The 142793-nt window shown below is 34.2% G+C and overlaps 1 protein-coding gene across 8 annotated transcripts; it reads left to right on the top strand.

The window, feature by feature from the left end:
- Positions 1-3862: 3862 nt before the first annotated feature.
- Positions 3863-120866, top strand: LOC118204755 (high affinity cationic amino acid transporter 1-like). 8 transcript variants are annotated; one of them, XM_085824449.1, is made up of 15 exons: positions 3863-4250; positions 64545-64715; positions 79764-79944; positions 86926-87045; positions 91145-91273; positions 95568-95723; positions 97249-97503; positions 99931-100153; positions 103301-103440; positions 103529-103631; positions 106386-106469; positions 106554-106786; positions 110621-110787; positions 113741-113849; positions 117728-120866. In XM_085824449.1, the coding sequence occupies exons 3-15, from the start codon at positions 79824-79826 to the stop codon at positions 117880-117882; spliced, it is 1995 nt and encodes a 664-aa protein (XP_085680575.1). In that variant the 5' UTR covers positions 3863-4250; positions 64545-64715; positions 79764-79823; the 3' UTR covers positions 117883-120866. The 8 variants fall into 8 exon arrangements, with proteins under 8 accessions (XP_085680575.1, XP_085680577.1, XP_085680576.1 ...); XM_085824450.1 differs by lacking the exon at positions 3863-4250 and adding an exon at positions 55725-55958; XM_085824451.1 differs by lacking the exon at positions 64545-64715.
- The last annotated feature ends 21927 nt before the right edge of the window (positions 120867-142793 follow it).

The following is a 142793-nucleotide window of genomic DNA, read 5'->3' on the forward strand; positions in this document are numbered from 1 at the left end:
AAAACAACGCAAGGCAAAAACTTCGTGCTAGAAAACATCGCAATGAGAAAACACCGCAGTTCTAAAACATCGTGGTACAAAACATCGTCGTCGAAAATAAAGCGGTTCAAAAAGTCTCGCAGTATAAAAACATCGTCGTCGAAAATATTGTGGTAAAAAACAAAGTGTCTACAAATCATCGAATGACGATAACATCGTTCACAGGCTTTTTTTCAGGTTTTAATAACTGCAAATGGATATCCCCATAATAATTTGTGAGCTTAAGTGTGAAGAAGGATAATTTTTACTTTCACTTTTTTTTTTTTTTTTTTTTTTATTTATTAACTAATCAATTTTTGCTGAAAAAGTAAGAAGGAAACTTAAGCATGGAAAATTAAATGCAACTTATAGATTATACTTTTCATGAAAAATTACCAGTAAAAACTTTATAAAAATGATTCATTAATGGCAATTATTAGTTAACTATGTCGGTTTAAAATTCTATTAAATATTATAAGTTGCATTAATTTTCTATGCTTAAGTTTTCTTCTTATTTTTTCAGAAAAATTTATTAGTTAATAAAAAATATGAAAGTAAGAATTATCCTTCTTTCCATTTTGCGCTCACAAATCATTATGGGAATATCTATTTACAGTTATTAATGCCTGAAAAAAGCATGCCTGCCTATTTGTAGATACTTTATTTTTTACCACGCTATTTTCGACGACGATGTTTTTAAACTGCCAAGTTTTTGAACCGCTCTATTTTCGACGACGATGTTTTGTACCACGATGTTTTAGAACTGCGATGTTTTCTCCCACGATGTTTTGTAGCACGACGTTTTTGCCTTGCGTTGTTTTCTCCGCGATGTTTTCGGCTGTAACCGTTTGCGAGAACTGCAAATAACATCTAGTTAGGGTCGCACATGAAAGCTTACTGGGACCCATGCAACCTAGGCAGTGGCGTAGCTAGGGTGGGGCAAGGCGTCACCACCGGTGGTGACGGGCAAGGAAAAAGATACCACAAAATTAATCGGACATTTTCATAATTTCTAATTAAAATCGTCTACAATAAATAAAAAGCGAAATTTTATGGAATTGGTTTGGATAAAGAAGCTAAGCAAAAATCTAAAAATCGTTTGCTTTTATTATTCGAATTTTCTTTTTAGAAAATATTCGCTAATTTCCATGTTTTCTTGCAATGGCTCAGTCACAAAGGAAACATCGTTAGAAACCCGCAGATTAGTTATTGATTTGCATCAAAGAAAAGGAAACCTATTATAAAAATTGGCTATTTAAAAACTTAACTTAAGCAATTCTACAGTTTCTACAGTTATAAGAGACAGAAGACCAAAAAAAAAGAAGCAAAAGAAGACCTGGAAGACCCTCTAAGTTAACTGATGGAATGAAAGATTTTATTCTAAGGAATATTAAAAACAATCCAGACTGGGTTCTCCTAAACCTGTTACGGAGCTTCGTGAATTATATGGAAAGAATAATGCGAATGATATTATGGGCGAATAAAAATAAGAAAATTTTATGTCAGTTAAAATTTAAAAAAAAGAAAACGAAAACTTTGACTCCCTTTTGCAAAATCGATGAAACAAAAGATACCCGACTACTGGGGAAAAGTGTTGTTTGCAGATGAAAGCAAATTTAACATCTTTTTCGACTCAGATGGACAAGTGTTGATATGGAGAAAACCCAAAGAAAAATTTCGGAAGCAAAACTGAGTCCACGGCAGAGAAGGAGTTATGGTATGGAGATCTCTGGCACATTCCCGGTGTTGATAATATAGAGTTTATAAATGGTATAATGAATCAGTATAAGTACATACCTTGACATCTTGAAGCGAAATTTGGCATCGTCAGCACAAAAACCTAACATACTAAATAATTTTAAATTTTGCCATGACAATGATCGAAAGCATACTCTAAAGTAGGGGTCTTCAACCCTTGGCTCGAGGGCCGCAGGTGGCCCGGTAAAGGCATTTTAGTGGCCTTACATTTGAATTTAAAGAATTTAAAAAAATTTTAATTTCAAGAAAAATTGCCTTATCAGCTTTTGTCATTAAAAAAAAAACTTTTTATTCCCATTCTTGATATTTAAAACATTTTATTGACATGCCTGATATTATTTGAGATAAAATTTTCTGAAAATGACGAATTTTGAAAAATTTCACTTTATCTTGTGTAATTTATCTTATGTAATATGTGTTCCACCTGAATTTCAATTAGAATTTATAGATCTACAGTGTGACTCTGCAGTAAAATGCAAGTTTCTTGAAAATCTTACATTCATTGATTTTTATTCGAAGTATGTGACCGAAGACAAGTATCCAGGAATTCGTAAATATGCACTCTTCATATCTTCCGTCTTTGACAGTATTTACATATGTGAACATCTTTTTAGTAAAATGGAAATCCTAAAATCAGAAACAAGAACACCGCTGACAGACAGACATTTGAAGGAAACTTTACGAATTGCAACAACACAGATTAAACCGGATATCGAAGCTTTCATCAAGCAAAAACAATGTCAAATTTGACATTAAAATTAAAGTAACTTTTTGTAACATCGTTCTGTACAATCATCTTCATACTTTTTATTTTATATTTTTAAAATATTTTAATTTGATTTCCATTTGACTTTTGGGAACCAATGTATATATATGCAAATCTGTAATACTATCTCTGTGCTTAGAATCAGTTGACGTCTTGCAAAACAAACCTCCCTTTTTTATATAAATTTTCTGACTACACTATGTTTTTAACAGACATGTGGCCTGCGGATCTCTGTAAATTTATTGACGTGGCCCTCGGGCGTGAAAGGTTGATGACCCTTACTGTTAACGATGTTAGACTCTGGCTGTTATATAAGAGTCCAGAAGCAATTTAGTCACAACTCCAATCGCCAGATCTTAATTCTATTGAACATATTTGGCAGGAACTAGAACGCTGGCTGTTATATAAGTGCCCAGAAGTAATTTAGTTGCCAGATCTTAATTCTGTTGAACATATTTGGTAGGAACTAGAACTCCGGCTGTTATATAAATGTCCAGAAGTAACTTGGTCGCCAGATCTTAATTCTATTGAGCATATTTGGCAGGAACTCTGGCTGTTACATAAATGTCTAGAAGTAATTTAGTCACAGCTCCAATCGCCAGATCTTAATTCTATTGAACATATTTGGCAGGAACTAGAATCGAAAATTCCAAAAAAGAGCATATCTTCGCGGCAGCAACTGAAAGCAGTGATTCAAGAGGAGTGGCATAAGTGCGAAAATAATAATAATAAAAACTTGTGGAGTAGCTCAGAAGATTAATTGAAGTGATCAAGTGTAGGAAGTTAATCCTACAAGATATTAAGAAGCAAAAATAATGTTAACTTTTTGTCATTTTTGGCTGTTAGTAAAAGTGCTGATTAGGTTTCCTCATTAAACATAGGATATTGATTTTTGAATTTAATTTTCATCTTTTCGAAAATTTATTTGCTATAAAAAATGTTGAATTTATATATAATCAAAATTAAATCCTTTCTTTTTGTTTTAATTTATTTTAGTTTTTATGTTCATTAAAGAATACAAAAATTCAAAGTTCCCGATCTCTTTTGTGAGCCATTACGTAAACGCAAGGATGAAGAAATGCTAAATGCTGCATTAAAGATTTTAGTAAATAATCAATACTAATTGCGCATTATCTTTAATTTTGTTTCTTTTATTATGTAATCTTTTTTGTTATGATTCTTTTTCCTGTACGAACAAACCGCTTCCAGCCAGATGGCACTTTTTTCATATCAGAACAGGAAACAGCCTTGAGATTTGGGTTAAGTACATTTTTCGTATGACTCAAGGAGCAGCTGTATCAGAGAGTTAACGATGAGTGAGGAATTCAGCTGGGACGAACTTCGTATACTAAAGAGTTATTTTGAATTTTTTTTTTCCTTGCCAGTGAAAGTGTTATTATGCCTTCTTTCATAACCAGCTTTGAAAGCTGCGTAATCGAAGCTGTGGCTGGGAGTCACGTGCTGACCGTTAACGCGCGTGCGTCAAAATTCGTCTGCTCTGTATGATTTATCATTCTTCCCATTCATGTTGATATGTTTGAAGAAGTTTCCTTTCGAATGCAAGAGTAAATTTAACAATCTATAATTTAAATACTTAAATACCATTTATCAAATTTAATTATCGTATATTTAATTGTGTGTGGTGTAAAAATTATACAGTGAGTAAAATTAGCTCTGCATTAATGGTTCAAAAATTCTCAGCTTTGAGGTAAGAAATCTTTGCTAAATTCGTAAAATTCGTTAGTGTATTACGAGAAGTATATTATATGTTTCTGCGTACTATTTTAACTGTGTTATATATTTTTGTGATTTATCTGAAATAGCGTTGTTTATAAAATGACAAGATTTTCTTTCTTCAAAATCAGGGTATTTTTTAATTTCTTAAGTTCATTAGAGTAAAGAACTTTCCACTTAAATGTTAAGTAATTGTAAATTTCTATGATATAAATATGTAAAAAATAAAACATTATTATTTGAATAATATTAAACGTCATATTCAGGATGTATTATTAATTTCTTTCTTTAAATTGCAATTTTTATGATTTTTGTCAAGTAAAAATAAAGTGCAGTTCTGAAATTGTAACAGAATTGTACGTTAAATAATAATTAACAGAATTGTATGCAACAGAATACATGTCTATTAACTTTTTAGCATTTTGTTCTGAATGTTTAAATTTAAAAAATGCAAATTTTGTCCTTCACGTTGAGTCCATGTAAATATGGAACTGATCAGAATTGTACGTAGTATTTTAGCGAACGAAGTTACAAGGAAAAGACGGAAATTTCATTCGCTCATTGGCCCACCAGCGGCCGAGCGGTAAAGTCGCTGAACACTGGTAGTTCGGTCCGAGGTTCGAATCCCGCGAACGGGCTGGCTGCATGGGAGTTTTCGTGGTTTTCCCCATGTGTAACGTGTATACGAGCCAGTTTCCCTTAGAAAGTCCTCCACGAAGGCATCCCTCCCCTTAGGCAGATAGCCCTCGAGGCTTTGCCATAATCACACACACACACACATTCGCTCATTGCCGGGCGCGTTCAGAAAGGGGGCGAGATAAAACAACTGGTGGTTTTGTGCATTGTTTTGAACCATCTGAAATATCCGTATGTAATTAATTTTACTTAATTAGTAAAGGAATAAATTCTCTAATTTTTCAATTAAAAATATAATTAGGTTTATGTTATACGGAATGATGAATACTTTCAGATGTTGTTACAATTAATAATGAATTATCATTATAAAAGAATTGTTTGATGTTTTTTCTATAATTCTACAGCAAAACAACTAAAAGCGAATCATTGGAAGCTTTTTTTGTTTCGTTGCGTTATTATATACCAAAGGTAAATAAAGACAATTTTTTCGATGCACTTTTGTATTTTTCCAATAACTTCTGGAAACAAACCGTGGTTATATTTCTCATGTGTGTGTTATTTTTTCATCGTTGTAATATTCTGTAGAAAGTAAATTATCTGATCCGATCTTGTCTATTTATACTCAACTGAAGACAAACTATGTATTGCCTTCTTGTTACTTCCTTGTGCGAAATCCTTCCTAATGTTCCTTGTGCTTCTTGTTACTTCCTTTTTTTGTAAATATTTCGCATACTTCACTGGGAACATCCACTTTTTTTTTTTTTTTTTTTTTTCTGAGTGACGTTTGTATGTGCGGACGGAATAAAGGACTTTTTCCGAAACGGTTTGTAAAATGGATTTTAAATGGATTCAAAATGGATTTTTCTCGTGACTTTTGTACGTGCGTATCTCGCATAACTAAAAAATGATTAGCCGTAGAACGCTGGAATTTTGTATATGGAATTGCTATAACACAGTTTCTTAAACTGTGGGTCGCGACCTCCATTGGAGTCGGGGGATCTGCAGCAGGGTGTCGCCAAAATTTTATCAGTTTTGATATTTCTTTCATGTATTATAATAATTTTACTATTACCAAATATTTTTACTATGTATTTGAAAATAGATAAAGATAAGACAATACAGACAAAGAAAGAAACGAAAACGTTTCGGTGCATTCTTTTTAGAATATAAACGTTCATTTTGCTTGCTTTGCATGTGACGCTGTCATTTCATCTGTTACTTATTCAAAATTTTCACATTGTTCTAGGTCTTAAAATTAGAAATTAAAGTTAATGGCCTAAAACTGCAATAGTATATTACAGTGCAAGTGAAAAAATTGACAGTTTCACTCACGCGTGTGTCGGATTTGCGCAATGCTTATGTGGTCCCTCAAAATTTTCGTAAATATTACGGGCTTCTGGGGTCGCGAAAAAATCTCGGTGATAAAAAGGGGTCGCGACTGAAAAAAGTGCTATAACATCTAGCTGTGCACCTCCCTTTTTTATTGCAATCGGCAGTACCAAACGCGTATAATATGTATATACACATTCCTCTTATCTGGCTTAAAATTGCTTACCCGGCTTTTACCTTCGCAATCGTCTGTCGTAGTCATATACTTCCAGTTACAAATGTGCTCGAAATGACGAAAATATTCATTTTCGGCAAAGTCAAGTTAAAAGAAATTTTCGACAAATAGCGAAATTCAACTTTTAATATGATCTACGGATTCCTACACATATATTCGGAAAGTTTTATACTCGTTATGGAAAAATAAAATAATAAGAAGCTTTGACTTCCTTGCGATAAAAATTGACCGGGATATTTAATTTCAAAATTGGCAGTTTTTTATGTCATTTTCTACTTGCCTTGCAAGATCGGTTAATTAAGTTAGAATAATTCGTGAAAATAAGTTTAAGTAAAGTGCAGCAAAAGATCTGTATAATTTAGCAAGCCGTACGAGTAAGTCATGAGGGATTTGGGCTCTAAAAAAAAAAAAGAAAAAGAAAAAGAAAAAAAAAAAAAAAAAAGAGAGAGAGAGAGAGAAGGTTAATCCGCAGATTTTTTAAGTTACTACTTCTTTATGCTAGAAACTGCAAAGAATGCAGGCATGCTTAAGAGAGTATGTGGATAGAAGAGGGAGACTAAATCTAAAGTAAATATTAATCTCATCGCGAATTTGAAATACTGCTAACGAACTGAAATTTGACTAACAAAGCTGGCATTTATTAGACTATGCTTCCTTTAAACGGAATCAGAGCAAGAAGACATTTCATTTCAGAACCGACTGGACGCATTAAAACTAACTATTCTTCATCTTCTACCCTTTGCTTTATGATGGCGTATTTAAACATTCAACAAATTTGCATTATTCCTTTATTTTTATCTGTTTGAGAGAAGAAGTTCAAAGTAACTGCGAAGCGTTTTATTAATTTAATTAATGTTAGTAATGTGTTCTGATTTGTAATTTATCACTCGGGCTTCACCGTGTTTATGTATGGTACGTGAATCAACGCTCTTTTAGAAGTTTCGCGGTAAGAAACGCGGAGTTTTTCAGTTCCTCTCATAAAGCGTTTTTTTCTTCTTTCAATCGATTTCCATTGCAAAATCATACGATTCCTGGGTGTCTTTCGACAATTCTTTCGTCATATTTTAATTGAGTGTCCATGTTTTAATAGTTTTCGCCAGAAATATTTTAGTAGCTGTGAGTTACCTCTCGACCGCCTAATCGGAAGAGAGGTCAATTGTAATTTATTTTATTATTTAAAAAGAGACTGGATTGTATTACCTAATGTTATTTGTTTTGAAGACTGTGTCTTGAATTTTAATGTGTGCTTTTAACTTTTATATGACTTCATTCTGTGGATTTGGTACATTTGTCTACTTGTTTTTATTTATTGTATTTTAATTTCATCATTTGTAATCATCCCATCTCGTGTTTGGCGCGCTATAATCATCTTTGGTTTTGCGTCATAATCTCTCACTCACTCACTCTTTCGACAATTCCTTTGATTGTTTTATAAGCTAAAGGTCTTTTTCTTCTTCACTATTACTGCTTCACTGTCGACTGGTGTTATAAGGTCACCCAATTTTTCATTCATGATTTCTCGATAAATATATTTTCAGATATAGAAGAAGCATATATCTGAAAATATCTGCCCTCAATTGATTTCGCAAATTTTAGGATTTTTTTTTTTTTTTGTTTCATTTTTAGTCGATGGAAATTCTTTAAAATTGTTGACAACTTTTGCCTGAAGCTGAAGCCAGTAAGCACTCATTGTTAATGAATGAACCTTGGACCGCGAATGAATAAAATTCTAACTTCGGAAAAATTACATGGAAGCAATTAAGGTAAGGCGAATATAAGAAGTCGTGTTCTGCACATCCTCACTCGACCAGGATTTATGCTTGATCAGTAAGCAATTATTATACGTGCTTTGCCATTCATATAGCGCTTAAACGGATTTACTCCTTTACCTCTTTATTAGGAGGGAGGTGGGATCGCATCAAAAGCACTTCTGAAAGAAAAACATATGTCGCACTTGCCGCAACCAATCTAACAAGGCGATGAACTTTTTAAAGATATCTCTTTAAAATGCCGCATCGTTGAACCGGCCATCCAGGGTCACCACTTCCAAGTGCATGAAGACCATGAAGAACGGAAATTTTTTTTAAACCTTTCAAAATCTGGCCATTTAAGCTACCCACTTGGATGTCTGACACCACTACCGTCCTGGTCAGCATAGGCTACCCTTTTAGATAGTAGCAATAGGGCTCGTGTATTTTATACCCCAAAGCCCAGGACATAGGAGGAAAGGGTTCTGGATAACAGATAAGCCAAAGTACTGATCTGTGTAAATTTCTGTATAGAAGAGAAAAATGTTTCTGAATTCTGGAATATACTGCAAACGAAAGAAAATTTGATGTTACTCATTTGCTAAACAGAATATTTGTTTATCAGTGACAAAGGGAAAACTTACAAATTATTAGTAATAAATATTTTTTAGAAAGTTAGTGAGTAAAATTATAAATATATTTTATTGAAAATGACAGTACCAGTTAGCTATTTTCAGGATTATTTAGAGCATTATGTTTTATTCGAATTACATTTCGTTGCTATATTTATCGTCAAAAATTCTATCTTCTCCTCTCCTTAAAAGTGTTTTATTGTTTTTTTTTTTCCTTTCTTTCATTTAAAGTATAGGACACTCAAAATATTTTAATCTTGATTGTTAATTGGAAATCGAAAATTTCGAGAAACCGTTATCACGGATTTCTAGTTAAAAAAATCTGATGTGTACACGACATGACTTCCTTATACGCATTTATTCTTGCATTTTATTTAAACTTATTAGATTGAATTAAACCTACTTCGCCGAAAGCGCATAAACCACAATAGAATAAATGCATTCTTTAAAATTCAATTTGTTTACCATAGCGACACTCTGGCGCTAGGTTTACCTAACAGTATTATATTTCATTCATATTATAACTCAGAATGCACAAAATGTATATCATTTAAAAAATTATCGAATCGTTGCCACATGTTCTATTCAAATACTATAATAAAGCTAGAACTATGTATAAAAGAAATTAAGCAAACAAAACAAAACAGAAACAGTTTTTCACAGACGCTTGAGTATTTCTCATTGAATTAATTCAGTTCTCACTTCGCGAGAAGGCAAAAATACATAAAAACTCAAAATATCTATATTAAAAATTACGAAGTAAATCTGAAACGCTTGTTTCCCCGAAAAAATTCCAGAAAGAATTAAGCATGATTTAACTGGAAATAATAAATGAATGCGTTATCTTTGTTGTTGCGAAGCTAAGTTTCTCTAGATTGGCAACAAATCTACTAGTCTCCTGTTTCAAATGTAAACATCAATGGCCGCCTTTAAAAACAGGCTTAGCGGCAATTAAACAACTTTAAAATTGCTGATAATTCTAAAAATATTGCACACAGATTTACTAAAGGTATAAAATCCTTAACCGGAAGATAAAAACAACATAATTCAATCATTTTTAAAGCAAAAAATGTACAATTTACAAGCATCTAAGAGTAAAGAAACTGAGATCATTGAGCCGGGTAACAGAGTGGATACATTTGGTGCGGCCGATTGCAACCAAAATACGAGGTGCACATCTCCACGTTATAGCAGTCCTATATACAAAATTTCAACGTTCTGAGGCTACTCGTTTTTGAGTTATGCGAGATACGTACGTACGCACGTACGTACATACGTTCGTACAGACGCCACGAAAAATTCTCTTCAGAATTCATTTTAAAGCAGTTTTTTAGTTTTTTTTTTTGGAGGAAAAAGAGTCTTTTATTCAGTACTTACGTACAGATATCACGCAAAAACATCGTTAAATTGCATTCGAAAGCGGTCAAAGTGGATATTTTCGTTGAAATATGCTGTCTGAAACTTTTCGCGATTACAATACTTCCTTTTTACTTCGTACAAGGAAGTAAAAAGTATATTCACGTTTTAGATATCACCGCCATATTGTAACTAAAATATTATACAGTACAACTCCAACTATCCGAACTGCGACTATCCGAATCGTTTTCAGAATTTTTCAGAATCAACTGAAGAAGAGAAGGAAAAGGAGAAAACTGAAAAACTCAGGAAAAGAAAAGGGAAGAGACAGGAGGAGATGAGGATGACGAATCACTTTAGGGATTAGGAAACATTCTTTTGGAAAATGGTATGGATGTTCAGAAGTTAGTGCTGAGGATACAACAGAATGGATGGTGTGTGATTCGTCAGACCCTAGGTTTGAAATTATGAGTGATAAACTTATTAAAAGTGTGAGAGATGAAAGTGTCGAGGAATAAGACGACCTTAATATCGAAGTTGAAGCAGACACCGGGACGCGTAATGGCAGACCGCACATTGAGTTGAACAATGTTAAGCAAATTTCGCTTACTGCGCATGCTTGATGGTGTACCTTTGGCGCGGGGAGAAATATTGGCGACTAAGCAACCCTACGCTAGCTTATTCGTGATCGTTATGGCTGTCGAGTGTGTTCGAATGATGTTTACAACTGTAATGTTGTGGAACTTTGCTTATTAGTTATTTTAACGTCCATACCGATTGCACTTGCTTATTTTTCTAATATATATTTCATTGCAATTTGTCAATAACAGTGCATTTAATATTTGTCAACATATGTTCGTAATAATTCGTTATTTAAATGTAATTTGTTTGCATGTTATAATTCAGTAATTGTAAACTGGAGTATCTCGCTTAATTTGTTAGCGTATATTCGTGCTTTTATTTTCTCATTTCAAAGAATTTAATAACTAGCATTAAGGAATTGTAAAATTTCTTCAGTGTTATTTGCAAGCACTTGTTATATTCCTCAGTGTTTCTTTATGTATGTACGAATGGAACATATGGTAAATCCTGAATTGTTTTTATTGCTTAAAAGTATAATGAATAAATTTTCAACTAATATATCCTAAATTTCAGTCTTTTTCTGAACGAAAATTTGTACAGTTCCAAAGGAATGTGCAGAATTTCATAGGTATTATATTTTACATTTTGAATGCAAACACTGCTTCACATTACTTCGCAATAATTTCAGCACAGCAAAAAATAGTATTTTAACACAGTAATCAATTTACATTTACATTATACCCTACGAAGATTTAAACGCCAGATTTGTTTACAATCAGATGGCGGTACATCTACCATATACCGTATTTATCTTCTTTTCAAATCGCGCCAACATTGTAATTACGCCAAATTGTTTTCTGGGCATGCGCAGTGTGCGACATTCGTTTAACACTGTTCAACTCAATATGCGGTCTGCCATTACGCCACCGGGACCATCAGCTAGTGAAGCGTTTGCCGGCCATGAAGCTGCGCTGAAGTGGATGGAGCGTCAACCCGAATGTGACCACATGCAACTTTTCATTGCCAAGCGGAAGCGGGACTTGGCTTCCCGAAAATGGGCAAGGAAAGTCAAACAGTTTACTTTGACCGAGGTGTTCAGCAAGCAATGACTTTCAGCATTTGTAACTTCAACGTTGTACAGAAAAAAACATTTTTATCTCTAGGGAGCTCGAGACTGTGTATCGGAAATTCTAAAGATATGCTGATTTTAAAATTATTTTGGATATTGCTGTTGAACTAAATTTTATGTTTTACGCCCGAAGAACATGATATTTAATAAATAAAGGTAACACACAGAACGTTAAAAAACGCCCCTTTAGACTTAATTTGAAATCTAAAACCTTTCATGCTTTTTTTCCCCCCTCCCCAGTTTGCTGAGATCTATGTAGTCGTTTTTTTATTTTTGGTTTAAACCTGGAAGATGCTGCACAAAGCTATGATATCATTTTATTCGAACTCAGTCTATTAATCATGCAGATTAAAAGCTTATCTTGCATGTTTCGATACCCTGCCTTTACCCCCCCCCCCCCTGATCGTGGTTAATGTTATCAGCCGGATATTGTTATCGAATTGCCGAAATTTAGCCCACTTGCATAGGAAAGCATGAAAACATATTGCTTATTGTGATACCATACTTCATTATTCTGATATCATAGATCACCTTTCATAAAATTATTTTTATAGTATGATTAGCGAATTCACTCGCCGAACTGCTCATTGTGATCAACAGTTCGATTAATGTTATCAAAGAGTTACAGAATACATTTTTGAAACCTCAAAATCAGGTCAAATTAAATTTTAAAAATTGTCAGATAACAGAAAAATGTCACCCAGTAAGAGATCAAGTCAACAAGCTGCTTCTCTTTTATTTTAGTTAACCATTTAAAATTAGGCAAAAAATTAAACTTTTGTTTAGTTTAACTCAGATTTTTAATCCCTCGGTTGATTTCGAGAAAGATCCGGTACCGGCCTTTCTTTTTCATTGAGAAGATATCTGCCGGCAGCTTTCAGTAATCCAAGTTAAATGACTCCAAATCCAAATTTTAAAAAATTCCAAATTCTCTTTCAGAAGAAAATAATTTCTAGAAACATTAGACACAGTTCATGAGTGAACTTTTACATAACGTTTCCAGACCGTCCACTAATCCATTAAAAAAGTTCTAAAGCATCTTTCTGAAGAAAATAATTTCTAGAAACTTTAGGCACAGTTCATAAATGAACTTTTGCATAACGCTTCCAGACCATCCACTAGTAAAGACCTTCTTCCTAGTTAAAATCAGGGCTGTGGAGTCGGAATCGGAGTCGGGCAGATTTTGGGGTAAAAGGAGTCGCTAAAAACAGGTCGACTCCGACTCCAGTTTTTGAAATTAAATTAAAATGAATTGAAAAAATTAATGACAGCTGTGTTATTATTTTTATTTACTGACTGTATACATTAATAAATAATTAATTTCTATTTTATTTGCATATTAATAAATAAATATAAGGACGAATGTGATATTTGCCCTTAGCAATTAAACTGATTCATTTATTAACAAATCTCACTGGTAAATTTAGGTAAGCAGCAATAGCAGCAAGAACTCCCAAAATTGAGGCCATTCTTAGGAAGCGAGCAGGAAAAGGAGCATTTATTGATCAAGCAACGCGATAAGAAAGTACATATTTTGTGATAAAGAGTTTTTAGAATTAAGAAGTTTTTTAGAAGAAGTAGATAATCCTAATGTTTCACTAACAGAAAGACTGTGGAATGATCTTACAGAATTGGAAACTCTTCTTTCTACACCACGAAAAAGTTGCAATCTGAAGAATTGACAGGAGACGAGAATGGAAGAATAGGATGTTTCTTTTTTCTGAAATGGAGGGTTTATTGAAGAAGGAATCATTTCTTCAATAAAGAAAAGAGAAGCTAGTTTGCTAGACAATGAGATCTTGCTGAATTCAATATATGTAGATCCTGAACACCGAATTTTCTTGGATGACGAACAAATTAAAGAGACAAAAAAAAAAAAAAAAAAAAAAAAAAAAGCCACCTATGAATTTTCATTAAGAATGAAATTATTCTCAGAACAATTGGAAAATTCGAATCAGGAGAGTCAAACTGCAGACATTGCAATTGAGTCTCTATCATCCTTTTCTAGTGATGAATTATATTTTAAGAAATAGTTTTGGATAATATTGAAAAGGCTAAGGCAAAACGAATGAAAACAAAGAACCAAGAGCCTTTAGATATAAAAATGAAAAAATACAAACAAGATTTCTACACGGCCTTTGAAGAAATAGAGAAATATGATTGCGCTTGCAAGACACCTCTTTTAGAACTTAATAAAAATATATCCTGAAAAGTTAACTCCTAACAGTAACAGCTCTTCTTCCTACTTAGGTTAGTGTGGAAAGACTCTTCTCAGCTCTGAAGTTTATCAAATCCATCTATGGCCCTTCAACAAAGAATATCTTCCGAAGCTATACTGTTTCTTAGAAATAACTAATGCCAGTTTTTCCATTTAATAATAAATTCTAATTAATATAAATAATTTTCTATGCCATCATTTTTTTTCTGTAGCATCTATTACTTCTTTTATATTAAAAAATAAGCTGTAACCTATGCGTATATGTTTATATATATGTAATAATAAAATTGTTTGAGGGAAAAAAGAAAAGAGATAGAAATGGAATAATAAATAGTCATTTAATTGAGCCATGGTGAAAGAAGCGATATTTAAGAAGGTGGGTGTAATAGCTATATTGTACGAATTCTTTTCTTTATCAGAATGGTTATTTTTTTATTATATATATGTAATAATAAAATTCTATAGTCAAGAATACACTTAAAATTCTAACTGTATGTTCTTTTCATTTTTAATGGCGACGTTCTCTTATTTGAAAGTACGTGGAATTAAATCCACAGCCCCGTAGTCAAGTTGTTTTTCCCGCCTTTTCTACACGTACAGTTATAGAATGTTCTGGAAATATTTAAAGCGAACTGGAGGCTGACGTCATTTCTTGGAAGCTCTGCCTTTCCAGAGACTATAAAAGGACTCGCAAAAGGAATATCGGGGCTGTTTCTTAAATGTCACGATGCAGTAAACTTCATACAAAAAGTTATTAGTAATTTTTTTATTTACTCCGGATATCTGACTTTTTAACTGCTATTTCTCCTGAATAATAATAAATGGATCCTTTTTTTTTTTAAACTTATCGTCTGATAATTTAAGCTACGACTAAAGCTGGTACATCACATATATATATGAGGGAGTCGGAGTCGGTCATTCTCCTTACCGACTCCACAGCTATCTTTAAAAATGTTGTGAAAAGAAGTATTTATACATTTCTACTAATATTACATTAGTTAAATTCTATTGCTTATTTGAACGCTATTTTTCTTATCATTTAATATTTAAGTAGTTAAATTCTATTACTAATTTGAACGATATTTTTCTCATCATTTAATATTTAAGTGTTTATACATTTCTACTTACATTAAATTAGTTAAATTTTACTGCTGGTTTGAACGATATTTTTCTCGTCGTTTAATATTTAAGTATTCATATATTCGTACTTACATTAATTAGCTAAATTATATTGCTAATTTGAACGATATTTTTCTCGTCATTTAGTATTCAAATATTTATATATTTCTACTTACATTAAATTAGGTAAAGTCTATTGTTGATTTGGACGATATTTTTCTTGTCATTAAATATTAACGTCAGAGTTTAAATTGCGCCGCAGCCCACCAGAGCCTGGCTCCGGTACTTTTCACTTTCTGAGGTAAATCTTAATTCAAGCCGGAGTGCACCGAAGCCCTAAATAAAAAGGCTCCAGTACTTCTTTTATGAAAGTGAAACACAATTTCAGCAGATAAATTTTAATTTTAAATAAATATAACTCTAAAATCGATTATAATTTCCGAATTCATGCCTGGGAACAAACACTTTGACGGAGGTTAAGATATTTAAAGAAAGAAAAGCTCCCATCTGCATATCAAAGGCTCATTCTCCAGTCAGTGCAATAAATTTATGAAAGCTGATAAAATGTTTTGTTCCCGAAAGTATTAACAATGATTGCCTTGGCCTTTCACGTCCAGTGCTAGTGACCTCTCATTGCAGTGCTTCTGCTGACTTGAAATATGTAACCAAATACGGGGTACAAAAATTGTCACTTATGCAGATCTTACATTTGTACGCATGTTATCATCGGATCGGATTCGGGGGAAATTTTATTTTGCCCAGTCGCATTCTGCTTAACAGCTAGAATTATATTTGCAGGGCATCGCGGTCAGAAAGCGTTTGACTCTTTATTTTCGGAGCTACAATTCTCCATTAAAATTCCTTTGTATACTCACATATTGTTTGTAACGTTCTTTCGTTTTACGTTTTTCCATTGGAGTGCTGGAAAAAGGAGTTCCCACCCTCACTGAAATCGTACGTTGTACTGTATATTTACAGTCTAAACTCAGAATGAGGCTGCTGAGCTGTTTCTTAGTTTTTTTTTTTTTTTTTTAATTGTAAGTCCAGAATTTATTTTAATTATTACTTATTTTTAGTCCAAAGGGGCTTTGTCCCTGAGGTACTATTGTTTTCGTTTTGGCATTTTGCGTTAAAATCTTTAAAAGGCTATATCACTTTTCAAACTGTTGCCACCAAATATTATCGCCCTGTATTATATTTGAAGAAATTAAATAAAGAAGAATCTGCATAAACATAAGTATGTTTCTCGCATTGTGATAAAACAACGGTACCTAGAGCCATTCAGTTTTGAATGACTACTGCGAATATGAGCATCTGGAAGCCCAAATTTGAAATTTGGAATTTGTTTTATTATAGATTTCAAGTTTTGATTAACATACTCAAGGATTTCAAAGCAAATAGTGGCAACATTGTACAGAAAAACATTTTTATCTCCAGCGCGCGAGACTGTGTATCGGAAATTCTAAAGATGGGCTCAATTTAAAATTATTTCGCGATATTGCTGTTGAACTGAAATTTATGGTTTTAGTGCGAAGAACATGATATTTAATAAATAAAGGTAACACACAAAATGCTAAAAAACGCACCTTTGGACGTAATTTAAAATCCGAAACCTTTCAGATTTTCTTTTTATTTATTTATTTTTCCCATTCTTCTTGACGGCCTTCCAGAGGTCTTCGGCTCTTCTGATTTTAGAAATTAAGCCCTGATTATCATTTAATTAATGCTATCAAAATAGTCGCACACAAACGTGATCGCATTAAGCAGTCCTATACTGTACTTCTCTTTCATTTTCGTCTTTGCGCTCTTATAGTGAGTGGCTTGTGCTAAGTTACTCAATTAAGAATTTCTTGACTAGACAGAATTCTGTATCTTATATCGTTCTTGTCTATTTTCTTCCACTTTATGCTTACAATCCCTGATAAATAAATTTAAACCAGATCTGATGATATTATCTCTTCATCGACAAGTACTTCATATTTAATGTTATCAAGAATCATGTTATTATTTTTTTAAATGCATAATCTTGAGTTAGCATTAACCTTTTAACCTCACCCTGAGCTTTAATCATAAGAATCGCTGCATCAGCGATCATGAATTTATTCCAAACGCTTACAAGTACTTTATTTTCTTCAAGTACCAGTACGAAACTATACACGAAGAATCCTCATATGCACAATCGGGAATTTGTAAAAACGATGCATAATTTTTGTTCTGAAATTTTTTAACTTATGATTTTATAATAAAGTTAAAATGATGATTACTATCCATAGAAAGGCTTGACTAAAAAGATTCTGAAATTTTACTTGTGAATTCATTAACTTCATTATCAGAGATGCAATGGCTTAGTGGACCAGGGCCTTCTTCAGAGCGTTCTTTCGTTATGTTCTTCTTTTGACCGTGGTATTTCGGTTCTGAATATTTATAAATTTTAAATAATTTTAAATATCATCTAACCATCTCATTATGGGTCTTCCAGGTATTTTACTTCCTTTTTATGGTTAAAAAGTTTAGCATACGCTAATTTTCCTTTGTCTATCTTTGCAGTATGATCAGGAAATCTTTTCTACGGACTTTAATGTATTTTCTAATGTCAGTGTTCTTAAAAATCTTACACAGTTTGTAAGGTTCCATTATGTTAATCTAATCAGTTACTATGATTTACATATTTACTGTCATTTCTCCCTTCAGTTTTCCTACCAAAACGCAAATTAGGTTAAGAGTATTTAAGATAAGGATTTCACACTGTAAGACAAACGTGTTTCTGCCTCTCGAGGAAAATGTTACTAGGTTTTTGCTAGCTCAAATATGATTGTATTCTTCGGCTTTGCATCATAGTTGCCGAGATTTAAACTGTTAAGCCAGTGAGAACTTTGAGCCAATTTTGCGTTAAATCAGTTGTGAAATTTTTTAGTACTAAACTTACAGGGGCTGGACAAAAATATGGAAACACCTTTAAAAAACATGTTTCTTTGCTTAATATGGTGTAGAAAACCCGTTGGCATCCAAAACAGCTTGCAGTCTTCTTGGAATGGATAAATACAGTTCCTATATGTTTGCCAAGGGAATATTATACCATTCTTCCTGCAAAACGGTGGCAAGTTCAGATAACGATGTTGGCGGTGGATAACGAGAACGCACTTTCCGTTCCAATGTACACCACAAAGGTTCGATAATATTCAGGTCTGGTGACTGTGGTGGCCAGGGGAGATGGGACAACTTATCCTCGTGCTCAGAAAACCAGTCCTGGACAACGTGAGCTGTGTGAACAGGGGCTTTGTCGTCTTGGAAGACATCATCACCATCGGGGAACAAAGTTTGTACCATGGGATGAACTTGATCGGCCAAAATGTTCACATAAGTCTTGGCAGTCATGTGCCCTGACACAGTTATCATGGGGCTAGCAGAGAACCACGATATGGCTGCCCAAACCATAACAGAACCCCCGCCATGTTTCACTCTTGGCAACAAGCAGTCTGTATTATAGGCTTGAGATGGCGTTCTCCAGACGTAAACTCGGCCAGAAGTGGGAAACAATTTGAAAGAAGACTCGTCAGACCATATTACTCGCTTCCACTGCTCTATAGTCCAGGCTTTATGACTTAAACACCACCTTTTCCTGCTACGGGCATTAGCATCACTGATGAGTGGCTAATCAATTGCAGCACGGCCAGCAATTCCCTGTTTATGAAGCTCCCTTCTAATTGTTTTGGTACTCACAGGGTTCGGTAACACAACATTCATTTCAGCAGTAACTTTTGCAGCTGGGGTCTTCTTATTTTTCGTCACAATTGCCCCTTAATGATCGTCTGTCACGATCACTCAGGATACACTTTCGTCCGCGCTGTGATTTAGCAGATGATGTTCCGCTTTTTAAATATGCGGAATAAATCTTCGATATAGTACCTCTTGAAACACTAAACACCTCGGCTACCTTGCTTACGGAAGTACCTACCATACGTGCTCCAACAATTTGCCCACGTTCGAAGTCTGTTAACTCTGACATAATGCAATGACAACCTCACATAACAGGACTCCGACAACAACTGAACTGTGTAGCACATTTACGAAGTTGTATATGTGGCGTCAGTAGTCAAAAATGCCAGCGCCACCTACATATTTCATTAAAATCGATCTTTCTTTTCAAACATGCATTTCACAAGGTGTTTCCATATTTTTGTCCATCCACTGTACTTTTAAAGCTTGAATTTGATTGTTACTTTAAGTTACACTACCACAAGTGGCTGACTGATTTTCTGAAGCACGACAGGTGCATTTATATTCCAGTTCTGATTTAATAAAAAGGTTTGTTAAACCTTCGTGAGGCTTTGTCATAATCTTCAGACACAGCGAGAATTCTCTGTACTTCTGCACAGAGTTTGGACTTAGTTTATGCTACCAAAGAACACCAAACTGTATAAGTTCATAACTAAATTTTTTAAGTAACTTCGAATTTTATAGCGCCATTTATATTTTTAGCCCAAAGGAGACATTTACCCAGAAGGCCTGTTAATTTCGTTTTGGCATTTTGCGTTTGTTCACTATAAACGGCGTTTCACTTTTCAAATTGTTGCCAGCAAATATTAGAGCTCTGCATTATAGTTGAAGCAATTAAACAATGAAGAATCTGCATGAATGTATGTATGTTTCTCGCATTGTAAAAAAACAATGGTACCTAGAGACATAACATAGTCTTCCGCACGAATACGGGCATCTGAAAGCCCTAATTTGGAATTTGTTTTGTTATTTATATTATATTTTATAAACCTTTAACGAAGTTTTGATTAATAAACTCAAAGATTTCAAAGCGAGCAATGGCAACACTGTAAAAAAAAAAAAAATTTATCGCCAGCGCTCGAGACTGTATATCGGAAATTTTAAAGATATGCTCTTTTTAAATTATTTTGTGATACTGCTGTTGAATTGAAATGTACGGTTTAAGTGCGAAGAACATGATATTTAATAAATAAAGGTAGCACACCAGTTAAAAAAACGCCCCTTTAGACGTAATATAAAATCTGAAAATTTTCAGATTTAAAAAAAAATTTTTAACGTTTCTTTTAAATATTACTAATCAAATTTAATTCCGTTTTGTTACCAGCTAGATCTCAAAAGTGTAAAAAGTTTAAAGTGGGAGAAAAATCCGAAAAATTATCTGCTTTTTTGGATGCTCAAAATGGTTTACCCTCTTAGTCAATGATGGAATTCATCTCATATATTGCCATAGTACTATAATTTAGTCTATTTCATATATTTCCATTGTGTGAATGAACATTTAACATATACGTTTAGAAGGAAATAGTCAGATATGAGTTTAGCATTATCTTCAAATTTTATTTTTATCATTTTTCAAAGAAAACGCATACTGTGATATTTGCTCAAATCTGACAAATAAACGCAATAGCTTGGGAACTATTGTGTTGCAACTGCGACAAGTAGGTGTAAATCGTATAGTTTTCTCACATAAGCAGAAATTCTTTTTCTAGTCTTGTTGATAAGAAACCATTCTTTTCGCTTTCGATATCACTACAATGTTACGAATACGACTTTTGTAGCCAGAAATTATGCTTGAGATCATTACTATCGCACATTTTTGTAAAAATTCTTTCACTTCCTTCGCAAAAATTTCTTTTCTTTCTTTTGCGACATTAACGTGTAAATACTGCGTCAAACTGCAACGAAGAATTGACAGAGTCTTTGCTTGGTTTGTATAATTTAATTATAGCAAAGAACTCGAAGGCTATCTGCCTAAGGGAAGAGATGCCTTCGTGGAGGATTTTTTAAGGAAAATTGCCTGGTATAAGAGTTATGCATGGGGGAAAGTATGTTGCTGATGTTGCTGTTTCTTATTCTCACTTGTCTGACGTAGTCAGCTCAAGCCCAGAGGTTCGAATCCCACGAACGAGCTGGTGTTTTCGTGGTTTCCCCATGTGTAACGTGTATACGAGCCAGTTTCCCTTAGAAAGTTCTCCACGAAGACATCCCTTCCCTTAGGCAGATAGCCCTCGAGGCTATGCCATAATTAAATAACCTAACCTAACCTCAGCCCAAGCCCGCGAAAATCTTCGCGGTAAGGAGGGCTAGATTACACCTGCCATTGGCAACAGCCTTGAGCACCATTCAGGTGACAGTACGATTTAGCTCAGTTCCGCTCCCATTTCTGATGGAAAGCATCCCGGGGGGTACGGGTCTGCCATCCCTCCACTAAACCACACGAGAGGAGTTTCGGCTCGCTGCAAATTTAGAGTACCACCATGCCGCACCAACACTATACATTTACAAACATCCATGCCTTCTCCTGGATTCGAACTCGGGCCTACACAAAGCATTTTAACGCGAAGTTGGCTCAGAACTTAACCGGCTTCTATTTCAATTATCAGCCATTATAATGCAAAGCGGAAGACGAGAACTCTTATCTAGAATAAAAACCCTAGTAACGGGGCCTGAAGAGGCAGAAACGCTGTCTCTTAACAATCTCATAAACCTCATTATAAATACACGCGAACTAATTTGCATCCTGTCGGGAAAACGAAAAGAGATAACTGACAGTGCAGACTCAAAACATGAAATAACTAGTTATTCAAATTAAGGGAACTTCATCTACTGAAAGTGCAAAATTGCTGAACTTTTTCGGAGGAAGAAGAGGCAACATTTGGGACTCCTCTGTACTGTTTCAACAGATTTATGGTTGGAACCATCAAAGATGCACTCGCTAGTAAAAGGGTGCGCACTGGCAATGAAATAAAAGAGACAGTGCATTATTGGTCACGTGATCAGTCAAAGGAGATTTTATACCCTTGTCGAAGCCAGGCGTTATTGTTGAAGCATTAAATGAAGTTGCAGTGGATGGTAGGGGACTATGGGAAAAACTGCAATCTGAAAACTTCAAACTACATTGCAACTCCCCAAAGAAAAAATTACAAATAAATTTTGTAAAAAATTAAAAATTAAAATATAAGAAATCATATAAGTATCTCGCTTCATTCGCACAATATAGTATAAATGTTTACTGTAAGCAGGACCGGTCCACAGCCAGTGCAATTAGTGTTGCCACACCGTGCAGCAAATTTTTTAGAATTTTAAGAAGACACCAAGCAGCAGTTTTTAGGTTTTACAGAAAGAACAAACAGCAAGTTTTCAGAAGTGTCGCCATTCGATGTGCTATAAAGTTTTTCAGTTTAAACTGATACATTGCCTATATAATTCAGTGATTTAAAAGATGTATGTATACATCTTGGTAATTTTTATCTTTAAGTTTTTAACATGTCTAATGGATTAAAAAGTATTTGCAGAATTACTGTGCTTAATAATGTACCAATACAGAAAAATCATTCCGACAAACTGAAAGTGAGTTTTGGTATGACAAGTTATAAGGATTTTTAAGTTTTACTAACGTTTATTTTATTTTCAATTTGCTATTCTTTCTTATTTTCCATTTCCGGCTAGAATAAGCTCGAGTAGGATTTTTATGTTAATGAGTTTGCAACTGTAAAAGGTATTTAAGAAGTGGCTTTCTAGCCAAGAGAAAAAGAGCCTTCCTGCTGCCCTGCTACGAGCGTGCTTTTCAATCAGTTCTTGTCTGCCTTTAAGGCCAGTTCCTGCTGATATACTAGACGTACACTGGTGTGCAAAAATTAAGGACGAGACGGTTTTTTCAATGTAACTTTGTACAAAAGCTTTCCAAATCAACACATTTAATACCGTAAGATCCCCAATACGTAAGGACATGAGTAATGTAAGCAACACTTACTAAAAGAGAAATCAGAGGGATAAAAAGAAGCTTTATTGAAAAAGTAGCATGGAGCGCAATGCGACTGAAGGCCGAAACATCCCTGTGATGGGTGTCCAGCAAGAAACATCCGGTCTTTAATAGGGGATATGATCTCCCCTGACTGCTAGGCAGGTTTCACAGCGTCTGCCCATGCTGAGAATGAGGGTGTCAATGAGTTGTTGAGGCATTGCTGCCCATTCGTCTTGCAGCGCCAATCGAAGCTCCGGAATCGTTACTGGTGGTAAGGTACGAGCTGCCAAGCGTCTGCCTAGAAAATCCCATACATGCTCGATGGGATTGAGATCCGGAGATCGTGCCGGCCAATCCATACGTTCAATATCCTCACTCTCTAAGAGCTGTTCGGCAGCTACTGTGCTATGACATGGTGCATTGTCGTCCATGAAAAGGAACTGCGGACCCATAGCGCCTCTAAAAAGACGCACATATGGAAGAAAAATCTCGTTACAATAATGGGTCCCGTTGACTGAACCTGCGTCGAAGATGTGAAGGCCTGTACGACTACCAAGCATGATGCCTCCCCAAACGAGAACACCGCCACCTCCATACCTGTCCCTTTCAATGATGTTCGAGGGATGATTGCGGCTTCCCCGCTCTCTCCAGAGGAGTATGCGATGAGAATCGCTACTCAGACTGAATCTGCTCTCATCTGTAAAGAGTACTCGTCCCCATTCATTGTCTCTCCAATTCCGGTGTTCCCGACGCCACAGAGAACGCCTTCTCCGATGGGCAGGCGTTAGAGGTACACACCGTACAGGGCGTCGTGCAAACAGACCACCACCGCGCAGTCTTCTGGCCGCGGTAAAACGCGATATCGGTCGTCCACTCGCCTGCGTCGTGCGTCTAGCGATTTCTCCCGCTGTCTGCCGCCTGTTTCTTCTGGCCTGTAAGGCAATATACCGGTCATCTGAGGGTGTCGTTCCTCGTGGATGGCCACTACTAAACCCCCGGATAGTTGTTCCTGTAGTTTGAAATTGTCTCCAAAGTCGTGAAACGATGCTGTGAGCAATTCCGAACTCTGCAGCGACACTTGTCACACTGCGGCCTTCCTCGAACTTTCCAATGATTCGACCTCGAGTAAAAGCATCCAGATGTCGTCTAACAGATTGATTATTCGCCATTTCTCGCTGAGGCAGCAACTCGGTGTGATTCTAACTGCTATACGGCGTGCAATCTCTTTGCCAGAAATACTGATCTTACACCGACAACATGCTTTATACTACTCAGACACTCCCCCATTACGTCTACCTGCATATCTGCGCATGTGCTACCGTACATCACCTTACTTAATCTCCTGATTGGTCTTTCTGTCCGCTCTGCCTCTTCGTTCAGCTGATATGCTAATTTTTCGACTTCGTCCTTAAATTTTGCACACCAGTGTATTGTAGTATTTCCATTTAGCTCACTACATACGTAGTGTCAAAAGGCCAATCTTAGCGTTAATAGATTCTGTAAAGCATTTAAGTTTAATTCTTATTGAGTTATTAAGTGAATATTTCTTATTTTCTACATTTTAGACCAAACGTGTTGGTCTCTGTATCCCGAAGTGAAGCGCCTGTACGCTGTGAAAAATAAAGAGTAACGTTAACCCTTTTCAACTTCTGTTGTCTGTTCCAGCACACACCTCAAGACTGCACTGATGTTTCCCAAGTCAATTAGAAGGAACACTAGACTTGAAAATTTATGAAATAAATGCCTGCGAGATTAAAGCTAAAGCAAAAGTTTTCTGTAAAACGAAATCTAAATAGCTCTAAATTAGTATTTAGCGATTATCTTGATATCGTTATTATCTTTCGAAACTATCTTGCTGTTTCGATCCAAAAAGATTGTTGTTAGATATGCCATTTTTTTTCTTTTGTACACAGTTAGCAACAGTTTAAACAACAGTCAGAGATCAAACGGCTTTTACGATTATCAAATATTTCATAAATTTTTCGCGAACGTTCTTTGACTTGTTTCGGTAACCCAAAAAGATTAAGTCGAATTCTCAAGAACGTTTCGTAATGTGACAGACATAACTTCAGTCATAACTAGAGCAGTATTTTTATCTCTCCTGAATAAGGCAATATTCGCGGATCCATCACAAGGTGTATAGGGAAACTTCGTGTCACTTCTCGGATTTACTTTTATAAACTTTTTTGAAGTTCTGGAGATGTATTCGTCTAAATCCATTATTTTAGATCAAGATTACTTGTTAAACCTGGTGTCTTTATGCATTATGTTATGCAAATTATCTATGGCATGTTTTAAAAAATCTGATGTGGTCACCAAATGGCTTTATTGTCTAGCCTATTAAATTACACACTTTTTTTTTTTTTTTTGCTGCACTTCATTTAAACTTTATTCTTCGAATTTTTTACAAATATTTTTCATCGATAAATTCAGCTCACTCCGCAGCAAGGCAAAAATACATAAAGACTCCAAACATCTTCATTGAAAATTGTAAAACACAGAAAAACCGAAAAAAAAAAAACGAATACAATTAAAAATCAGTTAAAGAGAAACAATTTTTGTAATTAAAGCGAGAGTTTCTACTGAAAAAGGAAGCAATTTGGTCAGCGGGAAGAAAGACAAAAATCTGCGATGTACGGTAGTTTAAACTTCAGGCCCCACTGGGCTGAAATTGGTGCACCAACTGACTTAATTCACTAGTCTACTATGAGTTTCAAATATTAACCTTTAACTACTGTGTCGCATAATTACTGTGAGCGGTCTCTCAGACCGCTTCTGCTAAAAACAAAATAAGATATTATTTTACTTTTCTTTGAATAAATGTTATTTAATTTCATTTATTTAACTTTTCATGAAGATAAAAAGCAATTTTTATGCTTAAATCAGTTCATTAGAATAAAATATATATACTATGATAATAATTCCTTCGCTTACGTATCTCGATGGAAGAAGTAAATTTTAAAATTCAACTTTTTTATTTTGCATTAAAATTTGCGATAAGAATGCTTTAATAAAAATATAGAAAATTAATTTTTATTTTAAAAATTATAATTCGAGCTGCATTTTATACATACTTTTCTACTACATTGTAGACACACTGCTTCTTTGCATTCTTTACATTTGTAAGCTGTTTTCCTTTTTTTTTTTTTTTTTTCCGTGTGTGTGTGTGTTTTTGCTCGATGGACAAATATAACACTTTCTTTTTTTATCTAATTTGTCGTCTTCGATCGTAATGTTTCCTTCATCATCATTTATTCCGAAAACTCTTCTTATTGTAAGTTTTGAGTTCTTCAGGTAAAAATGATGAAGTTATCCTCCGTTTTACATGAGACTGCACCGACTGAATTGCTAATGAAATCTTTTCGTTTAATTTTCGGAGCCAATGGGATAAGATTGAAATAATACGAATGCATTTATTGCACATATATCCAAGTTTCTGAAGAATATTGCCATAGGCCAACGTCGGATTCTACGAGCAGCTGTATAGATTGAACGAAGAATAATATTGTGACTACGAGTTCGAACACCCTTGTTGGGCACTTGAATAGACTATTTGAATTAATTTTTTCCAATAAAAAAATCTCTTGCTGAAGGAGAACATGTATTTTCATTTTCATCGGCAGATATTTCTGAATTTGTGTCGTGGTCGCTCTCTATAATTTCAACATGGGAACTTTCATCACAGAACTCTAAATTAGACCAATTTCGAACTATTTATTGAAATTGTTCTTGGGTAAGATATATAGCACGTTTCCTGCACGCATTTGAAGCCATTTCAAGAATATTTATAAAGAAGCGAAATATGTAACAACAACGAAAAGTGAACTTTATCGGCCGAAATTTGAATCGTATCTGCTGTGATCGGTCTCACAGACCGCTGAGGGGGAAAAATTTAAAAAAAATAAAAGAATAAATAGAGCTAGCCAAACGCAACTTGGTATGTGACCTTGGACAACTGTTTTAGGAAGGTACTAAGAATGGCAATACCCATTAATTATTCTAAGAGGTGGAAGCATTTAATGGAAAATGTCGCGCGGTCTGACAGACCGCTGACAGCAGTTAAAGGTTAATAAGTGGCGGCCTCGTTAGGCTTAGCAACACTCAAACATGTAAATTGTTGATAATTCTACAACTATTGCATGCAGATTAAATAACGGCCAAAACACTTCAGCGGAATATAAGAACAATGTAATTCAAACATTTTTAAAGCAAAAAATGCACAATTTAACCTAAGTATAAAAGAACAGTGCTCACCCAGCAGGATAAAGGACTGGGTATACGCATATGTATGTCTGGTATGGCTGATAAAAAAAAGTGATGCATATTTAGATGTTATAGCAGTCCTATATACAAAATTCCAACGTTTTACCGTTAATCTTTTTTAAGTTATGCGAGATACATACATACGTACGTGCGTACGTATAGACATCAGGAGGAAAAAATTCCCACTGAATTCATTTTAAATTAATTTTACAATCCGTTTTGAAAAAACGAATCGTGCATTCTGTCTATACTCAGACTATATCAGACGTCACGCAGAAAAATAGTTATAGGGTATTCAGGACATTCAACATGGTTATTTCCTTTGAAATATGATAAACTGAAATTTTTCGCGGTTACAGTATTTACTGTGCTTCTCACAAGGACGTAAAAAAGGGATTGTTCAGTCACGAAATCAATCATTGACTGATAACGAAGAGTGACTTTATCGAACTTTTGGAAACGATTTTCTCTCGTATTCCAGAAGTAACAAAAATACACAAAACTTGCTGAAATTCAAAACACAGTCATCTGATTTGAACTTTGGTTTAGGACAACCTTACAGCTTATTTCTGAGAAATTCTAACGGAAATAGCATTGAGGAACAGACGCGTAAATTGAGGAAATTTGCACCACAATAAAATTATTTCGCTAGCTGTAACATTTCCTTGTTTAGCTTCTCAGTTTTAAACCGGAGTGACATTATTCACCGATAAAAAAAGAAAAGAATTTTAATTTTTAATGCATACATCAGTAATTACATCAATAGCCTCTGACCTGCAGATTATCAGGTATCAGTTTTTGTCGTGTAATAATAGGCGCTTTAAGTGTACCATGCTGTTAGAAATTGAAATTTGTCAATAGGATCAATGCATTCCCAGATACTGCATATCTATAATGCGTATGGTCCATTACCTAGCGATGAGGTTACGTTCTACGATATATCGTAAATCAAAACTCAAATGATTTTTATGCCAGATACAAAGTCTGTGACTGCGAAAACATATTTTATTAATCAAAATAATATACTGTATATGCGTACGGGTTTGTCAGAGATTGACTGCGTAAGTCCGATAAAAAAAGTTCATAAAATTTATTCTTATCACAAGAAATATAATAAAATGCTGGATTTTTCCTCAAAGAGACTCTTACAGTATTACTGTGTCACACATTATTACGCAATAGTTATATTTTAAACTACTAAAACGTTAAACAGAACTCAATGCAAAGCTCAGAGAAAGCTAATCCGATCTCATCACGAATTCGCTAAAATCAACAACAACGGCTAATAAACAACTGAACTGAGATGTTTCTCTCCGGCTTTTTAAAGCTGTTTAATCGGGCATGAGAAAGTTCTGGTAATTTCTACTTTTTCGAGATTTCTGGAAAGCAAAAGAGTAGAATTACGGTTACAGCTAACACAGTAGTCAATTACATTTATTCAATTTAAATATAAATTACGAGATATCTATGTATTAAATATTACACTCATGTCCATAAATTAAGGATAATGCAAAATCAGGCAAAGGAAGAGTTAGAAGCAAAACAAATTTGACATATTTGTAAAGCTTATTTATTAAACAAAAGAGCAAAAAAAGATGCTATATGTTTGATATTATAAGAAAAATTAGCGATTTTTTCTCCCTCGAGCAAATTACAAAAAAAAAAAAAAAAAAAAAAACTATTTACAAAAAACCAATATTACATGGTTGGTACGATTGTTAATACATTGTATGTCTCCCAGACGATGCAATACAGTCTGTACGACGCCTAGGCATGCTGAGTATCAAATTATCGATCTGATCTTGGGGGCTATTACACTACTCAAAAAGCAATGCTCTCCGAAGTTCCGGTAGACGTGTAGGAGGAGGTTGACGGGCTGCAACTCGTCGGTCAAGCATGTCCCACACGTGCTCTGCTGGATTCAAGTCCAGTGAGAATGCTGGCCAGTCCATACGGGTGATATCCTCCGATTGAAGGCATTCGCTTACGATGTTTGCACGGTGAGTACGGGCGTTGTCATCCATAAACACAAATTGTGCGCGCATGGCGCCCCGAAACAAACGTACATGTTGTTGCAGAATGACGTCCCGATATATTTGGCTTGTCATGGTTCCAATTTGAACATGCAGGTCAGTTCTGGAACCCAGAATAATTCCACCCCAAACGAGCACTCATGCACCACCGTAACGGTGTCGTTCAATGATGTTTTCTTGGTGGTAACGGGTACCTGGAGCTCTCCATATGAAAGTCCGGCGAGAATCAGACTGCAAGCTAAACCTGGACTCGTCGGAAAACATCACACAAGCCCACTGTTGCGGTGTCCACAATGCATGCTCTCTACTCCAGGCTAACCGCAGGCGACAGTGAGTTGCAGTAAGTGGAACGCATCTGACAGGTCTACGAGCATATAGACCGATCTGCCCTAAGCGTCTGTACACAGTCTGCCTTGAAATTGTCGTACCAGTGGCTGAAGAGAGCTGACGAGACAGGTCTGAGGCTGTGCTCAGCCTGTTTCTTTTGGCAGTAACTGCCAAATACCGGTCCTCATTCGGCGTTGTAACTCTGGGCCGACCTGTGCTGTAACGTCTACTCACATTACCATCATCTTCGAATCGTTGGCAAAGCCTGGAGATGACACTCTGGGCAATTCCAAGTTCGTCTGATACTTCCAGTTGGGTACACCCACATTCCAGACGGCCCATAATTCTACCACGTAAAAATCGTCCAAATGCGTCCTTTGTGTCATAACTATTCGGTTATTGCACTGAAACGCTTATAAAGCGCCTGCGAACAATTTTACTTCTTTGCCTGTATTCCTTATATATCACTCTCTTACACTCTCGTCATTGTGACGTACCATCGGTGTCATCTGGTTACTTTCTGAAATTTGCATATGATTCTTGAAGATGTGTGTAGTGATTTTACAGGTGATATATTTATTTTAGAGTTCGATTTCCGCGTGACTCCGAATTATCCTTAATTTATGGACATGAGAGTAAATGCGCGTGCTTCTGTATTTTTACTTCTCCGGCTTAGCTTTCTCATAAAATAAATTTCGTGCTCGGAGACATGAAACAATTTTAAATATAATTCTCCTAAAAACAGCAAGTCAAATACAAATTCCGTAACAATAATAAAGTGGTCATAGAAATCATTTGTAGGACATATATCTAAAAATTTTCGCACACATTTTTTGTTAACAAATTTCAACAAAACTGCCAAACGGTAATTCACAGCAATTATACTAATGACATTTCAACTTGTTTTTCCTAAAATACAGGCTGTCTCACTCGAAAGGGGCCTCGGAAAAACTGTGATAAAACTGATAATAACAAGAGAAAATGAAATCCGAATTTTTTTATGACATGCTTTTATGTTGGAGAAGTGAAAGTACATTATAAGAGGTGCTGGAAGTGACCTCCCTTCGATATACACAGTTCAACACGGCACTGCGTTTTTATTTATGTTGCTGCCAGAGTACACGAGATATAGTGATGAAGCGTAGTTCCACTGGTCCAATCTTTTTACGACGGGGGTGTAGTATCTGGCGACTGTTTGGCGATCAACACAGCGTACTTGGCGCGTGTAGCCTCTTCTCCAAGAAGGGTTAATGTATTTTAAGAGAGTTGCATGTTAGCCTCAGAAGAGGAAGGTTGTAGATTTCGCAATGCTGTAGGACCGACGTACTGCTCTGAGTTTACTATTATGCTTTGAACCATTGCTTTAATAAATGTTTGTTTCGTCTTTTTAAGTGGTGCCTTATTGAACCACGAAGCCATTACAACATACGTGAACTAACAAAACACGCTTCTATGGAGTAGTGACAACCAGCATGCAGTCGTCGAGGAACCCCTTCATTCGCAGAAGATGGGCGTATTCTCTGCATTATCTATGCGACGCATTCATTATGAGGCCAATTTTGTTCACACTACTGTCTCCAGTGAAGTGTGTCAGGCAATGTTTCATGGATTTATGGATTAACTGGATGATGAGTACCTGACGCTTGGCTGGTACCAGCAAGATGGGGAAGCATGTCACACGTCTATAGCGAGTATGACTGTGGTGGAATCATTTTGTCAGACTTGAGCTCCTTGACGGTTTTCAATGAGGTTGCCTTAAAAGTAATGCGTGCAAGCACAAACCACGCACCACCGACGAGTTACGTCAGAACATCCACCATGAAATCTAGCGAGTGATTACGCAATACTCTGACAGTAACACAGGCGAACATGCTCTGCCGTGTTGAATTGAAAGGGCGAAGGTGGTGAAGGGCGTTACTCCCTCTCCCTCATTCTATGTTCTCAGAAACTCTTAAGGGCAGTTCCCACTGGGATTTATTTCAGCTAACGAACGCAACTAACGTAGTCGACCCATCTCCAAAACCAGTTTTTCCCCATAGGGCAGCAAGTTGAAAAATCTGAACTGCAGGCACAGCGGACACATGGAACTGACTCCGTTAGCTCATGTGAACCCCAGTGAGAACAGCGCTTTGAGATTTCTAAAGGCCATAAGATTTCGACTGATAAGAGATTGTACGAAATTGAATTGACTGAAAAATACTTTAGTGAAACTGGTTTAATGGTAGTAGCTATACGTGATTTGCGAGATCTGGCCTTATAAAATACACTCTTTTACAAAAAAATCGAAGCACCAAGAAGCACTTTTGTAATCTTGACGAAATTTGGTATGCAAAACATCTTGATCGAACTTGCGAATGATCAAAGTTTCAAGGCAAATGAAGAGGAATTGCGATCATAGCAATTGCATAGAATTGCGCAATTCGCAAAGCATAAAATAAGAAACAGAGGCGGAAAATTTATCTTTTTTTGTCGCTGCCATTGCAGTTTCGTAAAGAAGCAACTAAAGATGCCATTACGACGATATCGAAGACCTTACAAACAACTAAACGACTTCGAATGTGGTCGCATTGTAGGGTTGCGTGAAAGCTGGGTGGTCATACCGAGCAATAGGCCGCCACTTGCAGCGTACAGACACTGATGTACAAAGATGTTGGCAGCAATGGTTGCTACAAGGATATTGCCGAAGAAATGAAGACTCTGGAAGGCCAAGGAGCACAAATGCGAGACAAGATAGGATGACTGTTCGCCAGGCCCGAACCGCTCCAACGATATCATTGTCTACTATTCAACGCACTACCAGCCACGTCTATACCTCCCGTGGTACCATTTACCATCTCACGGCGCTTGTCTGAGGCGGGGTTACGCTCACAGAGACCTTTAAGATGTTTGCCTCAGTCGTCTGGAGTGGTGTCGCAGCCGATCATCATGGCTGCGATCAGACTGGCATAGTATAGTGTTCAGCGATGAATCCCGCTTCACTCTTGAAGTAGATGACCACCGTGTTCGTGTCTGGAGAGGAAGAGGCCAGCGGTCCCAATCAGCCTTTCTTTTGCAAAGGCATACAGCCATAACCCCTGGTGGGATGGTGTGGGGCTCTATTTCTTATGACAGCAGGCCAACAGCTCAACGATATGTTGATACCATCCTTTGGCCGGTTGCATAACCCTACATGGCACCTCATCCTGGGGCCATTTCCAACAAGATAATGTCAGGCCACATACCGCTCGCATATCTCTGGACTCTCTCCGTGCGGGTGATACTCTTCTTTGGCCAGCAAGGTCACCAGACCTTTCACCAATCGAGAATGTATGAGACATGGTAGGCCGCCAGATTCAGGCATCACAAAATATCGCAAATCTGGAGCGACAGCTGATGAATGTCTGCAGAATGTGTCGCAGGATAACACATTCTGCCTCTACCACTCCTTGCCTCGACGAATTCAAGCATGCATTGCCGCCAGGGGCGGTTCGACCAACTACTAATTTGAATACACAGTGGGTGATTATGAGCCGTGAGCAGGTACTACGACCTTGATTTTTAATCATTTTATTATCTGTGTATGAGCTATACACCTATTCAATTTCATCCTCTGCAACACCGGCCAAGTGTGCTGACCACTACACCACGAAGGCACTCTAGGAAAATGGGAGAAATACCTTATAAATTGTCGGTAGATTGGGTGCAGACCAATCACAAGCGCAGGTGGCTATAAAGCTCAGTGTAACGCCCGGTGTCGTCTGCAATTTGGGAAACAGTTACAGGACAACGGCTTTATATCGAGAAGATCTAGACAAGGTCCACCACAACGGCGAATGAGGATGGTTATTTGGCACTTTCAGTGCAGCGACAAATGTCTGCTTCACAGCTATCACATGAACTGTATGCTGTCACCGAAACCTGAGTTTCATGGCCTACAGTTGCATGAAGACTTCACGAATTAATGGTTGTATTCCAGAAGACCCGCTGTTTGTGTCCCGCGCACTGCAGTACACAGTAGGGCAGGCAATATGTGCCTTGGACCAAACTTGTATGGAGCACCGTGAGTTTTATCTGTGAGTCGAGATTCAGCATGCACACTTGATTCTTGGCGTACCTGTATCTGGTAAAAGCCTAGAACACGATACCCTTCCTCCCTCATCAGGGAAAAGAATCATTACAGTGGTTGAATTTGAATAATTTGTGTAAGCATTATGTTGGAGGGCCGTACACCCCTGCATGTGTTTGACAAAGGATTCCTGACTTCTATGAGGTACAGAGAGGAGATCTTTGAACCTTGTATTCGACTTTTCAGAGGCGCAGTTGGTCCTAGGTTCCAGTTAATGAATGACAACGCTCATCCGCATAGGGCTTAGCTATCGAAGATTACATAGAAAGTGAGGATATTGAAGATACTTCTATCTTATGAGCAGCCAGATCGCGTGACCTTAACAACTCTATGGGACGTTTTGGGGAGAGCAATCTCATTTTGCTATCTCTTTTCCAGAACCATCCCGGAGTTGAAAACCGCCTCCTGCAGGGGGGAGATCGACCGTTAAAGAGACTCCTCAACTGCCCCCCCCGTTCAGAATGTCACCACGCTTCATGACCTGTCTGGCTATGACAGAAAACCATACCCCATATTAGACACATTTTCAGTTCGATATCACAGCGTGGATTTTAGACATCCATGAATTAAGAGCTTTACATTTACATGAATTATGAGCATCCATGAATCATGTGTACATAAAATAACGTTTGAGTGGTACATATCTTTCTCTGATACAAATGTATGTTCATACCAAAATATCTATAAAATTTTTATATTAGGTTGTCAGATAATCGATATCATTGCAAATTCTCTAAATGTTGCGCAGGAATATATTAATAATTAAGAAAGAGTCAACTTTATAAAATGCTTTAAAACTTTTTAAATAAAAACTGTTGTGCCTGCCCGGTTTGGGCATATTCGTACAAATCATATAGGAAAAATAGGAAAAAGTTACAGCAGGCACAAAATTGTGTCCTAAGACAGATAATTAACGTTCGTCTGGTACGTTCGAAATCAAAAACTTCATGATGAATTAGGCATTGAAGAATTGAAATATTTTTATTGCCGGCTTGCCCGGAATTTTTATGCTAACCTCGCAAGTATCAACAACTCTGTTATAAGAGTCTACGGTTATGATTTAAATGACCTAAATAATTGTAAACGGCCTATGGCCATGCTTAGTACTCATATTGTTTAATTTGATTTACTTTACCTGTACTGTACTTTACGACTTATGCTATGATTTTAAGTGCACCAGTTGACTCACACTATCTGTATTGTATGTATGTATTATGTGTATTTCTAGACTCAGGTTAAAGCCAGCTCTTTTTCCCTTTCTCAGCTTTCCCAGATGGCCTTTTCAGGTCTTTATTGGAACTCGCTATGCTAGTAATTATGCGAGTTACTCATGACAGCATTCGAAACAACCTACGTGTTCGAGAATGGGTAAGGTGCTTGACTGAGGCACCCTGGTGTTACACCGCTTCTAAGTGCGTCGATATAAATAAAAATTTCGCAGGAAATGTAACACGTATTCCAAGCATTCATAAACTAAAAATAAACCGAGTTCTGAGATCGCGTAATTATGATTAATATGATGAATTATTGGAATATTTAATTCTGTATTAAGTGATGATGTCCTGTTAACATTACCCATGATTGCAGTGATGTACAGGTATTGTCATGTTACTGCTGTAGGAAAAAAGTCAGCATAATTCATGTTCCGGAGCCTTGTCAGCATTTTATTTGTGTATTTCTTTCTTTTTCTTTTTCTTTTTTTTTTTCTTTTTTTTTTTTTATTTTTTGCCACGAGACGTGATCCTTTTTATCTAAAAGATTAGAAGGATAATTGGCGCAAAAATGTTTGATATGTTTTGGAGTGTTTGATATGTTTCGTTAACTGTCGATGAACTGTGAAAGATCAGGCATAATTTAAAAATTATCTGTATTGACGTAATGTCTTTTTTCTTGCTAAATTGCAGCTTCGTTTATCTTGGAAAAGGGCTTGGAACTAGGAAGTAAAGCCGAAAATTTCAGATTTTTTTTTTAAAAAAAAAGATAACTCTATAATATAGATTTCCAGGCTGCATGCTGGAACACTGTGCTTTTATCTAGCGAAGTTTCTTATCCTGCACTAACATGGATACGACATAGTTGAATACAAAGCCTGATCACTGCCAGAACCTAAAGATTTAGGGCGCCCAGATTCATATAATTTTTTATAATCCTGTTTTCCCGTAATAAAAATAAGGAAGGTGTTTGGAGACCTTTGCGAGAACGCTGTGCCAAGAGCCCTACACTATCTTAATAGGATTTGACTGAATAGGATTGAGTTTATTGGATTGTGGCAAAACATACTAGGGATCTAGGTAAGGTGAGCACGCTTTCGTAGAAGAGTTTCAAAGAAAAATGCCCGAATTAATATTACCCATGAGAAAATCTATAAAACGCCTATAATCTATAAAATCTATAAATCTCCGGGATTTGAATTCAGATCGAATTCGTAGTCTTTAGTAGTCTCATCTACTCAGCCCGGTTTCAGTGGCGATTGGATTCAGTCTTCAGTGGTAGGAATTGTTTAATAAGTTCTTGCCTTACTGCAGGGCATAACAAAATTGAGTATGATATGGAATTACATTAAGCTTCCTTTTTATAGGATGCAGTAACAGATTACACGTCTTTACTTTTTCTCTGAAACTCTTAATTTAATAACTTATTTGAACCCTAACTTGTATGCTCTTCAAGTGGTTATAGAGCGAATTTTTACAGGGGGATTGTTTTAAAATGCTTGTAAAAACTTGAGGAAACAGCTTCAGTATAGCCCACCTTCAAAGTTTGGCGAATTTGTTTTGGCGCCAAAGCGCCTGAAATATTTTATTTGGAAAAATGGTTACCATCGAGATTTTCGACGAAACTTCATGTTTCAAAAATGGCGGCCATCTTGATTTCACCAGAAATCGTAAATAATAGAAATAAATTTAAGACTATTATACACGATTTTAAAAGAAAAAAAATATTAAGGAATGATTAATGAAAATGGTTAAGTTTAAAAGGATGTAATTTTAAAAACAATGTCGGAAAATCTCACCTTTGCTTTGGCTTTCCCAAATGTAAGATACATTTATATGGTATCTTACATTTTTCACAACAAACTTTATCCTTCAGTAATCCACAATACATCAAAAATCCTCTAAAAATTTCTTACTCTCTTGTTAATTCATACATAAAATATTTGTTACTCTCTTGTTAATTCATACATAAAATATCTGTTACTCTCTTGTTAATTCATACATAAAATATATGTTACTCTCTCGTTAATTCATACATAAAATATATCTTACTCTCTTGTTAATTCATACATAAAATATATGTTATTCTCTTGTTAATTCATACATAAAATATCTGTTACTTTCTTGTTAATTCATACATAAAATATATGTTACTCTCTTGTTAATTCATACATAAAATATATGTTACTCTCTTTTTAATTCATACATAAAATATATGTTACTCTCTTGTTAATTCATACATAAAATATATGTTACTCTCTTGTTAATTCATATATAAAGTATATGTTACTCTCTCGTTAATTCATATATAAAATATATGTTACTCTCTCGTTAATTCATACATAAAATATTTGTTACTCTCTTGTTAATTCATATATAAAGTATATGTTACTCTCTCGTTAATTCATACATAAAATATATGTTACTCTCTTGTTAATTCATACATAAAATATATGTTACTCTCTTGTTAATTCATACATAAAATATCTGTTTGCAATGCCTGGCTTTCCCAAACTTTTACGCTTGTTTGAAAACTCCCATATCTTAAATTTTCCTTTAAAAATCTCCCGTTACTTAAATTACGACATCACTAACAGCAGGTACTCGGCCGTACTCAGGCCCTTGATAGCTTTGCAGTCAATTAGCGTTAAGGGGCCAACTCGGTTAGAATCTTGATTGCTTCGCCTGTATCTCTTTAGTTTAGATTAGTTTTAGTTTATTTCTTAGCCTCTTAAGTTCAAGCCCAAGTGTCGGCTTTTACTGTACACTCCAAGACAGAGTTCTGTTAAATCTTATCTGAATAATAAAAGGTTACTTACCCTTTCATCGTGTTGTTTCTTGTCACACGAACTTAAGTGATTATTCGCTTAGCAGTTTTTGAGATTCCTAACGTCCAACTGTAAATTAGCATTTACAAAGTGAGGAACTCTACACAGTTTTCTCCATAATATCTGAGCGTTAAACAATCGCCTAAAATGGTGTTACGAATTTATGTTTAAATAGTTAATTTTAGTAGAATTCTAATTAAAAATGTTGCATTTCCCCATGCAATGCAGCGCGAGATAAATTTTTTAAGAGAAAGCTATGCCTGAAAAATAAGAATATAGGGGCACATGCACTTAACTTTGAGTAAATGGTTATCTCGGTAATTTGTACTGCAATTGAATAAATGTAATTGACCACTATGTTAGCTGTAACCGTAATTCCATCTTCTTTAGAAATCAAAAATTTGCGTTTGCCGAATAGTATGGGTTGCCACATCATATCGTTTATCGCCATTCTTGGCAATGTTTTTTGGTTAAAATTCTGTTTGGGCTATACTAAAGCTGTTCCAACTTGAGATTTAACATAATAGCATAAAAAAGTTTCGATGTTTTTTTTAATTATTAAAGGACCTCTGAATTTTTTTTTTTTTTTTTTTTTTGTGAATTTCCGAGTGGCGAAGAAAATTATTGGAAAGCCTGTTTAGCAATGTGCTTTCCGCGCTAAAATTCCAAAATTAAAAGGCATAAAAATTAGGCTTGACTTTTGCAGTATTCATAAAGGAAATACTATACACCATACACCTCGAAGATGACATCCGTCTAGTTCGTACCGTTCGTCATTTTTGCGGAAATCAGTTAAATTGGCATACAAGGCCTGTTGTTCAGTACATATTTTTTTCCTTTTGTTACAATATATTTTGAATAGCACATTATTACATATGAACATTCGTATTACATAATTACTAATACTTATATATAAGGGGAATTATATGTTATGTACATAAATATGCATGTGGCAGTGCATTAAATGAATACTATATTTGGTGTATAAATAAGTCGAATGTGGTACATTTAAGTGATGACAATCAATGTGAAAAAAAGCTTTTTACACTACAGATATATATAAATGACATTATTCAGCACTGTTTTTGTATTTAATATGTTAACTTGGCATATTTACAATAATGGAATCAACACTTACATTACGAGAGTTAGATAACTATATGTAACCATGTTTTACACGGGATGAGTACAATTATATGTATATGTCAGGAAGTTGATTCGATGGAACAAAGATTTTTAATATCAAAAGAGTTAAATAACTATATAAAAAATTTATAAAAAAAATTAAATGCTTATATTACAAGAGCTGAAACCCAAATTTAGCTACTTGGAGAATGACTGGGATGAGAGCTGATCGAGATTACTGCGTCTTTGCAGCGCAATATGTAGTCATAGTTTCGATAGGGCAACATTTTTATTTTGAGTATTTTTCCACCACGCTGGTCCTGGCATTTTTAGATGGAACTTCGCCGTCAAGCAGCATTCAAAGTAATAGTGGCCTGGGCTGCCTACTTTCTCACACTTGCAGGTGTCTATGTTGGAAAGACCAAACCTATGCAAATATGTTTTGTACGGTCCATGTCCTATTAGGAAATGGGACATGCTGGGAGTTTTCTCTGCAGATCCATGCTTACACTTGGGAACATTGCATGTGTAACGTCGACCCGTTGTGGCATCATTCCACTGGGTTTGCCACTATCTTATGAGAAGTTTGCAGGCAACGAGATGATGCACTATTGGCAGCTACTTTAGCCACTGCGTCTGCACTTTCATTTCCTAGAGTTCCTACGTGCCCTGGCACCCAACTCTGTACAAGACGAAAAGGGGTAGGGCTGCTGAGGAGAGTTCTCTGAATTTTGTGAACCAGAGGGCTCTTGCTGTGCATGCTTGAGAGTACTTGCTTGAGGCAGATTCCGTATAAATATAAACGTGATTAAGACCATTTCGACAACTGGTGGGTGATTGCTGCTACAAGGCTATCAGTTGTGCCTGGAATATTGAATTACTTTCGTTCAATCTTCGTTTCTAGGAGAAGATTATGCTGCCCTTATCTAATTCGCAGAATCCACGTCCTGTGCCAGCCTCTGTCTTGGACCCCATCTGTGTATAATGCATGATCATTTTGGGCCGGAAAATCTGAGTTTATAGGCCTGTCATGACCATAAGACCAACTTGTTTGGTTAGGCGGGTCGGGCTGCGCCCGCTACTGATACTGATGGATGGTGTCCGTTAGGTCAAATTGTTCTGTGTGACAAAGTGAACGAACTTCGCATTTTTCATAGTCCGTGTGGATTATGCTGTGTCTCCACAGGGATGTTTTTTTATTCAGCCTTGTAGCTTTCGTCAATGCAGCTTCCCTCTCGACAACGAGATCAGGAGGAGGAAGACCCGCAATGACTTGTAGCGCAGATGTTGGGGAAGTGCGATAGGTTCAACAGATGAGCAGAAATTAACTTTTTAGCAAAGAAAAGTTGAAAGCAAAGTTTTCTTCATAGAAGAAGGGAGGTTGTGGCCCAACATGGAGACTCCGTACAAAATAACGCATTCTGAAATGGTTTTGTACCAAATTTCAGTAGATTTGCCGGTATGCCCCAATTCATACCTACAGTACGTTTCATACTGTTAATAAAATTGCTAATGCACTGCCTGAGAATTTTAAGGTGAGGTGTCCATGAAAGTTTATTATCAAAGGAGAGACCTAGGTATGTCATTTCTGAGACTGTTTTTACTGAATGTCCCTGTTGTTTTAGATATGTTCTTCTGTGAGGTTAACGGCGTCAAATTGTCATGGCTAGTGTATTTCTGCACTTATTTCGAGTTAATACTCCCTGTCTCATTGAGGAAAGACATTCCTGTGATCTAGACATTCCTGCGACCTTTGATGGATGTCGCTGCGACCCGATACAATAATGAGCAAATCATCAGCATATGCCAGGATCTTACTTGGTGAAGGTTTCTGAAGCGCTGGAATGCAGTGTTTGCTACTAAGTTCCACAGGGTCGGACTTAAGCACGAGCCCTGAGGACATCCATGACTAATTGTTTTGGTGATAATGTCGTTATTCATCGTGATCTGCACTTCTCTGTTTTCCAGGTAGCTTCTAATGAGATCTATTATCTCACCAGGGCAGATTAGAGAGGACAAACTGCTGATAATGTCTGGCCACCAAATGGTGTCGAATGTTCCTTGGATGTCAATGGAAATGATGAGGGAGTGCATGTCTGCACTCTTGTTATTTGATAAGCACTGTCATTAGATCCTCCAACGCATTTTCAGTTGACATTCCGGCTCGAAAACCATACTGGTAAGGATGCAATGCATGAGAGGTGGGAAGGTGGTGGTTGAGCCTCGTAAGGATGGTACGTAAGGATGGACGTACTCGTAAAAAATGGATACAAAAAAGGGATGGATACGACTATACCAATATCATAAACGAAATACTAAAAAGTTTGTTAACTTATGGTCGTTTTCTATAATTGTCGTATTAGTACCCGGTTTTTAAAATATCTACTTGAAAAGCGTGTTATAGTCGCCTGCATAACACCCTTTCTACTTCATTATACGAAATAAAGGAAGTATTGTAATCGTTAAAAATTTAGGGTATCTATTTCAACGAAAGTATACATTTTGACCGCTCTGGGTTCCATTTGAACCATGTTTCTACATTATATTTGTACGTACGCATAGAATAAATGATTTTTTTCCCCCAAAATGGATTGTGAAATGGATTTAAAATGAATTCAGAATAGATTTTTTTCGTGACGTCTGTACGTGCGTATCTACGTACGTATGTATGTATCTTGCATAACTCAAAAACGAGTGGCCTCAGAACGTTGAAATTTTTTATATGGGACTGCTATAACAGTAAATGTGCACCTGTTTCTGGTTGCAATCGGCCAAACCAAAACTATATAAATGTATGTACATTTATGTAGTGGGTATACATACCCACTCTGTTACCCGGCTCAGCGATTTAAGTTTTTTTGTTCTTATAATGTTGGTAAATTGTGCATTTTTTGCTTTAAATGTGATTGAATTATATTGTTTTTATGTTCTCGTTAATTTTTTTTTTTTTTTTTTTTTTGCCTTTAGTTAATCTGCATGCAATAGAATTATGATTAACTTAAAAGTTGTTAAGTTTCCTAAGCCTAACGATGCCGCCATTTGTTTACATTTGACAATTAGTAGCATAGTGAATCAATTCAAAAGTCAAACAACAAAAATCAGCGTTAATTTACAAAATTTTCACAGGACTAGTTTCGATGGTTTTACCGAACCATCATCTTCAGCTGCAAAACCGCAAATGAACAAGATAGGAAATAATGTTTAGATAAGATAAGAAAGCCTGGACAAGAATAAGCAAGTGGCGCCATCTGTTGGCGTAACCAGAACTAAAACATAATTTCTCTAAAAGCCGAAGGCAAATTTGGATTGGAATTAGGATCGTTAACTAGAACAGAAAGATTTTTATGAATGTGAAATGCCTCTAGAAAATCCAGTTCTCCAATGGAAGATGTTTTTTGAATAATTTTGGCAGCAGAAAAATTGAAAGTGTGATTTTCGGACCAACAATGTTGAGCAACAGAAGACTTCTGTGTTTCCTTTTTTCTAACATATGCCTCATGTTCTTTGACGCGAAATTTTAAGGCTCTCTTAGTTTGGCCAATGTAAATTAAACCGCACTGGCAAGGAATCCTATAAATACCCCAGGAATTCATATCCGGAATGGGGTCCTTGAGTATAGAAGTTGGAATTTTATTGATGGGAGAGTAAACAACCCGAAAGTTAAATTTCTGCAAAATATGTGCAACTTTATAGCTAATTGATGGAAAGAAGGGAATGACAACAGAATTTTTATAATCTCCTAAAATAAGAGTGTGGCTTTTAGTGTGTTGAGATGAGAATTTTTTAACTGCTTGATTAATAATGTTGGGTGAAAAGCCCCTGTCAATAGCTATTGCTTTTAAATAATTTAGTTCTTCATCAAGGGCTAGTTTGGAGGAGCAAACTTGAAGAGCACGGAAAACATAGGAATAAAATGAAGCTAACTTTTGTTTAGTCGGATGACATGATTTAAAGTGTGGTGGAAGGCAAACCGATGAAGGTTTACGGTAAACTGTAGTACTGAAGTTGGATGTGTTACGTGTGACCAGAATGTCGAGAAACGGAAGAGAATTGCAAGTCTCAAGTTCAAAAGTGAACTGAATAGCAGGATCAATAGAATTCATTGTTGAAAGAACTCTATTTAAATCATCTTTATTACCTTCAAACAGGGTAAAAGTATCGTCTACGTAGCGGAACCATGCCGGGAAGTTTAAAGTTTCAAATAATTTTGATTCATAATAATGCATGTAGATATCAGCCAGGATGGGACTGAGGGGGCTTCCCATGGCTAATCCCTCAGTTTGCTTGTAATATTTATTTTGGAAAACAAAATGTGTTTGTTTCAAACAGAGTTGAGTGAGAGAAATTAGCTCATCAATTTCGAAATGAAAGAGAAATGAAATTCGCGAAGTCTGGTTTCTAGACATCTTAATGCACCCTCCACTGGGACATTGGTGAATAATGATTTTACATCAAAAGAAACCATGAGTAAATTACGAGGAGAAATGTTTTTAACCTTTTTTACAAACTCTATTGAATTTTTTATGGTGTAAATGTTATTGTCTAATAGAGTGGAAAATCTAGAAACTAAATATTTAGCTAATGGATACGAGGCAGTACCTAAATTTGATACAATAGGGCGGAAAGGAATACCACTTTTATGAATTTTGGGAAGAGCATATAATCTGGCACAATTCGCAACAGATGGGATAAGCGAATGTTTTAAGTTGCTTGAAATGATTTGCGAAGATTTGATCGCAGTTTTTATTTTGGATAAGTCCGAAGGTGAAGGATCTTTAGGGATCGGATTATATGGTCCTTCGTTTAAGAGTTTAGTGACACCATCGATGTAAGTGTTCTTATCCATGACGACTATCTGGCCACCTTTGTCGGCCTTTGAAATGACAATATCCGGGTTAGAATGAATCTCGCGCATTGTAGCTCTTTCTCTCGCAGTTAGATTTGGTTTCAAAGGTTTATTATTGAATTTCACATTATGAGCGATAAGATGCCTAATCATTTCTTTCTGTGAATCTGAAACTTTACTGAACTTGAAAGCTTTTTCGATAGGAGCCAAAATCTTTGGAATCGAGGGTTTACAGGTTTGTGAGAAGTTAAAATTATATTTTAGAATTTTCTCTTGTTCTTCTGAAAGACTAACATTAGAAATATTAACTATTGGCTTGATGTTTACAATGGGAAGATTTTTTGAACTACTTGGACTGGAAGACTGTAAAAGAAGTTTTTCGAATTTAACTGCAAGGGTGTTTTTATGACGGTTAACTGCATTCTCCGTTCTAGACCAAGACTTTTGTTCAAGGGCAGTGAATTTTGGATATGTTTTAGCGAGTTCCAGATGAAGCTTATAGAGTTCATGTTCAATTTTGGACAATTGTTGACGTGTATCCCTTATCACGGACCGAAGTAAGGCAAGTTTGCAATTTAACAGAATTCTTGAAACGCGACTCGAAGGTTTTTGATTAGATTTGATTTGAATAAAATTGGGGATCAATTTTTTACATTTACATTTAAGTAAAAAGTCAAGATGATTCAGGAATTTTTGCCGTTTCAGGCGTAATTTAGTGAAACGATTAACGGATGAAGGCATGATAAACAATGCAGAAAATCAAACTAAATTAACTGAGCAATTCTTTCCATCAATTAGCTATAAAGTTGCACATATTTTGCAGAAATTTAACTTTCGGGTTGTTTACTCTCCCATCAATAAAATTCCAACTTCTATACTCAAGGACCCCATTCCGGATATGAATTCCTGGGGTATTTATAGGATTCCTTGCCAGTGCGGTTTAATTTACATTGGCCAAACTAAGAGAGCCTTAAAATTTCGCGTCAAAGAACATGAGGCATATGTTAGAAAAAAGGAAACACAGAAGTCTTCTGTTGCTCAACATTGTTGGTCCGAAAATCACACTTTCAATTTTTCTGCTGCCAAAATTATTCAAAAAACATCTTCCATTGGAGAAATGGATTTTCTAGAGGCATTTCACATTCATAAAAATCTTTCTGTTCTAGTTAACGATCCTAATTCCAATCCAAATTTGCCTTCGGCTTTTAGAGAAATTATGTTTTAGTTCTGGTTTCGCCAACAGATGGCGCCACTTGCTTATTCTTGTCCAGGCTTTCTTATCTTATCTAAACATTATTTCCTATCTTGTTCATTTGCGGTTTTGCAGCTGAAGATGATGGTTCGGTAAAATCATCGAAACTAGTCCTGTGAAAATTTTGTAAATTAACGCTGATTTTTGTTGTTTGACTTCTGAATTAGCATTTATTCGGCGTGTTATTGTGTCTTAATAGTGAATCAAGTCAGTTTCTGCACCAACTTCAGTGTCTTTTTGCCCAGTGGGGTTTTGTGCACCAAAAAAAACCTGTCTTTTTGTCTAATTTAAATTGCAAACATTATTTTCTTAACAGTTTTTGACTCTGTTTGGTGTTTTAAGTTTTTATGTAATTTACAGATTTTAATGAAGATGTTTAGAATCTTTATGTATTTTTCCCTTGCCGCGAAGTGAGAACTGAATTGATTGAATGAGAAATGTATTTCTAATGAAATTCCGGTAAGTTTAAATGAAATGCCGCAAACAATGTGCATAATTTAATATACCGTACAAGAAAGACATGGTGTCCACGTCAATTTTTTTTTTCACGGTTTCTTCTCTTAATTCGATAGCGCTATCAGTATAACGTTTTAGAAAATCACTTCGTATATTGGATTTGTCATCATTAAAAAACATGAAATATAAAACTGATTGTTGTATCTGAGCAGGAGTTACCGAAGATAACAAGCTCAAGATTTACACTTAGGAGAGAATCTGTTTGGCAGAGGATAGAAAGAATCCACCAGAATAATGTATTGAATTACTTAGATCTCGACGAAGCTCTCGAGTGGTGTCTGCCGAGGATGATGTCTTTTTCAAAAATTTTCTAAGGAATTTTTCTAAACATTTTCTAAGGAAATCTGGCTTGTATCCACGTTATACATGGAGGGTGTCCGCCGATAACATCGCGGCAAAAACATCGCGGACGAAAACGTCGCAGAGAAAACAACGCAAGGCGAAAACGTCGCGCTACAAAACATCGTGGGAGAAAACATCGCCAAGAGAAAATATCGCAGTTCTAAAACATCGTGGTACAAAACATCGTCGTCAAAAATAAAACGGTTCAAAAACTTCGCAGTTTAAAAACATCGTCGTCGAAAATATCGTGGTAAAAAATCATCAATTTACAAATCATCGCGTGACGATAACATCGCAGACATGCTTTTTTCAGACTTTAATAACTGTAAATAGATATTCCCATAATAATTTGTGAACGCAAGATAGAAATAAGGATAATTTGTTTTTCATATTTTATATTAACTAATAAATTTTTGCTGAGAAAATAAGAAGGAAACTTAAGCATAGAAAATTAATGCTACTTATAGCACTTAATAGAATTTTAAACCGACATAGTTAACTAACAAAGACCATTAATAAATAATTTTTTATGAAGTTTTTACTGGTAAGTTTTCAGGAAAAGCTATAAGTTGCATTAATTTGCTATGCTTATGTTTTCTTCTTACTTTTTCAGCAAAGATTTATTAGTTAATAAAAAAAATGTGAAAGTAAAAATTATCCTTCTTTACATCTTGCGCTCACAAATTATTATGGGAATATCTATTCACAGTTATTAAAGCCTGACAAAAGCATGTCTGCGATGTTATCGTCATGCGATGATTTGTAGATACTTTATTTTTTACCACGATATTTTCGACGACGATGTTTTCAAACAGCGAAGTTTCTGAACCGCTTTATTTTCGACGACGATGTTTTGTACCACGATGTTTTAGAACTGCGATGTTTTCTCCCACGATGTTTTGTAGCACGACGTTTTCGCCTTGCGTTGTTTTCTCTGCGACGTTTTCGTCCGCGATGTTTTTGCCGCGATGTTTTCGGCTGTAACCACATGGAGAAAACTACAGAAACTCACTTACAACAGCTTGTTTGCCGTGTCCCGGTCGACCTACGTTGCTGAAGGATTTTATCACTTGGTGTTACCCGGAGGAGAGATGCCTTAATAGCGGAAGTTAATGACAGGCGCTTCAAGTGAAAAGTTTTGAAATGCGGCAATCTCACGATCGTCAGAATCCCGTTATATGCAAGAGATTTTAAACATGTGCAGAAAGACCAGCCTTGCTATCAATAGCACTTCAAAAAGTTGAAAACGTTCTGTTCTCTTACACGTGTTACATAATTGATCTGAAATTTTGTCTTAAATGATACACGTATAAAAACGTTTGTGTGTGAAAGGAGCTATTGGATAAGTCTAGCAAAAGAATTAAATTGAGCACTATTTTCAGCAAGTTTTCATTTAAATTGTTTTATGCATTTATTTTGGATTATACAGTATGAATAATTACAAATCTTTTAATTTTACTTCTGTTTTTAGTTTGTTTTGTTATAAAGCGTGCGTTGAGTTCAGTGTGCATTTCTTTAGGATAATATCTGCCGGAGATATGAATTTGAAACCGTAAATGCGCATTGGTGCATTTAAGTAAAGAATGTGAAACTAATTGCTCATTTATGAAAGAAATGATGTTTTCTAAATTAACAGATATTTTATTTTGTAACCGTATTCTTGCACATTAAAGTTACAATACTTTATTAATACGTTCTGTATTAAGTTCGTGTTGGGCATTTAATGTTTCAAATATGAGTAATTAATCATGTATGTTCCTTAGTTGGTGCGAGTTTTATGTGTATAATTAAATCTAATTATTCAGATTCTGAGAGCAGTTTATTCTTGAAAGCTTCAATGATATATTTTTCAGTAGTTAAACCAAGTATAAACTATGTAATAGTTTCGCTTAAATTTAATTTTAGAAGGTAAGTCATGAACACAAAAATTAGCACCTCGCTTTATAAAATGTGTACACTCTGCACACAAAAATGGGGTGGGGAAGTTCTGTAGAGCTGCCTGACGAAATTTCATTTGTGTTTTTCATGTCTTGAAGGCGCGACATAGGATATGCGTAAATTAGATTTATATATAATATTATTCAATCATAGGTATTTTGACACAAAATCGGATTTTTTCTGAAATGTCATGCCAATTTTATTTTCCATATTTCGACTTTCGACTCAAATTATGCCTAAATATTCAGTTTCGTAAAATTTGGTGAAAAACTTACTGAGAAATTTAAAAATTTATCTTGGCGCACTTGTTTCAGTTTTCGCCAAAATAATTCACCTGGTGAAATTCTTAATTTATGGTAACCTATTTTCCTTTCCCTTTCACTGTGCACGATCGGGAAAAAAAGGCGCATTATTCAGTCTTTCAAATAGTTTTAACAATGTGCCTAATCTAATAGCTTATAATACCAGTAGATTATAACAAATATGCCAAATTTCAAAACCCGCCAGTATATAAATTTACGTATATCTTCGGAAATTTTGAACAATTTGAAACTCTTAATATTTTGCAGGTATGCTTAGAAATGCATCTACTTTAAGGTGATGGAAAGAATTTTATAAGTTATCATTCAAAACACTTTTCGAAAAATTTATAAAAATTGCTGAAAAATACAAGCTTTAAAAATAAATCCGAAAATATCTACGAATTTTATTTGGACTGAACCTAAATTTCAAATTGTTAAAGAAGGTATCAAATAAGTTTCATAAAAAAGAGATATTAATAAATATATACTAAATTCAATTAACATTGAGGAGCTAAGATTTCGAGAGCTAATTTTTTAAAAACTACACTCGCGATTTTTGCGAAACTTTCACTTTGATATAATTTGAATCGTAGGATTGACATCTGGAAAATTATCGGTATGTCTTTTCAGAAAAAGCCCGATTTTCTGTCAAAATACCTATGTTAGAACAGCTCTTTCGAACCATGAAAAATGCAAATTAAATTTAATCAATCGGCCCAGTAGAACGGGAGATATAGAACTGTCCCCTTTTTACTTCCTTGTGCGAAGTAAAGGAACTGTTGTAATCACGAAAAATTCCTGGTGTCATATTTCAACGAAAATCATTATTCTGACCGCTATCGATTGCACTTTAATTATGTTTTTGCGTGACATTTGTACGTATAGTTGTACGTATACTTTTTACTTCCTTGTGCGAAGTAAAGGAACTATTGTATTCACGAAAAATTCCTGGTGTCATATTTCGACGAAAATCAGTATTCTGACCGCTATCGATTGCACTTTAATTATGTTTTTGCGTGACATTTGTACGTAAAGACAGAATAAAGGACTGTTATTCCCCAAACGGGATAGTAAAATTTATTTAAATTGGAGTTTTTCGTGAGTTCTTTACGTATGTACGTATGTATGTATGTATCTCACATAATTCAGTAATGAGTAGCCCAGAACGTTAAAATTCTGCATATAGGACTGCTATAACGTACTCGTGCACCTTCCTTTTTTGGTTGCAGTCGGTCGCACCAAATGTGTATATATATAAGTATATATATACACGTTTGGTAGATATACACGTTTGGTGCGTATATATATATATATATATAAACTCATGCAAGAAAACTCATGCACAAGAATCATGAGTTCCCCTAAGAAGCACTAAGTACTGTGGCCATAGTATGGGGCTAATCTGTCATAATGAACGACCTTGGGTTTGGAACTGGGGAACTTACGGATCCGTATCACGACGTCGTTCAGTCTGTTGAGGACTGTATAGGGACCTTCCCAATGCGACTGCAGTTTAGGAGAAACACCCTTACGACGACTCGGATTCCAGAGCCACACCTTGTTTTCCTGGAATTGATGTTCGGTGGCTCTTGCGTCGTATCTCTTCTTCATCCTGTTCGTCGAGATGTTGATCCGCTCTCGAGCAAACCTGTGTACTGTTTCCAACCGGGCCTGGAGGTCTTACACGTACTCCTGAGGCAAGAAATGTACATCCGGTGGGCGGCCGAAGAGCAGGTCATTTAGAAGACAGAGATCGCGACCGAAGAGCATCTGTGTTGGAGAATAGCCGGTGCTTTCGTGGACGGCACTACTGTAAGCAAGCAGGAACACGTGCATCTTGCAATCCCAGTCTTCTTGGTTCTTGGACACCCTAAGCGAGAGGTGATTCAGGAATGTGCGGTTAAACGTCTCCACCATGCCATCAGACTGCGGGTGTAACGGGGTCGATATATATATATATATATATATATCGACCCCGATCGATATATATGCGATATATATATATCGATATATATCGATCGATATATCGATATATATATATCGCATATATAATTTATTTACTAAAGAAATATTGATTATATTATCTCCTAAGATTAATTTTAGTAGAATTATCTAAAAAGAGTGAACCCATAGTTAGCAAATTTAATTCCGAAAATTGTTTTAAAGTAACTTAAATGTAAATTGTTAAAAGTGTTTAACGGGGACTTTAATTAAATCACGAATAACAAAATTTCAATTGTAAAAAGAAATTAAATTAAAAGCAAGTAATCATTGCCATTTCGAGCTATGCCATAGAATAACCCGATTTCGCACTAAGTGAATTTAAGATCATACAACATTTCTATATATATATATAATTTACCTACTAAACAAAATTGATTACAGTAAACGTCCCTCAAGAATTCCTAGTCCCTCCCACACCATAAATTACACAAGTCTTACCGACTGATATAATTCAAAGCCCCCGCTGCCGCTAAAGAATTTTCTGAACACAACACTTCTGAGTCAGACGCGAAGAGAACACTTTGCCCACTCCCAACTAGAAAGAACGTAAGTTAATTAATGCTTTTTCTGGCCTTTATATCGTCATGTACATTCACTTTTCTTATTATATATATTTTTTGATTTGCTTTTTCAAAGATTGCATTATTTTTCTTATATTTAGTAATTTTCTAATGTTTATTTCAACTACTTTGAATTATATTTCATAATGACAATTTCCAATGTTGAATTTTTACAAATAATATTGAACTCAAATGCATAAACACGAGGGTGTCGGGGAATGCTTACTCGAGCAATGTCACCTTTACTGCAATTGCTTTTCACTCAAAATTGAATTAGCTAAAATACTTAATTAGAATAAGTTCTTTGGATCTCTGCATTAGTTCCCTTCTGTTCACAGAAATGTTTGGCCTGACTTGAATTGCCAGTTTGGCTTCGCCTTATTGCTCGAGTAAAGGACGAAATATATATTTATAATAATAAAATTCCATAGTCAAGAATACACGTAAATTTCTAACTGTATGTTCTTTTCATATTTAATGGCGACGTTCTCTAATTTGAAAGTACGTGGAATTAAATCCACAGCCCCGTAGTCAAGTTGTTTTTCTCGCTTTTTCTACACTTACAGTTTTAGAATGTTCTCGAGATATTTAAAGCGAACTGGATTGGCTGACGAGGCTGACGTCATTTCTTGGAAGCTCCGCCTTTCCAGAGGCTATAAAAGGACTCGCAAAAGGAATATCGGGGCTTTTTCTTAAATGTCACGATGCAGTAAACTTCATACAAAAAGTTATTAGTAATTCTTTTATTTACTCCGGATATCTGATTTTTGTAACTACTATTTTCTCCTGAATAATAAATAATGGATCCTGTTTTTTAAACTTATCGACTGATTATTTAAGCTACGACTACATTTATGATTCTTCAGCATTCTATTTATTCCGGACAAAAGCTGGTACATCACATATATATATATATATATGTTATATAAGATAAAAATATATGAATCAAAATTATAGTTTATTTTCATTAATTCTTCCTCTTTATTCTAAAATCGTAATAACTTCTCCGCATTGCGTCATTTCTAGGTCACTCTATGGCCCGCGCAGCTCTGATGACGTAATAATTGAGAACTGAAACTGCCATTGTAAACCAAAACTTTTCTCTTTGCCGTGCTTCCATGTTTCATAACTACGCACTTCACCTTTTGCTCTCTACTGTGCTAAGATATAATTTCGCTGGCTTGCTTTCTATCTCAACAATATCAAAAATGTAAATCTTCTGTGGAAAGGCACGATTAGAGTGCCAAGTGATTGTGGCCACAAACATCATTTGCCAATAAAAATGGAATTAAAACTGCCTCGACTGCCAAGTTCTTTAGATATTACCAAGTTAGCATTATTAGCATACTACGCAATCAAAATCTTCTTCAATATGGGTCTAATCACGCATCTACAGAGGTCAGTCTTTTCCTTTGCTTTTATTATGACACATATATATATATAATTAAAGAAAGGAGATCTCTCTGTTACTCGGCTCGGTGCTCTCAATTTCTTTTTATTCTTATATTTTGGTAAATTGTGCGTCTTTTGCTTTAAAAATTATTGAATTATGTTAGTTTTATCTTCCGGTTAAGGTTTTTACTTCTTTAGTTAATCTGCATGTAATTTTGTAGAATTATCAACAATTTAAAAGTTGTTTAAGTGCGGCTAAGCCTAATTTTTGTTTACTATAGCAGCCATCTTTGTTTACATTTGAAACTTGGCAGAATCGTGAATTTCTGCGCCTTCAATATTTTTCTTACTGTGTAGGACTGAAGTAAACTTTAGTTGCGTACACCGAAAAATCTGCATTAATCCTGCTGTCCGAATTGCTTGTTTTTGCATAGAAATTCTAATTTTGATTGCAAAAATTGTTTCTTAATTGTTTTAACTGTATTTGGTGTTTTATTTTTTTCTACATTTTTTTAAGTTTTAATGAAAATATTTTGAGGTGTTCTATGCATTTTTGCCTTCCCGCGAAGTGAGAACTGAATTAATTGATGACAAATCTAATGAAATTCAAGGAAATAAATTTAAATAAAATGCAGCAAAAAATGCATATAGTTTAATATTCTATAAAAGGAAGTCATGTGGTGTTCACATCAGATTTTTCATTAAATATTATGACTAACATCTTGTGCCTTATTATATATATATGTAAATATATTGTTACGAAATGTAAAGGCGCGGTAAGATAGCTTCCCCGAAAAGCAGTTTTAGGGTTGCCATAAAATAGCAAGGAGGACAGGGTTGCCACATTTGGCGAGAAATTGCCCATTTGGCGACAAAATTGGCGATATACCATGGACGGTTGGAGAACCTTCTGGAACGAATTCTTACCGGTTTAGTCCAGAATGTTCCCGAACATAAGCCGAAAGCTATATAAACCGTGCTGGTCTGCAGTCAGAAAGTGTGCTTCATCGAGAGGAAGTGTGTCTCTCATCGAGAGTGTGTGTGCCTCGTCTAGCGAGTCAAACCCTGCGAAGTCGATCGAGTTGACAGCCGGGCAGCGAGTGCCGAGTGGATCGTCGAGTCCACCGAAGGAGTCTGTTTGTGTACCGCGGTTAGTGCATCGTCGAGAGAGCGTGTTGAGCTCCGGGAAAGACTGAACCGAAGAGTCAGGAACTGTGCTCGTGTGCCGTCGGGTGCATCGAGAGTTGTAGCGGGGAGAGTCTCGAGAGTACGTGGAGTTCCGAGAACGACCAAGCAGAGTCGGGAACTGTACTCCGGAAAGCAGAGTCGGCTGCTTTGCAGGAAGCTGTCTCCACTGTGATAGCCTGATAACCTGAAGGCAGTGTCGCTGATCGTGTCAGCGTGTTTATAGTAGATCTTCGACGACTGTAAAACGTGTTTTGGAGCTGTCCTGACAATACTGGCAAATAAAGTGTATTTCCATACTTCATAAAGTATCGTCGTTATTCACTCCAAATCTACACGAACCCCGTACGAACGTGAAGGAAGAAAATTGTATGTATGTATTATATTATATATATATGCTTTGGCAGCAGTGATATCATTCCTCATGACAACACACACTAGTATTTTAAAGCGGGTTTTAACTATATTTGGTGTTTTAGGTTTTTCTGTATTTTACAATTTTTAATGAACATGTTTTGAGTTTTCATGTACAGGGGTTGGACAAAAATATGGAAACACCTTTAAAAAAACATGTTTCTTTGCTTAATATGGTGTAGGAAAGCCGTTGGCATCCAAAACAGCTTGCAGTCTTCTCGGAATGGATAAATACAGTTCCTGTGTGTTTGTCAAGGGAATATTATACCATTCTTCCTGAAAAACGGTGGCAAGTTCAGATAACGATGGCGGTGGATAACGAGAACGCTATTTCCGTTCCAATGTAGACCACAAAGGTTCGATAATATTCAGGTCTGGTGACTGTGTTGGCCAGAGGAGATGGGACAACTCATCCTCGTGCTCAGAAAACCAGTCCTGGACAATGTGAGCTGTGTGAACAGGAGCTTTGTCGTCTTGGAAGACACCATCACCATCGGGGAACAAAGTTTGTAGCATGGGATGAACTTGATCGGTCAAAATAAGTCTTGGCAGTCATGTGCCCTGACACAGTTATCATGGGGCTAGCAGAGAACCACGATATAGCTGCCCAAACCATAACAGAACCCCAGCCATGTTTCACTCTTGGCAACAAGCAATCTGTATTATAGGCTTGAGATGGCGTTCTCCAGACGTAAACTCGGCCAGAAGTGGGAAACAATGTAAAAGAAGACTCGTCAGACCATTGGTAAACAATGTAAAAGAAGACTCGCTTCCACTGCTCTATAGTCCAGGCTTTATGACTTAAACACCACCTTTTCCTGTTACGGGCATTAACATCACCGATGAGTGCCTTCTCAATTGCAGCACGGCCAGCAATTTCCTGTTTATGAAGCTCCTTCTAATTGTTTTGGTACTCACAGGGTTCGGTAACACAACATTCATTTCAGCAGTAACTTTTGCAGCTGTGGTCTTCTTATTTTTCGTCACAATCGCCTTTAATGATCGTCTGTCACGATCACTCAGGACACACTTTCGTCCGCGCTGTGATTTAGCAAATGATGTTTTTCCGCTTTTCAAATATGCGGAATAAATCTTCGATACAGTACCTCTTGAAACACCAAACACCTCGGCTACCTTGCTTACGGAAGCACCTACCATACGTGCTCCAACAACTTGCCCACGTTCGAAGTCTGTTAACTCTGACATAATGCAATGACAACCTCACATAACAGTACTCCACAACAACTGAACTCTTTAGCACATTTACGAAGTTGTATAGGTGGCGTCAGTAGTCAAAAACGCCAGCGCCCCCTACATATTTCATTAAAATCAATCTTTCTTTTCAAACATGCATTTCACAAGGTGTTTCCATATTTTTGTCCATCCACTGTATCTTTTCCTTGCCGCGAAGTGAGAACTCAATCAATTGAATGAGTAATCTATCTCTAATGAAATTCGAGGAAATAAATTTAAATGAAATGGAGCAGAAAATGCGTACAATTTAACATTCCGTACAAGGAAGTCATGTGGTGTCCGCATCGGATTTCGTGTGTGTGTGCAGAGTGTACATTCTCAACTCTATGTATGCAACATCATATCAAACATATTTATGAAATGGATCAAAGAAAACAACAGAGAATGCAAGTTCAGTTACCATTTTTCAGGATCAATATTGCAATTAATATCACCTGACAAATGAAACACTCTGCTACATAAACCTGATATGGAACGTATAAGATAACGGTTATTTGAATTGGAACCATCCACTTGGCAACCGTTATTTTAAATGTATATTTCTCCTAGTTCGCTGTCATTATCACCAACACAATTTCCACCATCAAAACTTACGAAACGAAAATTACTCGCAAGTAAAGATTAGCCAAACTTTAATAATATTCTAAAAGGCCTAAAGACAACTAAGATAAAAAAATACAATGGAAATCATTGAATCGTCAAATCAGTGAAGGTGCTGATATAAATCGGCTTCGGTATTATGTCATTGGCATCTTACAGTTAGTTAGTTATCTTGAGATCAAAGTCATTGAACAGTGAAACGATACTCGTATTTTAAAGTTTAAATTTAACTGTTCATTTCATATTCTTATTTCCTGTAATTGCTGACATTTTAATTGAGCTTTGTTCTGAAGATGAAATATAATCGAATGTGTAAAAATATGCAAAATCGAGTAAAGAGAAAAGTTGGAATGAGGTTATATTGATTAGGAACGCCCATCAACTGTCTATGCGTCACACACTACTCTAATTTTTGTCGAGATTTGGAGAAGGTGGTAACTTATTCAGCACCTTTATTTAGGTAAGTCAAATTTAAAAATCTTCAGTGGTTAAGAAAATTAATTTTTATTGAGAGCTATCGTGCATGTTAGCATTTTTGACTTAAAAGTAACATTTGAATTTGAGCCCTTTTTCTGAGTCTTGAGAGAAGTTGTATTGTACTGTAGTCTCGACTCAGCCATTGAAGTTGCACTGGGAGGCCCTGTGTTTTCTTTTAATTTGTTATTTTGCAGATACGGATACAAATTTGAATTTATTTATTTTTTAGCAAGAGTAATTCTCGCTATGAGCTGTAACAATAAGTGTTTAGCTAAACGTGAATATGTGATAAACTAATAACTCATTAACTGAATGTTTCTTGCAGATATGGTGTTTCATGCAGTGCTATTTCTGTATCTCCTGTCAGAGAGTTTATTTTGATATACCGTATTTATGCGAATCTGAATCTAATGCGCATCCCCATTTTAAAACTTTAAATAATAAAAAAATTGTTTGTCGGCGAATGTAATGCGCATCAATGAGGAATTTATTGAATCTTATTTTATACAACAATGGATTTGTATATAAACTATCAATTAATGGTATGATAATTTTATTTAAATTTAGATACAATATTTTATACAACAATGGATTTATACATAAAGTAGCAGAACATAGATTTAACCTATTAGTGGGCTATTGTCATGTGAAACAATCATTGTTAATTAGCACCGTATATAGTATTTCGTTATTAGTACCGTATATACGGTACCTATCGTAAAATATGAGCATGAAATAAATCGTAACATTTCTATCTAGCTAACAGTTTCTTCAATCAGTGCTTAATAGTAAACGTCTTTACTCACTAATGTTTTCATCACTGGAATCCTCGCAGCTCTCTTCGTCAGAAGCAGATTCATTTCTTCTTTCCTCATCATCGTCATCGTCATCCTCGGCGTTCCAGAGTACGTCATCGTGACTGCCATTCAATGAATTTGAAATGCAGCATTTCTTGAAAGATTTTACAATCAAAGATGTTCAAAGATCTACAAAGATCTTCCTTTGGGAGGGCCAGTGAATTTCTTTCTACTAGCTTTAGTTGCAAACAGTGCCAATTTCTGTTGCCGCCACAAGCGAACATTGCTCTCAGCTACGTTGAACTCTCTCCCTGCCTTTCTATTGCCATTTTTTTTCAGCATAAAGAATTACTTTACGTTTGAAAGTAGCGTCATATGATATTCTTCTCTGTTTGCCCTCCATTTCGTGACTACGTACTCTGCAGTTTGTATCCTCTATGCAATAATGTGTCAACGATAAATGTAACGGTAAATGTAGTCGAGAAATTTGGTTGACGTCATCGGCGAACTTTGCACTCGAATCTAATGCGCCATCGAATCTAATGCGCACCCCAATTTTGAGTACTACATTTGGCCAAAAACGATGCGCATTAGATTCGTGTAAATACGGTATATGTAACTTGCCTAATCATTTTGCGCGTAGCTCGCCGATGTATATTACTTAATCAGCAAAATGTGTAATACAATGTCAACGAGTTACATCTATTACATATTTTGCTGGCAGCGAATTGTCGCCCTCCCCACCCGGGCTAAAATCAACTTGTACCCACAGATATATTAAAACTAAACAACATTTCATTTTATCCGCTCTTTGGTGTGTTCAACTCAAGTTAAACTCAAAAGGAAAGGCTGATTAACTTATCGACAATAACATTAGCAGGTTTAAGCAATCTCCCTTTTAGTATTATAGTTACCAATAGCGAGTTCCTCTCAAGTATTATAATTGCATGTTCGTACCAACTAATAACTTAAAGGCATTCATTAAACTCGAATTGGCATATATGAAAAATGCAGCCTCATACAAATACAACTGGTGCTAAATTATCCGTTTACAAATTTAGGCGATCTGTCTTTTAGTATTAGTTACCAAAAACAAGTTTCTCTTAAACATTACACCGGGTTGTTTCTATCAGCTAATGATCTAAAGTCATTTACTAAACTTGAATAGACAAATGTGAAAAGCGCAGAGTTAGAAAAATACGGGTACTAGTAGAAGCTAAGCGCACACCTCTGTAGTACCATAGGTGATTGAAGTACAGTAAGACCCCGCTTAACGCGGGGGATACGCTCCATCAAAGTAGAGCGTAATGCGAAACAGCGCTAAACGAGGCTATCTTTACATGTAAATATTGGGGTTAGGGGAAGATGGCTAGGAAATTGGTTAGGTATTAAATTTAAAAAGTATGTTTTTTTTTTAATAAAAATAAAACCAAACATTTATTTCTTAAAGCCCAAATTAATACCACATTATTATTTCTTGCAAAAATAAAAACAAAATATAAATAACAAAACGAATATTCTTAAAAAAAACAAATAAAATTCTCAGTCAGTCATATTTAGTTAGCCTTCCGCGTTTTCAGTGTTCTGCCTTTTTGTGACAAAAGCATCTAATGTTGTTTGCCTTTTTCTTTTGCGTTGTTCTCTTAAAAGTTCTTCATAAACGGATAGAGCATCTCTAACACCACGCCTTACTTTTGAGCTCCTGTCAAAATTCGGATCATTTTCAATGAATTGATCCATTATTTCAGTTATGGTAGACAAACTCCTTTTTACAAACGCCATCGAAAGTTCTTTTTGCTCTTCTTCTGAATCACTGCTGTCAACATTTTTGTTTTCTTCTTGTTCAGTTAATTCCTTGAGCTCATCATTAGAAAGACTAGCCGCTGCTTCTTGAATTATTTCTTCGACATCTTCCACATTTACCCCTTCAAAATATGTCTGTACAATACCGCACCAAACAAGAAATACAAGTACACTCTTTCGGATATGTATTTGAAACCTATCGCTGCATAATATTTCGGGGAATCCCCGTATGCTGCGAGCGATTTCGTGGAATCCCCGGGTTGAAATAAAAGAGCGCTAAACCGAAACAGCGCTAAACGAAACAGCGTTAAGCGGGGTCTTACTGTATTGCTGAACCTAGGTAACTGCTAAGCTCCTACTCCCAATTTTGAGAGAGAACACTCCGACGGCTCTCCAAAGCTCTCCCAACCCCTCTTCCCCTAACACCAACTTCTCGGAAGGACTTTCAGCTTGCCGTGTATTTTGAGTGTCCTCACACCACACGGATACTATATTCTCACAAATATCCATAACTTCTCCGGGATTCAAATCCAAGCCCATCGGTAGAGCAGTCATTGTCATTAACCACTATACTAACCACTATAATGGATGGTCTGTTTTAAGCATAGTAGCATAGAAAAATAATAAAGAGAAGAGACTGTTCTTGAAAACCTGAGCAGTTGAGGCGTCTAAAATCGAAGTGTTCGTTCAAATATCCTTTCTAAAGCGGAAGGTGTATCAGGTTATAGTGTTGCGAGACCCCAACTTGTCAGCAACAGTGGTAGTGACTGCTATGAACTGTAAATTACACAAACTCGTAAGAAGGGTTTAAATCCCTTTTTATTCCACTTTAGAAATAACAGCTGCGTTCACTTGACGCTCACAAACTACGCCGACCCGGCGGTTTAACAAAACAGAAATGTGAAACTAAAAATAAATGACAGGATGAATAAATAACGAGATCACTACCTACGAGGCTCTAAAATCGTAACTAACTTAACCGCGTTCTAAGATACAGATGAGATTCAGCAAGCTTATACTGATTAAGCAGTTGAAGATTCAACGAACTGCCGAAATAGGCACACAGGCCGAAACGCGCGGTTCTTAAATTTCTACCTAGCAACCTTCACGCTCGCGATTCAAGAAGAAACAAAAAGAAACAATTCAAAAGATTACAAACTCGTTTCCCTTCTATTTAAACTCAACTTACTTCTGCTGAAATTTGAATGTACTGCGCTTTCTACTACAATTTACATACTCTGACACTGGCAATTCTAGGGGAAAGTAAAGGCTTGACAGGAAAGATAGCTTAAAATAAATGTTAGTTAAAATAAATATAAACCCTACAAGGTAACTCCTTGGAAGTCTCGCCCATCAGCAATGCATTATGGAGTGTGTGAATTGCCACCGAAATGATCATTTGGGAAAAACAAAAAAACAATTTAGATCCAATTGTACCTTTCGAAAGAAAGTGAAATTGTTGAGACTATATATTGCGAAAGACATATTAAAACATTTTAATAAAATAATAAAGATGCAGTGATGTTAGACTTGAAAATATCCAGCCCGAGCCCTCTAGATACATAGAAGTATATCTCTGATCTTGGCCCTAAGATATCCATTTTTATTGCGTGTTTTCTAAAGGGTATAAGATTATCCGAAGCCTTATCACATGTTTCCTCTCTGTCAAATCATAATCAAAAAATGTAATGACCAGGATCACCCCATTCCCTACATACGCAGAGATCTGTAGGGCAGCGGTGCCCAACCTTGTGCTCGCCGATCGTTTTGTATGTGCTCGCCAGCCCGATTAGCTACTACGAACAAAAAATATTTTTAAAATAACCATTCATTTATATTTCTTAATTGTTAAAATATGGTAAGTATTTACAGTCATAAGAGATATCTTGCAAGACGTTATAAAATAATTGATTGCTGACCGATGAACTTGATAGCAAACATGGAATCTTATTGCTCCATTCCGATGTTTAGATGGCTCAGCAGGGGAAAAATACTTCAACGGTTTGTAGAATTTCTTTCGCCAATAAAGCAGTTTTGGGAATCCGGAAACGAAAGTTATAAAGAATTGGACGATAATAATTGGTTATCCGATATGTATTTTCTCACGGATATAACAGCTAAACTGAACAAACTGAACGAAGATCTCCAGGGTAAAGAAAAAAAACCTTTTTTAATTGACTGGAACTGTAACTGCTTTTCAGATAAAGTTAAATTTGCGGATAAATCAGATGAAAGAAAAAAAAAATTCACCCATTTTTCAGAATTTATCAAGCCATATTAATAACCACACAAGGCAACTGAAACAAAGAAATGCTCAGAAAACCTAAATGCACTGAAAAATAATTTTGAACTCCACTTCTCTGATTTCCATACAGTTCAACCAATATTATTATTCATCTCAAACCCACTCGCCGGAATTAATATTTCAGATGTATCACATAAGATTGGAAATATGCTTAACAAAAATGTTGATACTAATTCAGAAGTCAAACAACAAAAATCAGCGTTATACCTACAAAATTTTCACAGGACTAGTTTCGATGGTTTTACCGAACCATCATCTTCAGCTGCAAAACCGCAAATGAATCTATTGAATTTTGTAGGTATAACGCTGATTTTTGTTGTTTGACTTCTGAATTAGTATTTATTCGGCGTGTTATTATGTCTTAAAAATGTTGATGTTTTGGAAATGTGCTTGCCATTGGCCAAAATGTGCTCGCGAGAGACCAAAGGTTGGGCACCACTGCCGTAGGGTATATGCCTCTTTGTCATACAAGTGGAGCCATGCCCTGTGATAGTGAAGTGCCTGTTTCTCAGTTCTCGAGAAAAATTCGTGAACTCTTCTGCCTTGCACTCCAGGTCCCATTCTTATTGCCACTTTAGAGTAGACAACTGCATTTAAGGTAACTTTTATATGAGGTTTGGGCCACAGGTCTTGGATCACATCACTGTTGATGTTAGTCGTAGCATCCTTTGCAAGGAAGTCAGCCGCATCGTTACCGTCGTTCTCACTGTGGGTCTTCACCTAACTGACGAAAAATATTATTTCTGGGGGGGGGCGCTTATGGTATTTTGAATTTCTTCAAAAGTCGATTCTTATTGTTTCTGTTCTTCAAAGCGTATAAAGCTAAGCTGGCTGTATAAGGTCACTCTGACTGTATAAGGTAAGCTGGCAGATAGTATTGCCATTGTTCTGAAATTATTTGAAACAGCCTTATTCGCTGCAAATTGTATTGTTGAAAGTTCGGCCCAATACACCGAATTTTCTGGAGATAATTTTCTTTGCCATGTTGACGGAATCGAGGAAAGTGAGTATATTATCGATGCTGCACCCACTTCTCTATGAGTTTTAGAGTCGTCCGTATATACTCTTGGATAATCTAGACTATAAACTGATGACGCTTTCGTATTGATTATTAAGCACTCTATGAAATGGTAAATAAGTGGAATAGATGAAGGCTCATATTTTAACCCATAATAGGTGGTGTCATTCATGTAAGCATCTTTTTTTAACTGGAGTATTTTGGCCCCTGCTGCTTTCTTTGTCGCAGTTAAATGTAGCGGAGGTATCACAGTAAGAATACATAAAGAGTAATAGCTGTCATTCTATAGGGAGGAAAAGTTTCTTTTTCTTCCTTTCTGTCATATTCTCCGCACAAAATGCGGCCCCATAATTAACTATGCTCAATATTACCATTGTATATAAATTCTTTTGAATTATGGGGACTTAATCTCCAGTTGCTGCTTTGTATTTTTTATAGCAATTTAAATTCTGCGTCTCTGTAAGATTAATAAAATTAAGTTGGTTATCTCTAAGATGATAAGTAAAATTAAGTTGGTTGATGGGCACCTAGAAACTTCAAGACTAGGGTAATCTTCATCTTCTTTTCTAGATGAAGTTGGGCTTCCTTAAAAGCTTTTGCTCTGGTTTGTTAAAAAGTATAGCTTTGCACTTCTCCTGAGAAATGCCGAGATTCAATCTGTGGTATTTTATATTCAATTCTTTGAGAGAACATGTCACATTCTTTTCGAGGATATCTCCAGTTCTGCCACTAACAGCCAACGCAGTGTCGTCCGCGAACGCGAAGATCTTTTGTTTTTTTTTTGGGGGGGGGTGTCCGTGCGCTTTATTTAATAGCCATTAGCCTTATGCCACTACAAGGGCCGGAAGTGATCGCCCCCTATTGTGGAAGCACCTAATTTTATTCCTCCTTACAATACCAGTTATTTAGGTCGCTCGACCTCTTTCCCCTCAACCATGCCAAGGCATTAGCGAACTCCGCGGATCTTCGAGTTGTCATGACAACCTTTCCCGGGACTTGGAGGATTTCGCCTCCCGTCCCATGCTCTTCCGACCTGCTTTGGATATTGCTTTCACGTGACACGTGCCCGTAATCACCTCAGCTTTCACCTCTTTCACTCCTCAATTTCTGCGGCGGGAGGTCTTTGACTTCTACCTAGGCGAGGTTAAGAGTTGAAAGAAGTTTTCGTCCCTTTGTGGACTCCTTATCGATCTCTCGTACCTTTAAACCCTCAACGGTTCTCATTCCTTTTACTTTATTCATGCTTTTTTCTTAATTATTCAGTTTTTCTTAACGAAGTTGTGGAGGTAATTGCTGTTTTCAGCAAAGGTACTCCGGAAGCCATCGCCTTGGTCCCTTGGTTCCTAATAGGGGGCCACCATTGCCTTCTATGAAAGGAACGGGTAGTTACAACCACGCCTGCTTCAGGATTCGCACCTGGGCCCATCTCTACAGCAATCAGGATCGCTAACCACTTTACCGGCTGGGCGGCACGCAGACCTTCGTATATGACTTGAGAATTCGCACTTTTTAAAGTGTCGTTAAAAGTAAAGGCCCAGAAATCCGCTCTCAGGCAGTCCTTGTAATCCTCTAGTAAATGTTTTGCTGGTTAACATGTTATGAATGTGCTTTCTCTATTGTGCAATAATCTTTAAGAATAAGCAGAAGATTATTAGTATGGCAGTTGGCTTTGTTAGGGGCATACAACCCTGTTAAATTATCCGAAGCAGCGCGGCAGGCTTCTCTTCATTGAGTTTTAGTTAATCTATCTATCTTTAAATTGATGCAGATTTTTCATTATTTAATTTCTTCAAATATAATGCAAGACTCTAACATTTGGTGGCAACAGCTTGAAAAGCAAAACGTACATTTATAGCAAACCAACGCAAAATCGCAAAACGAAAACAATAGTCCTTCAGGAACAAAGCCCCCTTTGGACTAATAACCTCTTCGTCATACCATTTCGTCCTTCTACCTGTTAAAATGCTCGATTTCTTCAGGAATTCGACTTTTTGGGTAATTTTTCACATATCAGTAAAATGTGTTGTTCGATTCTTCTAGATCTCATCTGTGATTTTTAATTCTTGAGGAATTTTTAGCATATCTGGTCAACCCAGAAATCCGCACTCAGGTTGTTTTATATAATCGTGGAAATTAAAAGAGCGTTAAAATTTCACTTCAGTAACACAAATATTGTGCTTGAAAAGAAGCAATATACAAATCTTCGATAACTAATTATAGTTGGCCACTTGCACACAATTTTGGTTTTGATTCCGCAAAAATTCTCCATAAATTTCTTCATTTGAGGAATTTGAATTCTTTGAAACTTTTCTCATTCATAAAAATTTATCTTCTTTAGTTAGTAACATTAATTCCAATTCAGATTTTCGTTACGCTTGCTACGTTCATTTCTTTTTGCTCTGCCCATTGCTTTCAACATAAAACTGTAGTCGTTTCTCCCATCATTTCTAAACGCTTTTGCTCCTGAAAAAGAGATAATTTATATGTCTGATAGCCTTTGAAATAAACTGAGTTTTATTCGAAGCGAGACTCTGACTAAAGCTGCTGTTTTGCATAATTTTAAATGCACTATATTTACCTGCATATTACATGAATTAAATTATGTAACAAGGTAACTTTATTTTATTGTGTTTTTGCCTTTTATAGGCACCATTTGATGTTTCTTGTTCAAAAACATAACAGTTGTCCGACGTCATATTGGTTTCTGACTGCTTATCTGAAACAACTGCCGAATTTTCGAGGGAAAAAAATTCCAAAACTTGAATGAAAGAAATGGAACTTGAATGAAGGACTGCAATCTAAAATTTCTGTAGAAAGGTAGGAGTTCTTTTACCTAATCCCCATAATTTACAGATACCTTGTTTTCCAAAACTATTGTAAATTCTTCAAACTGAATTATCTTCGTTTTATTTAAGCTATTACTGAAGTTGAATTTTTAGAAAATTGCCCAGTTGATGTTCCGGTTAAAATACCTTAGATTAACTTGTGTTACATTGTCTCATTCAATTTACAGAATCTACTCATTCTTTAGCAATTTCTTTGTAAGTTAAACTCATTAGTTTTAGCTGCATTTGTTAAACCTTTTTGTACTTTACACATCCTGATCTTCGCATTTACTAAATGTCTAAAATCCAAGCATACAAACAAAATGTAAGACTTGAAAAGCAGCCTTTTGTGATACACAAATTAAAAATTCAACAAAAATTTAATCACTGCTATTTGCGATCTTATAATTTTGTCATTCCAGCTAATTTGAATTATGCTATTAATTTTCGTTCGAGGTCGGTCAATGATAGTGTAATAATTTAGCTTATTTTATTCAAATAACATCCTTTGAAAATTAAAGGAAATACATTAATTTTAAAATTTGAAACGAAAAAAATTATCCGTATTCATTCAGTGCATGAAGAAGCATCAACGGATATAACGTAAAGATATGTTTGACTTCCATGTATTAGTGAGTATAGTATTTATATTGGGCTACTGTGATCTAGAAAAACCGAAAATTTATGCGGAGAAGCAATCGAATGTAAACAAATTGCCTTGTGAAAGAAAAACACGGATGTAAAACGCCCCCATAATAGGCACGGGGATTAGGGATTATTCAATTATGGCAAAGCACACGAGGGCTATCTATAAAGGGAGGGATGCCTTCGTGGAGGACTTTCTAATGGAAAACTGGCTCGTATACACGTTACACATGGGGAAAACCACGAAAACGCCCATGCAGCCAGCCCGTTCGTGGGATTCGAACCTCGGACCGAACTACCATTGTTCAGCGTCTTTACCGCTCGGCCGCTGGTGGGCTTATAATAGGCACAGGGGAAAAGGTACTAAAAAATTGAGCAAGGCATATGATTGACAGTGCGATTTAGCTCAGTTCCGTCTCCAATTTTGATGGAAAGCACCCCTCCCACCTCTCTTTCCCTACCAGAACCACTCGAGAGGACTTTCGGCTTGCCGCATATTTAGAGTGCCTCCATGCCGCACTGACACTGTACATTTACAAACATCCATGCCTTTTCGAATCCGGGCCTTTCGGCACGGCAGTCAACGACGCTTACCGCTACACGGTTGGGCGGCGAAAGTGTCCTTAAACTGTACTATTCGTATTTTTTACGCCTTTGACGATATCCACAATATTATTTTCATAAATATCTATTCTAGAAATTACATAAACCCTGAAAATTGGCTTTTTAAAGCTTATATATTTAAAACCTAGGTAATTTGTATAAAAGAATAAAAGAGTGGAACAATCTCTTCGTTTACTGAAACGTTATTTATATTTCCTACGACTGCTTTGCTGAGAAGCAAATGCTGAACCATGATGCTAGTTCTACTGCAAAAACCCGATGTGAATTGCTGTCAACTCACTATAATACCGGAAACGACATCCACGGTTAACTCAAAATTATCATTAATCCGAGAGCAATGAAAAAAGCTTGCACACACAGAAAAGAGAAACAGCGCGAATTACAATTAAAAAGAAAAGTACTCTTAACTAGTTAGCTGTATTTTGAAGCAGTTTTATCCGGAAAAATAAGTTTGCTTAGTTTTAAATTAAATTAGTATTCAAAGTTATCTTTTTCTGCCTCGGGCACAACCTGTTTCTTTTCCTTCCTGTCAATGCTTGTATTTATTTCTTCTTCATTTCACGTTCCCCGTGCCATTTGTTTTTGTTTCATATTACTTTTGTATTTTGATAAGAGTCAGCGTTAAAGAAATATTAATAGCTTCTAAGCACATATAGTTGAGGATATAAACAACTTCCAAATACTGTGACATTACCTACTATTAATTGCTATTACACAATGCATTTTCGTTTTGGTATTTTCTGTAGAATTTTTATTGGACGCGGATGATTTGTGCATAGCAATGTTTCCTGCAATAGACAAAAACTTTAATACAGGATCCGTTTAATTCCCCTTCCTGGGCAATCTTGAGTTGATTGTATTTAATGTAAGTCCTCTCCCGAACTAAATGTTCACCTTAAATGAAAGTGTCGTTTTTACTTCCTTCTACGAAGCAAAAAGGAAGCATTGTAATCGCGAAAAGTTTCAGGCAGCATATTTCAACGAAAATATCCATTTTGACCGCTATCGAATGCAATTTAACGATATTTTTGCATGATACGCTTACGTAAGGACAGAATAAAAGACTCTTTCCACCAAAAAAATTATAAAATTGATTTAAAATGAATTCTGAAGAGAAATTTTTGTGATGTCTGTGCATACGTACATATCTCGCATAACTAAAAAATGAGTAGCGTCAGAATGTTGAAATTTTGTATATAGGAATGCTATAACATGTAGATGTGCACCTCTTACTTTGGTTGCAATCGGCCACACTAAAAGTATATAAATATATATATATATCCACTCTGTTGCTTGGCTCAGTGATCTTAGTTTCTTTATTCTTATATGTTTGTTGTGCATTTTTATTAAGTTGTGCATTTTTTGCTTTAAAAATGATTGAATTATGTTGTTCTTATCTTCCGATTAAGGTTTTTATGCCTTTAGCAAATCTGCATGCAATATTTTTAGAAGTATTAACAATTTAAAAGTTGTTTAAATGCAGCTAAGCCTAATCCTTTTTGCAATGGCGGCAATGTTTGTTTACATTTCAAACATCAGAATAGTAGATTTGTTGCCAATCTAGAGAAAGTTTGCAGCAACAAAGATAACACCTTTTATTATTGTGAATTAAATCATGCTTAATCCATTCTAGAATTTATTTGAGGAACTAAGTGTTAAAGATTTACTTCATAATTTTCAATACAGATATTTTGAGTTGTTATGTATTTTTGCCTTGTTGTGAAGTGAAAACTGAAATAATTGAATGAGAAATACCAAAATCGTCTGTGATAAACTGTTTCTTTCTTTCTTTTTTGTTGTTGTTTGCTTAAATTCTTTTATACATCGTTTTAGATTTATTATAATATTTGAATAGAACATGTGACAACGATTAGATAATTTTTCAGATGATATAAATTTTGTGCATTCTGAGTTACAACGTAAATGAAATGTAATGCTGTTAAGTGAACCTAGCGCCAGAGTGTCGCTATGGTAAACAATTATAGTGAATTTTAAAGAGTGCATTTATTCTATAGTGGTTTATACGCTATCGACAAAGTAGATTTATTTCAATAAGTTTAAATGAAATGCAAGAAAAAATGCATATAATTCAACATTCTGTACAAGAAAGTCATGGTGTACACATCAATTTTTTCTTTCTTAATTTCAGTGATAAATGTACATTTACTACTGAAATCAAAAGATCTCACTCATAAGTGCAAAACAGTGAATTTGTAAAATGTTTGCCTAGAGATAATTTTCATATGCAAGACACTCATTTATACATAAATGCAGGATTCAGGAAAAATACATATAAAATTTTGGATCTGATGAGATGATAATACTGGTGCTGGTGCATAAAAATGCAGAAGCAGTTATAGCTGACTGATATAGTTACGTATTTTTGAAGTGAATCTACATAGCCAAACCAGCACTAAAGGCATACCCACAGTAATTTTTCTTGAAATATCAATTTCACCGTAACTTTTTACTTCCTTGTACGAAGTAAAAAGGAAGTATTGTAATCGCAAAAAGCTTCAGGTAGCATATTTCAACTAATATATCCACTTTGACCGCTTTCGAATGCAATTTAAGGATGTTTTTGCGTGATATCTGTACGTAAGGACAGAATAAAATACTCTTTTCCTTCAAAAAAATTATAAAACTGCTTTAAAATTAATTCTGAAGAGAATTTTTCGTGGCGTCTGTACGAACGTATGTACGTACGTGCGTGCGTACGTACGTATCTCGCATAACTCAAAAACGAGTAGCCTCAGAACGTTGAAATTTTGTATATAGGACTGCTATAACATGCAGATGTGCACCTCGTATTTTGGTTGCAATCGGCCGCACCAAACGTATATAAATATATTTATATATATATCCAGTCTGTTACCCGGCTCAGTGATCTCACTTTCTTTACCCTTATATGTTTGTAAATTGTACATTTTTTGCTTTAAAAATGATTGAATTATGTTGTTTTATATCTTCCGGTTAAAGATATTATGTCTTTAGTAAATCTGTGTGCAATATTTTTAGAATTATCAGCAATTTTAAAGTTGTTTAATTGCCGCTAAGCCTGTTTCTAATGACGGCCATTGACGTTTACATTTGAAACAGGAGACTAGTTAGTGGCTTTGTTGCCAATCTAGAGAAACTTAGCTTCGCAACAACAAAGATAACGCCTTCATTTATTATTGCCAATTAAATCATGCTTAATTCTTTCTGGAATTTTTTCGAGGAAATAAGTGTTTAAGATTTACTTCGTAATTTTTAATATAGATATTTTGAGTTTTTATGTATTTTCGCCTTCTCGCGAAGTGAGACCTGAATTAATCAAATGAGAAATACTCAATCGTCTGTGAAAAACTGTTTCTTTTTTGTTTTCTTTGCTTAATTTCTTTTATACATCATTCTAGCTTTATTATAGTATTTGAATAGAACATGTGGCAACGATTAGATAATTCTATTCTTTAAATGATATAAATTTTGTGCATTATGAGTTATAATATGAACGAAATATATAAGTTACAGTTAACTTAGTTTCCGTTATATAATTATTATATAAGTCAACTGTTATATAATTATTAATACTGTTAAGCGAATCTAGCGCCAGAGTGTCGCTATGGTAAACAAATACTAGAGTGAATTTTAAAGAATGCATTTATTCTATTGTGGTTTATGCGCTGTCGGCGAAGTAGATTTAATTCAATCCAACAAGTTTAAATGAAATGCAAGAAAAAATGCGTATAATTTAATATTCCAATAGAAGGAAGTCATGTGGTGTACACATCAGATTTTTTTTTTTTTTTTTTTTTTTTTTTTGCATAAAAATACTCAACCAAATTCTCCTCTGCTAAGCGAATTTATTTGTAAGTAGTATTTAATAAATCTTTTAAAAGAGTCCCGCTGACGGCTTAAAAATAATAAAAATGTTTACTTTGCAAAGTTAGAATTTAAGAACTTTCGGTGTTCTATTAAAGCTTTTCTATAGAAAGACAGCATTCGTGATTTTTAACAAAACAGTTGTAAGGGACCTTCAACTTTTGATAAATTAAATAACCATATTCATATTCAAATGAAATACTTGAAATTTTAATCCACGATTCGATTACAAAAAAAAAATATCAAGCTATGCTAGACGAACATAAAACTGTGCTAGTCTGTGAAACTTTTTTAAAAAAAAAATTATTTAATACCTAATAATAAAAAAAAACTAAACTAAACGTTTCGTACGGTAAATAAAACTTTACATAACTAGGTTACAGAATTCAACGCTGATGTAAGACTCTGTGAATGACCATGAATTTCGCAGCTACTTAGGCTTATCAACTAATCAAGTATTCAAATATTCACTGAAGTATTGGAACAACTTTTTTTTTTTTTTTTATTTGAAATTTAGAACACGTTTTATTTATTTTGGTGTCCTCATTTTAGGCCGTCATTACATTTAATTTTTCACATTACAGATTTTATATGATTCGAACTGTTTATTCTACAGTGACGGGTTGGAATCTTCTCAATGACAAGTTGCTATTTTAACTGCGCTCGTGATTTGCAAATGGTACGCGTTACTTTTCTTATCTGATTTCAGCAGTAGCGCCTTTTTGCTGTCAACTATCGGTGGAAGTAAGTCTTTGAATCTAAGTTTAGATGCGGTATTAAAGTTCTGGGTATGTTTATGCGTGATGAAGGTTACAGACGTGTTATTATTTATAATCATTGCACATCTTTGTTTTTAATGTCGAACGTGTTTGTTTCGATTATGAAAGCTAAGTTATTATGACAGTGTTGTCGTAATACAGTAACAGTCTTCAGTGATTGCTTCATATTGTAAAAGACCATGAATATTACCATTCTAGCTTGGGTTTATATTAATTTTCAATCTTGTACAGTTATCTTAACATCCTGAATTTGTAGCATTTATTAATATTCAAAACAAAAAACAGTTTACGACATTTTTAATGAATGTCGTCCTGCCTCCAATACTTTCCCCAAATGTCGTTTTCGCTTCAGCAGTTAGCAGTGTTCTTCAAGGAAGCTGTAATAACGGCATCATATCCGTCTTCATGTTCGTTAATCTCTTTTTACTATTAGTAATAATAATAAATATCTTGATGATTAGAAGATAGCTGCGTAGATACATAAGATGACATTCTCAGACAGATGTGGCTGAATTCAACATAATTTTATTGCTGGATAAAGCAATTCTAGAGACGCAGTATTGATTCACATATCATTATGGATGCGATATGCACTCCTTCCCCAATTTTGTACAGTTCACATTTCTTTAGACCAGGGCTTCTTCAACTTTTTTCAGTCGCGACACCTTTTTATCACCGAGATTTTTTTCGCGACCCCAGAAACCCCATAACATTTACGAAAATTTTGTGGGACCCCATAAGCATTGCGCAAATCCGACACACGCGTGAAGTAAAACTGTTAATTTTTTTCACTTTGTCTGTAAAATACTATTGCAGATTTAGGTCATCAACTTTAATTTCTAATTTTAAGACATAGAACAATGTGAAAATTTTAAATAAGTAACAGACGAAATGACAGCGTCACGTGCAAAGCAAGGAAAATGAACGTTTATATTATAAAAAGAATGCGTCGAAAACGTTTTCGTTTTTTTTCTTTATCTGTAGTGTCTTATCTTTACCTATTATCAGATACATTCTGTAAAAATATTTGTCAATTATAAAATTATTATAGTTTAAAAAATATCAAAACTGCTAAAATGTTTGACGACCCCTTGCTGCAGGTGCCGTGACCCCCATGGGGGGTTTGCGACCCACAGTTTAAGAAACTCTGCTTTAGACAATGATATGTGTGTGTGATTATGTCAAAACCTCTCGAGGGCTATTTGCCTAAGGGGAGGGATGCCTTTGTGGAGGACTTTTTAAGGGAAACTGGCTCATATACACGTTACACACGGGGAAAACCACGAAAACGCCCATGAAGCCAGCCCGTTCGCTGGATTCGAACCTCGGACCGAACTACCAGTGTTCAGCGACTTTACCGCTCGGCCGCTGGTATGCCTTTAGACAATGGATGAAGACAGCAGAGGCAAGCGATGCATTTTTAAGTAGAAATAAGTTTGAGTAAGAGAAGGTGTACGAAACGGCAAAGCGTGAGGTGTATAGCCAAAAGTTTTCTTAATCTGATTGGATAAGAGCTGTTGCATTGCAGGAGGATTACGCAAAAAATTATAAAACAGATTAATTTTTGAAAGACGCAGTCCAAAAAAATTCTTATAACAGTTTATACTTTTAGAGCCGTAGGGGCAGCTACACCAATTAAAATGATGTATTGCAGGGTTACTGCTAATTAAAGTTACAATTTTGACTTACATATTTTTTTATCTTACATATCCTCCCTTTTAAAGGTAAAAAGTCTTAGCTCTAGAAAAGTTTTTTTTTTTTTAGGAAAAAGGTATTATAATGTTAGCGAGTGAAGATAAATATAATTTTGGAACAATCATAAAATTTTTATGTAAGTACTTTTTTAAATAAAAAAATTTTGTATGTAACACTTTTGATAATAAATGCAAGCTCGAGACTCCTATTAAACTCTACAGTCCAATTTTAAAAACTTACATTCGTCTTCTGTGAAAATATCACAAAAATTGCCCTAAATTTTTCAAGAAAGAATTGCAAGTTCACAGTTCCTGTAATCCTTGCTTGAATAGCATTAATGTAATTTTTACAGTCCTTCTCCGGAAAGTCTTTTGCGAAACTGTTGTATTTAATATCAAGTCAATGTTTTTCTTTAACATAGCATGAAATTATATTAAAATTAATTACTTATTCATTATAAAACAATCCTCATTTTCTTAGTTTAGTGCAATGTAAAATGGACTTTTGAAATAAATAAACATAGAAAAGTAACAAAATGCAGTACGATAATGAAATAAACTTTGATAAAAATGGGCAGGTCCTCACAAGCGAATCAGCGTAAGTATATACTTGCTGATGGCTGTGGGATGCTTAAATACTATAGCACGTAAAACCCTCCATTCCTTATACAAGGTTATCATGGTTATCATGGTTATCATGGACTGTTATCATGGTATAAATAATCAAAGTGATTGATTGTGAAATAAAATTCTTCAATGTGACATAACTGAAATGCCGCGCAACCGGTATAATAGTTAGCATCGCTGACTGCCGTGACGAAGGGCCCGGGTTCGAATTTCGGAATTTGTTTGTAAATGTATAGTGTCCCTGCGGCATGGGGGCACTTTAAATAATGGGCGAGCCGAAAGGCCTCTCGAGAGGTTGGAGGTAGCGGAAGAGCGGTGGGAGACCGTCGGATACCCCCCCGAGGTGCTCTCCATCAAAGCCGCCCAACTGTTATAGTGGGTAGCATCACTGATTGCTGTGCCGAAGGGCCCGGGTTCGAATCCCGGAGAAGGCATGGATAAGATTTGTAAATGTATAGTGTCTGTGCGACATGGCGGTACTCTAAATATGCGCCAAGCCGAAAATCCTCTCGTGTGGTTTGGTGGAGAGGGAGAGAGGTGGGAGACCCTCGTACCCGTTCCCTTCCCCCCCCCCGGGGTGCTATCCATCAAAATCGGGGACGGAACCGAGCTAAATCGCACTGTCACCTGAACAGTGCTCAAGGCTGTTGCCAACGGCAGGCGTAATCTAACACTCCTTGCAATGAGGAATTTCGTGGGCTTGGGCTGACTACGTCAGACAAATGAGTATAAGCAACAAAAACAACATAACTGAAATAAAAACATAAATGTACAAAAATTCAAATTAAGACTAATAATTTGTATATTCAAGTCAGATCTTATAAATTTAGTAAATAAAATTTTAGATTCCCACACAACAATAATGTGGACCTTACGTAATTTTGTTAAAGAAGCAATAAATAAAACTTAAACATAACGCAATGCATAGTTTAAGTTATATTTATTGCTTCTTTAACGCAATGCATAACGCAATGCATAGTTTAAGTTATATTTATCGCTTCTTTAATAAATATAACTTAAACATAACGCAATGCATAGTTTAAGTTATATTTATTGCTTCTTTAACGCAATGCATAACGCAATGCATAGTTTAAGTTATATTTATCGCTTCTTTAATAAATATAACTTAAACATAACGCAATGCGAAGCGCATTAGAGAGCGAAACTAACACGGAGATATCCCAATATTTCGAACTCATGCTGTACTAAACAGCAACAACAACTGATAAACTGATTCTCACCCGGTCATAGGTAGTTTTCCGGAGAGAGATTTCTAGTACCTCCCACATCTCGTAATTCCTGGAAGGCACATGAGGACCGAATATGGTTACAGCTACATATAGCATCAATTATACTTATTCAATTACAATACCCATACAGTTATATACAAGGACTGGACTAAAATGTCTCCGAATAGTCTCCAAGATTGGCGACTTTTGGCGTTTTTTCGCCAAATTTTGCCACAAAAATTAGCCTCCAAAACCATCGCCAGCTTGGCGACATCTCGCCAGTTTAGCGAAATAGTCATTTACTCAGTGTTAAATAGAACTTGCCCCAATATTCTTACTTTTCCGACAAAGCTTCGCTTCTTTCATGTTCACTACATTTTCATAATACTGTTACGAATTTGGTATTTAAAAAGCTAATGTTAGTTCAATTATAAATTAAATGGTTTTATTTCTCGCGCAGTGCAGCGCGTGACGAATATTAAAAGAAAGCTAAGCCGGAAAATTGAAAATACAAGAGCGCGTGCATTAAATAAATAAATATCTCTTTTTCATTTCGAGAAAGTACTGGAAAATTCTAGCGCGTGATTTTAAAATCTTATAAAAGGAGGAAAACATCTCAGTTTGTAGTAGTTGCTTAGTTTGTTGTTGTTTAGAAAACTGCTCTTGTTGATTGTAGCGAATTCGCGGATTAGCGTTCTTTAGCTGTTTTGAATTACGTTCTATTGGACATTTGAGTAGTTAAAAGATAACTACTGTGAGATATTGTAATACTGCATGATAATTTGAGAAAATTTAAGCATTTTTGTTGTGATAATAATAAATTTTTGTTCATTTTTCATCGGACTTGTGCATTCATTTCATAACGAACCCGTACGCACGCAACAATACATTATACAAAAAAAAAAAAAAAAAAAAAAAAAAAAAACACTGCAATTTGAGGTATAATTTCAATAAAATTATTTACATCATGTACAAAATTTGTAACAATGTTTCACATATGTTCTTCATATTGCAATCTAATGGTTGTTGCAAATTTATTTTAATATATGCAAAAAAAATTATTTTTAATGATTAATTTAAAGCTATATTTCAGCAACGCATTTTTAAAATATCAAAGATAAGTGAAATGCCTTTTTCATCATCAATTGTCGAAAATATCTGTAGTTTTTAACGCCGATAACAAACCTGATTTAATTAACTCGATCATATTTAATTTACGAACGTAATACATTTTTCGCATAACTATCAGGCTCTAACCAGGTGTCTCTTTGTCTCCCTTTCTCTTTTGTAGACATATAGCGGTATTTTCCATTCTGCTAATTCCTTAGCCACATTTCAGAACTCTCCAAAGCTTGTCAGTTTCGAGTTTTAGCTTTTCGATCTTAAATTTTCTTTTGTTTTATTGATGCTGACTGCTTTCATCGTTTGGAGTTCTCCCAGTCAACATACATTTTGACTGGAAATAATTATGGAAAGAATTTTTCCCTCTAATTTCGAAGTCATTTTATGATCATTCAATGTGGTCAGCTTCACTTTCTCCATAACAGTTCCATAACAGATTTTGAGGTACTTCTGCATAATCTGTATACCATGGCCATTTTTCTTGAGTTATACGAACCCGTCAGTTTTGATCATTAACACACTCCTTGAGGTGAGATAATGTTTTATTGACATGGCAAGGACTGTTCCAGCTGTTAATTTTTACATTTCATTCATATCTCATCTCGTCTTCAGAATCAATGACAGGAGGGAGGGAGGGAGGAGGATTGCATTCTCAGAACTTCAGATTTGACTCCAAACATATCCAAGAGTTGCACAGTAAAGTTTCAAACAGTTCAAAATATATGCATATTTAAAAACTATAAGCTTAAAGAGAAATTGCAATCTGATCTTGGTATGAAAATTTATGTTTAGCGCCCGAAACAATTTTGATCTAAGCAGTTACGATAGGACAGCTAATTTAAGAATTAGTTCTGAAGATACATATAGTACACATACAATTTTATATTTCAAAGACTTATTCAAAAGGGCTAAGGTAAATGGGAGGGTGAATGTAATGATATTGGTTCATTGTAAATGAACACATTTTTGAGATATGGGCATTTATTTAATAAAGAAAAATATATTGATGACGTTTTTCCGTTTCTTTCACTGAATCGCTTGCGCACGAAATTTATAACAAATATTTCTCTTATTAAATTGCAATTTGTATTATGCCAAGCCACAAAATCAAAGAACTAAAAAGAAGAAGTTTCTTTCAAGAAGTTGTTTAAAATGGAGCTGTTGTCAATCTATACGACAAAAAGTATTTCAGCAACCTTCCCGGTTATGGAATATTTTTTAAAAAGTTTAAAGCAAATTTGAGCTAGATTTGTTAGCAAGATATATGGAAGAATGGTTGTAATCTTTACACTCGATATTCACAATGCAATAGAGAAGTAAACGTTAGCTTCTTAAATGTTTTCCTGACTTCTGTTTATATATTCATTCGGAGAAATAAACTGTAAAATTTATTCTGTGATTTTGTTTAATTTATTAAACCATTGGACAATCAGAAACGTTTTTCCATTAACTTTTATAGTATTAACATTTCATTGTAAAATTTGACTGAGTTGAAATTTGTTCGAGAACTTCTCGAAGCAATGCCTGGAATTAAGTGCCGAATTAAAATACTTCACGGCCATACCACAATTTTAGACTTACCATTTTTGCATGAAACTCTTGATTATAACGCTTTTTGCCTTATATATAATATTATTCCCTAATATTTTTGAACTGGTTACTTTTAAATGTATTTTAAACATGTGCTAATAGGCATCCAAGAAGGTTAAAAAGGATTTTCGGATTAATTCTTAATAGGAAGAATAAAGTAAAGAAAGTTTAGGGCGATATGATAGAAACTAAACTGATGTGTTCTTTTGCTTAAAATGGTTGTTTTTTCTTGGAATCAGAATTTTTTTTTAAGGGGGGTTCCATATGCTGTAATCTTTAGAGTGATGAGAAATGAAAGCCATGATAAGTGGAAGGAACTGATGACACACATGCCCAAATAAAAACAAACTTCAAAAGATATTTTACTTTGTTGTTTGTTTTTATCTAGTAAAGTAACGACATAACTTAATAAATATGTGCAGTTGAAGAATTTAAAGCTTTAGATAACAAAAAGTATTCCATTTTTACTGAATCCTTTAGCACAGCTGCATTCCTTCAAAATAGGAAGTGATGTAGTTTTAGACGTCATCCAACCGCACAGGAGAGCTTCGTGACGTAACATAGTATAACATAACTCTTTGTGAGAATTTTTTTTTTCTTTTTTCTTTTTCTTTTTTTCGTATTTTGTAATTCTATGAAAATTATGTGAATTGAATCTTTAGGCGGTGCCTCTTTTTCAATATCATGGACTTCCTTTCTTTTAAATAATTATTGGTTCCTAACCGCCTTAGTTCCGAAATATTAGCTTTTTGTTTTCTCTGTATTGAAAAATACATCAAATATTATACTTTGTCTGTCGAAGGGCTGTGTGATCACCGAGGCAAGCGGCAGCACGATCGCTGCGCTCCGTAAAAAAGTGAAAATTTTTCCTTTCCTCTTGATGATTATCAATTAAATTTCTTTGAAAAACGTTTATTTTTCCCCTACAAAACCTATATCATTCCAATGAATTTCGGCTCCGATGTTGACGAGAATAAAACAGCGGACAATGTAAGGATATACTCCAAAAGCCTGGAATTTTAAGATAAGTACTTTTCTTTCATCTAAACTAAATCAAATTTCTATAAATAAGTGCCTTTAAATCAATAAATCTTAATTTTTCATCAGTTTAAAGCATTAAAAAATACTTGAAATTGCCATTGCTTGTGGCTTCCTTTGTGTATCAACTCGAAACAGACGCCAGCGTTATCAGTTCACGTCTGTCAACACTTACAAAGCCCTTAAGGAATCTCGAGAGAGGGAAAATTTGGGGATGAGAGGGATAATTTGGGCATCGCGCTATTTCCCTCTCGGATCTTCTGGATTCTCTTTTCTTTCTAGATCGCTTGAATATAGTTTCGCCTTTAAATAATATTATACCTCACCGATTTTTTCTCATACTGTTCTTTGCTATCTGTTAAATGTCCATATGTAAGGGATGGTTTATTCTTCACCGCCTTAAATGAATTTTTAGAACTATGAGCTTATATAAATAACAGTGTGCCTCATTGTGTTATATTAACATTATTTAACTAGTAATAAATTATGATAGTAAAATAACAAATTATGACTTGTAACAAATTATGATAGTTAAATTAATAAATACTGTTTAATTTGTGTTTTTAATACATATACTCAGTAATTTACACACACACACACACACACACACACATATATATATATATATATATATTATTTTATTTATTTATTTATTTATTTATTTATTTGGGTGTATGCGGTTGTGGTCTTGTATTGTATATGGTTCTATGTTGTTAGTCTGCTGTTGCTTTTTGAAAAATGTATGAAAATGTTGAGAATGAAAGTAGCATAAGTTACTTTGGTTAAATTAATATATACTTTTGTTTGATGACCTTTGTTGATATCTCAGGATGCAAACGTACATATTACTTTATATTCCATGCTAAATACCTTGATACGAAGCATTTTAACACCGTCAATATTTTTTTTTCCCCAGTAACACATCTATTCACCATTACCAAACACACTCACTACACAAACACACCTGTGAGACACTATTTATTGTAAATGAAGACAGTTTCTTCTCCTTTTAACTACACTCATGGACACAATCGTATTTTAGGATATTTTCTACTTCTTTTCCTTTTCTTTCTATAGGCCTTTTTTTTTTTTTTTTTTTTTTCCTTCTATTATTTTTGGGCTATTTATTTTAAATTTTATTTTGTCCCATCTTTTCTTCCTGGCCTTTTGAACTCGTACAAGATGTACGAAGTTCCTTTTTACTCTCCTCAAATACGAAATTGCCCCTCTTTCTATATACCTTCCTTCGCACCTATGCTTGATCTTTCGCCCATCGGTGCAGAAAGACTTAGCGGGTGCAAAACAAGACATCTGTCTACTTTGTCTGTCTGTCTGTCTTTCTCTGTATTTCTTATGACATATATTCCGAAATTTATTGAATTTGCAGTAATTAGTAAGATAAGTTCATGTCAATATTTTAAAGTTTTACCTTTACTCGTGCACATGTATATACAAATCTATTTTACCAAAGAATCTTTGTTTGGTTTTGCAGTTTGTTGCTTTGTTGGTTTTCGTTTTACCATTCAGTTAAGTGAAGTGAAAAGAGAAACACACAGATGTTTTTTGACAGGTGTGTTTTAGTTTCGTGATACGTACAGAGCTGAATTTGCTTATTTTGCCATAATGTAAAATATCATACTTCTATAAAAAATGACTTTCTTATTTAATTTCTTAGTTGGCATATTTTTAGTAGTTCGTTAAGAGATTTTGGATAACTTTTGTCGTTTCATTTTGAACTTTGGTTGACTGTAAATATTAATTGTGTATAGTTTTCGTTTAAAAAGTGTTTTAAAAACTTTATCAAGTAACAATTAAAATTTTTTTACAGACATATGTATGAAGAAAATTACGATTAATTTAAAGGAAACTGTACTTAATACCATCAGCCATGCCATTGCGTATAGCTACTGCATGTAAAGCTTTGTCTCGGAAAAAATTTGTTCCTGATGATAATCTGCAAAAAACTGAGCTAAACCGGTGCCTATCAACGTGGGATCTTACATTTTTAGGTAAATTTTACGTAGAATTTATTTTAATTGCCTCATTCCTTTATTAAAGTGAAATTCAGGAATAAGGAAATATTTTCATAAATTTACTGAAATGCTTAATTAATCAAAACCCTTAATTAATGTAAAATATATTTGTGTTGATATTTTGAAAATATATGTATGTATTATTGTACTGGCACATTCTCTAATGTAAGCTGTGAAAATATTTATTTTTAAGATGAAGTCTAAGCAGCTGCCTTTAAAAATTTAATACCATTTATTTGTCTTAGAGGCCTGGTTTTTGATAATGTTATTGTAAAGATCAACCTTACCAACTTTAGCAAAAGTTTTGTTGTAGTGCAAAGGTTCTCAACCAAGGGGGGGATTTCATAATTTCAGGTGGATGTATTCAGCCTTTTATTTATCTCTTAAGTATTTAGTTTTATTTTGTGAATATAAAAAATTATTTTTATTCAAGGTTTGAAATAATTATATTAATTAATTAATATATTTAGTTATCAATATTTTCTGTGCTTTTTCTATTTTAATTCACACAGCACATTAAAAATTAATCTTAAATTTAAATAAATATATGTGTATTTTTTTAAGTTTCTAATGGGAAAGGCAGTGATTGTCTAGCAATGGTAAAAAGGGTGTACGGAGAAAAAAAGGTTGACAATCCCTGCTGTAGAGTAATATGATATTTAGCAACATTTAACATCACATAATCATATAAGATATTTGTTTATTCAGTTTGAAGTTCTGCATTATATAATGCAGATTTTTAAAGTTTTAATTTTCTTTTAGTCGTAAGTTTTAAAATAAAAGTGTTTTATCTTAATAATTTTCTATAACGGACCCATTAATTTTTTTTTCATTCTTGTTCAGTACTTTATAAATATTTGCTGCTTGATATTTATATTCATGTTATGTTTATGCTAGTTGTTTATTTATACTTTCATTGTTAATTTGATTAAAAGGTACTGTTATCGAGAGGTTCAGAAATGCATGTTCCTGTGTATGTATGTGCATATATGTGTATATGTATATATTCATTCTTACATATATACATGAACACATCCATCCATACATACATTTCTGGATCCAGTTCTGATAACAGATGAGTACTGATTAAAATATTGCTGTAAAATATATTTGGTATTGATATAAAGACCTTAAAGGTTATCTCTCTGAGGGAGAATGCTGTCGTTGAGAATGTTTCAGAAAAACCACCTAGTGCTGGTACACTTAAGAACCACCAAATTCATTGCAGCTAGTGTGGTTGGTATGGGATGAATGTGGAATGAATTAGTGACTGCAGTAAGATTATCAGAATCTGGTGTTCTTATCCATTTTATCACTGATAGACTGAAAATTAAGTTTAAGAATTAAATATTTAGGCTTTATTGTAAAAGAAAAAAATCTTTAATATCAACCCCAAAGTTCCATACAGTTTCATATTCACTATGTAATTTTCCCTCCTCTTTAAAATAGAAATATACTTAAACATTGCTATCTCAAATTAGTACAAATTGCTGTTTAAAGTGCGTGTTATAGTCAGAAATTCTTCCCAGAATTTATGGAACTAGAAAATACTTCTTAAGTACAGAAATTTGAACTTAAGCTTGTGTAGAGAAACTAAAAAATTGGTTGATCTTTACAATATGGTAACTGGTAGTTTGGCGACATTTTGGAGGCGATAAAGGTTACTACCTGGGACTTTGGTAATAATGTGAGCAGTACTCAGTTCCGATTACGCATTATTTTGTGTGGGGGAAATGAGAGATCATGGGATATGTCATGTGATATTAATGGACGAATTACGGTTCTTTAATCGGAAAAGGGGGGAATTTGGACAAGTATCTGTGGATGTATATTATTTTGTATTAAGCTTCATTGTGTGTTGTGTGAAGTAGGGTTGAATAATTTTGGGATTGTATGGCGCTGTCTAAAGTGAATTGTAGATGTGATAAAGAGAATTTTTTTTTTATCAAATTCTATCAAATTCGGAAAAAAAATCGTTCAGTAATTTTATTGAATCCATAATAAAAGTGAATCCACCATGTAAGGAAGATTTGGAAGAAGATTAGGTCAGTTAGACTTTGTTAAGAATGTGAATAGTATTCAGTTCTGATTACGCATTATTTTGTGTGAGGGAAATGAGAGATCATGGAATATGTCATGTGATATTAATGGACGAATTACTGTTCTTTAATCGGGAAAAATCTGGGAATTTTGTATTTGGCTTTATTCTGTGTTGTGTGAAATAGTGTTTGTGAATTTTTGGATCCCATGGCCGTAAGTAAAGTGAATTCGAAATGGGTATTTAGTGGTATTGAAAAGGATAGTAAGAAATGTTTTTTAAGGTTGTGCGAGAGAGAAATAAAGGTGTTTTATTATGTTATTTATTTTACCTGGTATCTTGCTTTGAAAGATAAGTATGATTTTAAAGATTCTGATACAGAAGGAAGAAAAGTGTATCCGCCACGTAATCAAGATTCTGAAGAAGATTAGGTAAGTTAGTATTTTTAATTATTTGAGGATATTATTTTTATGCATTGTTATAAATGTAAGGTGGAAAGGAATTTGGTATTATTGGGAAAATTGTTATTAGCAATGATTTAGTTTAAAGTAATTAGGATTGTAAGGTAATTTTTATTAATTTAATGTATGTGCTCATTTATATTTTAAGTAGTGTTTTTGAATTTAATTATATTTTAATGAAATGATAGTTATTTTGTGAATTTTATGCTTGTAGGAATTTGGTATACGTTTAAGTTGAAATAAACGTGCATGGAAATAATTTAAATATTTGATACTAAATATTTGTAATGCTTCATGTATGAATTCGTTGGTGACGTGTATAATGTAATAGATGATTTAGAGGTAAAAGTTTTTGGATATTTTATTTATTTTATATGTGGAAATGTTCATATTTGGAAAGGGTAAATACTTTTTCGCGATCATGTAATTTCATATATGTTCTTTTTACCTGGTTTAAAGATTGAGAAAATTGTCATGTATTTTCGTGAAATTTTTTTAATTTATGAGAAAAAAGCAGTGTACATGGATATAATAGTGAAGAGTGTGCGCAATGCCATTTTTGTGCAATTCTGGGATGTTTTTTTAAGTAAAAATAAGTCGACGTGTACATGGTTCAGTGATATTTTAATGAAATGATAGTTATTTTGTGAATTTTATGCTTGTAGGAATTTGGTATACGTTTAAGTTGAAATAAACGTGCATGGAAATAATTTAAATATTTGATACTAAATATTTGTAATGCTTCATGTATGAATTCGTTGGTGACGTGTATAATGTAATAGATGATTTAGAGGTAAAAGTTTTTGGATATTTTATTTATTTTATATGTGGAAATGTTCATGTTTGTAAAGGGTAAATACTTTTTCGCGATCATGTAATTTCATATATGTTCTTTTTACCGGGTTTAAAGATTGAGAAAATTGTCATGTATTTTTGTGAAATTTTTCTGATTTATGAGAAAAAAGCAGTGTACCAGGATATAGTGAAGAGTGTGCGCAATGCCGTTTTTGTGCAATTCTGGGATGTTTTTTTAAGTAAAAATAAGTCGGCATGTACATGGTTTATGTGTATGTGTTATTTTAAAAATGCGTAAGGAGGATGGTATTGTGCAGTTTTTCCTAATTTTGCAGTGAATATTTGTCATGATTAAGCAGTTTTGTTTCATAAAATTTCTAGCATAAGTGTAATTCGGCTAGTAGATTGTTGGAAGAAGTGTTCAGGAGATAAAAAGAAAAGAAACATGTCTTTACTTCGTGGAGACAAAATGGCGGCGGGGAAAAAAATAGAGGGTTGCTGTAGGAGAGTTGGTCGCCAAATTTTTGCCAAAAAATCACCAAGTTACCATAATGTAAAGATCAACCAAAAAATTTTATAAATTTTAAAAAGCAACCTTAGTACTTCCTTGTTATTGCAACTGTCTTCACAGAAGTCTTTAAATTTTCAGAATGTGGCAAACTCTGGCAGCCATGCATACAATCATTCTTCAGGGAACCATGCTCATAACAATCCATCAGACAAACAGTGTCACTATTTTTGTATGTATTTTTTATGCAGTATTATAAGCTCCAGTGGGTTGTATAAACAAATCGTGATATTTTTTGCTTTGCAAAATTTGTATAGGTGTTTCCGAAGTTATAAGGTATTTTCTTTCTCTTTTCTGCGAGCCTTCGTTATGGTTAGACACTTGGCATGTATTCAAGAGGTCCAGGCTCGCATTCGGCAAGGCCAATGCTAATTTTTTTTTTGTTTCCTACATCAAAAATAACCTCAAATCCGGGCGAGGGCATTGCTCATTTTTCATGTCTCCTCCTTCAAAAAATCCTTATGTCCCTAGAAACACTTTATGCAAAGAAAATTTACTTATCAGAAAAAGCTTTAAGTACTTAAATGTACTTATCTGATTAGCAGAATCTGATTTACCAAAGCAGCAGTACATACTTATATTATACACGTAATTCAAATACCAATTTTATCTGTACAGAACATACTAAAGAATCTGTTGCATGCGATTTGAAATTAGTACAAGCAATGATTTGCTTTTATGTAGTTGGATATGCTTCTTCATTATCCAAAGTTCCAACCCTTCTGTATTAAACATTTAATTCACCATACAGCCCAAAATCAAAAGGATTGAGATCTGGTGAATGTGGTAGCTTGGCAGTGGAAATGAAAGACTAAGGCATGCTTATTTTGAAATTGTGCATACAAAATCTATTATATGCAGTATCCAACATGTAATTCATTTTGCATGAAATTGATAGTTGTTGGGCAGTGTTACTTGCACTACAGCCTATCATAGATCAAGGCCGTATCAACAAGTTTCCTCCAATGGATCCAATTAGTTGCTATGGTCCCTCAATGATTGATTTCTAAAGTCCTGAGATCTGCCTCCACAGGGCATACTCATCTTGTGTCAGGTCTTTTCCTGGTATCCTCCACATTTGCAAAGGTAATCTTTTTAACGGTTCAAGCTGTCACATCTAAAAATATGTCCAAGCTACCCAATATGATAAGATTTGATGACTCGGATAATATTAAGTTGTTTGTATCTTCTATATATTTCATGGTTAAGAAAAATTCTCCATCTGTTATTTTCTCTAATTGGGTCATATATTTTTTGCAGTATTTTTTTTTCAAAAATAAAGACTGTTATGTTAATGGCCAACATTCAGTATCATACAATATGATAGGTTAAGTGAATAAGAGTTTTATAAAGATTTATTTTTGTCTTGAAATTTAATAATTTAGACACTAAAAAATTCTTTAAACCATGATAACATCTATTAGTGCTAAATAATCTATAGTGTTATTGGTACAGTTTCATAAGCTGATAAGCAGTAACTTTCTTGTAGAGAAATGGCATAAAAGTAAATGGAAAAGGTGAATTTGCATCAGACTGTGGTAAATATTCACATATTTTTTGGGAAACATGAATGTTCCTTAAACCATGTGCAAGATTATTTAAAATGTCTTGCGAATAAGGTCTTGTCATTTACTTTATAATTTTTTCTCTGATTTATCTGCGCAGACAGAACTGATAAAATTTGCTTATGCAGGTCATTAGGTGTTTCCTTCCCCCCATGAAGAATTCAGTAATATCTATTTCTCTAATTTCATTTGTAATGCTTGTAATGCTATAATAAATGCTTAAAAGTTTTTTAGTTTGTTTTACTGCATTTATTTAATAGGTTCCCTTTTTTTTTTTTTTTTGTATTTTAAATGAAAGCATTCCTTAGCATAGCTTTTTTAATTAATGCTTTTTCTTGCAAAATCATTTTCTGCATCATTTGAATAGAGTGGTTTTTTTCATTTTGGGTAATGGCACAGTGATCTATCACTTTAGTTAGTTATTTCTTGGATGCTGCCACCAAATATGAAATTTTTTCAAATATGAAAATAAATGTAAATAATTAAGAATATATAAATAAAATGATTCCATTAATTAATTTAATAACCTATTAAATTTTTAATTTCCTTCAATTCAAATTCCTTCCAATTCACAAAACAAAAGCAAGAATAGTCCTTAAAAGGCCTATTTTTATGAGCTGTTTAGCCATATACATTGCGAATATTGTACAGCATGGCCAAAAATTTGTCATCAGTTATGGATTTTCATCATAACAAAAAAGAATTTGATATCACAAAATTTGTGGTGTGATAATCTGCTCTTTGTATGAAATCTTTAGCTTCAGAGTCCCCCAGTATGATTCAGCTAAGTATTAATACTTTCTGCCTCATCTAAAAAAAATTATTAACCATCTAAAAACTTTTAAGTATTAGTATCTCATCCAAAAATAAATAACTGTCTTTTTAGATTGCATTTTACATCATTACTTATTTTGGCATCAACCTGCTAACTGGTTACAATTAGAGTATAGACCAAAGCTTAATTGTAATCACCATGCATTTATAGAAAGACTGGTATAATTGATTTGATTAGGTTGAAGTAAAGTTTAAAAATGATCTTTTTTTCTTTTCGCTCTTTTAATCTTAGAATTTTATACAAGTAAGGTAATATTTTTATTTTAACTTGAAATAGCTTTTTTTTTTTTTTTTTTTTTTTTTTTTAGTTTGATCTTCACCCTTTAGGTCTTAAAAAATTTTATATGTTGAATATGTATTCTTTCTGATTTGCTTCATTTTAGGAAATAGAAGTACTTTCTTCCATTATTTTAATAACTTGTGACCCTATATTAAGAAATAAGTTAACTGTGTCATTTTTTTAATACTATTCAACTAATAACTGTTTCATTCCATTGACTTCTTTCAGTATGTGAAGAATGTGTATGCCATATAATAAAATGAAAAACTGTCTTCAGTTTGCTGAGTGTTACATCGTTTGTACATGTATAAAAAATATGGAAATTCAAGCTTAGCAAAATTAAAATTTATTCTGAAAAAGTAATGTTAAATGCAGGAAATAATAATGATAGAAGTAATATCCCTCTATTTTCACAGGTGTTGGAAGTACATTAGGACTTGGAATTTATATTTTAATAGGACAAATAGCCAGTGAAACTGCCGGCCCTGCTGTTGCTTTATCATATTTCATAGCTGCCGTTGCTTCTGTATTTGCTGGTATGTAATTATCTGAATTACACACAATTTTAGAATTTTGTTTGCTGATTCTGAAAGCATGGTTTTTGTTTTAAATTTTGTGTTTTTGAGATCCAGTCAGTTGGTAAAAGAAACTGGATTAAGAAATCTTAATCACTGCTTTCAGATTAGTGATTCATAATGTGGCCTTATCATTAAAATATCATCTATGCTAGTTATTCAAAGTCACTAATCAATATAATACAATACAATGCACATTCAACCATATAATTCGATACAGTGATAACCAAATAATGCAGTAAAAAGCCAAGTGCATGCTTACGTAAGTTTGCAATTTTTAAAATTCTCCAAAACGAAATAGTGGTATGCATTTTTTATGTGATGTTTCATTTATTTTTCTTCATGTTTTAAAGTAGGAGTACTTGTCACCTAAAAATTATTTAGTAATTCATTTCATAATTATATTTTTAGTGCTGAAACGTTAGTAAATTGATATTTCATTTAATATATATATGTTTATTATCTGTTTATAATATATCTGTTTAAAATATAGTTGTTTATTTAGTTTTATATTTTACATATTATATTACCACTTTAAAAATTGCATGATTGTCAACTTTAATTTGATAGCACGGGTCATATTTGTTACATGTACAGTGTTCTGACTATACATGTTTTTCTCTCCATAAAATTAGTACCACAATGTAATAAACCATAATATTGTTGTGTACTTAAATGGTTGAGATGTGCAGTTGACATAAAATCATGAAATGTCTCATGTGAAAATGCACTTTATGTTAGTGTCATAGAAAGAAATTTAAGGTGCAAGATCTAAGAGCTACCACGTTGAAGTCTAGATCTTTTGCTGTATGTTTCTCCCTATATTTACTCACTAATGTCTTGAAAGGATATCTGTTTCAATTCGATGTTCTAAAAAGGACTGTACTGTACTTTACTATGCTGTCAATAAGGATTTTGATGAGTACAGCATCCTTAACTCTTTCATCAATGAAGTAACTGCTTTCATTCTTACAGCAGTTTATTAAAATGGCTTGCCATGCTGCCATACAACTTCTATACAGAAACTTTTTTTAATCACTATGAGTGTAATTACAAGAACTTCATGATTTCTGAAGGTAAGATTCAAATTTGTATTGTAGGGGGGGGCCTTGTTTCCTACAACTTATTTTTTTTTTAAATTGCCATTCTAATTTTATTACTCTGAAATCTTCTATATCTACATTGACTAGCCAAAACATTATGACCATCCCCATATTTTTCAATGAACTCATCTGGATGTCATGGAGAGCATGCGATTAAGTGGGAATGGTATTTAATTGATGCTGTAGAAGGTAAGGCATCATTCTTGCATTTATATTTGCAAAGGATTGCGAAAGGCTGCTGATCTAAGTGAATTTGATAGAGAGCAGATTGTAATGGCCCGAAGACTTGGAACTTCATGACTAGTAGGTTATTTACAATCTGCTGTTGTTAATATTGATTCAAAGTGGATAAATGATGTTGAAACCAGCAGTAGATACCAAGGTGTTGGTCGTCTATATGTCATCAAAGGAAAAGGACTTTGGAGACTGGCCCGCTTGGTACAGCAAAAGCGGCACCAGAGAGTAGCTTAGCTGACAGCTCAATACAGTGCAGATCTAAGTACAAGTGTTTTGAAATGGACAGTTTGGTGGGCACTGTAGGATATGGGACTGCACAGCAGACATCCCACTTATATGCCTTTGTTAACTACACCTGCAGTGAGCACGGAAACATCGAGACTAGACCATGGATAAGTGGAAGATGAGTTGGATGAATCATGATTTCTCATTCATCAAATTGATGGTCATGGTAGGGTATCTCGTCTTACTGGCAAGCAGTTGCTCCCCCCCTTCCATATAGCAGGTTATACAGAGTCTGGTAGTGGCAGTATTATGCTTTGGGGGTTGTTCTCGTGGATGTTCCTAGGACTCTTAGTTGTGCTAGAACAAACCATGAAAGCTGTGGATTAATCTGAACATAACTGTGGATCAGATGCACCCTTACATGGCATCTATCTTCCCAACTGGGAATAGAATCTTCCAACAGAACAATGCCCCATGTCACAAGGCTTGAATTGCATTGGAAAGGTTTGAGAAGTATAAGGATGAATTCCAGTTAATGTCCTGGCGCACCTAACTGAATTTTAACCAAATAGAGCACATTTGGGGTGTCGTAAAACAGCAGCTGAGAGTTCAAACACCACCATGCTGGAATATCTTGACTTTGCTAGAGTGCTGCTTAGATATTTTGTACAACCCGTCTCCAGTCATCTACTAAGATTTTGTGGCATCCATGCCGAGGTGAGTTGCAGCTGTTTTGCAGGGCAAAGGTTGCATGATGAATTATTGAGCAAGTGGTCATAATGTTTTGGTTCTTCAGTGTATGTTTTTCTTTTGCCATTGGACCAAGAAGAAGCAACCAGACCAAGCTAAGGAGCCATGCGCAGTTAAACATCCTAACTATTAGAGGTGATCCAAGGGGGCCAACCCCCTCCTGATCAACCCAGGGGAACAGAAAATCACCAAGTCTGGGCATTATTACCGTGCTTTATCCCAGCTGTACAAAGAAAATGCAAGTGAAGGGGCCTGTGCCCCAGTGCTGACCAGGGGAAGCCAATCCTTCCAGGACAACTTTGTAAATCAAACCATGTAATGTCCTCACAACCAGGGGTTAGACAAGACAGTACCATATGGTCCCTGCTGAGCCTACCACTGAATAAACAGTGGTTCTAGTCCTTTGAAGACTGATGATTTACCCCAGAAGTGGATACTGTCTAGATATTGATATAGCCATTACACTGGAATGGTCAATCCCAGTTGATCCCCAGGGATACCATCCAGACATAGTCAGACCAGGCGAACCTGGTTACCAGTGGGAGCCATGAGGAGGCCTATGTCAGATAGGGACAGGAGAGGCTATATGGTGCACGTCACTGCTTTTATAGCTATACTCACTCTCTGACGGTCCAAATCAAACTCTGGGTGTCTTCCCATAAAATGGCTGGTTTCGGAAATTGGGTCCTTCCAACCTCAAGAGAGAACTTCTAGGGTAAATAATCAGTCTTCACAGGACTAGAACCATTGTGTATTTGGTGGTAAGTTCAGGCTTAGCAGGGACAACATGGTACTGTCTTGTCTGCCTTCTGGTTGTGTGAATGCTACATGGTTTGATTTACAAGGTTGTCCGGGAAGGGGGAGATTGGCACCCTCTGGTTAGCACTGGAGAACAGACCCCTTGACTTGTGTACAATAGTTATAAAGCATTGTAATAATGCTGAAACTCTGTGATTTTCTGTTCCCCAGGATGGATCAGGGGTTTCCCCCTTGGATCATCTCCAAGGGTTGGGGTGTTTAACTGTGTATGGCTCCTTAGCTAGGTCTGTGTGCCTCTTTTCCTTGGTCCAATGTTCTTTTGCAAACTAAAGTTATTATTTTTCGTCTTTTCGTCATGTAAAATAGATATTTCAAATACTTTATGAAAATAAAAAGGGTTTCGTATGGTGATTTAAGAGTTTTTGAGGTATATATGGGGTTAACATAAATTTTGTACATTCATAATAAATGGTGCGTATTTATTCTGTGTTTTACATTTGCAACACATATGTATGCAGCACATGCACAACATAATGTGGTCTTCTTCAAACCTGGGTATAAACTTGAAAATGTGTATTTTGGGGGAGGAATTGCTTCTAATTTTATAATATATCAGAGTAAGCCAGAACATCTTACTTTATTCAACTGTTTCAGTTTCCTTTTGATTACAGAACATTCTTGGTCATGTTATGCCATAAAGGTTTAATATTTTTAGTATAACTAAATGAAATTTGATCTGAAAAGTTTTTTTATATGCAACTTATATTTCTCCCACCTTCTGAGCAATTCCCCTGCCGAGACTCAAACCACGGACCTCTTGAATAAGCGTCGAGCGTGCTGACCACTACACCACAAAGGCCTGCTAAGAAGGCAGGAGAAGTACCTTATAACTTGACTAGCTATCTTTCTGCTTGCCTCCTTCCATGTTTTTAAACTGAATCTTCTATGCTACGTTATGCCTTCTTTTAAACTTTATCTACTTTTAGCACTTTGTTATGCTGAATTTGGAGCAAGAGTACCAAAAGCTGGATCTGCCTATGTGTATAGTTATGTTACTGTGGGAGAGTTCATGGCTTTTGTCATTGGTTGGAACCTTGTTTTGGAGTATGTGATAGGTAAGTGTAATAGATTGATAATATTTTCCGAAATTGCGTATTTACATCTAAAGCAGTTGTAAATATTAGTGAGAAGTTTAATTTCAGTATATGTGCATGTTTGTTAGCCTTAGATATATGAAAGTTGTTTCATATATCTTTACCTAATACAGGCATGAAAACTGTAAGTCGGATTAATAACATAAAATACTTAACAGGTAAAAGCTTTAATGAAATTTAATGAAAAAATTGTAGTGAAGTACCATGATTAACAACATAAGTGAGTCTCTATTTTTTGCTCAATTTATAAAGCTTCACTGCACATGTTTATATATGTAAAATCATAACTGAACAAGCCTGGAAATGAACTGCATTTTCAAAATTATGCAACTACATTTTCTTGCTCTCGCCAGAAAAACCAGTTTCCTTGTGTCTAATACAAATATGAACCAGTTTCTTTCAAAGTCTTTACTCCCTTTATCCAGGTAGTTCTGAAGTGCTTAGTCATAATCGAATCCAAAAAAGACATTCATTACTTTTAAATAAACTCTGAAATTTATCAAGGTATAAATGGTAGGGATGCATATGAAATAAATTTTGGCTGTTTAGTGTCTGAAATTACTTTTTCTTGCTTTGTCATACCGTATATTTTAAAACTGTTCCAATCGAAATGCAGTTCAAAGACATTTTGACTCCTTTTGCATTGAATTTTTATTTGCTTTTAAATATGAAATTCCCTTTTATCTTTGAACATTGGTCTAACCAAAATTTTCTTTTCAAGAACTAAAAATTTTATAGTACTGTATTGTCTTAAAATTAAAGCCAGATATGGCATTTGTCTTAACTTTATTTTTTATGCTCTTTTGAATATGCAGCCTTGTCTGAATACATTATGATAGCCATAGATGATGGTAAAATGTATAGAAAATTTTAAAATAACCACAGGATTTTCCCCCTCTTAAACTGATAAGGAGAATTTTTTTTTACATTTTATTCATGTTATGGATATTCTTGTTTTTTACTTCTTATTCATGCTATGGTTATGCCAGATTGTGTTACTGATTCATATATTTACTCAGTTTCCCTAGAAAAGTCTTTGATAATGATGTAGTATGCAATCTACCACTTTTAGTTTGTAAGACACCATCTAAGAAATAACCACCTAAAAGTGGTAGATCATATATTATATCATTACCAGATTTTCTAAATAAAGTATCTGGTTTTTCTGTGTAATTATGTTATTTATAATAATACAGTCAAAAGTCTTTAATCCGGACTCGGCGGGACTTCGGCGATTCCGGATTATCGATCATCAGTTTAAATCTGGTAAGATGGCATGCAGAAATTATGAAATTAAAAATATGAAACCGTAATTTATGAAATAAAGAGCAATTATGATCTAAAGCGTATCAAAATTCACCAAAAAAAAAGCTTAATATTTATTTCTTTACTTTATTAAACATTTCTTTCAACGTGTGCACGCATAAAGCATACATTATGCATAGTCAAAATTAGAAAATTGCAACCAGAAAACTATTTGATGTGTAATTGTGATATTTATAATGGCAAGGAATTTGGTTTAAATCATATCAAAGACGGAATACATCGAGATGAGATACTACATTTAGTAAGGAATTATAAGCTGAATAAAATAAAAACATCTGCCCTGAAAAAAAGGATAGCGCTGACAGATCAACTTCCAGTTCATTGCACGCCGTGAAGTCCCCCCCCCCGGCAGAGCAGCGTTAAATTGATAAACAGATTTTGGAAATATTAGAGAAACAAAGGATATGCCTTTATCCATTTTTTGCAGCAATTCCACTTTTTGTTTGATGGTCATCAAAACATACTTTCGCTTTGTAAATCCTTTACATATTAGTAAATATATATCAGAAATTCTATTTGACATAATCGAAAGTTCAAGCTTACTTTTATAAAATTGCTCTAACAGTCTTCAAAAAATAATAAGCCGGATCCAATTCGAAGATTAAGGAACAATGCAATCTGCAACATTAACTGAATTAGATAATTTAAGCTTAGCTTATACTGTCCGTTATACATTAAACGTGCATGCGTAAACGTATTATGCGCATACGCACACGCATATTCGCAGCCGTAAAGGTCTTACGCGCACGTGTAAACGCGATGCATGCGCAGAAAGTTTGTAACTTTGAGGTCCGGATTATAGATTATTCCAGATTATGGCTCTCCGAATTAACGACTTTTGACTGTAGAATATTATATTTATATGCATATTTCTCCTCTTTTTGATAATTTTACTTCTTAAATATTGAGAGTGAAAAATTACGTAAGATGCATCATTTCTCAGAATAAGATTAAAGGAAAAACTTAGCAGATTGAAAAAAATGTGAGAACGTATATATTAATGTATTATATACGAGGGTTGGGGCAAAAGTCATGGCAACTATTTTTTTCTTGTAGATATGGGAACAGATCACAAAACGTATATGTGTCATGTGGAAGTTCTTCAGGCATAGTATGTATGCAGAGCAACAGATGGCTCTGTGATAGCTGGCTCTGTGGTAGCGAGGGCTCTGAAATCAGTCAGTTGGTGAGTGTTGTGCAAAAGTGAAGTAACCCGTTTTGAGCAGCGTGCTTACATCATAATAGCCGTTCTCCGAGGGAGAAATGCGATGGAATGTCACAGTGAATTACTAGAAGCTCTTGGGAATAATGCCCTACCATATTGTACAACGGTGGGTAGGAAAGTTTCAACAAGGATGTGTGTCAACCAGTGATGAGCAACGTTCGGGACGACCGGTGAGTGTGCGGACCGACTTGGCACGTGCGATCATCAAGCACCTCATGGATGGAAGACAGACGATGGATGTTACTGGAGTTAGAGAGGGCTAGTGGCATCGAGAAACGCACCGTCCACAGGATATTATGTAATGAGCTACAGCTATGCAAAATCGCTTCGCGGTGGGTACCGCATGCACTGATGGAAGTTCAAAGGTTGGTGCGCTATGCAAAATGCTTCGATCACTTTGTATGCTGGCAACAGGACGGCGATCAATTCTTGTCACAAATAATCGCCATCGATGAATTTTGGGCAAGAGCATACGAACCAGAACTGAAACATCAATTCGCGGAGTGGTGACATCCTGCATCACCAAGGCAGCAGAAGGTCCGACAGAATCCTTCCCCAGTCAAATTGATGGTGATCCTCACATATGATGTTAGGGGTGTCATTGTTTGCCACTTTGTTCCTCATGGCAGAACAGTGACCGCACAGTACCACAGGGACTTCCTGATGCAACAGGTACGACATGGCATGCGGGATAAACGTCCGGATCTTTTGGACAGTACAGTAATTCTGCATGACAGTACAAGACCACATAAAGCAGAGTGTGTACGGCAGCTGCTCCGATGTTGGGGATGGGAAGAATTGGAGCACCCACCGTACTCTCCTGACATTTCGCCTTGTGACTTTGATCCATTCCCAAGATTAAGGAAGCATGGTAGGCGGTTTGAAACACGAGAGGACATTTCTAATGCTGTGTGCTAACAGATGACCTGATTCACACATGGTGTGGCAGATGCTGAGGCTGATGATGTTCAGCGTCTCCCATATCGTCGGCAGCGTGTGGTGACAGTAGTAGGGGACTACATTGAGGGTCTTTAGGCCCAGGTTTGTCATGTCAACTTTATGTCTATTGTGTTATCATTCTTTTGCACCGTGAAGGCCATATTGCCCTGTATACTACCGTAATAAATTCATGTGTTATGATATTTCAGTGCTATTCATTGTCCACACATGTAGCTAAGACTTTGTCCCTTCTTCTGTATATGTCACATTTTACATCCGGACTGGTAGCTTCAAGAAAAAAAATAGTTGCCATGACTTTTGCCCCAACCTACGTATTTAAAAAAAAGGCCAGTTACATTTATTGTGAATAGTGTTAATTTTATGGACAGCATGTACTTTGCAAGCCACATGTATGTTATAGTATGTTGTTACCATAAATTGGAAGTTTTTATGTTATATGCTGGAAAGACTAGGATGGAAGCACGTGAGTTAATGATTGTAAGAATAAATATGGTATTCTGTAAGGATTGATATGAATTTGTTATTTAAATGAATTTGTTGTATAGAAAGTTTTTACAAATTTGAAACTTTTAACCTTTTTATGGCCTTTACTGCAGAAATGAAATTTGTATTACTAATGTCACTGTTAGTGGGAGAGTTTTATGCATTTCCTTCTTTTAAAGAACTATATTAATGATGTTTATGTCATAGCTATCAGTCTGTGTACTGGTTTTGATGAATACCAATTCTCTTTTTATAAATTAGGTACTGCTTCAGTAGCAAGAGGATATGGTGATTATATCGATTCTCTGATTAATGGGACTATTGCTCGGCATTTAAATCACACTTTGCCTATCCATGTTAGTTACTTGTCATCCTACCCAGATTTTTTGGCTTTCGGTATAACACTTTTGTTGACAGGTATGCATTTTTATATCAAATTCATAAAGTTATCTTGAATAACAAAGTATAAAATTATGAATTAGTACATTTTCTCTTAATTATTACTGTCTTGTTCTTTTTGAAAAGTTAATAAAGAAATCTTTTTTTATGCTATTATTCTTTGTAATGTTTATAAGTGTTCCACATTGTCTGATTTTGCAGTCTCTTGTATTGGGTTGAAGTTTGAATTCTTCCTCTAAATTAAATATAATTTTACATCTTGCAGACCAGTTTATTTTGAAATGGAATGCAATTGACCCCCCTCCCTGCTGTTTAGTCAATGAAAAATGAACATATGTAACAATATGACAAATATTGTTTCCTACTCTTCTGTCAATACTGTAACAGTTCTAAAATTTGCAAAAATATAGGTAATTTACTGCCATTCAGACTTTAAAGAGATTAAAATGGTAAATCTATCTTATTGATTAGTTTGTCTGGATGCTGCTTTCATTTTATTTTATTAAGGTAATGTATCATTTTTGCATAAAGAAATAACTTTAATTAGTAATTTATTGATCATTTCCATAACTGATTTGTCATCTTCCAGACAGTTTCTTGAGAACCTCCAAAGAACTTCTGATCTTTTATTTGATATTATCAGAATTTAACATTGTACCTGAGAAGGTATTTTACAGAGCAAGAAGCAAATTGTAGTTTGATAAGGAAATATCAGGACTATGTGAAGGATGTGGAGACATAAAAAATCTCAACCCAAACTGTATAGTTTCTGATGAGTAACTAAAAATATATGTGTTTGGCATGGTGTTGAACTCAATATTTCTGTGATTCATTTCTGGACATTTTTGCTGCAAGATATTTTCGGTCTTATAAGTTGTTAAATGTACTCATTGAAATTAATCATTCATTCTTTCCAGTGTTACTAAAACAGCACTCGTAACCATCCCAACTTTAAATTTACACAAATATTGCTCTGTTTTGGCCTGAAATTTATCTGCATTGTTGACAGATTGCCATCACAATCTAGTTGGGTGATGGGGCTGCTTCATGTGTGTTGCTTCTGTCATACTTCTGTACAATTATTTGTTTAAGGTGACCCTATAGACATTCAATGATTTGAGTTTTGGCATTATATCAGGATCAATGCAGTTTGTCCGATTTACCATCAGGTTTTTGTATCACAGATTCATATTCATAACCAAAGACAAATTCTGGATACGTCACATTATTGTTGTAGATATGATTCTGTAGGTCACATGTTACGAGAATATCAAAAAATATAACCCACTTGCCTGTACCTTCTGTAGTTTGTGAATCAGTAGCTTAAGAATGTGCCTAATATTAATTACTAAGCTACAAAATATATTATTTAAGTTTCTATTAGAAGTATGTATGTGAAGCAACACATGTAAAATGTTGAGTATGACAAATATGTATGGAATATGAATTTTGTGTTAGTAATCTAAAAGTCTAAAAATATGTAGTGCTATTTAACATTTTTGTTTTGTTATTTAATACATAAATGTTTCTCCTTTCCTTAAAGTGATGCTTGCATTTGGAGTTAAAGAATCAACCAGGTTCAATAATGTCTGCACAGTCATCAACCTTTTAATTGTTACATATGCAGTACTTGTGGGATGCTTTAAGGCAGATGTACACAACTGGAAATTGAAACCGAGTGAAGTTCCCGCTGGTCATGGAAGAGGAGGCTTCTTCCCATTTGGATTTCATGGTGTCATGACTGGAGCAGCAACATGTTTTTATGGATATGTTGGATTTGACTGCATTGCATCAACAGGTTTGGGATCTTACAGTAATTTCAATGCATCACCAAAATATTAAAATATATAATTTTTGTTGTTGAATACTATTTAGTATAAACAAAGGAAGTTAGTTTTGATAATGTAACTTACTTCATTTTATTAAAAGCTTTAGCTATTTAAATGCTTTATCAAGCTTAAACAACAAAGCTTAAAAACAGGGTAAAAATAAGTTATATAACTTGATGACATACGGATGAAGCGGTTTATATCTAATATCCATATGTCAGTTTTACTTTCTTTTTCAGAAAAAGACATTGATTGATAAAATGTAGTGTATGTGTCATTATAAAAATTAATCTTCTCAAAGTCATTATTAGCTAATTATTTTTTATATTTAGAATAAGTATATTAGAATAAGTATGTGCCGATCGTTTAAGTTTGTGAATTAACTTAATGTGTAAAGAAATCTGATTATCGATAAGCTCATATAGTGAATTATATTCAATTAACAGTTTTTAAAATGTAATTTTTATGTACGTTTCTCTCTTGCAAATAACAAGAGAAGTGAAGATGAAGTTCTAATTCTGGTATTTGTAAAGAGATGTCTGACATGTAAGCTCAGGGTGTCTTATTTAATGGCTTTGACTTTGCAATGGTATTGTGAAGGGCTTTAATGTTTTACATTAGGCTTACTCTTTCATTGAATCTTCAAAGATGTTTCATTTTAACCACACAGCAATTTAAGGACTAAAGCAGATACATGTGCTCTGGGTACATCTTTTCATAGACATAAAGTAAATGCACGTTTTAGTTGCTTTTCGACACACTTCATATGGTGCTACAGAACAGTTTCCTTGCACAGTTCTAAATGTAATTAATTCTGTAGTGAAGAGAAATAATTTAATATGCAATTTAACAAATGAAGATGTTCACTATAAATTTTATCTCAAGTGAAACAAAAAGAATTCTGACCCATTGCAATTTTATTGGAAATCAGTTTAATTTTATTGAAGTATTGTTACTAGGTCGAGTACAGTAGACGTTTTTGTGCCTGATGCAGAAATTGTAGAGCTTGATCAGAACAAAAGAAGTGGTGAATGGAACAAATTTTCCCATTATTTCAATAGAGAAGATAACTTTTTGATGAGATTGTTGTGCATAAATATGCATAAATATTGTGCATAAATATTTAGATATAAAAATGCTCATATCTAAATTTATCTCTACATACCCAAAAGTAATGATATTTTTATAAAATATCCAATTGATGTAATCCATTTGGAAGGGAATGTATGAGGCAAGCCTAATGAGCATTATTAAATCAAAAGTGATCAGTTGATTTCTAATATGTCTAATAAGTCAAAACATTGTCATTGAATGGTGAATCAACTTTCCATAAAGTGAATATTGGAGTGAATTTCCGCAAAACAGCATTTTATTTCAGTGTATAAAGACTCAAAAGAGTTTGTTATGGCTCCAAAGTGTCATTTGAAAGAATCTTAAGTAGTGAATCGTCAGCCATTTAGGAGGCAGACTATCAGGAAAACAGTGAGATGTGTGAATATTTCAAGACAAAGAATCTGTATGCTATTGCAACAATTTCAGAACTCTGTAACTGTTATAAGGAGAGTTTAACAAGGTTGCAAATAAATAACAACTACTTCTCAAGATCCCATCATAAATAGAAGTCCATTGCTTGGCAGTTAAGTTTCAGGGCTTATAGCTGCTACTGGAACTGTTGCATCATGGCAAATTGTTTACAGGAGGCTTAATTAAAAATGCCTTCATTCCAAAAAGCCAAGGATATATGTTTCACTGCCTTCTTGACAAAAGAAGGATCACTTTATTTGATGACTTACGAGTTATGCATCCGCAACTTAACTATCGCATACTATATGCCAAGAATGACGGTAAGATGATTTATGCAACCGGGACATAACTGTTACATATCATATGCTGAGAATGACAGCATCTATGATTTTGAAAAATAAAGAGTCTAGTAACTAACATTGCAAAAGGTGTAAAATTGATTACTAAACAAAGATCAGAGGCATTAGAGCATGTTGAGAAATTGCTTTTGATCTGGATAACAGAAAAACATTTATGCATAGTATTTCATTATGTACAGTATATATTTCATCCACAACATTTGTATTTTAATATTAAACAGTGTTTTGATAATAACAGTAGAGTTTTTTTATTAAGAACAGATTAATTATTTTCCTTTTATTTCGTATTGGAAAAGTACTTTTGGTATAAGTCCAAGGCCTGGAATGAATTAATAATATATACTGAAGTACCATTGCATTATCAGTAAGAAACTCGATCATCCCAATTTGTTACATTTCTCAAAAATTTTGAATGCTATTTTTACATTTTCTGTGACTTTTAAGAAAGTGTATTTCGTATTGCTTGATTGCCTTCAAGTGATTTTTCTTATTTTTTAAATTTATTTTTTATAGGTGAAGAAGCTAAAAATCCCCAGCGATCTATACCTATAGCTATTGTTAGTTCACTAATGATAGTTTTCTGTGCATACTTCAGTGTCTCTACGATACAGACATTAATGTGGCCCTATTATGATCAATTTGTGGATGCCCCTTTACCTTATGTATTTGAAATGGTTGGCTATCCAGTTGCCAAATGGGTAATAAGTATTGGAGCTTTAACTGGTTTATCAACCAGGTAAGTTAATTAAATTAAGATTAATGATTAATGGGATGAGACTGAACTCGTACAATATATGATTATTATGATATTTAGTTAACTAAGTATGTGAATGATGAAACAAGGAATAAAAGAATCAACATAAAGCTAATAGTCATTAATACTTAAGTAAAATGTGAGTTATCTTGTTTAAAATATGTCGGACTATAAGTGTAAAATATAAATATTTTAAGAAATTTTGTAATTCAATGCTAGTTACTTGATAAATTTTATAAAATTACAGTATAACTCCAACTATCCGAATCACTGTCAGAATTGAAGAAAAAAATTAAGACAGAAACATACTGTGATTCGCAAAATAATGATTTTGTCAATGTGCGCTATTGTCCACTATGTCCAATGTACACTAGCTTCATGGAGGGAACTCCGTAAAGCTAGTGTAGGTGCAGCACAAACATTATTGGGATGATGAGTCACCGTCTCATAGTGCAGTTCTATTATTGGCTACCGTACTGGCATCCACCACCAGGTGACCAGCCGGGCCCACCTATTACTGTTCATTTTGATTACTAGTCAGTCAGTGTCAATGACCTGCTACAGTATTGTAACAGAACTATTTTGTGTTGGTGCGTTGCCTTCATCATTCACCATGGCTTCTTAAAAAAAAGGCGATGTGTTATCATTAGTGAATAAACTAAAATTTTAGTGCAATCAGATGAAGAATTAATGTCGAAGTTGAAGCACACAGTTTACCATCAGCTAGTGAAGCATTTGCATGCCTTGAAACTACATTGAAGTGGATGGAGCATCAACTCGAGTGTGACCACATGCAACTTATTGTCAAGCGGCTGAAGACAGTCAAACAGCTCACTTTGACTGAAATGTGCAGCAAGCAATAGCTTTCAGCACTTGTAAATACTGTACAGTATGTTATACAGTACAAAGTCTGAAATCTGGATGCCCATTATCTGGAATGATCTAAAATCTGTACCACAAAACCACCAACAAAATTTTTAAAAAAATTTCAAAAAAAAAAAAAAAAAAAAAAAAAGGCTTTACACATTCGCGTTTAATTTTCCCCTCCGCGCATAATAAAACATCTGGAGAGTCCCGATCCTTAATTTCACTTCAATGCTAAATAAAATACTTTGTTATTGGAGAAACAATCATTTTAGCATAAATTTGTACGATCAGTAATTTGGCTCTGTTGCTGCGTATTTGCTTGGCACGCATCTCAAACCGAAACATTCCACAGATACATCGTTGATCTGATGCCAACCTGGTGAATCATTATTTATTATACTTTTCTTTCATCATCGCATGTTTATCAAAACATAACTTGAGTAATGACTCATGTAGTGATGCCTAAACAATTTTTTTTATTTTAGTAATTTAATAATAAAGGAGTGTTTATGTTTACATGTTTTATTCTTTTATGTTGACATTGCCCTTGACAATGATTACAGATTTAAGTTAAAATGTGCTAAAAAATGTTGGCGAGGAAAAAATTTACCAAAAATTTCTTTCCATATGCTAAAAATTGATTTTGTTGATGATACTCATAGACTGAAAGATTACATTTAGGGCTATTGGAATTAAGAGTAACTGATTTGTTATTCGCATAAACTCAGAACCAGCGCCAGGGCTTGTGTGGCCGTGCCGAGTCCCAGAATTTAGGACCCATAGAGACTGCTTCAGGCGGTTAGATATCTAGTGCCAGCTTTCAATAAGACTTAAGTATATGTGGGAATTTATTTATCTGATAAGCCTTAAGCATGTGCAAGAAATAGACATAAATATAATAAATAACTAAAGGTTTGTCTCAGTCACAATATAAGCAAGATAAAATTTAATGAAACTTGTCGTTAGTCTCCAAGCTCATGATGAAAGGATAGCTAAATTTGATGATGGCAGCTGCTAATTTTAAAAGTTTTCAGATATCACGAAAAAAGGTGAAATTTTCTAGTTAACGGATTTTGTAAAGAAATGTGGAGAAGCGGTAATAAATGAAGAAGATATAAAAGAAGTCTTTCTTTGTGATGACAGTGCTTCTCAATTATCAATCAATTAATGAACGGAGAAATCTGTAGTATGGTTCTAGATCCAGAAAATACCGCTACCGATAGTTAAGAAAGTGACAGAGAAGTTACTGAAAATGAGAAAATTTCGATTGAAAAGTTAGTCAGAATTATCGAAACAGCAGTTACTGGACTTCAACAATGTAACTAAACAAGAGATTATCTCTGTCTACAGAATTAAATAGAAAGTATTAGCACGAAAAACTAAGTAACTTAAAACAACTTACATTGAAAGAAATGTTTCACAAGGTAAACAAATAAGCTTTTTTGTAAATTTGATACTTTTTAGATCATAAATACTTCATTATTTCATAAATTGCGATTTCATATTTTTAATTTAATAATTTCTACATGCCATCTAAACTAGATTTAAACTGATGATATTATCTGGAAAAATCCCAAATCAGGAATCGCCAAAGTCCCGACGAGTCCGGATTTCGGACTTTGTACTGTATAACATGTATGTAAAAGTGTTGCCTTTTCATTTTAATTAATTAAAAACTTTTTCTTTAAAAACAGTTTTTTCTCCCATATTCACCATACAGTAATTAATCAAAGTGCATGTAGACCCTTTCTTCAGAAAAAATCCAATTATCCAAATGGAGTCCAGTCCCATTTGATTCCGATGATTAGAGTTCTACTGTAATTTTATTCTCAAATTTGTTTTATAATTATGTTAAATATTAGATTATGCTTAATAATGATAATGCATCTTACTTGCACATCTATTTTATTCTTAGAACAGTGGTGCAAAAGTAAATTTCAGGCAGAGATAATTGCTTTAATTTACTTAATTCCCATTTGCTGATAGGTTCTCATTGATGACCCAAAAAGTTCTTAAAAATATTTAATTTCTACATGAAGGTATACGAACCTGGCATTAGGCAGATATTTTTTTCCAGCTGTGCCTTAGAAGGCTTATTGACGGGTGAATTATATCTGAAATTCCATGTATTTGCTATTAACTTGCATTGTAAAAGCAGTCATGATATTCAGTATGGTGTGTTTTAAATTGGAACTGAATATTTAAAAATGTATAATCTGTAATCAGGAAGAGAAAAAAAAAAAATTTCCCTTTACTTTTCAGTCTTTTGGGTGGTATGTTCCCTCTACCTAGGATATTGTATGCAATGGGTAATGATGGCCTAATATTCAGATTTTTGGCAAAAACTCATCCTAAGTTCAAGACACCTATGATTGCTACTTTTATCTCAGGAATCTTTGCTGGTATTAATTTTTAATGTATTTAGAACTTTTTCTTTGTTTTTTAATTTATGCAAAATTATATTTAATTTTTTCCTGTTATTTCTTTCAGGTGTCATGGCAATGATGTTTAATGTAAAAATGCTAGCTGACATGATGTCTATTGGCACTTTGTTAGCATATTCCTTAGTTGCTCTTTCTGTTTTAATTCTTCGGTAAGTAGAATTTATATTTGTATACAAAAATGTATATTTTATTAATATATATATTTCATTAAAATGCAAATAACTAATGATAAGTACATACAGAAGAGAGGGATTACATTATTACATTGGGAGGTATTAAAGGAAGCTTATTTGGTTTCACAACTTCATTTTTACTTCCTTGTATGAAGCAAAGAAAGTATTGTAATCACAAAAAATTCTAGGTATCATATTTCAATGAAAATATCCATTTTGATCGCTATTGAATGTAATTTAACAATGTTTTTGCTTGACATCTGTGCTTAAGAACAGAACAAAGGACTCGTTTACCCCAAACGGATTTTTAAATTGATTTAAAATGGATTCAGAAGAGATTTTTGTCATGAAATCTGTATGCATATACCTACATATGTATGTATCTCACATAACTGAAAAACACGTAGCCTCAGAATGTTGAAATTTTGTATACAGGACTGCTATAATGTATAGCTGTGCACCTCCATTTTTTATTTGCAATTGGCTGCACCTACTCTGTTACTCGGTGAGCTTTGTTTTTTTTCATTCTTATGTGTTTGTAAATTGTGCAAAAAATAATTTAATTATGTTAGTCTTATCTTCCTGTTAAGGTTTTTATGTCTTTAGTTAATCTGCATGTGATAGTTGTAGAATTATCAACAATTTAAAAGTTGTTTAAGTTCAGCTAAGTCTAATTTTTGCTTACCATAACAGCCATATTTTAAATTTAACAGAATAGTGAATTCTGTTTCTGCACCTTCAATGTTTTTTTTACCGAGTGCGACGAAAAGTAAACTTTCAGTTTTGTGCACCGAAAAATCTGTCTTCTTGCTTGCTGCCTGAATTGCTTGCTTTTGCATAGAAACTCTAATTTTAATTGTAAAAAAATTTTTTAATTGTTTTAACTGTATTCGGTGTTTAATTTATTTTTTTTTTCTATCTTTTTCAATTTTTAATGAAGATATTTTGTGGTTTTATGCATTTTTGTGTTACTATGAACTGAATTAATTGAATCAGAAATCTATCTCTAATGAAATTCGAGGAAATAAATTTAAATGAAATGCAGCAAAAAATTCATTTAATTTAATATTCTGCACAAGGAAGTCATGGTGTTCACATCAGATTTTTCATTAAATATTATGACTAACATCTTGTACATTATAATGAATATATCTAAAGGTGCTTTGGCAGCAGTGGTATCCCTTCCTCATGATAACGCACACCAGTCAAAGAATATGTATTGTTAAGAAGGAAAACTTCACAGCAGCAGGAGTGGCTCTCTTCGATTGAAAAGGGAAACAGCTGCGCATGCATGAAACATCTGTCACCAAAAAGTGCCAAAGCTTGAAGCTGATGTCGAAGTTCCGACGGTCACATTTATCAAGAGTTTAAAGCTGTGCGACTCCATTTTTTTCCTCCATACTGAGGGATATAAAATCAGACATCAAACTGCGATATGGATAATTTCAACAGCCAGTGAAAGTGAAACTTCACCTAATTTTCTTATTCATCTTAACCTGTTCCTCAATTCCTCAATTTCCTCAATTCCTCAATTTCCTGTACACGTGGTGGAGGAGGAAAATCTCTACTAGGTACGGTACATCACAGAGGGGGGAATTCTCGCCAACAGGTTCTGTTGCCGAATCCGTTGGCGAATTTTCCCTCTTCTTTCTAGTGGTGCAGAAGACGAACTAGTTTCAGTTGTTTTAAGTTAATTATTATTCACTTAAAGTATAAAATTGAATGGATATTTCAGTTCCTGTTTTTTATAAATTTGTAAAACTTATAATCAATACAAAAAATAATTATAAAGTTACAGTACAAAGTCCGTAATCCGGACTCGACGGGACTTCGGCAATTCCGGATTAGGGGTTTTTCCCGTTATAGATCATCAATTTAAATCTGGTAAGATGGCATGCAGAAATTATACAATTAAAAATATGAAACTGTAATTTATGAAATAAAGAGCAATTATGATCTAAAGGGTATCAAAATTTACAAAAAAAAAAAAAAAAACCTTAATATTTATTTGTTTACTTTATTAAACATTTCTTTCAATGTAAGTTGTTTCAGTTGGTTCGTTTTTTTGTGCTAATACTTTCTCTTTAATTCTATAAACAGACATAATTTCTTGTTCATTTACAAAGTTCCACTGTTCAAGTCCTGTAATTGCTGTGTCGAGAATACCGACTAACTTGTCAATCGAAATTTTTTCGTTTTCAATAACCTCTCTGTCACTTTCTTCACTATCGGAAGCGAACATAGGTAAATGCTTTACGCACATGCGTGGTGGACGCACGCATTAAACGTCCATGCGTAAGTTTGTAGCTTTGAGGTCCAGATTATAGATTATTCCGGATAATGGATGTTTGGATTATGGACTGTATTAGATGCATTTTTGTAAATTTATAGTTGTCAGAATAAAATTTGGCCATTAATTCCCAAATTACTGGATTCATATATTCTTGGCTTATTTATATATCATGCCCCTGTGCCTTTCCAGTTGTCATGTGTCTGCATATGAGCTGCCCTTAAAAGTTCAGGGGAATATCCCAGCTTACTTCATAAATTTGTCATTGGAAGTAGCCTCATAGTTCTGCTTCAAAAGCACTTATACATGGTCTTTTTAATAATTATTTAATTTGCTGATAAAGTATATTAATTCATGAAACAATTATTAATAATTGGAGATATAAGTTTTTAAATTTGTATAATTCAAATGGAAAAGGTTATTTTTTCTGTTTTTAACAGGTATCAAATCCATGAGGAACGTATTCCATTAGCACCTTTAATGTTAAATGGGCACATACCGTCACAAAGTAGTATCATGGAAGGGTAAGAAATCAAAATTAATTTATATTTTTCTATAATTAATTGAAATTAAAATGAACTGTTTTAATACTGTTGTTCTTATTCTAGATCAGAGAATTTGGATAGTTTAGATGCTTCTCTAGTCACTGAAAGTCCTTACTATATTAAAAGAATGGCTAAGAAAAATCTGAATGCCATCACTTCATCTACAAACACAATGCTGGCATCTACTCAGCATTATTCAAGTAAAGATGTTCTGTTACAGATTTTCAACATAGAAAGAATAGAAGTACAAACTGCACTGTCATCAAAAGTCAGCATGTGGATACTTGTTGTTTTAGGTGTGTTATTACTTTGCTTATGTTATACTTCAGTTATTTTTCATTTTTAAATTGTGGCATTTTCTACTTTTTAAAACTACCCTTTAGATCAAAAGCACAAAAGAGAATACAGTACAAAGTCTGTAATCCGGACTCGTTGGGACTTCGGCGATTCCGGATTAAGGGTTTTTCCGGATTATAGATCATCAATTTAAATATGGTAAGATGGCATGCAGAAATTATGCAATTAAAAATATGAAACCGTAATTTATGAAATAAAGAGCAATTATGATCTAAAGTGTATCAAAATTTACAAAAAAAAAAAAGCTTAATATTTATTCATTTACTTTATTAAACATTTGTTTCAATGTAAGTTGTTCAAGTTCCTTCGTTTTTTTGTGCTAAACGCTCATGCGTAAACATTAAACGCGCATGTAAAGCATACAAAAAAAAGTTTGTGGCTTTGAGGTTCGGATTGTAGATCATTCCGGATAATGGACGTCCGGATTACAGACTTTGTACTGTGTATATTATTTGCATGTCATTAAGTCAGTGGTCTTGAGCTGGTGGCCTGCAGGCGACATGGCCTGCAAATGCATCTCAGCTATGTACTTGTTGTAAAAATGGTAATATAGTTTCAAAGACATGCCAGATATGACTGGGTTTATGCATATGAATCCTGCTGAAGGAAAACAGTACAGAATGAATAGGCTGTATGAATTACTGTATGTTTATATGCAGTATGGCAAAACAAGGGTAAGGTGGGAGAATTTTATTTATTGGTGCAATCAACAAATATAGTTTGCCAGCTCACAGTTAATTGCACTTAAGTTTTCTGGTGTTCCCCCTTTTTATTCAGTTGGTATTTTCATTCCTCCAGTGTCACACATATAACATGCCTTTAGTGTTTGCATAATATAACTTCAGTAGGCATTCATGTACATTCTTGTTAATTCAGTTTTTTTAGTTTTTCTTGTTTTATGATTTGTAGTGCATAAATACTTGTACCAGTTTCATCTTTACATCTGTACCTCTATCTAGAGCGTGAAGTAATTATATTTATGTGCCCAGCATAGACTGTCATAATGAAAAGTATCTAAAATATGTATTGAATTAGTATAACTATGTGGTGTATTGCAAATTTGCAAAGCTCTTGATAATTTAGCATCTACAGAATCTTTCATTAAAATTTAATTGTATAACTTTTCGTAAGAATTAGAACTGTAGATGCGTGCTAGACACTGCTATAGTGCCTCCTTGCAAGTAATAGAATTTCTGCAGCACTCAAAGTAAGCCATTATCAACATCTTCCACTTAGTCTCAACAGCAGTTTCTTCACCATGCACTTTTCTTTCTAGTTCCAGTCCTTCTTTCAGTATTTATCACTTTCCATAGTGAAGTCTTGCAGGACATAACACTAAGCTCTAGTTTTCTTTTCTTCCCCCCCCCCCAATCGATGAGATCCAACAGTTTGATGACCCAGTGAACCAACTGTTCTGTCGATGGCAAAAGGAAAAAAAATAGGTACTTTCTGTTTCACTGGCCCAAATCTCGCCAAGCAGACTTTATTGGCAACAACACACAGTATACACATAAAGACATAGAGATATGACTGGGCTTATGTGTATGAATCCTGCTGAAGGAAAACAGTACTGAATGAATAGGCTGTATAAATTACTGTATGTTTATATGCAGTATGGCAAAACAAGGGTAAGGTGGGAGAACTTATTAACAAATGTTAGTTTTAAGAAATTTTTATTTTGAAGGCATAAACATTTTAATATTGTTTAAAATTTTTCAAAAAGCCAATAAATAAAGACATTAATTTAAGAATTTACTATGCTTTCATGGTACAACATCCTGAATCGCTGTTTCATATCACTTGATCCCCAGTGAACTCATCTGACATAAACTACACTGCAAAAATCTAATTCTCTCAGTAATTGTCTACATTAATTTCAAGTTAAATCTTAATTTGGAATACAAATTTAAATGCAAGAATTATTTCAATTCATACGAATAGCTTACTAAGAAAATATGTAAAACTACAGTTCTTTACTTCGCTAGTGCATTCTCATTAGAATTGATGAAATTAACCCTTGATTTTGCCTTTTCTATATTTTTGCCTTCGAGTGAGCAGTGTGATTGCATCCTAATTGACTTATGAATGTTAACTTGTATAGCACCTGTGAAACCGCGAATTACCGCGAATGGCCTTGAGGCATAAAATTGAACTATCTAGTAAACATTCTATGTAATTGTATGCCAGTATTGAAAGAAACAATCAATCTGATAAGAAATGGCTGCAACTTGGTTTGAAAATGAAGTGTAAAAGGTTACCAGCGAAGAAATTCAGTTTGGCATTAGTTGTACCATTATTGGCGACTTTATCATTTGTGCCGGCAAAACGGAAAAGTTCCAAAATATACTAGTTTATTAGCTAGATGGCCAGTTTCACAGGTGCTATACAAGTTAACATTCATAATGTTTGGCGTATACAACCTGTTTATTTGTTCTTCCTGTTAGATATTCAGTACATCAATATACATTTAGAACTGTACATAAGTTTTTTGAGTATTGCTTGTGTTTTGCATTTTCTTCCCTAGTATTTTAGCACCAGGTTCTGAAAATTTTAAACGTCTTTGCATAATTTTTCCTTTTTTCAAGGCAATTAGAGAACAAGCTTCCTTAAATTTTAAAATGGATTCATGCACATAGCGATTGTTTTCATCATACTCCCTTGCAAACTGTCAATTTAAAAACAATATGTCTCAAGATTTTTGGCAACCATGACCTTCATGAAATCTGGCATGTTTAGTAGATAAGTGGCCATTGCAGTTATGTTTAAGATCAAAAATGCTAACTCAGAACTTCCCAGACCAATTGTGAATTATCTTAAGATGTATGATATTCCTATAAACAATGCAACTTTTATTTGTGGTTTCATTAGCACTGTTGCCTTTTTTTAAATAATAGAATGCATCGTGTGGTTGTCCTTACTTTGAGGAGTATGAAAGAATAAATATTCATTGTAAAAAAAAATAATAATAATAATTGGAAAGGATGAAAACAATTTATAGGAGATAAGATTGCAAGTTAACACTTCGGTGGTTGCAGGATTAAGCAGCTCTTTCTTCCCAATTGCATGTGATATCTGTCAGTCATAAATTTGTCATGTAGGCTGTAGCCATTTGTACTATTGTGGTGCATAACTGGAATATGAACAGAGCTAGTTTGGCCCTCAAAGGTTAGTATAAATGTGTCAAAGTAGCTGCATGCAGAAATTATAGGAACAGCCTAATATATCATACATCACTTCCTCAAATTATTGAGGAAGTATTGTTATTTGAATCTAGTTACGTCTTAAGAATCAACTTGTACTGGTTTAAAAAATTGCAAACTGATGTAATATGTTGATATTTATGAAAGTAAAATTTTTTGTGTTTCATTTAGAAATGGATTTTCAAAATGAAATTATAATTATCCAAAAGTTTTAATTGCTATAAACTTTCTAATTAGAAGATTTCTAACATGCTCAGAAAATGTAGGATGTCTACATGTCTTGGCTGCTCTTATGTTCGTTATCAGAGTAAAATCTGATGGAAATGTTGAGCTTGAAGGGACTGCCTGTTGGCTATCAGAAGGGAAATGTGGTAGGATGTTCAAGGTTCCTGAGAGTTTGAGCATTTATTTTAATTAATAACAACATTACTTAACATTATTGTGTTAAAGACTACATTAAAGTTTACCTTAAAAAATATATCCCAAGTGCTGTTTTTAATTTCGGCCATAAAGTATTTGTTTTTAATGCATCGTTAATGAAATGTATAATCTATTTCCCATGCCTGTATCTAGTTGTATTTGTCACTGTGATGGATATTATCTTGGCAACATTTGAAGATGAGTTATTCAACTTGGATGTTGGTGCTTCAGCTACTGCACTGATGATGCTCATATTAGTGATTATTACTACCTGTGCACTGGCTCGACAACCATCTGATCAACAGAAACTCGCCTTTAGGGTAAAATTTTATTCTATATATATATTAGATAAATAATAATAATTGTAAAATATTCTTTTTGAGAATAATATAATGCATGATAATTTTTGAAGTTTAATATTGTATTTCTGAGAACTCATAATAGCATGTAATCTCTCTTTATAACTAAGAAAGTTTCAATAGATTTTCATTTACTAATTTTTACAACTGGCAGAAAAACTGATTTCAATATGTGATTATTAATATATTTGTTTTGGTGGGTTTTGAGATTTTAAGTGCAGCATCTTCACATTCACTTTTTATATACTAGTTAATAAATTGTCTTCAGATTTGTGTGTGAAAAATAAGGAATGCATTAATAAGTGATTAATTGCTTCAAACTGCAATTCTGTGTTTAAGTTGGGTTAAGTAAGTGTCTTAAGGGGATTGATTCTGGGGTAATATTTTCTCTTTTGATTTGTCCTCTGCCTTGAATAAATAAAAAGAAGAAAAAAGATAACCCAAAAGCACATAAGGGTAATGATAATATTCTGCAGCATCTACACTTTTAAGCAGTGATACTGATGAGGAAAGAAAAAAGTTTCACAATGCTTACAAGTAGCTGAGAAACTAATGTTGTGAAACTTTCATAGTTTAAGTTTTATTGTCAATAATGAGATGTGCTAGCCATATGGGGCAATGTTTTCTCACATGCGGTATAAGTATGGGTGGGTTACTCTTAGAAAGTCTGCCTCTAAGGTGTCTTCCTTTAAGCCAGTAATTCTAGTATACTTTTCCATAATCAATTATGCCATTGCTACAGGATTTAAGCTTGGATTGTCCATTCTATTATATCTTGCGTGTTTACTGTCACATTTTCAGCCACAGTTAGATTATCAATAACCAAGTGGCTAAAACTGCAGAAAGCTCTTAACTGCAGTAAACTGCACCAAGAAGTAAAACTGTCTGGCTGAATTTTTTATCCTTCATAATTTTTCCTATTTGAAGACAAGTGTATAGTAGTTTTTATTGAAAGGTCCTCACACAGTCTTCCTAGAGAGTTGGTGTTCGAATTTTTGGCTCTGCTTAAATAAATAACAATTTCAACTAGTTTTCAACAACAACTTTGTGAAAGACCACTGTGGTGCTATAAATAATAGAGCGAGTTTGGAATAATTTTAGTTTCATCAGATAGAAAAATTTAGTTTTATGAAAGAAAATGCATGCTTTTTATTCCATTCTTCAAGAAGACATATTTTTTAATGTCTTTACACTATTATTATTTTGGTAGCAACAAAATAAAATGGAAAAATAAAACTATGAAAACTCACGTATGGAATTAAATTCTGCAAGAATGTGTTCATCCATTTTAACAGTATTGTCTTTAAGGCTAGTAGCAAATGAAGGCAGCCTTCTGTATTTGTTGAACCATTTGGTAGCAACATTCAATGATAACAACTCTTTTCAGTAGGATTACTGGGATGTAGTACAGTCAAAAGTCGTTAATCCGGACTCGTCAGGACTTCGGCGATTCCGGATTATCGATTTTTCCACATTATAGATCATCAGTTTAAATCTGGTAAGATGGCATGCAGAAATTATAAAATTAAAAATATGAAACCGTAATTTATGAAATAAAGAACAATTATGATCTAAAGTGTATCAAAATTTACAAAAAAAAGCTTAATATTTATTTGTTTACTTTATTAAACATTTCTTTCAATGTAAGTTGTTTAAGCTGCTTCGTTTTATGTGATAATACTTTCTCTTTAATTCTATAAACAGACATAATTTCTTCTTCAGTTACAAAGTTCCCCTGTTTAAGTCCTATAATTGCTGTGTCGAGAATACCGACTAATTTGTCAATTGAAATTTTTTCGTTTTCAATAACCTCCGTGTCACTTTCTTCACTATCGGAAGCAAATTATAATGATGAGGAATTTGATTTAAATCATATCAAAAACGGAGTACATCGAGATGAAATACTAATTTAGTAAGGAATTATTAGCCAAATAAAATAAAAACATCTGCCCTGAAGATAAGGATTGTGCTGACAAATCAACTTCCAATTAATTGCGCGCAGCAGCGCCCCCCCCCCGGCCGCCGCAGAGCAGCGCGAAATTGATAAACAGATTTCGGAATGGTTAGAGAAACGAAGGATATGACTTTATCCATTTTTTGCAGCAATTCCACTTTTTGTTTAACGGACTTCGAAACATAGTTTCGCTTTGTAGATCCTTTACATATTAGTAATTATATATCAGAAATTCTATTTGACATAATCGAAAGTTCAAGCTTACTTTTATAAAATTGCTCTAACAGTCTTCAAAAAATAATAAGCCAGATCCAATTTGAAGATTAAGGAACAACACAATCTGCATCATTAACTGAATTAGATAATTTAAGCTTAGCTTATACTGTCCGTTATAAATTAAACGTGCACGCATAAATGTATTATGCATATTCGCAGCCGTAAAGGTCTTACGCGCCACGTAGAAAGTTTGTAGCTTTGAGGTCCGGATTATGGATGTCCGAATTAACAACTTTTGACTGTACTAATATCTAAGATGTTTTAATTACCATGTTTGACGGCATATAAGATGCACCCTTATTTAGACGACCACACACAAGGAAAAAAAGTTTCAATAGCATGGTTTCTTTTAGTTCTCACGTTTCTTAAAAGCCAAATAAACAATTATTGAATGCAATTACCTTCATGTATAGGACGCAGGTAACTTTTTTAGACCAAATTTAGGAAAAAAATTGCGTCTTATATGCCGTCAAATACGGTAATCTTTATTGTGCAGATTTTTAGAAATTATTTTCAACATTTGGGCTGAAGTATATGTTTCTAATGCATGTAAAAACTATTAAATTTCTCTAAATTTTATATTTCTCTATATATTTTATATTATATTTTATATTTCTCTAAATTTTCAAAATTTAAGTTCACAATAAATCCAAAAAAAAAAAATGAATTGTAATTTTGTTTTAGGTTCCATGGGTTCCTACAGTTCCAGTGTTAAGCATATCTGTAAATTTTTATCTGATGCTGAAATTGCCACAGGCAACGTGGTATCGTTTCTTGTACTGGATGATTGCTGGTAAGTTACTGTATTAATTTTATGATTTTTTGTATTAATATGAAAAGTAAGGTGAAATAGGCAGTGGTCATTGAGCTACTAATGTCACTTGTTGAAGTGAATAATATAATACATTTCAAATTTGGGAAGTTTTTGCCATTTGTTTTTATTTTTAGAAAGATCGTAACTCATATTTTTGTTTTAAGTCTAGAGAAATACATTTTGGATTAAAAGAGCTTGTGAGACATGAAATGCCTTGCTGAAAATAAAAATGTCACTCATTGTGCATTGTTTGTATTACATAATCATAACGTTTAAGTAAAATATAATGATATTAGTCTTAGTTTAGTCTTTCAGTTATACTGGTTAATGACAACAGCAATGAAACTATCTTTTAAAAATGAGACTTAATAGTTTACATAAACTCATCTATTCTTATGAGCTCAAAAGTGCTGTTAATTTTTCCATCTCACATATTGCTTTTCTGATGATTAAAATCTTAATATACTTCATAATATTTTTAAGGAAACATTCTCCTTGCATGCTACACCTATGTTATTCAGAAAAGAAATTAGAGTGTACCTAAATATGTTTTTAAAGACATGCAGTATCTAATAATAAGAATCTATGGGTGTGTATATGGTAGCAGAATTTAAGAATTTCAGAGATTGTATCAGGTGGCAAAATATCTAGCAAAATATCTACCACTTGCCTTGACTGGTAACAATATTTTTTGGATTTAAAACTGTACTACAGATTGTACCATTTTTTAACTGATTGATGATTGCAAAACTTCTATTACTCCACATATTTTTACAAATTCCATTAATTAGAACATTTTGCCTTTTGCTTTCATTTCTGTGACTGTCATCATCATCATGAAATATGGTAGCTGGCAATAAATTATGTTAAGCATTTTTAAAATATATGTGCACTCATCCTCCCATGCCTTGCAATGCTGTACACAGAAGATTTTATGTTGAAATATTTAAAAAAATCTTGAATCTTTTTGCAATTGTTCAGATGATTTACCATAGATTTTAAAAAGGCTGCTTTATACATACATTTTAGCACAAGTGAAACTCCGATATCCATTGGTTGAATGATGGACGTACATTTTGGAGGAATAAATAAGATGGAAACATTGTCTTTTACAGAAACTAAGTACGAACTTATTGTTGTCTATAATCGGAACAAATTTTGCATCATCCAGTAAACCATTCAATTTCAAATGTTACCAAACCTTGGCCGTGAAATGATTTTCAGGTCTGTCAGTGAGCTTTTAGTTTATCTACTGTTGGACTTACTCCTGCTGGCACGACTTTTATTAACTAAATTAAATATCTTTCTTTACATTTACGTCACATAAAATTCAACTGTAACATCGCAAAATTTTAAAAAACGGTGTATGTTTAGAATTTCTGATACATTGTAATGTGTTGCCATATATTTTTTTTAACCCAGAAAGACTTCTGCTCTTAAACCTTCATTTTTTGTCAAAGGCGCTTTCGTTGTCCGTCTCACTTTCCAAATAAATTGCCGCTGGCATAGTCAGCCATCTAAAATATTTACTATTATATATAAATTCCTCTTTTATTATGTTCTTTTTTCTTTAAATTTCATTGATTTTTGAATTGGGATATCGCTTTTTTGAAAAGTTTTGGTTTTAACATTTATTAAATTCTTTCTTTAATTTATATGATTATTTGAAATTTATTATTTATGAATTTTAATTTTTGCCCTTTGTGAAAAATTGGTTCTAAATTTCTTTGTCTTAATATATATATATTTATATATAGTACTATTAATAAATCCAGCTAGCATAATTTCACAGTTCCAGCTGGTAATTAATAAAAGAAATAAAGAACTGCATTTATTGCTTTTAAATCAATTAGTTTGTTAATTAATAACAGGCAAATTAACTTTAAAAGAAAAATTAAGTATAAGTTTTGCCAGATGGCAGCAAACTAGGGGGATGAAAGTTAAGAATATTTTGTATCAGTTATCTTTAGACTTCTTGATAAAAATTTAAATGTTACCATACATTTTTTGTATTTGCTTTATTATATCTTTAAAAATAATACATGAAAACATACGGTAGTAACATTTGAAACGTAATGTGGACACAAAAGCGATGTTTTAGCCTGATATCACCTTTAATGCAAAAATTAATAAATTGTACAACACAAAGGCCAGAATTTTCAATCTAAAGTCTGGAATGAAAATCTGAAATCTTAACAGATCATCCTGGTTCATGATCATTGTACTTTGTATGAAGGAATACTTTCTAATTTTCTTTATTTCCTTAAATAGTGGCCAACAAATAGAGAGTTTTTCCCCTCATTAAGCAAAGATATTACTTTAAAAAAGGAAAATTATTTTAAAAATTTTTAATTCATTCCTTAAGTATTCGGTTTCGTTCACTGAAATTTCTTTGATTAATTTAAACTTTGCATTGATGTTACAGAAGTTGTATATTAATATGCTTAATACATAATAAAAGAGTCAACCAGCAGTTAAGCAGTAGATTCATTAAATACTGGTAGTTCAATCTGGGTTCAATTCCAGGCAAACAAACTGGATAAAATGGATACAAGCCAGTTGTCATAAAATTAAGGCATCCTTTCCTTTGGGCAGACAGCACTAGCATTCTTTGCCATAATCAAATAAACCAAACCAAATGTGATGAAGGAATAAAATTTATCAAAAGCTGTACACACAGCATATTGTTACACAACTGTATAATAAACAATATTTGGTGCCTTTTTACTTTCTTGTATGTAGTAGAAAAATTTTATCATATTTCAACAAAAATATCCATTTTGATTTCTCTTGAAGCCTTTTTTTTTTTTTTTTTGCTTGACATCTGTACATATGGACAGAATAAAGGACTCTTCCCAAAACAAATTGTAAAATGCATTCAGAAGAGACAGCTCAAAAAATAGGTAGCCGTAGATCATTGAAATTTTATATATGATACTTCTATAACATGTAGTTGTGCACTTCCCTTTTTCATTGCAATCAACTGCATAAACATATACATACATATACCGAGCTTGGTAAGCTCAGTATTTTTATTCTTATATGTTGCTAAAATGTGCAATTTTTGCTCTAAAAGAGGTTGAATTATATTGTACATACGTTCGAGTTCGAGTTTTTATGCATTTAGTTAATTTGCATGCAGTAATTGTAGAATTATCCACATTTTATGAGTTTAAGTGACGACTAAGCCTAACATGGCAGCGGTTTTTTTATCCTTGAAACTGTTTTTAGTATAGTGAATTAATTCGGTGCAGCGGCTTCAGTATTTTTTTGCTCGACTTCAGTATTGTGCATCGAAATTTGGTCTTCTTGCCCATTCGCCAAATTGCTTGTTTTAGTGTAGAAGCTTTAATTTTAAAAATGTTTCTAAAAAATTTTACTAACTTTATGTGGTGCTTTAGGTTTTCCTGTATTTTACAATTTCTAATGAATCCATTTTGAGGTTTTATGTATTTTTGCCTTGCCACGAAATGAGAACTGAATTGATTGAATGAAAAATATATCACTAATGAAATTCAAGGAAATAAGTTTAAATGAAATGCTGCAAAAAAATGTATATAATTTAATACGCCATAAAAGGAAGTCATGTATTGTCTACATCAGATATTTTGAATATATTTTCCAAAATGTTATTAAAATCATTTAAGTTTCGATATTTTTTCCCCTGTTGCATATCTGTGTACTTGTAAAATTTGATCAAAGTAAGTCTTTCGCATTTTAAGTGTTTGACAGTATTTTGATCTTGTTCCTTTTGTGTTAAAATACATGAAATTAATTTTTAGCTTTTTTCATTATATTAATTTTATGGTTTTACAGTTCTGTGTAATAACTGTAAGGTAACATTTACTTTTTGACAGGTTTAAGTATTTACTTTGGCTATGGTATCTGGAACAGCAATGAACGGAAACTTCCCTCTGCCCAGTTGCCTCCTGTGATTGAAGGCTCATCTTCAGAATCAGAGTATGAGGAGAGGAAAACTGAAATTTCGCCTCTCTTATCGGACAAGAGATGATTTTTGGTTTCACTTTCATGAATTAACAAAATGACTGCATATACCACCAGTTACCTGAATTTGAATTTCGGTGACAAACTGAATTGGTGTTTTAAATGTGATACATGTTTTATAAATAATTTGGTCAGCAGAACTCAGCATGTAATATTTTTTTCATCATGTCTTCCTTTTTTTATGAACTTTTTGGTCTGTGAAGTTTTGTACTTATAAGAGAAAGACTGTCTTCTTTTACATTCCTGAACATTGAAACAAATTTAAATGGATGTTTATTATATGGTGATTTTTTTAATTATTTATTTAAGATAATGATTTGCCAGGGGGGTCGAAAAGATGTTTTTCTCATTATTATTTTTTTTTTGTTTTGTTTTGTTTTATTGCATACCATATTGTAATCATAAGTATATGTAAATATGAGTATTTTTATATAATTTTTAAGGAGTGAAAAAAAAGATGACTAATTTTTTTACATTTAATTTGACATATATTTCACGCTTTAATAAATTTGTGAAAACTAAATTTTTTCTGAATTTCAATTTTTTAAGAAAATGAAGACTAATATTGTATATTTTATAGCTATGACCATGTGAATATTGTATTTGGTATGTATTATAATGTATATAATTCTTTGTATTTATTTTTTTATAGCAGGAAGTTAATGTAATTAGTTTTTTAGTATTAATTGAATCTTATTATTAATGTTAACTTGTAATTTAATAATTTATGAGTTAACAGTGAGGCAGAATTTTATGAAATAATTTTATATTTCTGAGTCTCTGTTTATGACATCACTTTCATATATTTTGAAATTAATTGACCCTGTGAAGGACATGGCTGTTTAATGTTTGGATATTTTTATGCTCTTATTTAAAACAAAATATCTTGCTGTGCTTTTTAAGTGATACAGAAATTATTCTCTTAAATGTATTCAAAGATCATACTTCTGACTGAATAATAATTTACAAAAATGCAAAAATTAAGATAATTTTGTGTAGGAACTTTGTATTATGAATTAGTGTATATTGTCATCTGAAGGATAAACAAAGTTCATTTAATTATTTAAATTTTTAGAAAAACTAAATGTAGGCATAAAGTGTGTATTTTTTAAAGATTTATGTACTAGTTTTAGATATACTGGTAAAGCTTATAAACAAACCATGTTCTCTTCTAATTTCTTATTTATTTTTTATTTTCTATTCAGGAAAAATGTTTACCATGTCATAGTAGTCAGGAAGATGTCATACTTATTTTTAAAAATGTTAGATATAAAAAATGACCATGGGTATTAAAAATATTAATATCTGTAAAAAAAGTCAGTTTATCATTTCTTTTAACTGTAGTGAACTTACAAAATTAAATTCTATGTGAAAGTCCCTTTTTCCCCTGTATTATGTATTTTGTTTTTATTAATTGTAGAAGTTATCTGCACTGAAAAAAAGTCTTTATAATTAATTAAAATTTTTTAATTGCAATTAAAACAAAGTTGTTTTTGCTTGGTTAGCAAATTCCTCAAAATCAATGATCCTTCAGATAAACCAAACACAGCAAAAAAGATTTTACCATTAACATATTAAGTACCATGTCATTCACTACTTTGTGTTCAGACCGTGTGTGTCACTGATGACTGACACTATGCTTCCTGTTCAAAGTGCAACAGTCATTGGTGACTGATTTTTTATTCAAGCCATTGTTGAATGACAATATGCAATTTTGAAAATTATTATTATCATTAAAAGGGCACAGCCCCCCCCCCTTCGATCCTCCTAGCCAGCACAAGCCGGCTGTATGATAAAAAAAAAAAAAAAAAAAAAAAAAATGGGACTGGCCAAAAAAATACAAATATAAGAAAAACTTTCAAAGTCCGAAATCTGAATCTCGGTGCCGAATTCCAGTTGTCTTTGTTCGTATTTATAATCTTCATTATTGTCTTTGGAAAATCTTTCAAATTTGAATAGCTCCTTTTAAAATCTTGCTTAACTCTCTTGCATTCCGAGTAAGCGTACATTCATCAACAAAGTGCCTGGCATCTCCAAACCTATCACATATTGAGTATTTGTAATTATTCTGTAGATGGAACTCATTAAAATAAGCCGGGAAATGCCCATGACCAGTTAGTACCTGATTATTTATAATATTCATCTTCTTGTTTAACTTGTATTATATATATAATATTTTCATAATTTTTTTTTATTAGGTGACTCCCAGCCAAAATTCCGTTCTGTTTAAATCTAGTTTTCCATTTCAGCAATGGTAATTTTTCTTGAATCTTGGATATCAAAATTATCGATTACATCCCCAAGTGCCGCCATTTTAGCAAGAGTGTTCGTCCTTTCATTTCCGACAATTCCTCTCTGTACTTTTACCTAGTGTAATTTAGCTTTTTTAAACAAGTCTTTTATTTCATTAATCAGTCAATTTTTATGATCTGGTTGGGCGAGTGCCTGAAATGGAGACGGATATAATTTGAAAATTATATTCGTCTACCAAATTCAACTTAAATCTTTGGCCACAAACATATTTTTGAAATCCGTATGCTGGCAGGTAAATAGGTTTGGTGCTTAACATCTTAAATAAATAAATCTAATTACTCATAGATTTTACATTAAATAAAAAAGTTTACCTAATGTTGCTGACTGATAAAATTAAATCATTGCTGATTAACCCTTTCTTGCATGCTACTCTTTAAAGTTGGAATTTTACCAAAAAAATTTGTAGGCAGTCTATTTAGGTGTAGGAGAGTAGGCAGATATAATTTTACAAAGATTGCACAAACCGTTTCCATTTTGAGGGTATGTCCGAAGCGAACACACTGAGCCGCACGAGCTGCGATAGGTGAGCATTGCTGTGAAGCACGTATTACAGTAAAATACTTTGTCTATGATTTAAAAACAGTAGAATCTGATCTCTGTAGCAGATTTAGCATAACCGAAGATGCACTACGGGCAGGACTGCTACTCTACACCCCCTCAAAAAAAAACTGGGGGGGGGGAAAGAAAACTCTCATTGCTTCGGCAATGCTGAGGCCTCTCCGAGCCATTTACATAATTTTAAAAGTTATAAGAAAAATAATTAAAATACTATAATATTTACAATTAATTATTAAATATATATACAAATAAAAATCTACAGAAATTGAAACTAAGCAAACTACGCACGATGAAAGCAAGAGAAATAAAGGGTCTGCTCTCACTAAAAATCAAATAGCTAAGTGAAAACAAAGCACAGGGGTCTTCAGAACCAGAAACAGAAAAGAATAAAAACAAATACAGTACAAAGTCCATAATCCGGACTCGTCGGGACTTCGGCGATTCCGGATTAGGGGTTTTTCCGGAATATAGATCATTAATTTAAATCTGGTAAGATGGCAAGCAGAAATTACACAATTAAAAATATGAAACCGTAATTTATGAAATAAAAAGCAATTATGATCGAAAGGGTTACAAAAAAAGCTTAATATTATTTGTTTACTTTATTAAACATTTCTTTGATAAATCAGTGTCTTTAAAAACCGAATATATCTAAACGTTGATGATTTGCTTGTGTGGTGCTGCCATCTATTATTCATAAAAGAGATTAAAAGTAACCATTAGTGTAGTTTTAGTGATATTTATCGATTATTTTCAGTGTCTAAAGGGGGAATATTTTTGGTGTGCCGGAAATGGCTAAACGGAATTGAAAAGAATTTCTGTTTTGTAAGTTTGAGCACGAATTTGTGGATATCGTTTTCAAATAGAAAATAATGTAATAAATAGGTAAATATCAAAAGTTAAGAAAGTACATTCCTGCATAAAGAAATTATTTTTATAATTTTTTTTAAATGTATGTGTGTGTGAGAGAGAGAGAAAGAGAAAAGATTTCAATCTGTGTGTTATGACAAAATTTCATTAGGTGTTATTTGTATGCAGATGATAGTAGCAGAGCAGATTTATATTTTGCATTAGATATATTATACAGTATTAAAATATCTGTTTTATATATTCTACTAATGCTATAATTCTATTTATAAAATTATATTAAGAAATATTTTTAAAATAATTCACAATAACAAGCAATGGAATGAACTTTCATAATAAGAAAGATCTTAGATATTTTATCGATAGGCAATACTTTCTGATTTTTATTTGTATGGTCAGAAAATACCTAATGAAAACCACAATTTTTTTCTGATATGCTAAAACGTTATAGTAAAATTAGAAACTAAATATACTCTTTGAAAATTTCAGCAGCAACAAGGGTTCAAGAAAATTGCATAAAATTTAGTCCGCATAAGCAGCAATGATACAAAAAAGCAATTAAATTTACAGAGTGATACAAGAATATTAAATGTCAAAAATGAGTATTTTGGGAAGCTGCTGTGAATTGCAGTACCACACTCTTTGCAGCATTGAATTATGAAAAATAATTAGAATTAAATTAATTGCAGAAAATTAAATGCAACTTATAGATTAAACTTTTCACAAAAAATTACCAGTAAAAACTTTATAAAAAATTATTTATTAATGGCCTTTGTTAGTTAACTATGTCGGTTTAAAATTCTATTAATTGCTATAAGTTGCATTAATTTGCTATGCTTAAGTTTCCTTCTTACTTTTTCACAAAAAATTTATTAGTTAATAAAAAAATGTGAAAGTAAAAATTATCCTTCTTTCCATTTTGCGCTCACAAATCATTATGGGAATATCCATTTACAGTTATTAACGCATGTTTGCGAAAAGCATGTATGAAAAAAGCATGTCTGCGATGTTATCGTCAAGCGATGATTTGTAGATACTTTATTTTTTACCACGATATTTTCGACGACGATGTTTTTAAATTGCGAAGTTTTTGAACCGCTTTATTTTCGACGACGATGTTTTGTACCACGATGTTTTAGAACTGCGATGTTTTATCCCACGATGTTTTGTATCACGACGTTTTCGCCTTGCGTTGTTTTCTCCGCGACGTTTTCGTCCGCGATGTTTTTGCCGGAATGTTTTCGGCTGTAACCCACTGTTCTAGTTATCATAGCATAAAATACCTAAAAATTTCATGAATATGCTATACTGCATGCATATTATTCTTGCTAAATTGAAGTGGAGACTGTTTTGGGTATTTAATATGCACCGAAAATTATTTAGGCTAATTCAGGCGATCGGAGGATGAAGATGTAGTAAATCACAGCCCAGTGCAATATCAGAGGTCGCCAGCAATGTTATTATGGATATGCCTATTTAGCCTTATGAGTTGTAATAAGCTAGTTAGAAAATAAGCCACTCTAGGCAGAGTGACGTAGCTAGAGCGTCCAAGGGGAGGACATTTGTTCCCAGGCATAGCATCCGGGAATTTTTAGTATTAAATGTTTCCCATTCTTGGCAAAGAAGAGAGGATGCGAAATATTCAGTTCTCTCCGGGCACTGAAAACTTTAGTTACAGTTCTGTCTAGGCATTCAATGTTGTGAATTTCTTGAGAGCAGAATCGAAAATAGGTAAAGGGGGGAGAGACTATTTATTTATTAATTAATTTAAAAATTTTATTACGTGCTCTGCCAGTAAGCTCTGCACTGAAAAGGAGGGATTCCCCTTGGAAGGCATTTTAAGGAAATCTGGCTCGTTATCCACATTACATATGTGGAATAGTACGAAAATGCCCATCTAGCCAGGCGTGAATCGAACACCGGGCCGAACTGCCAGGGTTCAGCGGCTTTTACCGTTCGTACGTTGTTTGGCCGACAGAAACCATTGTATAGGTTAACTCCTTCGCGCCGACTGTCACGTATACGTGCCAGCAACGAACACACTTACCTACCGGCCGACACGCAGGTGTGCCAGAGGATTGTTGCATTCTCTACCGACTGTCACGTATTTGTGCCAGTACTTTGGAACGTTTTTCAAACTATAATTTCTGCCACAAAATGGCACTGTATGTCCATATGGTTTCAGATACATGTAAATTAGACCTTCTACTCGAAATGAGAGAAGCATGACTCACATACACGTGTTTTTGATTATATAAACAAACGGGAAAATAAATGTTTCCGAATGGCGTGATTTACGACGTCTCTTTAAATCGCACTTTATTCGCACGTGGTAGTTGTTTACTGTAAGTAGAGAAGTTTTATTTGCTCTAAAGCGTTGGGTATTTCGGTTTGCAGTTCAGTTTTTAGAAAATAATTAGATCTTGTTAGACGTGAATTCTTTGTTTTTACCATTGCAATGTCGAAGCGTCGAAAATGTTTAACAGAGCATGAAATAGCAGAAATGATGCAAAATATTTCAGATATTGATTCTAAAATTCTGATATTCTGATACTGATTCTGAAAGATTAACTGAAAGACATTTTCCAAAACTTTGTTCAGAAGAGACTGATAAGAAAATGAGACGACGATGCTTCGTTTGTTCACATTCCCGGAAAAATCCTCCAAAACTGCAAATGAGTTATTACGAGTGCAAGGAATGTAACGTAGGACTGTGTGTAGATCCCTGTTTTAAAATTTTTCATACGAAAAGAGAATTTTAAGTAATATATTTAGTTTTCAGATGTGTAATGTAAAAATTCATAAAATGGTGAGTAATTAAAATAAAATGTGTAAAATATGCATTTAAACAAGAAATAAGGTAATTAAAGTATATATATAAAAATATTTATAAAGCATAAGCCGTTTAAATACTCCATAAAGCATTATTAAACAATGCGTTAATACTTCGGAAATTTCATGGATTTAGGCTTAGTAGCAAAAAAGCCCCCGGCTCTGGAGAGACGCTCGCGTAAGACACTGCCGGCCTCAGCGATAAGCGCGCGTTTTCGCTACCCGGCTCGAAGGGGTTAAGTAAGCCAAGAAAATAAGAGCGAATACCTGGAAAAACGCACTCCATGCCCAATGAATTGAATGCGGAACTTTTGCAAAAAGGCCGCCCATACGGTTTAGTGGTTAGGGAACCCTGACTGCGATACCGAAGGCCCGGGTTCGAATACGGATGGATGTAATTGTCTGTCCCTTCATAGGAGACAGAGGTGGCCCATCTTTTAGTGGCCTCCTTAATAAAGAGACCACTACATCTGGCCTTAGGAGTGTCCGATGCCGACGTAGGCAGGCCATTGGGAGGGAAAAAAAATTGGAAAGAACAAATATACAAAATATGAATGTATCAGTAATGTTTACGATGTCGTTCGTCATCTTAATGTTTGAAATCATTTAATATGATTTCTAATTTCCCTTTGCTATGCTACTTCTGGCAGGCAGCCTCTGAGACAAGTTTTCACACTGAACTAAAATTTTCAAAATGACTTACAGAAAAGGAAGACCTTTTAATTGCTAGCTTAACATTCTGCAATTATCTTTTTAATTAATAACATAGAACCATTCAATAACAGGAACTAAAATTTTTGCAACCTGTGCAAGGGATTAAACACGACGCAATAATTATCTATAAGTGAAATGACATCATTAATTATATACAAAAAAAAAAAAAAAAAGTTAAGTATCATTCATTCACACTGGAACGATTTCTTAACAAAAAATTAATTTTTTACTTTTAAACTCAAATTCTCTCTTACCAACAGTTGAGAAAACTTTTTTTTTAGCTAAAGCTTAATCTGACTTTGCTCAGTTCTGAAGGAAAGTACTCCGGGGAGCGCCCGAGGATCTCCTACAACCTTTCCCTACCATCAACCTTTCGAGAGGACTTTCGGATTGACGCATATTTAGTGCCCCCATACCACACAGACACTATATATTTATAAATATTCATGCCTTTTCTGGGATTCGAACCTGTAGCCTTCTGCACGGTAGCCAGAGTCACTAACCTCTATCTCGGTTAGGCGCACTCTAGGCACATAAAACTAAAACCGAACTTATTAGCTGAAATAAAAGAAAATTATCGTAGTTTTCCGATACTTTTGCATTCTTTAAATTAAAATTTATAGACACATTAACTTAAATTTTGGGTAAATGTGAAATATTTATGTATTTATTTTTACTGAGAGAGACCAGTCTTTCCATGGGCCGTGAAAGTATAGGCTTTCGGAAATAAGTTAACAAAAACAAGAGGGAAAGTGCATATTATTAACATTTACAAAATGAAAAGACATCCCAAAATTGTACCGAAGGCAAAACCTATGGCAGAAAAGCAAACGTTCCAAGTCTTGCTGGTTACTTTTTTTTTATCGCTCACGCAAATCATTTAATTGAAGGTTATATTTGTACAAATACTGAACAAAATTACTATATTCAGAAATAAATCACGTCATGTTTAATATTAAAAAATCTGATATGTACACCACATGACTTCCTTGTACAGAATGTTAAATTATACACATTTTTTCTTGCATTGAATTAAATCTACTTCGCCGACAGCGCGTAAACCACAACAGAATAAATGCATTCTTTAAAATTCACTCTAGTATTTGTTTATCACAGCGACACTCTGGCGCTAGATTCATTTAACACTATTATATTTCGTTCATATTATAACTCAGAATGCACAAATTTTATATCTTTAAAGAATAGAATTATCTAATCGTTGCCACATGTTCTATTCAAATACTATAATAAAGCTAGAACAATGTATAAAAGAAATTAAGCAAACAAAACAAAAAAGAAACAGTTTTTCACAGACGATTGAGTATTTCTTATTCAATTAATTCAGTTCTCACTTCTCGAGAAGGCAAAAATACATAAAAACCCAAACTATCTGTATTAAAAATTACGAAGTAAATCTTACACACATATTTTCTCGAAAAATTTCCAGAAAGGATTAAGCATGATTTAATTCGCAATAATAAATGAAGGCGTTATCTTTGTTGTTGCGAAGCTAAGTTTCTCTAGATTGGCAACAAATCCACTATTCTGCTGTTTCAAATGTAAACAAGCAATGGCCGCCATCAAGAAAATTATTAGGCTTAGCGGCACTTAAACAACTTTAAAATTGTTGATAATTCCAAAAATATTGCATACAGATTTACTAAAGGCATAAAACCCTTAACCGGAAGATAAGAACAATATAATTCAATCATTTTTAAAGCAAAAAATGTCCAATTTATAAACAAATAAGAGTAAAGAAACTGAGATTACTGAGCCGGGTAACAGAGTGGATATACATATAAATATATTTATATACGTTTGGCGCGGCCAATTGCAACCAAAATACGAGGTGCACATCTACATGCTATAGCAGTCCTATATACAAAATTTCAACAAGTTTTATAATTTTTTTGGAGGAAAAGAGTATTTTATTCTGTCCTTACGTACAGATATCACGCAAAAACATCGTTAAATTGCATTCGATAGCGGTCAAAATTAAAAAAAAAGAAAAAAAAAAATTCGTTGAAATATGCTGCCTGAAACTTTTTGCGATTACAATACTTCCTTACTTCCTTTTTACTTCGTACAAGGAAGTAAAAAAGAATGAATCAGATCAAGTTTGGGCTTAACGGAAGAAAAAAAAAAAAGTTCTAAAAGTTTTCAGATTTCATATTACTCCCAAAGGGGCGTTTCTTCATTTACATACACATACACTTTAGAATTTCCGATAGACAGTCTCGCGCGCTGAAGATAAAAATGTTTTTTTTTCCGTACAGTGTTGCCATTGCTTTGAAATCATCGCATTTCTTAATCAAACATTGGTTAAAGTTTTACAAAATATGAAATACACAATAAAACAAATTCAGAATTCCAGTCCATATTCGGGTGGAGGATTATATGTTATTTAAAATTTGAAGGCTTTAAGGTACCGTTGTTTTCACACAACGCGAAAAACATGCATACATTTATGCAAATTATATTTCTTTAAATATAATACAGGGCGACAATATTTGGGTGGCAACAGTTCGAAAAGTGATTCAGACTTTTATAGTGATTCAACGCAAAATCCTGTCTTGAGACTAAAAACTAACGCTCCTTTGGAATCAAAACTTTTAATAAAATTAGGTTTTCTAGATGAGGTAAATTCTTTAGTCATTTTCCATGACGAATATTTTTTTCTGACATATTTTCCAAACATTAAAACATCGTCTATTTCATTCTTGTAAACTTCAAAATGCACGGTTAAAACACAAAAGAATTCAGTATTTCTACTGTTAGGGGCAACTAATAGTAACAAATGACTGAAAAACTTACTGTTCTTCATTTGAAGTATACTCAGTAAATAAGTGAGAAAGGGAATCACTACAGAAAAAAAGAAAAAATTCTTGAGACAGGGTTTCCGCATTCTTTTAAACCATTTGATTGCGAGTTAGCTGGGCGCTTTTGCTTGAAAAACAGTATACTTATCACAGATATTATATTTATCGAAGCAGTGCTCAGATTCATCTTCATAAATGACAAATGCAAGGCCGATCTAATCATTTCTGCACTGTGAATCCGTGAAATAAACAAGTACTTTTTAATATCGCTTTCATAATCATTTAATAAAGCAGGTGAATGTGCATGAAAAAAAACCCTCTAAAAATGAAACATGCATTTCATTCTTATATCCATTTTCTAGATTAACAAGTATGGTATGGTATATCTGATTACGGTAAAGGACTCAAGGGCCATCTACCTAAGAGGATGAATGCCTTCGTGGAGGACTTTCTAAGGAAAACTGGCTTGCATACACGTCACACGTGGGAAAACCCACGAAAGCGCCAATGCAGCAAACCCATTCGCCTGGAATTGAACCCAGGTTCGAACCTACCAGTGTTCAACGATTTTATCGTTTGCCCGTTGGTGGGCTCCCGAATTAATGGGAAAGAATTTTGCAATAGTATATATCCCTTCGTATAACTAGACATTCCATGCTCTCTAATAAATATGCAGAAAAATTTTCCTTGTATTTTCCGAAGTCGATAGATGCCCCAGATCCGTGAGAAATAAATGGCACATATCCATGTTTATATGATACATTTATATTCCACGCCCCCCTTCTTTTTTTTTTTTTTTTTTTTTTTGAAAACTCGCAGCAAAATCTTAAAATATTTTTGGCAATCCGAAGACTGACATGTAGTTTGTTTTTGCCGTTTGTAGAAATGTATTCAGTAAAATTCTTCTATTTGAATTATGTTGTAAGAATCCTAAGTTTTACTAACGTTTATTTTATTTTAAAACTGTACTATGACTTCTTATTTTCTACTTCCGCCCAGAATTAAATGCTTTAACTTGTTTATGAGAATTGTCTTGCTAACGCCCAAGTATTTAAGTTGTGGCTTTTGCCAAGAGTGAAGGGAGGAGTTTTAGGAAATGAAGCCGCTTGCCACTGTAGTTCTACGAGTTTTCACTCGGTTGCTGGTTGCCTTCAAGGCCAGAGGTTTAGCCCTCTTGATATTTGAAAACGTATTGTAGTTTCAGTAGCTAGGCGTACTACATACGTATCCTTTTAAATAAAGGCCAGTCTTAGTGCTAGGCACTTGTATACTAATTCAAAGTTAGCTTTTAGTTAGTAGTTTTATATTCTTACGTTCAGACCACAAGTGGTTGGTCTCTGTATCCCGAAGTTCAGGAGTACTTGTAAAAGTATAGAAAATAAAGGGTTTCGTATACCCTTCCTGCTTGTGTCGTCTGTTACACACAAATCTTGAACATAGCTTGAGTAAGCTCCCTGTTCCTAATCAGGACACATCATGATTCCAAAGCAAATAAAGAGAAACACAAATCCTGAGAATGTATCTAGGCCCAGTAGCGGCCGAGCGGTAAAATCGCTGAACACTGGTAGTTCGGTCCGAGGTTTCAATCCCGTTAACAGGCTGGCTACTTGGGCCGTTTCGTGGTTTCCCCCATGTGTATACGAGCCAGTTTTCCTTGAAAGTTCTCCATGAAGGCATCCCTCCTCATAGGTAAACAGCCCTCGAGTTTTTGTCGATATCAATCCAATTAAACCAATTACATATCTAAAATGATTTGAAAGTACGAAATCAAAAGGCGTCCCAACCAAGAGGCAAAGATTAAAGGCATAGGTGGTTCTTTATCAGATGTATCCCAAATTTATTTTCCTAGGCCTACAATCAAGCTTCCAATGAAAGAGAAACTTAAACGTAGATTGCGCACATGAAAAAATGCTGGTCAAAAACTTTTCTTGAAAGCATTAATAGAACATCAGCATAAGCAGCTTTATGATAATCCAGTGTTCGTACGCTTTTCTGCACACGGAAATTAAGGACTTTTAAGGACCATTAATGAAAAAATTAAGGACCTATGAGCAAATGAGAACTGAACAAATTCAATTAAAAATACTATCCGTGCCTGAACTTCATTTTTGTAATACCGTCCTAAACATAAAAGTAGGATGCATTACTATTAAACATAACTTAATTAACATAATTATTAATAAGTTATAGAATAAAATAAAACTTTATGAAATTTATCAAGTAGCATTAAATATTTTCCACTTATAATAGTTGGACATATTAGAAAGAAGATAAGCGACATTTTATTTACGTTTTACTAACAGTTAGACAGTAAGATTGTTGTTTTACTTCTAAATTAATAGTTAGCTTTATGTTGATTTTTTTATGTCTCATTTTGGACAGGAACTAATGCAGCAAGTATGTGGAGAACAGAAACACACTCTGTCTTACACTCCATACACCTCAGTTTAAAAACTATCTAAGCGAATTGCATTATGGTGAGAAAACAGAAATGGGAAATTATAGTAAAGGCTGAAATTATAAACAACTGGGTAATTTACATAATAATAACTGTACATACTAATAGCAGTACATATCTTTGAAGAATCTTTCTTCAGCACGTTTCCTTTTAATTTTAGAATTTAAATTAAAGATTTCTGTTATTCTAAAAACACTAAATTTAGAAAGCATAGAAAAAGCTGCTAATTTTATATCTTTAGTAATATGAACATTCAGAAGCAATAGGAAATATATATGGTAAGGGCTGGTTACAGAGACGGTGTGGCAGAATTTTTAGAATTTAGTGAAACACCAAACAACAAAATCTAGAAATGGCAAAACTTTTAGAATTTAGAGCAGGCATTGGAAGCAGAATTTAGAATCCGCAGAGATTGCATCAGGTGGGAAAATGCCTAGCGCCAGCCCTGTGTATGATGCATTCAGACATATAATATGAATCATTTAAATTGTCAATTTCAATTTCTTTACTAAGAAAAAGATTTCTTTCTATAATGCCTGTCCTTCTGATAAGAATAGAAGCATTTTTGATATTTTCCATGTCTGCGTCTAGTGAAAATTAGAGAAAATAAAGGGAAGATAAACATGTTAAGAAAAAGATTCTAGTATCAGAAGTAAAACATTCAAATATTATGTTTTCTTTGTTCTTCCAGACATTCTCCAAAAAGTAAGAAATACATTGTAAACTTTCTGCAAAATACATTCGTTACGTGTTAATAGCATGGAGACATTTTTCTGTAAATTTCTAGAATCTTGGGTCTATTAATTTTGCCTTCAAATCCTTCTAAACTTTCTAAGCTGCAATGTCTAAAATCCTAAAGAAAAATTCTGTAACAGTAAAAAGCCAGAAATATTTTGAGAAAAAATATCAGAGGGAAAAGATGTAAAATTAATTTTATAGAGGAAACTGAATATTCTGATAATTTTGAATACTCTGAGACAATTACTTTGGAAAAACTCTTACCATGAAAAAATTTAAAAAGACATTTTAAATTATTTACATAGCTATTTTGCTTTTGCTAAAACTGTTTCGTTAATTGTTTCGTATACCTTGCTTATTTCGCAAATTCAAAATATTGTATAATAATAAGTGGCCAAAATGAAACTTTATAATATGACAGCGAAAATTAAAAACTTTTTATTAGTCCAAAGGAATTTCAGTCCCGAAGGACTATTGCTTTCGTTTTGGCATTTTGCGTCGGACTCATAACGTCGGTTCACTTTTCAAACTGTTGCCACAAAATGTTAGAGTCCTGCATTATATTTGAAGAAATTAAATAATGAAAAATCTGCATAAATGATTGTCTATTTCTCGCATTGTGATAAAACAATGGTACAGAGAGCCATCGAATTTTGAATGATGAAATCCTACTGCGAATATGGGCATCTGAAATCCCAAATTTGGAATTTGTTTTATTATAGATTTTATATTTTTAAAACTTTAACGAATTTTTGATTTACAAACTCAATGCTTTAAAAGCGAGAAATGGCAACGTTATACAGAAAAAAAAAATACTTTTATCTCCAGCTCGCGAGACTGTGTATATCGGAAATTCTAAAGATATGCTTAATTTAACATTATTTTGCGATATTGCTCTTTGAACTGAATTTTATGGTTTAAGTGCAAAGAACATGATATTTAATAAATAATAACACTCAAAACGTTAAAAAAACGCCCCTTTGGACGTAATTTAAAATCTGAAAAATTTCAGATTTTTTTTTTTAATGTTATTTTTTAAACATAATTTCAATATTTTACCACTATTTTAATGAAAATTATCCATGTTACAATGTTTTAAAAAAAAAATGTCGAAAAATTCCCAGATCTCGAAATTAAAAATTTTCTACAGAAACTGAACTTAAAATCGCCAAAATACTGATAAGTCGCCGAATTCAGAGTCGTTTAATAAAAGAATTCACATCGCGAAAAGCCAAAAGTTGCTTAAGAGCTCTTCATTAGAAAAAGTGAAATCATTTCAAAATACTTATGCTGCACTTCTTTTACTATAAAACTCGAAAATCCCACGATTTATATTAGAAATAGGAACGAATTATAACCCATTCACCCATTCAAAAGATAACCATATCTGTCAGTTGAATCACCAAAAATATTCCTCCAAAATGCTAATTCACACTCAAAATGGCAGTCGTAAAAAACAGACAGCTATTTCCGATGATTAAAATTAAGGACCTTCTGCCGATTTTGGCCGAAATTAAGGACTTTTAAGGACCAAAAATCGATTCCAAAAAACTTAAGGACTTTTAAGGACTCTTAAGGACCGTACGAACCCTGTAATCAAAGAGTGAACTGGTAATTATTATATGTTCCTTGGTGAGAGATTATCTTCAGAGTTCCACTACTGGAACTGCTGTTTAGATTTATTTTTATTAATGATCTCAATAACAATAATCCAAACAGCAAGTAAAAAAGTGAAAAGTTGAAGATATTCTCTCTCCAAATAACATACGTTATTTTCCATTCAAGCACAAGTTGTCCAAGCACAAACTTTAAGATGTTTTGCAAAAGATCATACCAATTTTCTGGAACGCTGGCATGCCATAAAATATTCATATGGACGAGAAATTATCACATTACCTCCGTGCATGCTGGTAACCAGCTAGAAGATACGTGGTTCAAGTTTTGCTACCGGCAGAGTTGATTTTTAATTTTTTTGAAACGAAAAAATCTGGTATTCTTTACAATATTTACAAAACTTTCGTTTTGTAAAAATGATATCTAGAAAGAATTATTTAACTTTTTTTATTTGTACAGTACTGAACAATTCTATTGTAATGTTAATCATTTACCGTGATTCGTTACGGTGGTTCACGGTTATTAATATAAATTTTGTTCACTGCAGATGGATTGGATATTATTTTAATATACTGAGTTAACGATTGCTAAACTGTTTTAAAGTGCTGAGATATGCTTCCAAAGAATATTAGACCTTATATATCAAGAAGATATTTTAGAAAAATATGCTTTTGCATAATCTTCCTAAATGGAAGCATAACGCTCGAAAACTGAATCAAGGTCCGCAACTTTATAGGCTAATTAACCTGAATTTTATGGCGTGTGTTTAAGTTACAAAGAATGCGTCTGTTGTGTTATCTCCATGGTGAAAGCAATGGCAGTGCATCCAAATAATGAAATCGTGTTTCCGAAGATGAATGTAATTTCGTACAAGATGGTTTCACAGAAATTTACCGAGCTGACGCCTTTAATGGCTTATCTGTTACAGACAGCGTTGTTGGTAAAAATGAATATGCGTACTCGGAACCCATTATTTTACCTCAAACTGCAGTTATTCTTTAGAACTTGCATGTTGCCAGATCTGTCAAAAACAGATCATGAAAAAATAATTATTTGGAGTAGCGTATAAAAGAAGAGCAGCCATTGTTGCGAAATATCGATGTCTCCGTGTTAAAATATTTAATACGTGAGTCCTGCATTATATTTGAAGAAATTAAATAATGAAAAATCTGCATAAATGTATGTATATTTCTCGTATTGTGATAAAACAACGGTACATAGAGTCATCGAATTTTGAATAACGTAATCCTCCAACGAATATGAGCATGTGGAAGACCAAATTTGAAATTTGAAATTTGTGTTATGATCGATTTCCTATTTTTTAAAACTTTGACGAATTTTTGATTAACAAACTCAAGGATTTCAAAGCGAGCAATGGCAACGTTGTGCAGAAAAAACATTTCTATCTCCAGCGCGTGAGTCTCTGTATCGGAAATTCTAAAGATATGCTCGTTTTAAAACTATTTTGCGATATGGCTGTTGCACTGGATCTTATGGTTTAAGTGCGAGGAACATGATATTTAATAAAGAAAGGTAACACACAAAATGTTAAAAAACGCCCCTTTGGACGTAATTTAAAATCTGAAACATTTCAGATTTTTTTTTTTTTTTTTTTTTTTTTTTTTTTAATTCAGACTTACATTCCACAAACAGATTACCAATTTTACCATAGCATACAAATTTCTTCTTGGAGTATTTTCTGATGATTAGGTTTGAAATTTTTGCTAATATTTGCATGAAAAATCTAAAAAAGGTTTTCATACCTTTCCATTAATTCTCATCTCAAAAATAAAAACATCAGAACGTAAATATAATATCAGTTCTTGCTGTTCCGTTTGAGCGCAAATTCGATCAAACATCACCGTCTCGTTGAGCTTTACTGTCATATTAAACCATAATTCTATCACAGACGATAAATTTTACGAGCTGTAAAAAACTGCTGCTTGATTATTAACTGTCAAAAGTGTTGCTGTTATCCTAATTACTGATCAGGCAGATATTGTTTTTCTAATTCACTTTTTATTTTTTATAGGATTGGCTAAGTATTTTATTGATACACAAACTGATTAAAAGATAAAAATAGTTGATATAAAGTGTTCATAAAAGTGTTTGTATCTAAATTTGGATGCACACATGATAGCAATGCACTGTATATTGCAAAGAGAAGTTCTGATTTTCATTTTGAAGTTTTAATGAAGCACAGTTCTCACAGCCAGTAATCAGTACCTGTCGTGATACGTCTGGAAAGGTGACTTTGTAGAGTCATTAGGATTTTGTTGGAGGCCGGAGAGATGAAAAATATGCAACCGCCTTCGCCGGGAATCGAACCACGGACCTCTGGAATACCGGCCCAGCGTGCTACCGTTACACCACGAAGGCAAGCTAGGGAAGTGGAAGAAATATCTTATATACTTCCCTTTTTAAAGGGCGACTAGGGATTCAGGGGACCTAGTCGCCAAATCCTGGGTGCGGATAATCATCATCCCCAACCCTTTTAGTTCGGGCGCCACTTGTAGAGTCATTAGGTTAACTGGAAGCAGAAAAAATGAAAAATATGCAACCGCCTTCGCCGGGAATCGAACCACGGACCTCTGGAATACGGCCCAGTGTGCTACTGTTACACCACGAAGGCACGCTAGGGAAGTGGGAAAAATACCTTATAACTTTTCCAAATAGTTTGTAAAACACTACTTAGTTGTATACTGTTGCGAAATGTCCAGATGCCGTTGCATAGCTTCCCGCAAAACTGGTTAAGGGTTTCCAGAAAGGGGCAAGGTTACCAGATTTAGATGATTTCATTTTTTGGAGCGCTTGTGGGTATGGCTATAATTATACGTAATTAAAATTAATTAATTAAAATTTAATTGTTTAATTAAAAGCTCAAATCTTTGACACAGATACATTTTTAATGTTATAATTATAACATTCAAAAATGTTATAATTATAGTTATATAATAAAAGCATACATAATTAAAAATAAATGTTATAATTGTATACTATAAACAAATATAATTAAAATTAATTAATTAAAATTAATTATTTAATTAAAATTTTAAATCTTTAACACAGATACGTTTTTGAATGTTAAAATTTCAGATCTTTGACATAGATACATTGTTGGATGTTATAATTTTAGAATCCTGTAAAATAATACAATATTATATACCGCAATAAAACTAAGAAGATCATATTGTTGCGTGCGTACGGGTTCGTTATGAATTGAATGCACAAGTCCGAGGGAAAATGAACAAAATGTATTATTATCACAGCAAATAAAACAAAATGCCTAAATTTCCTCAGATATTCGTACAGGTGACAGGTGACGGAGGACGGGGACGCCTGGTTTTAAAAGAGGTAAACAGGCATATGTCCCGCGCCCTCCCCTATCTACCGGGGGTTTATTGAGATCTTAAAAGATTTATTACATTGCCATACAGGGGCAGATGACAGATACATTGGCTATTTATATTGTATTACAGATTTTAGGTTTGCAAGGTATACGTTACATAACATACTGGTTACACATTTAAGAAAAAGAAAAAAAAAGAAAAAAAAATATTAACATAACACATACATGACATGACACATAAATACTATTACTAAAGAAGGTACATGCGCTTAGCAGAAGGAAGATACTGTATTTCCTTAGATGCAGAGGAGTACTTACATTCACTTAAGACCCTGAATTAGTGGGGTTGGCATAAGTCTTGCCCCAGGGCGGTTATCTGGCTGATTATTCTGCAGATATTCACTGTGCCTTTGTTATTAACGATGAATCGTTTAAAGGCTATTTGGTTGTCTGCTGGCAAGTGGAGGTGATTCAGATATTCGTACAGAATTACAATATCTCACAGTAGTTATCTTTTAACTACTCAAACGTTCAACAGAACTTAATTCAAAACAGCTAGAGAAAGCTAATCGCGAATTCGCTACAATCAACAAGAGCAGTTTTCTAAACAAACTTAAAACAACAACTAACTAAATAACGAATTGAGAGGTCTTTATGTCACTTATATAAGCGTTTTAAATGCGCGAGAATTTTCTTTTATTTTCTCGAAATCATAAAAGATAAATTTATTGATGCTCGTGCTCTTGTATTTTTAATTTTTCCCACTTGGCTCTCTCATAATATTCGTCACGCGCTGCACTACACGGGAAATAAAAACAATTTAATTTATAATTCTAATTTACAGCATTAGCTATTTAAATAACAAATCCGTAACACTATCTTAAAATGAAACAGTGATAAATACACTCATGTCCATAAATTAAGGATAATTCGGAGTCACGCGGAAATCGAACTCTAAAATAAATATATCACTTGTAAAATCACTACACACATCTTCAAGAATGATGTCAAATTTCAGGAAGTAACCAGATGACACCGATGGTACGTCACAATGACGAGAGTGTAAGAGAGTGATATGTAAGGAATACAGGCAAAGAAGTAAAATTGTTCGCAGGCGCTTTATAAGCATTTCAGTGCATTAACCGAATAGTTATGGCACAAAGAACGCATTATTATGATTTTTTCACGTGGTAGAATTATCGGCCGTTTGGAATGTCGGCGTATCCAACTGGAAGTATCAGACGAACTTGGAATTGCCCAGAGTGTCATCTCCAGGCTTTGGCAACGATTCCAAGATGATGGTAAAGTGAGTAGACGTTACAGCACAGGCCGCCCCCGTAGTTACAACGCCAAATGCGGACCGGTATTTGGCAGTTACTGCCAAAAGAAACAGGCGCGGCACAGCCTCAGACCTGTCTCTTCAGCTCTCTTCAGCCACTGGTACGACAATTTCAAGGCAGACCGTGCACAGACGCTTAGGGCAGATCGGTCTATATGCTCGTAGACCTGTCAGATGCGTTCCACTTACTGCAATTCACTGTCGCCTGCAGTTAGCCTGGAGTAGAGAGCATGCATTGTGGACACCGCAACAGTGGGCTTGTGTGATGTTTTCCGACGAGTCCAGGTTTAGCTTGCAGTCTGATTCTCACCGGACTTTCATATAGAGAGCTTCCATATGGAGAGCTCCAGGTACCCGTTACCACTAAGAAAACGTCATTGAACGACACCGTTACGGTTGTGCAGGAGTGCTCGTTTGGGGTGGAATTATTCTGGGCTCCAGAACTGACCTGCATGTTCAAATTGGAACTATGACAAGCCAAATCTATCGGGACGTCATTCTGGAACAACATGTACGTTTGTTTCCGGGCGCCATGGGCGCACAATTTGTGTTTATGGATGACAACGCCCGTCCTCACCGTGCAAACATCGTAAGCGAATGCCTTCAATCGGAGGATATCACCCGTATGGACTGGCTAGCATTCTCACCGGACTTGAATCCAGTAGAGCACGTGTGGGACATGCTTGGCCGACGAGTTGCAGCCTGTCAACCTCCTCCTACATGTCTACTGGAACTTTGGAGAGCATTGCTTTTTGAGTGGTGTAATATCCCCCAAGATCAGATCGATAATTTGATACTCAGCATGCCTATGCGTTGTACGGACTGTATTGCATCGTCTGGAAGACATACAATGTATTAACAATTATACCAACCATGTAATATTTGTTTTTTGTAAATAGGTTTTTTTTTGTAATTTGCTCCAGGGAGAAAAAATCGCTAAAATGTCATTCAAAAGCCCCCCCCCCTCTATAAACGATAGCATAAACAGTAAATTTCTTAATTTTGAATATGTTTCCTAAACGCAGGTTTTGGTGAAAAATTGTTTAAACATTAAATTTAACAAAGTCTAAATCGAATTTCCCAAAACAATCTCTTCATTGCACTGTATTGCCATTGGGAATCAGCCTGTGTACACTCGATGGCTTGTCAGAAAGTAGGTTAAAAATCTGGATAACTTTCGACCATAGCGGCAAACACCATGAGAGAATTAAATAAAAGGTTATATATATTGTTACGAAATGTACAGACGCGGTGAGATATTCTCCGCAAAGCAGTTTTAGGGTTGCCATAAAATGGCAAGGGACGGCAGAATTGCCACATTTGGCGACAAAATTGGCAATATACGATGGACGGATGGAGAACGTTCCGGAACGAATTCTTACCGGTTTAGTCCAGAATGTTTTCAAACACAATCCGCAAGCTATATAAACTCCGCTAGTCCGCAGTCAGCGAGTTCGTGTCTCTTCTAGCGAGCTAGTCAGTCATTGAGCGAGTGTCTCGAAGTCTAGCGCCGAATGAGTCGTCGAGTGCATCGAAAGTGTCTCTTAGTGTATAGTGCATCGTCGAGAGAGTGTGTTAAGCTCCGGGAACAACTGAACCGAAGAGTCGGCAGCTGTGCTCTGTGTTTCGTCGAGTGCATCGCGAGTAGTGATGGGCAGCTTCGGTAATTTCTTGTACCCGGTACGAGAGTAACAGGTACAGACAAGTACCCGATACAAAATACCCGTTACTCAAGTAACCATTACTTTTAAAAGTACTTAAGACCGATTTCAAGTACCGAGTACCCAAGTAACGATTTGGAGTACCGAAGTAACGAAATACCGTAGTAACGGTTTGCTGTACCGTAGTACCCTAGTAACGGTTTGCTGCACTGGAGTACCCTAGTAACGGTTTGCTGTACCGGAGTATCCTAGCAACGATTTGGAGTACCGAAGTACCCTAGTAACGATTTGGAGTACCAAAGTACCCTAGTAAAGATTTGGAGTACCGAAGTGCCCTAGTAACGATTTGGAGTACCGAAATACGCAGCTAACGATTTTGCGCACTGAAGGAACTCTGCCACGTCACCACGTGTTTGATTTTATCTGTACGGAGTAAGGTTTTGAATATCAGAAAACATGTCAACTACGGAAGTGTCTGAGAAGCAGGCCATTCATGGACACAAGGAGCGCATATCACCATTTCGCAAATACAACCTGATACTACTGTCTCGTACCAAAACCGAAGTGAGCTGAACCCTCATCGATCCTCCAGTAACGAATACCGAAATACCGAGAAGAGACGCATATTTTCGTTACAAAGTAGCGAATACCGAAAAGCACCCGTTTCGGTACATAAGTAACAAATACCGAAAAGTACCCGTTTCGGTACAGAAGTAACGAATACCGAAAAGTATCCGTTTCGGTACAGAAGTAACGAATACCAAAAAGTGCCCGTTTCGGTACAGAAGTAACGAATACCGAAAAGTACCGATTTCGGTACTGAAGTAACGGGTACTTGGATGTACCGATTTTCAGTACCCTTTACAACTAAATACTCGTTACAAAATTCCCGGTTCGGTAGTACCGACTCATCACTAATCGCGAGTTGTAGCGTAAAGAGTCTGAAAAGTACGTGGAGTTCCGAGAATGACCGAGCAGAGTCGGGAGCTGTACTCTGGTGCTTTGCAGTGAAGCTGTGTCGCTGATTGTTCCAACGTGTTTATAGTAGATCTTCGACGACTGTAAAAGTGTTTTGAGCTGTCCTGTTTAATATTGGTAAATAAAGTGAGTTTCGATACTTCATCAAGTGTCGTCATTATTCACTCCAAATCCAAACGAACCACTACGAACGCGAAGGAAGAAAATAACGTAACAACTGGTGTCAGAAAAAAAAAATCGCAACAATATATTATAAGTTCAGTTTTAAATGCACGTATGCATAATTTTATTTCGCACTGAGTAAACATCGGATTATATATATATATATATCCTTCTCTGTCAATATAACTTAAAAGATGGTTATATTGACACTTCCTTGCATTATACCAAGAGGTGATTTTAGTGCGATTTAGTTATTTTAGTGCTTCGAGTATCTTTCGCGTGTTTGCTTTATCAAAAGATTGCCATCAATGATATGGTGTCCGCCGATAACATCGCGGCAAAATCATCGCGGGCGAAAACGTCGCGGAGAAAACAACGCAAGGCGAAAACGTCGTGCTACAAAACATCGTGGGAGAAAACATCGCAAAGAGGAAACATCGCAGTTCTAAAATCGAGTTCTAAATCTAAGTGGTACAAAATATCGTCGTCGAAAATAAAGCGGTTCAAAAACTTCGCAGTTTAAAAACATCGTCGTCGAAAATATCGCGGTAAAAAATAAAGTATCGACAAATCATTGCAGGAAGATAACATCGCAGACCTGCTATTTTCAGGCTTTAATAATTTTAAATGGATATTCCCATAATGATTTGTAAGAGCGAGATGGAAAGAAAGATAATTTTTACTTTCATATTTTTTATTAACTAATCAATTTTTGCTGAAAAAGTTAAGAAGGAAACTTCAGTTTATTCTTAAGTTAACAAGTTTATTCTTAAGTTAACATTCTTAAGCAGAACAAGAAATATTTTTCATTATAAGAGTATTAGATTGACAAAAGTGAAGAAAATAATCTCATAATTAGCAATTTTTTATAGATAAGGTCATGCAGTTACGTAGCTTCCTTTTTCTAAACATTTTTAGATTATACTTTTAATGAAAAATTACCAGTCAAAACTTTATAAAAAATGATTTATTAATGACCTTTGTTAGTTAACTATGTCAGTTTAAAATTCCATTAAATGCTATAAGTTGCCTTAATTTCCTATGCTTAAATTTCCTTCTTACTTTTTCAGCAAAAATTTATTAGTGAATAAAAAAAAAATGTGAAAGTAAAAATTATCCTTCTTTCCATCTTGCGCTCACAAATCATTTTGGAAATATCCCTTTACAATTATTAAAGCCTGAAAAAAGCATGTCTGCGATTTTATCGTCATGCGATGATTTGTAGATACTTTATTTTTTACCAAGATATTTTCCACGACGATGTTTTTAAACTGCGAAATTTTTGAACCGCTTTATTTTGGACGACGATATTTTGTATCACGATGTATTAGAACTGCGATGTTTTCTCTTTGCGATGTTTTCTCCCACGATGTTTTGTATCACGACGTTTTCGCCTTGCGTTGTTTTTCTCCGCGACGTTTTCGCCCGCGATGTTTTCGGCTGTAACCAATGATACAGATAAAGGAAATATCAAGGAATTAATTTTTTAGCCCAAAGGGGCGTTAGCAGAATGGGCGTTTAGTCTGAAAAGGGGATTTTGCATCGCCCACTTTAAATGGCTGTATCATTTTTAAAATTGTTGGCACTAAATATTATCGCTCTGTATTGTAATTAAAAGAATTAAGTAGCGAAGAATCTGCATGAATGTACGTATGTTCCTCGCATTGTGAAATAAGGACCGTACCATAGGTCACCGAACATGTGCGCCTGGAAATCGGAACTTTAAATTTCGAATTTTATATTTCATATTTTCTAAAATTTTAACGAACTTTTCATTAACAATCTCAACGATTTGATAGGGAACAGCAGTAACACTGTACAGAATAAAAACATTTTTATCTGCTGTGCTCGGAACGTCATATGGGAAATTCTAAAGATATGCTATTGTTATAGGATATCTTTAGAATTATATAGTAAATAGGAAGAACGTGATATTTGATAAATAAAGTTGATATACAAAACCTTAATACTAAAAGGCGGGTTTTTTTTTTTTTTTTAAATATAATAAGGAGACAAAAAAAGTTTTGTTAGGACTCTTACTAAGAAAACTGAATGTTGATATATAATGAACTGAGAAAAGGCTGAAGAAAATAGAAGAAAGTATTAATTCAGAAGTCAAACAACAAAAATCAGCGTTATATTTACAAAACTCATTTTTGTAAATATAATGCTGATTTTTGTTGTTTGACTTTTTGTTGTTTGACTTTCTGTTGTTTGACTTTTTGTTTTTTGACCTTTCTGTTGTTTGACTTTGATTCGTGCTCAATTAGTATTTATTCGGCGTGTTACTGTGTCTTAATTAGAAGAAAGTATGTCAATACTTAACACTGCATCGGTTATTCTTAACATATGCTGCTATGCTGCTTTTAAAATTTTTGTAATTTTGCTGTTAAATTGCATATGGTGTAAGTGATAATGTTTAATTATAGAGATAAAGAGACGAAAAGAAATGATTAGCAGGAGTAAGTACAATAACAACCTGGTAGATTGGGAACGCAGCGAGATCATAAAGAACC

Source organism: Stegodyphus dumicola, chromosome 9, assembly GCF_044657685.1.
Source record: "Stegodyphus dumicola isolate Sdum_Otavi_A_Nest chromosome 9, ASM4465768v1".
NCBI lineage: Eukaryota > Metazoa > Arthropoda > Arachnida > Araneae > Eresidae > Stegodyphus > Stegodyphus dumicola.

Coding starts and splice junctions, on each gene's coding strand:
- LOC118204755 (XM_085824449.1), top strand. CDS start 79,824: ATGCCATTGCGTATAGCTACTGCATGTAAAGCTTTGTCTCGGAAAAAA. Junction 110,788..113,740: donor AACAGAAACTCGCCTTTAGG/GTAAAATTTTAT, acceptor ATTTTGTTTTAG/GTTCCATGGGTTCCTACAGT. Junction 113,850..117,727: donor CTTGTACTGGATGATTGCTG/GTAAGTTACTGT, acceptor ACTTTTTGACAG/GTTTAAGTATTTACTTTGGC.